This window comes from Sitophilus oryzae, unplaced genomic scaffold (genome assembly GCF_002938485.1).
Source record: "Sitophilus oryzae breed Bouriz unplaced genomic scaffold, Soryzae_2.0 scaffold_1660_pilon_pilon, whole genome shotgun sequence".
Taxonomy (NCBI): Eukaryota; Metazoa; Arthropoda; class Insecta; order Coleoptera; family Curculionidae; genus Sitophilus; species Sitophilus oryzae.
In genome coordinates, this window is record NW_022146348.1 from 522,906 (window position 1) to 667,084 (window position 144,179).

Genomic DNA, 144,179 nt, shown 5'->3' on the forward strand with positions numbered 1-144,179 from the left:
TTTTTTTTAATAATGGAACGAAATATTTTTTTACAAAGGAAACCCCTTGCTGGCCAATCTAGGGAAATTATCGCTAATGTATATAGAGTTTGCGATGAAGAGGCCAGAAACAATGCTTTTAAATTACCCCTAAAAATATCTAATAAAAAGTCTCTATATACTGGGGTTTCTCAAAAAACAGTCCGCAAAATTCATAGAGAAGGTGAGGGGCGGCAACGGGAACGTCCAGCTGAGATGCTGTCATCACCACCTAAGCAGAAAACCCGCTTGTCTCTTATGAAAGACTTCGAAGATTTTCCTGTCATTAGGCAAACAATAAAGTTTTATTTGGAGCTAAAAGTCGTTCCTACATTTAAAAAATTACTCCTTAAGCTGCGAAAAATAATGAATTCTCCGTATAGTCGCGAAACATTGAGGATGCTATTAAAGGCCAATGGATTTCATTTTCGGAAATGCTAAAAAGGATATGCCAAAAAAATGCCAAATGGAAAGACGGTCAATTCGGAAATACAGAGAAGAAGGACGTAACATAATTTACATTGACGAGACATGGCTGGATAATGATTTAACTTTTAGAAAATGTTGGCAAAGTAACGACGTTTTTGGAATAGTTAATAATATTAGGGCAAGTGGTAAGTTTTGAAACCAGTTTAATTTAATTTATTTATCTGATCATGCCATAAGAGTTTTATTTCTGTTTTTGGTAAAGTGAGGTCCATTAAGACTGCAACAAAGGGGATTTTTATCAAACAATAATAACTCAACTTATTGCAAGTTAATAAAAATATCAAGAATAAAGAATAGAAACATAAAAATAATACATTGCTTAAAATAAAAAATAAGTTAATCAAGTCGTATAATTTTTTTTAATCAGCTGCACCTAGGTATAAAAAATTTTATCCCGCTTTTTGAAGAGAAAATCTAGAAATAAAAAATAAAAACGTAATCAACATTGAAAATATATTTTGGGAGGTTGACCAGTACATGGAAGAAGTGGAACCTATAATTATTCAAACTGATAATGACAGCAGTGATGATGATTCCGACACCGACACTGACGATGAAAGTGATAAAGAAAATTAGACTCTTATATGTACAGGGTGTTTCATAGACCTAGTATTTATTTTTTGTTTTTTTTATTTAATAGTTAAGTACTTACATTATCAAAGAGACATTTATAATTTAGAGTTTAGGTTTCGACCGTTCATAGTTTATTATAATACTTTTAATATTATTTATTTATTTCCAAATGTTTTGAGTTTTTTTACCTATTTGTTTTTTATTAGATAAGTACCTATTAGGTAGTCATTTGAAGTTTAAGACACAGTTTAAAAAATACCAAAAATACCACAGCGTTCTTAGTATAGTCTATAAAATGAATAACTTTGAATTTTGACCGTTATTTTTTACCAACATGGCAAATATAAAATCCCTCTGTCAAAAAAGTTAATGATATTCTTTTAATTGAGTGCCTGAATGAATCAGGTAGGTAACTCTTTTTACTTTCGTGAAATAGAAAAGGAAAATAATAAAACAAGTGACAGTTCTTCCTCTTCTTGCAAAAATCAACACAAAATGTCATAATTGACAAAAGTAAAATGTCATCAGCTTTTGACATTTCTAAATATTAGACCAATGCCGTCTCTAATAGAACAGCCACGGAGCGAGATTTATGACGTCACGCTGGTTAGATACTACGTATTAATAAATATGTTGTAGAATACATGGAAAACATAATTATTCCTCGTATTTTTGGTTTGTGTTTTAAAAATGATATAGTTTACATGAAATATACATAATATAAGTTAATAAATACAATATAATATATACCTATTTATAGTAATAAATCCTTTGGCAAATAAACTATGAACCATACAAATACAGCAAATGTTTTACAATATACAAATAATGAATAGGTGGTACATAAGATAATGGGTAAAATGTAAAATATATTTTAAATTTAGGGTTTGAAAATCGATCTAATTTAACAAAAAACATTCAATATCTACTAATAGTGATGTATTATTATTTGCATTCACAAAAATTATTTATATATTATAATGTTTACTGCAATTAATAAACTAATATAAACTTGTCAAAAGATGACCACATATTTTTTTAATTATTATTCTTAACACAAAACTATCTACATTGACTATGGAGTACGATTTCAGCCATATTGTAAAACATTTGCTGCATTTGTATGGATCATAGTTTATCTGCCAAAGTATTTATTACTATAAATAGGTATATATATTGTATTTATTAACTGTATATTATCTATATTTCATGTAAACTATACCATTTTTAAAATACAAACCAAAAATACGAGGAATAATTATGTTTTCCATGTATTCTACAACATATTTATTAATCCGTAGTATCTAACTAGCGTGACGTCATAAATCTCGCTCCGTGGCTGTTCTATTAGAGACGGCATTGCGTCAGCATGGCCGCAAGTTGCTAACCTAATAAAATTAACACTAGAAAAGCCCGCGGGAACTGTCAAATTCAAAGTTATTCGTTTTACAGACTATATATACCTAATATATTAAGTATATCTATTATTATCTAAGTAAATAATTACCAAAATTTGTATTTACTTCCAATGTACTTATTAAAACTGATTAATATTTTTAATAATAATCTGATTAAAATAAATTTGCACGCCTATGGCATGACTAGACTTTTTACACGCTTCCCCTCTGCTGCCTCAGACGTCGTTGCCCTTCATTCAGTTGTCGCACTGTATTGACCGTGCCAGGCCATCTTTCAAATATTGATAAAACATTGACAATAAAATATATTGACAATATTATTGATCGTGTGAGGGCCGCTTTATACCAAATCAAACTAAACCTGAAAACAGAAAAACAATTTTTTTATACTAAAATTAACAATGTAAAAATATCAATATAGGTATAAAATATAAATATACTATTTAAAGAAAGCTCCATTACTCCCAAAGAGATCTGGTTTATAAATCCAAAAGAAGTAAAAAGAGATTTTTAATTGGATAACAATCAGATTGTATCACAGATTTATTGTATTATTGGCAATAAATCGCACATACTGGAGATAACTAATGTTGGCTACAGTTCTAAAATGATCTTACCTTGCTGTAAATTGTTTCTATTTTCAACAAAATCGCCGATCATAAACATATAACAAAATTTTCTTGCATCTAAAAAATATAGAAATAGTGTTTATTTACTACCTATTTTTAATATACATGGGACATACCTAGTACTGCAGAAACGTCTTTTTCTCCAGGATTTTTCATGTAATATATATTCTATATGCTTCTAATTTTAGGATTCTATTTTTTTGGCGTGGTAATTTTTTATAAATGAAAACGGATTTGGACATAAGGGTATTGATATTAATAATTAGAACATAATGTTTTGTAATTTTAAAGAACCATTTTTATTTCAATTTCAGTCTAACCTAGATTCCAAATCAAAAATTATCTTATGTAAATGTATAACATACTTGCATAATATAAGAATTGGAAATTTACAGCTTGAAATAACTGAAGTAAAATATGCAACTGTAATTAATAAGCAAAGTAGATTAATTTCCAGTCGTAATCAATTTTTAATTGCATTAACTTGAGTTGCATTATTTTTACTTGATCATTTAAAAACGACTTATAAATCGACCTTGAGTGAACGGAATTTGTGAAAGACGCTGTGCTCCCTTTTGAGCAACAGAAGTAATGTGCATTGGTAGACGATCCCAGTACTTTTCACAGAACTTTATAATTTCACAACCATTAGTGGAACATTTTTCTATCGCAGAGGGAAATTTGTATATTCTGAATGAAATGTTGCAAGTAATAGCACGGCATATAAATCACACGGCAGGCTAACTCGCTTTCCACAAATCCACAAAATTTCAAATCAAATTCAAATGTGTCAAATGAATCGTCAAACAGAACTGTCAAGGATCCCCACCCTAGAGAGCTTTTATGGTGGCTTTTCCGCCCACCATGCATGAATACATGGATAGCATTATGCTCCTTCCTTAGTCTTCTTATTCAAAGAAATGAACATAAAACATAACCTCTTATGGACGAATACGAATATTAGTAATTAGTATAGTACTATTAGTAGAGTATTCTTTCGTTCTGAACGAACTGAAAATTTTCACTTAAACTGATTTATAAATATTACAGTTGAGGGTTGGAACCTTTGGTGTGTGTGATTTATAAAGGGAATCGACAAAGAAAGGAATGATCCGATATAGAAAAATACAGAAATCATTGTTATTTCCTATACCACGTAGGAATAAATCAGTTTAAGTGAAAATTTTCATTTCGTTCAGAACGAAACAATACTACTATTATTTGGTTCATTTCCATCACCCAAATTTCACCGAACACTAAAATTAATTTTCTTCTTTTATCTAAATAATTATTGATTGCAACTGATAAAATAAAAAGAAATACGAACCGCACGTAAACAAGGACATACTTATATCGTTTTAGAAGAAGCTTTTATTTTAGATATGAGCTTTTCAATAGGAATTGAAACAATCATAAACTCGGGACTTTTAAATTTAAAACTTTAAATTATGGTTTAATTTATTAAACGGCTGGCAGCACAGTTAATAGAATACATTGAATAAAGAATATTTTTTTTAAAATTTTTTATTCAGTGATAGAATATAGGTATGGCAATGGTTCAGAATTTGTTTAAAATAGCCCCTAGACGAGCACTAGCTGGGACGAATTTATTTTTAGGTTAAATTTATAATACTACTAAATAATTCGAATTATTAATTCGATTGTGAAATATGAATTATTACTAATTATTCGATGGTGAAAATAATTCGATTATTCCCATCACTAGTTTCCATCAACAGAAAGTAACCAGTGTCGTAGTTTTTTCAGCGACAACCCAAGTAGCACGAAATATTGGCTGCTCATTGTTTCTATATTGGCTCAATATTGATTCATTTTCGTTCGCACATCAATGTTGTGCCAATGTTGGGTCAATATTGTATTTTATTCAGTACATCTAATCTTGGTAAACAATATTGTACCCATATTAGTTTCTTAGTTTTCGCCAATATTGAAAATAATCAATGTCGGCCCATGATTGGCATTAACAATATTTTATTGTGACATTGGCCCAATATGCCTTTTATATTGATGTTTTGGATATTGGCATTTACATAATTAACTAAATTGGAACAATATTGAAATGCATTCTGTTTAGAATAAAATCGCTACCTATAGTAGATATCGATACCTGGGTTGATACTTTGACATGGGGCTTGCATCCCTACTATCTCATGATTTTCATAAAAGTTTGCTTTTTAAAATTCTTGCTCGATTCCTAAAGCATCTAGCGCCAAGGATCGATCGGGTTATTTCGCGTGTAATCTATAAATAAAAAAAACTTACACCAAAGACCAACCAAGGCGATTTGGCGTATTTTTAATTTATTTTAAATAAATAAAGAAATAAATAAAACAGCTGAAAAAAATAAAAAAACTCTGCCTCTGCCGGGCTCGAACCATCACCGTCGCTCCCGAATCGGCAGCCTCAACCACGGAGCTACACGCTGCTTTAGAAACCAGACTCTATTGAAGCATTACTTTCTTCTGCCGTTCCAATACGCATGCGCCGGCGCCGGGTGATGCTTTGGAATCGCCGCGCGCCGGGCCGCGTTCCGTACCAGATCAGTGTTGCCAGATGTAACATAATTATCCAATTATTATAACAAAATTTTTCCCAAAAAAAATCTGTACCATAATCGATAGTTGAAACATAATTTGGTAACCTGTTACAATTAATGTTTTATCAACCATGAAATATATTCTTATGAGAAATAATTTAACTTTAAGGTAGTTAATGCAAAATAACTCAAGTGGTTTTAAAAGTTTAAAAAAATGTTAAGGTATAAAGCAGTAAATATCCGCGGCAAATCAAATAATTCCGATTTTAAAATGCGGGAAGAGAAACCAGACCCCAAAATATAAAACTGACTGAGAAAATACGTTTTATAGCTGGTTGAAACCTATTAAAATTAAGTTAAACCGACAAAAAATAGAATCCAAATTTATTGCTATCATTATATTTTTTAGAGAATTCCCTCAGCCAAATATATCGCTTGTAAACATAATTTTATAATAAATTCGATACTTTGATCTACATTGATCCATAATTTCATATCCGACACCTGGCAACGCTGACCTAGACGCTTTTACTGACGAGTTGACATGACATAAAAAAAGCTGTTGCTGTGACAGTGAAAGATTTCTTTTGTGAAAGCAAATTGTGTTTTATCGTGATCAAATCAAAGTAAGTACTGTTGATGTTAGTTGAGTAAGTATGTCGAATAAACCTATTCCAATGCTAACAATTAACACGTATAATACAAGAAAATATGTGCTATAGCTATAAAGCTGTAATTGTTTGTAGGTTCACGGGTACCTAGGTTTACAATCTTACAACCACAGAAAAATTTTACTGAATCCAGCTTGAAGAATATTTCTTTAGTAAAAGTAAGTACCTAATATATTTTTTTTTCCTGTAACACACAATAGTAGTTTTGAAGCAATGTGTAATCGAGAGTATAATTTATTAGATTGTTAGGGCGCTTTGTTAATAAATATTTTTAGATTCGGTATTGCTACTTATATACCGCGCTGGCAAAAAAACATTAGCAATAGGAGGTTTTCAATGCGATAAAAAAAGATGTTAAGGCTGCAAAATATACTGCAGTGCAACAGAGATGGATAAAGAGTCTTTTCCCTACCATCGTTTAGGGGAAGTGATACGACGAGCGAGCCTCTGCGAGAGGGGGCGGGGCTTTAAGACGTTTGTGTGGGGACTACTAGTAATAGAACAGAATAGAAAATAGAATCAGTATCAGTCAGATGTCGGTGTGGTGATTATTAATCGCATTTTTCAGTTAATAATATGTTTTACGATCATGTTACTCCCTGTTGTATTTAATGCAACAGTGCTTTTAAACTTAGTTGAATTTTTATCAGCCTTAAGCCTAAAATTGAAATAAAAACAAGTATTCTAAAAAAAGTAAACTCATAAACATTTTTAAAATAAATAAAAGGATTTCTTATAATAAATAAACTATAAACAAAATTCAAAAAATAACTATGAACAAAATTTATTTAGACAAATGTTCAAAACATTTCCCTGTTGGGCTTCGCAGTACCCGAGCCGATTATAAAACTCCTGTCCTAACATTCGATAGTACTTCCGGTGTTATGGAGTTAGTACTATCAAATATTTTGGCCCTTAATTCAACTAAATTTGCAGGTCTCTCATGTGGATACCTATAAATTTGTTGCTTTAAGTGACCCCAGAAAAAAAAGTCCAGAGGGGTCAAATCTGGTGATCTTGCCGGCCATGGTATGTTGCCTCTTCCACAAATAAGCCGTTCAGGAAAAGTCCTTGTCAGGAATTCCTGAACTGGTCTTGCATTGTGAGCAGGACAGCCATCCTGCTGAAACCAAATTTCATCAAAATTGACATTAAGGGTCCGCACAGCTGGTATAATTTGATTCTGCAGCATCTGCAAGTATTTTGCAGCATTTAAATACCCATCGATCACAAAGGCCCAACAATATGGTCGCCCAAAATACCGGCCCACATATTAATTTTTTTTGGGGATATTGGGTACGTAATGGCACAGTCAGATGTTTATTTTCCCGTGACCAATATCTAACGGCTGAAGATTGTGATGATGACCATGAAGAGAAAAATGATGATTCGTCTGTAAATAAAATGTTTTTAAAAATTGTTCGTTTTCATCAATTTTCTGCCTCATGGTCTCACAAAACTCCATTCGTGCGATACAGTCACGTGGGAAAATTCTTGGGTAGTTTTAATTTTGTACGATTTGTAACCATGTTTTTCAAAAACATACCGAACTGTGCGGTCGGAACGTCAATTTCTTGTGAAATTTGGCTGCTGGAGCATGGCTCACTTGCTTGCTACAAAGGCACATACACATTTTGATCCTCTCGACTCTTTCTTCAGGAATAGGACGGGGTTCTTGATCCTCGTGGTAGCATTTACCACACTGGTTAATGCAGCCAGATTGCTTAAAACGATTAAAAATATTAAAAATCGTTTGGCGCGATGGGACCTGTTGACCCGGGTACGCAAATATAAATTGCCCAACAACTTCCTCGGCACTTTCAGCTTTGCTGTACCATATCACAATATTTATTTTTTGCTCACGAGAATACATTTTTTAAAAAATAACTATTAAATACTTCTAAGGCAAAAGGCTATGTGAGAATGTGAAAATGAACATGGAATAGGGAGAAGAGGAATGAGCTAGAGCCAGAGTGGGAGATCCAGTTAGTGGGGACAGTAAAGACGATAGACAGTGTTGCCATTCTATTAAATAGAATTATGTTGGCTTATCCCAAATCCCAAATCTTAAATCTTATTTTGCCTACTTAATAAAATATTAAATAAAGTACAAAAGAATTTTAAGAATGTTTTCTCTGGGCACATAACTTCTATCTAAAACGAAAAGTAACATGCAAAATGTTGAAATCACTTCTGAAATAGCAATTGATAGTAGTGATGTAAAAATTCTAAGTAATCGTTACAAAGTAACAGTTACTTTACGAGGACACGAAGTAACGCTTACTATTTGAATTTAGGACTCGTTACTCGTTACTAAGCTAATTCGTTACTTTTGCGCCGCAAGTAATCGTAATCCCTGGAAATGCACGAACCGAGAACTCGAAACTCGATACTGAAATATTCCTTACTTCGACGTAGGTCTAGTTGTTATCAATATGCTTATGTTTAAAATGTTGACTTGACGCCGGCCGATGTTTTGGATGGCAAATGTGTGATATTTTTATTACAATTATTATGGGGATGGGCTCATGCCGACCCGGAGGCGGTCTATCCCTTTGCCGTTTGTTGTCGCTTTTTATTTATAGGATAGAATCGTTTAGTTAGATTAACATGTCTTAGATATTAATTAAATATGGATTCACGTTAGTCACAAAAAATGTTAACATCTGAAAAAGCAGAGCAAATATTTTTCTTCTTCAAAAGAGAATAGATATTTCGCCACTTACACTAAAAAAATCTACAAAATAAAAATAGTAATTTTTAGTAAACACTGGGGCTGGCGTTAATCCAAAGAACTTTTTTGAAGAGATGAATCCGCCACAGAAGAATATACATTTTTTTAATATTTTTACATTTTAACAAAAATATATACATTTTTTTTTTCTTTTTACTCTTTAATGTTTGCCTATTTATTAATGTATTACAAAGAGAGAGAGAGAGAGAGAGAGAGAGAGAGAGAATAAAAAAATACTTTATATTTATTATACACATATTTTCTTTGTTTGATTTGTTTTCTTTTATTTTTAATTTTATTAATAGTACATATTTTTATTTAACATCATTATAAAAATATTATACATATTATTAAAAACATATTATTCAGTACTTGAATACCGAGTATTGAAATTATCCTATTAAGCCCTTACACTAGAAGAAAGTAGAAACCCCTTATAGGTTAAACCGAGCATGCAACGAAGATCGCCGCGCACAATAAGTAACAAAGTTCCAAGTCAAACCCAAGTCTTCCAACCTGTACACAAAACAACGATAATAAAGTAACGATAGTACCAAAGTAACGAGTAACTAAAGTAACGAGTCCTATTACCAAAAGTAACTAGTAGTTACGAGTCCATAAAAGTAACTAAAGACTAAAGTTTACATCACTAAAGGCGGGCGGCCACTGCGAGCGAAACTAAACTAAGCGAAGATAAGATTTGTAAAAATCAGCTTACATACTTTTTAATGCGTCAGCGGCTACTTGACCGAAACAAACGAAAATATATGAACGAAGATTCGAATGGTAGTTTAGTTTCGCTCGTTTTAGTTCGTGACAGGTTCCAGCGAATTTTAGGCAGCGATTAGTTCTATGATAGCAGGGATACAATACGAAAAACTTAGCTGACTACTGAGCGAAAATCGTTTCCAGTGGAGTTCCCATTTAATTACCTTTAAGACGGGCGGCCACTGCGGTGTAACTAAACTAAGCTAAGAATATGAAAACAAACATCTTCGCTTAGTTTAGTTTCGCTCGCAGTGGCCGCTCGCCTTAATTGATAGCAAGTGCAATTCTATGAAATGGCAACACTGTCCAACGCATGACCTTCCGAACAGTCGCAGTCGCCTCGGCATCGACGCGTCGGTAGGCGGCGGCGGTGTCAAAGAAATGGGCCCAAAAACTTCTAAGGAGTAGCCGAACAGGGTTGCCGGGTTGTTAGGTTATAATTCTATACGAGAACAAAATTCTCCGTAGATCTTAAACAAAAATCAAAAAGTACAGAAACACAAAATAAAATATAATATTTAAGTCCAAAATTGGCATTCCTATGTGTTGTAATAATAGAGCACTCAAATAAAAACACAAATAAAATAAATATAACAAGAATTAGAAATAGCTAGGGGTATTATCTAATATTAAAAAATATACCAGGTGCGTCTCAAAAGTGGCTCACCCCTATAACTTTATTTTTTTTTAGATAAAAATATCGAGATTTGGTATGTTAATATATGACATAAATTAGGATTGATTGACGTATTCAATTGTTTTTGGTCACTTCCTATTTCACCGGAAATGACTACAACTTTTGATTTTTAAATGGCACCCTCGGTATTTTTTTACTTTATTCGATAGCAAATGACATTTTGAATAGAATGACATATCATATGTCAACTTTTGACATTTTCGCATATGGTTTATTTGAAATTATAACTTGAGGTTTGTAACGAAAATTTTTTACTCAAAATACCTTAATACGAATAAGTATGTGGTATCAAATTATTCGTAAAGAAATGCTTTTTCCAAATATGCTAATCAGCCACCCTCGTTCCATTTGAAATAATTAAGATATGATTAAAAATACGATTTGAGCGTTTTCTAACTAGCCAGGACAAGACACTAAAAACATTAGACGATCAAATCTATTTTTTTCCAAGGCTCCTTGATTAAGAATTAGTGTTTTTAACATAGCCATGGTACTCTAGATTGAATTTTAAAATACGATTTTTTATTAAGCGAGATGTCAAAAGTTGACATATGATATGTCATTCTATTAAGAATGTCATTTTCTATCGAATAAAGTAAAAAAATTCCGAGGGTGCCATTAAAAATTCAAATTTTGTAGTAATTTCCGGTGAAACAGGAAGTGACCAAAAACAATTGAATACCTACGTCAATCAATCCTAATTTTTGTCATATACTAACATACCAAATATTTTATCTCAAAAAATAACAAAGTTATAGGGGTGAGCCGCTTTTCAGACCGCACCCGGTATATTAAATTAAATAATATTTATATATTTATATAAACATATAAAACTATAAGAAGTAGGGATAGCAGTCACTTTTTACTTTTGTACAAATTTTGATCAGTGATATCTAAAATTAATTTCACTTCAATGGGAAAGCTGTAGCAACTCTCAACTCTTTTTTTATATTAATATATTTTTTAGACAGGAAAAGCACTAAAATATTTGTCCGTATTTAGTTTGTTTCTTAACTTAGATTTTGTTTTTGTTTACATTTTTTGGGGAGAAATGCGGGTTCAACTTTAGCAGATGAATGAAACAAAATATTTTCTAAAGATATCATCTTCGGGCATGTCACCAATACCGCGCCTAATGAGGAGTAATAAGGATTTGTGGGAATATCTCTGTAACTCTGCAAGTAGACAGATTCCAACGCGTTGGTCGCTTAATTTTTAGTCCAAATATGTCAAATTTTTAAAAGTGCTTGTATTGTAAAGACTGAAGATGCAGTGGATCATATCGATAGATTTTTATTTAAATCGGTAGATCGGTTCGGTAGTTTACACGGAACTCGGTAGACCTGGCAACACTGTGATGGACTGCGAGATTGGGCCTTGCGGGGGCGCGGGAAGGGAAATAAAAATAATGGCGATAAAAAGGCAGGTGGATGAGTATCATGAGTGAATGGGAGGCGGTGGCATTTGCAAAATTTGTTGTCTTATTGGAGTTTGTCTAACTCGACAATCGTAGTGGAAGTGGAAACGGGGAAGTTGTTATCCATCTCTGTTTAAGCTTAGACTTTTTATAGGCGTTTCATTCCAATGCATGTAATTCCTATGCCTAGATTCAACATTACCGGACGTGTATAGGTAAATAAACAGACATTTTTTAGGTAAATGTCGGGAAAGGCAAAAAAATACAGGTTTGTTAAAAGTTTTCTTGCAAATAAAGATGAGTCTGACGGTGACAGTCCTACGAAACGCCTGGAAAGCCAGGAGAGCATTATACTTCTATCAGACGATAATACAAGTTCTATTAATGAAGTTAACACACAACTTACTAATATTGTTAATAATAGTGATAGCTGTCTTAGTTTGTTTTTGAAGAGTCGGGGGACTTGGGGGCAAGCAATACACAGACTGTAGAGTTAAATTACGATTCCATATCAAATGTGTTAGAAAATCATAATCAGAATTCACTTTGCAGATAATTTAAAATGTTGGGCTCTTACACACAATGTAAACCATAAACAACTAGTTGCACCACTGAATAAAACGCTCCCTACTTCTAAGTTTCTGCCACTTTGCATTAAACCATATTATGAGCATATCATCTCATCATATTAGAAAATAAGGCAAAACACAAAAAGGATAACCCAAAAAACTTTATATTATTTTATAGATGCAGTGAAAAAGTACATTTTCCAGACGCAACTGATCTGGACATTACGCGATGTATTGGTATTTCACTAACGACAGCCGGAGACCGGGATGGGGGAAGAATATTTAGAGGTTTGTGTCCTTATAAATTTAATTTTATGTGTTAACTGAAGTATTTTTTAGCTAAAAATAATACCAGCCATGAAGATAATATATAGGCTTATTTTATTACTTAGTTAATATTTTTGTAAGATAAATTGTTTTCTTCAATACATTAAAGTTTCCATACACACATGGGTATTTTGTTTTATGTTTTCCCTAAATTTGAAATAAAATTAGGACAAAAACTAGTGGTATTATGATTACCAATGTTGGCGTAATATTACATTTTTAATGGGGGCAATATTTTAGTAACTTGTTGGACCAATATTTAAAAACAATGTTGGGCCAATATATCAAAAAGTGACGAATTATTATTGGCCCGATATTAAAAACTAGCTTGGCCCAATATATATTCTACATTGGATCAATCTTGGAACAATATTGTTGTGCTACTTGGGAACGCACAGTTACGGCAGATTCGAGTCAGTAGCGTGCGGCTTAATTTATTTTGATTTTTTCTTGAGTGATATATTTTGTTTTTGTTGTTTTATTTTTGTTTATTATGTGATATATTTGGTTTTTCTAGTTTTATTTTCGTTTCTTATTAATATAATTGCCAATAGGTGCCCGGTGGCGTAGAGGTACAAGCTCTCGTCTACCAATCTCAAGGTAGTGGGTTCGAATCTCACACCCGGCATTTCATCAGCCGACTATTTTTATTAAAATAAAACTAGTTTGGGTACCTAGGTCGACTCAGCCTTAAATGAGTACTTGGAATTCACAATAGACGGTTGAAGCGTAGTGCTAGCCACATTACCTTCCTTTGTATACCGAACGGCTCTAGTATGGCAAGCTGTACCTTGCTACTCCCAACGCGTGAAACGCTATATACGGGAGCTATTATTATTATGTAATATAATTTGTTTTAGTAGTTTTATTTTTGTTGTTCAATAAAAGTTTCTTTCTGTTTCCTAGAGATCCTATTAGGTATGTTTATATGTGATTAATTATTTTAACATATTTTAGTTGTGAAAAAAAAACAGTAGTATACATATTAGGACATTCAGCTAAATAGGAAGATCTAATTAAAAATCTTAACAAACTTTAATACTGTGTGATAAAAAAAAACGGTGTCCAGTTGGCTAGGAAATGACGATCGATGACATTTCCCATATAAATTTACATATAAAATGACAGCGACCTTCATTTCATAGCCATCGCTGACGCCGTTTTTTCTCGATCATACGGTATTAGTAAGATTTAATGTTAAATATTTAGTAAAATTTAATGTTGTATCTAGACATTAAAAATTAAATTTAAAAATCATTATACTATTAATTTAAATATAATTATAAAAGTAAATAAAATGAGTAGGTATATCGAAAATAAGTTAACAATACATTTTTAGGACAAGAACATGGGCAATTGCAGCTAATAGAGAAGACTTGATTGAAGATATAAATAAGGCCCACAAAAGGTACAAGTTATGTTCTGTTCATTTTGAATTTAAAATATTTACCAATTCACTTTGTAACCGTATAAAATACAATGCGGTACGTACTTTGTTTCCTGCCATGAAAAAAATAGAAGTTTCTCAAAAAAATTGTGGATTTATTAATTTGTAAAATTTGAATATTAATCCAATTTGCTACGCCCATTGATGGGCATAATTTGTACGTAGCCTCTTTGTATTGTTCAATAAATATTTTATTGATATTTGTTTAATTCTTGTTTGTAACTCCTGGCATGTTTTTGTTAGTTGCATGTTTTTTAATTTTAATTGTCTATTCTCTACAGTGAAATATTTAATTGATTTTCTCATTTTTACTTTTCGAGAAGTATGCGCGGTTAACGATTCATTTGTTTGGACAAAAGTATTGTGTAAATAAAATTCAGTTTCAGTCAATTACAGTATTTTTTTTAATACGACTCTGTCGTATTTTATGAGAAATTTTTTGATAAGTTTTAATCCGGCCCTGACTAGGAAACGATAATGGCGCCGTCAAGGTCACATTTTATAGAAATTTTAAACAATGGAATCTGAGCAGAGTTGGCGTGCCGATTGATCACAATAATTATTGTTAGGTACACTTTCCAATTTGCTTACCTATTTCATTAAGATCATTTCAATATTTTCAAATTTACTGAATATTTCTTCGTTCGGCTCTTTTTATGTTGTTCTTTATTATTTGTCGGACAACCTAAGATTTCTTGGAAAATTCGAGTTACTTACGTTTGTTATGGTGAAACATCTAAAATTTTTAGAAAGGTAATAACTATAATTCATGTTTAATTCTCTTCTAAAATGGTCCCGTCGGATGAACACTACATTTATGTATTGAGGGTAACTTTTTCTGCAGTATATTATAATATCTACTATGATAATATATTATAGAGAATAATTTAATATTTAATTACAAAATACAGGGTGTAAATAAATAAGTGCTAAAAATCAGGCCCTGATTGGTTTTCAAAAACATTTTTTTTGCATATATAAGATTTATTGATTTGATATTTCCCTCCAACGTAATTTACATGTCATGTACTACACACACCGGAAAAGTCTAGGGATATTAGAATTTTATCCAGCCATCGTCAGTAATTTTATTAATTGCATTTCTGATATAATAAAATTAAAATAAACAAATAGTTTACAGGACGTATTGGAAATAAAAATGCGAAATTTACCGAATTTTTCAAATTTACCTTGATTTTTATTGAACTCAAAAAAATACACACATTTTTTTTATTCTAAACTGCGAATTAAAAAAAAAGAAAAAACCATTTTTACTTAATAAAGGGTATGGCCTCCTCTACTGTTCATTACAGCCCTACATCGTCTCTCCATGCTCCTGATCAGGTTGTCGATCTCTTCTTGAGGTACAGCATGCCACGCTGCATTCACGGCCCGAACCAGATCCCTACGAGTTTCACGAGGCATACTCATTCTCAAAATTCTTCTTTGGACCGCGTCCCATACGTACTCGATGGGGTTGAGGTCAGGAGATTGTGCCGGCCAGGGTAAGATGTTTAACTGATGAGCATTGATAAACTCACTTACCACTCTGGCTGTATGAGGCCGTGCATTGTTATGCATGAAAATGAAGTTTCTCCCAAAGTTATTGGCATATGGTAACACGACAGACTCAAGAATTAAATCACGATGTGATTCCTGTTAGAAACCTTTCAAGAAAAACGAGATCGGTTTTTCGGCCTAACTGGACTCCTCCCCAGACCATAACTGTTCCACTTTGATAAGGGTGCACTTCCTGAACATGATCCAACCGAATAAGATTTCCCGGTTCTCTCCATACCCTAAGCCTTCTCGAATCCGGATGAATTCCAAAGCGTGACTCATCCGTGAAGAGAACATTGGCCCATTGTTCATTCGACCACTGAACATGATCTTGAGCCCACAAATATCGTACCTCTCGATTTCCTCTCGTTAAGGGTTGAGCTCTCCAGGGGCGTCTGCTTCTTAAGTTGACCTCTCTTAATCTATTGCGAACAGTGTCAGGACTAACGGTTACATTATGTGTTTCCTGGAGAATTAAACTAAGCTCTGGTGCTGTAAGAGTCGGTCGGCGTCGAGCATTTAATTGTAAAAAATGATCTTGCTGAGGGGTAGTAATGCGATGTCGCCCTGTGTGCCTTTCAGCAACATCACCACTTTCACGGTAGCGTGCACTTAATCGCGATATTACACTTTGCGTTGTATTTAATGCTCTAGCTACGTCGATTTGGCGCATTCAAGCTTCGAGCATACCCATGGCCCTTAGCATTTCGTCTGTGTTAAGATGTCTACGCTCCATAATGTCGTTTAATACTAAACAGAGTTATTTGAATGAATTCTGGCCAGTTATCATAAAAACATAGCCAGTACAGGTTAAATTCGAACAATTGATGCTAGGTGCTTTTTATACATTTGACAAAAAATGCACAAACACTTCTGCAAATATCCCAAATTTAGAAATAACTAGTGTGACTACTTCGTTTCAATCGAAGTAGAAAGAATCGGCCTACAAATATGTGGTTGTTTATTCAAAACATTTATTTTTAACTTTAATAAAATGATATCCCTAGATTTTTCCGGTGTGTGTATATTATTTTACAAATCTATGTACAGGGTTCCATTTTCGTGTTTTTTGCAGGGTTTCTCGTTTATGAGCACAGCTACAAAGATGCGGTTTTCACATCATTGTGCTACTTTTTTTACGAAACTAAAGATTACAGTTGGAGTTTGGAACCTTTCGTGTGACAACAGCAAAATAAAACGCTAAATCACCATAATATACCAAAACACTTTTACTTTTACACTGGACGCGCGTTTCGCAACCATGTTAGCATCATCAGCAGTCAGCAGATGATTAGAACTCAGTTCTGCTGATGATACTAACATGGTTAGCGAAACGCGCGTCCTATGTAAAAGTAAAAGTGTTTTGGTGCATTGTGGCGATCTAAACTAAAGATGCTACATACAGAATTTGTCCTAGCCCTCTTAGTTCCTGAAATACAGGGCGAAATTTAAAATGTTGCATTTTTCGACCCCTTCGTATCTTGGTTACCTTATAACTTACCGAAAAGGTGAAAACTCTATTGGAGTGAGTTCCGTAGAGTTTTACACGTATAATTCAGTGGCGTAAGGCATAAAGTAAAAACTTAGTTTTCTTTTTGTATTTTTTAGTTAGAAGCAGTTCGAGAATAGAAAAAATAAAATATCTATCAACATCCAATAAAAGACAGAGTGCGCTAAGGATGTTCTTGTCGGACCGAAGCCAAACTCACGGGTGTATCAAGGCATAAGGGATGACCCTGTACCTGAGTTTTTATATTAATAAATATTTTAAGCTGACTTCCATTGAATTATTTCTAATTAAATTCCTAGATCGTATACGTCGTTGAAAAATGTACGTCCATAGTACGTACATTGTATGTCTATAGTACGTACATTGTACGTACTTTCGATCATTTTACATCCAGTTTTGGTCCGGAACAAAACAAAATGTACGTACCTGGAATGTACGTACATGCGACGTACATAGTACGTACTTTACCACATCCCAGGGACGTACCGGAGACGTACAAAGCGTTGAAAAATGTACGTCCATAGTATACGTACATTGTACGTACTTTCGATCATTTTACAGCCAGTTTTGGTCCGGAACAGGACATAAAATGTACGTACCTGGAATGTACGTACATGCGACGTACATAGTACGTACTTTGCCACATCCCAGGGACGTACCGGGGACGTATAAAGTGTTGGAAAATGTACGTCCCTAGTACGTACCTGTACGTACTTGTACGTACCAGGGACCTGACGTTCGGCCAAACATTACGTACCAGGTACTCATTCGTTACATCCAAAAAATGGCGTCTAATATCACAAATTCTGCTTCAGCCTGTATATGGGAGTTACATGGCCCTGTATTCCTTAGTCATTGATCTACGCAAGATGTTTATTTTTTGTCAATAATGACGTATTGACTATTTCCATTCTAAATATCTTGAGAACGGTTGCTTGTAGCGATTTTTACTAAGAGATATTTTTTACGTAAAAATAAGTCACGGAAATGTAATTTTTTTTTATTCAGGTACGGATGAAAAGTTATTACTCTTCAGATCAGTTAAAACACGTTTAGGTGGCGCCCCATACAAATAGGAGTCATATTGATCACAAAATCAAATTTCTCATGTCAAAAAACTTCCAGACACCAATTTTCATCCAAATATTGACGTTACTTCAGAAATTATTTACAGTTGAGGGTTTGAAGAAATTATTTGGAAAAAAATCGAAATGAAAAAATGAAATGTATCCCAGTATCTCCGAAACAAAGCATTTTAGGACATACATTTATACAAACTTTTTTACTTATTTTTATCGGCAAAATATACTGTTGACGTTTGCGGAATACAGTTTGGACCATCCTGTATATTAGATATAGTCTGTTAGCTGCCTTTTAATAAGAATAATACATTAACAATGGGACTACTAGTTATTCGTTTGAGAATTTATTAATATCTTAGTAAATATAACAGTTTGTCTTTAGTTGATAGTAAAATACTAAATTTTTCGAATATTGTACGAGTAAAAGCAATTGTTCCTGGATAAAAGTTTTTGCCTTTTAAACAGAAATTTAAAAATTAAAAAAAAATAATTTTTGTGAGATGCTATACTGGGTTAGAATCCAAATGGAAACCAGCTACTCAGTATTTTTTTTGCCTAACCAAGCATAAATATTAATTTTTCATAATAAAAGTATGGCCATTTTTTTTTTAAATTGTGGCTACTGCTCTATATTGACTGACGAACAATTCTCCCCTGCTGCACAAAAAAAGTACTGCCAACGCACATTACTTCAAATAGATTACATTTATATTATTATCACTGTATTTAAAATTTCTTTAGAAGTCTATAGAAGCTGTTTAAACGATGAAAATGTTTTCCAGCGTGGAAACGTTTTTATCCGTCCTAAACATCACCAAAACCCTGTCGTTCAGCGTAGCAAAGTTTTTTAACGTGTCGCTTAAATCGAAAAGGTCGCGAAGGGTCCCGGCAAGTTCCGTTTGTAAACTCCCCGCCATTTTCGATATCCTCTCCAGGAGCTTGGTGAAATTTGTGAACAGACGCACCACTGCGATGACAATCACCGCGACCGTGAATACAGCCTGCGAAATGTTGAGTTTTCTTGGGAGAATGGTCCCTCCATCCTCATGGGTTTGCAATGCGGACGACCAGGTGTTAAAGCTCATTCCCAAGCATATCCATGAGGAGGGACTCCTAAACAGATACACAAAAATTAGTTTTCTTATACACACACACATTTCGTCATTTATACAGTGACCGCCATTGAATAAAAAAGAACGTAAAAAGGAATTAGTTAATTTTTATTTTTATATTCATACAGTAGAGGTGGGAATTCTAGTTCCTTAGGAGGAACTAGAAACGATTTTATCCAAAGAAGAATTTTTATCCAAAAAGAAGACAATATGAAGGTTTTTGGCACTCTTGCATAATAAAAATTGTTAAATAGAAATATTTATTGTTTTCCCTACATTTATTTTTTCAATTTAACGGTGTTTAATTAAGGATGCCTCAGTTTAAAGCAATTTTGCTGTCAAAAAGTCCGCAACTTAAGAACATTTTTTACATTTAATAAAAAATTAATAGATACATTTTTATCTTTCAACACATACCGTAACTAAACCAAAGTTCTTGATGTTGAAAAGAAATAAATATGTAAACGGAAAACATATCTAATAAGTCAGCTGATCATGGCGTCTTGTATGATTGATTATTCTGTAATGAAGTTCATAAAATTTCTGGGACACCCTGTATATTGTGTTAATGTTATACTAGAATAATAGAGACTTCATTCTCTTTTAATAATGACACTCAATGTATTTTATTGTTAACTCATTATTGTAATGAACTTCATTAGTGTTCCTATTGTTGAATTAAATAAGTTAAATATTTAATTGCCATTTTGTAAGAGAGTTTTGATCGGTTTTGGTCGCTATAGTTTAATGCGAAAAACCGAACCGTTTGCGCCGCTCGCCCTACTCTGCTAGTGCAGGCCGAGTGGAGGGGAGCGTCAGTCGAGTACCTTGGCTGCAGCAGCTCCAGTTAGTTAGTTTGTGGTCGCACGCGAAACAGTGAGGTTCGAGTCCGGAGTGCCCTGCCAAGTGACCTGCTGCCAGCCGCCGATTGTCGCCGCATTGTACAGGGCAAGCACCCACCGCCAAAGTGATCGAGAGTAGGTCGTATTCTTTTTATTGTTAATGACGTTTACTTTACTGCCTTAACGCGTTACAGGGATAAGGGAGACAGAGATATTTATATTCGCTCAGATAGACGCAACTATGCACCTCTACGGAGGCTGGAGGCTATTTGACCGAATCGCGCGAACGCAAAGACATAGCAAAACTTAAATGCGATCTGGTAGATTCAACTATGCACTTCTACGGAGGCTGGAGGATATTTGATCGGATCACGTGGACGCGAGGAACGATTTCTTTTGTTAAAAGGGAGAGAGTGAGACAGCTAACGGTTAAGGTAGTTCAGTAATGGCACGGGTCGCGAATATTCATGGAGCAAGAACAAGATCTCGCCCAAATCCGGACGGCATCCTGCATCAGTGACGCTGGACGGGATCTCGCCGAAATCCCGAGGTTGTCCTGACCGGGCGGTGTGTGTGCGGGCTGCGTTTATCCGAACGACGTACAACTCGCCGAGACGTCGCTAACGTCTACGTCACTCCGGGACTCGCGTTTGTGTATCCCACGGGACGCTGTTAACTTCGCGATCGATCCAGGACTCGCGTTTGTGTATCCCACGGAACGCTGTTAACTTCGCGATCGATCCAGGGCTCGCGTTTGTGTATCCCACAGGACGCCGTTAATTTCGCGATCGATCCAGGACTCGCGTGAGTGTGTCACGGGACGCTTTTAACTCCGACGCCGATCCGAGGTCCGTGTTTCGCTGTCAAAACGGACGCCGTTCCGATAAATATTTAGCTGTGACCATCGGGACGCCTGTAACGACGTCGCCGCCATTTAGAGAGTCGCGTCGTAGTAGAGTGCGTGGCTCCGGTATCTACGTGTCTGTGTTCATTAAGACGCCGCTAAACCCGACGCCGATCAGGAGCTCGCGTCGTCGTGTTTAAGAGAATGTCACTTCGGGAACGCGTTTTGAATTCGCGTGATAGAATCAGTCAGAGAGTTACGTATCGGGAATAATCGATCAAAACTCTAGAGGTGCTCGGTTGTTATTGTAAATTTTACTTTACGGGTCTCTAAATATACATTTTATTTCACTATTGTTACAATTCGAGGACGTGAACCTTCTTTGATTACTTTTGTACATAATTAATTAGTTAAATAAAAACTTAGTGTTACGTTATAGTTAATTGTGTTTTATTTTCTTTTCATCTCATCACTCCCTGGTATCTCCACTGTATAAAAGCTACCCGTATTGGCACTAGTGGTCTCTCCAAACACTTTAAACGTTGGGGGTGGCGCCCGAGGAACCGAACCAAGGCAACTCGGCGTCCGTGAGCTTTCTCAAAAACGGGGGAGTCTCACAATTCTCGGTTCAGGCAGTCATTATACGCAATGAATTTTTTGAAACATACTTTCATATTTTATAATAGTGCTGTCGAGTATCTATCACAGCATTTTTAATCGTGTTATTTTTTTAATAAAAAGTTAATTTAAATTACATCGCTGTCCAAAAATTACCAGAACTAAGTTTTTAAAATTTTTCTCCTAATTATAAAATAGGTAAAATACACGAAATGTGGTGATCTGGAAATTTTGGCCAAGTAAGGAATATGAAGGTTTTTTAAATTCTCAAAATTCTTTGGACCGCGTCCCATACGTACTCGATGGGGTTGAGGTCAGGAGATTGTGCCGGTCAGGGTAAGATGTTTAACTGATGAGCATTGATAAACTCACTTACCACTCTGGCTGTATGAGGCCGTGCATTGTCATGCATGAAAATGAAGTTTCTCCCAAAGTTATTGGCATATGGTAACGACAGGCTCAAGAATTAAATCACGATGTGATTCCTGTTAGAAACCTTTCAAGAAAAACGAGATCGGTTTTTCGGCCTAACTGGACTCCTCCCCAGACCATAACTGTTCCACTTTGATAAGGGTGCACTTCCTGAACATGATCCAACCGAATAAGATTCCCCGGTTCTCTCCATACCCTAAGCCTTCTCGAATCCGGATGAATTCCAAAGCGTGACTCATCCGTGAAGAGAACATTGGTCCATTGTTCATTCGACCACTGAACATGATCTTGAGCCCACAAATATCGTACCTCTCGGTCGGCGTCGAGCATTTAATTGTAAAAAATGATCTTGCTGAGGGGTAGTAATGCGATGTCGCCCTGTGTGCCTTTCAGCAACATCACCACTTTCACGGTAGCGTGCACTTAATCGCGATATTACACTCTGCGTTGTATTTAATGCTCTAGCTACGTCGATTTGGCGCATTCCAGCTTCGAGCATACCCATGGCCCTTAGCATTTCGTCCCTGTTAAGATGTCTACGCTCCATAATGTCGTTTAATACTAAACAGAGTTATTTGAATGAATTCTGGCCAGTTATCATAAAAACATAGCCAGTACAGGTTAAATTCGAACAGTTGATGCTAGGTGCTTTTTATACATTTGACAAAAAATGCACAAACACTTCTGCAAATATCCCAAATTTAGAAATAATTAGTGTGACTACTTCGTTTCAATCGAAGTAGAAAGAATCGGCCTACAAATATGTGGTTGTTTATTCAAAACATTTATTTTTAACTTTAATAAAATGATATTATTTTTTCGGTTTTCTAGATTTTTTAGATTTTCCGGTTTTAGATTTTTCCGGTGTTTGTATTAAATATCTCAAAAACCAAAGATTTTAAACATATATATTTAATTCTGATAATATATTATGCCTTTCTTTGGGCCCAAGTATCCAAAAATGAAATAAAATACCTGGTATTCCACAAGAAAAAATATAACTTTGGTATGGATCTTCGTTCTGAAACACTCTATATATTTCAAAATAATTTCAAATTGTGCAAATTGCCTCTCCACATATACCCATAAAATATTTTCTTTCTACATATTTCCGTTTTCGTATAATCAACCAATAGGCCAGTAAACGTAGCCGAGTATTACATGCAAAGGTGGAAAAAATTAGTAACCAACCAATCTCAACGGGAATATGTAGATAATGATCTCCTATTTAACCCCTCAAAAGTTCCATTCGGTCCCAGTGGGGGAAGTTTGGAAAAATTGGCCGCCATCTTGGATTTTTTCGTTTTTTTCAAATATCTCCGTTTGCATAACTTTTTTCGAAAAAACTAAAGATATGTTTTTCGTAGATAATTAAATTTAGAATATTTTACCTTTAATCATTTTTTTACTAAAATAAATAGTAATAGAGATAGAGCAAATTTTTACTATACGGTTTATAAATTTTCCAGTTTTTTTAAACCAATCCGCTATAATTTTTGCGTTAACAGTATAGTGTTAAAATAGATAAACCAAGTATAAATTTAAGCATTAAAACAATTAAAAATAACGTTTAAATATTATTTATTAAATAAAATTATTGTTAAAAAAATTATTATTAAAATAAAGTTATTAAATAAAATCTACTATGATGTCATCCTGAGCGTCATTTTAGCCTCAACTAAAATACAAAAGTTTGTGCAACTGTTTCCGTAGCACTGACCACGCTTTGAAGAACATGCAAAATCCAGTTTTCTACAAGAGCAATTTTTAGAACACTGACTTTCTTTGCAATTGCAATAAAATAATTTTAGTAGGTCAGGAGGCGCCACATCTTCTGCTGATTGAATAGGTGTTAGATTGCCTTTTTGATCTTTCTTCCATCCACATTGTAAAGGATCTAACTTGTTACCAATCCATTCTTGAATCTAAAAAATACAACTTATAAGATTTCCAATAATAGATATATCTTTACAGTTACCTGAAATTATGTCCTGAGTAAAAGGAGTTTTGCAGAGTTCTCAGTTGGAGGCAAATTAGCTAAATTAAAGGTGGTCTTAAGAGATTCTCAGATGGTTTATATGTTTAATATAGCTTGATCAGTGATATAGCTTTAAAAGATAATTTAATCCTGACTGAAACAAAAAGAATGTGCCTGTCGGTACTAAAAAAAGATGACGATCTTTGTCAATACCTTGAAATTGTTCAAAACCTAGAAAAAAAACACTAACAAAGATGACTTGTTTCAGTCAAGATTAAATTACCTTTTAAAGCTATATCACTGCCCAAGCTATATTAAACATATTAACCATCTGATATACACTGTATACAATAGGATTACATCAAGAGAAGCCCTTAAGACTACTTTTAATTTAGCTAATTTGCCTCCAACTGAGAACTCTGCAAAACTCCATTTACTCAGGACATACTTTCAGGTAACTGTAAAGATATATCTATTATAGGGAATTTTATAAGATGTATTTTTTAGATTGAAGAATGGATTGGTAACAAGTTAGATACTTTACAATATGGATGGAAGAAAGATCAAAAAGGCAATCTGACAAATCAACAGAAGATGATGCCTCCTGACCTACTAAAATTAATATTTTGCAAGAGAGTCAGTGCTCTAAAAATTACCCCTGTAGAAAACTGGCTCTTAAATGTTTGAAATGTTCACTTCAAAGTGTGGTCAATGCTACGGAATCAGTTGCACAAACTTTTGCATTTTAGTTGAGGACGAAAGTGACGCTCAGGATGACGTCATAGTAGATTTTATTTAATAACTTTAATTTAACAATAATTTTATTTAATAAAAAATATTTAAACGTTATTTTTAATTGTTTTAATGCTTAAATTTATACTTGGTTTATCTATACTAACGCTATACTGTTAACGCAAAAATTATAGGTGATTGGTTTAAAAAAGCTGGAAAATTTATAAACCGTACAGTACAGTACGTCTGTCCGTTCTGTAGCTACGGGGTATCCGTGAGAGGGGAAACGATATTCTCTCGATGTTTTTCGTAAAAAAATAGACGACGCGTCCCATGAATAAAAATTCAACAAATTTGCAAGTAGCCAATAAAATGAGTGGGCGGAGCGATTTGCTGTGACGCACTCGTCAAATCGACGTATAAAATATATTGCTGTTTATTTAAATGTTTTTTGTCCGCATTCCTTTCATAGACACAGATCCAGCAGATGTACTGTAAAAAAATGCTCTATCTCTATTACTATTTATTTTAGAAAAAGAATGATATAAGGTAAAATATTCTAAATTTAATTCTCTACAAAAAACATATTTTTTGTTTTTTCGAAAAAAGTTATGCAAACGGAGATATTTGAAAAAAACGAAAAAAATCCAAGATGGCGGTGTTTTTTTTCAAACTTCCCCCACTGGGACCGAATGGGACTTTTGGGGGGTTAAATAGGAGATCGTTTTCTACACATTCCCGTTGAGATCGGTTGGTTACTATTTTTTTCCACCTCAACCTCCAGATTGACTGGCCTACAAGGCGAATGAGGTGCGCCCATAGACAAACTCACAAAAGCAAGACGCGTCAACGCTGTACTGCAAAACGGTAACAAGTTTGATAAGAGTTTATTACCGCGCTTGCGTCAACTGGCCTTTTAGACGAGGACGGTTTACTTATGGATTGTGTATTTTGTAGTAGCCTTTTAGACAAGGATGTTTTATTAAAAAGCGTTTATTAAAATCAAATAAATTTATCGGTAAAATAAACAATAATTTCTGGACATAACAGATATAAAAACAAAAGTTTAATAAACGAAAACGTATTCCTCTTATTAAAATAACAAAAAAGATGATAAAAAAACAACAGTTATGGTAAACGAAATAAAAGCATTATTCTTCAAAAGGTACAAAAAAATTATTATGTATATTATAATATTAATAATAGGAACAACAAGAAACATCTTAAAAATATACAACTTTTTCAAATATAAAACATAAACTTCACATTTTCACAAGAATTTTCAAAAATATTAACATTTCGAGTCTATTATAAAATATAAAGCACAAAAATTCAAATCATAAAAAGATTAAAAAGATAAAGATTCTTATAACTTACAGTCAATTTGTAGGACCTTCGTTTTGTCTACGTTAGCGATGTAACCACAATAATATGTATAATCACAGTAATTATTATGTTCTTCATAAATGTAAAATGTATTAAATTATTTGTTCTCGTTTTGTACGCTAATAAAATAATAGTAATAACCAAACAAAACGCAAAATCAGGAATTCAACAGTTCGTTCAAGGATGGTTCAAGGCAAAAACGTTTTTCGTTTTATTTAGGTTAGGTTTGAGGAGTGCGACTGCGCGATGATTTCTGACTCAACTGGCCAGCGCAAAAACAATAATTCGACTTCCTCAATCCTTTGAAAAGTCTTGCTTTTGTTAGTTTGTCTATGGGTGCGCCACCCTGTATTTAGCTCATACCTGGATCATTCAAGTTCATGACTCTCTAAGAAATGCGTTTGTACATCCAAGTGAGTGGCCAAATCAAGCACCAAATGCTGTAATGATGGGTGCTCGAGCAGTTCAGCTTCTGGCAGGGGCGGCTGGCATCGCGGCCGGTACTGCCTTCCCCTGAACGACCTATGGAGATGAAGCACGACGTCGCAGAACACATATCGTAGTAGAAGTAACCGCAAGAATTCGTCTCCAAAAAATTGTAGATATGATAGATCTGTAAATAAATCATTTCGAGTAATACTAGTCTACATGATCTAGAGCTAATGCAAGACCGAGGCCAAGGCTCCCTTGGTCTTGGTTTAAGGTTACTTAATTTAAGGTACCGCCACCGCCCAAGTAGCAAATTTTATTTCATAAAGGCTGTATAAACAGCTATGTGATCATTTTTATAGGATACCTCAATTCATATAACGTGCTATAAGACCGTAATATGATAGCTTTACAACCAAAAAAGGTCCATTTTTATACAACCGTTTAGTAGTATAGAAGTTCTATAAAAAGGGTATACAACTATTATGCAACTATTTTACACAGCGTTATATAACTATTATAAAACTAGTTTTATTGTGTATTACGTGGTCACATCTAAAGGTGCGTATTCATTATCCGAACGAACGAACGAACGAACGAATGAAAGTGTATACTGAACGGTATATTTAGACGGGGACCGAACGCATGCGGCCGTTCGTTCGGTCGTGCGCTCGACCATCCGCTTCGAGTCGGTACATCAAAGGCGTTCGCCTGCGTGCGCTTTCAGATTTAAGGTGCGTGTTCATTATCCGAACGAACGAACGAACAAACGAACGAACGAACGAACGAATGAAAGTGCGGTATATTTAGACGGGGACCGAACGAATGCGGCCGTTCGTTCGTTCGTGCGCTCGACCATCCGCTTCGAGTCGGTACATCAAAGGCGTTTAGACGTCATGGTACAAAGAATACAAGGTATGATCGATAGCGGCTCCAATTTCGTTCAGTTCGCGCATACCACCTGTGACGTCACTAGGAAAATAATGAATAAATAAAAAATAAAGAAAGTTGACAGGAGATCTGCATTTTTGAGGTTATGGTTAAGAATTGTTTATTTTTAAGACTTTTTAGTTCGTTTAATTTAATAACTACTAAAACCAGCAGTTCCAAAAATATATTTAAAAATAATAATTATCTATTAACATGGATTTGGACGATAATAGGTAAAAATACTAAATTTATTTCTATATTCGGTATAAAATTGTTTATTAGGTTTTTATTTTGCGATGTTATGGTAAATAATTTTCATTTTCATTGCCTCTGAATTCACATGAGGACAGAGTTGAGGATATCTATGGAAAAGTAACCACAAGAGGAATTGTTACATCATTTAAAAAATATTGGGAAGTTTATTGTTTCCCATCGAAAAGTAGAAAATGCCAATGCAGATGAATGTATTGTAATTGTGATAGAAGTAATTCCAAGGGTGAAGTTTATTATAATTAGTGGAAGTAATTCCAAGGGTGAAGTTTATTATAATTAGTGACCTGTGCTTTTCTTTTTATATGTAGATGTTTCTGGTTTTGAGAATAAATCCGTTGAACGACACCCAAAATTTAGAGGAAGTATTTGCATACCCAGAATATGCCCATCAAAGATTATATAGCTCAAATTTCCTTTAATGGTAGGCAATTATTCAATGCAAATTAACTTTTTAAGTGACTGAAATATTAAATAGTTTACAATATGGTATATCATTAAAAATATATTACTTTTAGGTACAATTAGGGCCTGATACATTTCAAAAAGTAGAATATTATTTTATATTAAATGAGGTATTGTACCAACAGTCAATTTATATTAATACCGGAGATGAAAAAATAACAGAATAAATAGTTCTTTTTTTATACTACAAAAATAAACTATAGAATACAACAGTATTTAAAAAAATAAATAAAAAGTTATGTCCCGGCCGAGATTCGAACTCCGGTCTCTCGCTTCCTAGCCCAACTCCTTACGCACTGCTCCACAGTAACTTGCTTAGCGATAATTCAATGACGGTATATAAACAAAAAAAAACAGGTTTATAACAATATCTTGACGATTTGAACTGGCGCGCGAATGAAGAAATGCGTGCGGTCTTCTCGTGCGGTTCTATCGTGCGGTCCCCGTCCATACCACTAGCGAACATTCGTTCGTTCGTTCGTTCGTTCGTGCGGATAATGAATACGCACCTTAAGAAACAGAACAATAAAAACATTTGATCATTTAGCGAGGTAAAAGAGTATTTTATTTTTTACCGAAGAATATTAGGAGCAAATTATATTTTAAGCGTGACGTAAAATGAATCTAGAGGATCTTGTGGATTGTTAAAAAGGACTCGACGGTGAAAATGGCGGGTAGAGCCAGAAGGTACAACAAATATGTAATATAAAAAATCATTAATAGGGTTTGAAAAGTAGGGACAATTTTTGCTGCGCCGAAAATTTGACTGGTAGATTATATGTATGTATTTGGCAAAATATTAAAGCGCTTTAATTTCGATTAAGGTTTACGTATAAATTTAAACAACGAATAAAATAAAATTTTCAAAAATTCTTGTTTTTAATTTAATTAAACAGTTTATTACTGTATGTGGGAATCTTATCACAAAATAGTTCTCAAAAATAACATTTTACAATTTATTTTAATGTTTTTAATTTTGCTTCATATAATGGCGGCCATAGGCCATACAAAAATTCTGCCTTAAACATGGCGAATTATAATGCAACCATTTTATTATAAATGAATCCCTTAAATAAGTCTTTGTGGTAAAATAAAACGGTATAAGATAAATATCTATCATTACGCAGAATTTCCAGGCACTATAGAACTATTTTTGACATATTGAGATTTGTGACAAATGGATGTTGGCAAATCTCATTTGATTAGTATTTAAACTAACAAACATGATCAGGTTTTCATGGATGCATGCACGCAATGCATTTCATGCATGCCCGACGAGTGAGCGGCAACCCAAGGACTTGGAAAAACAACAATAAAACAATACAAACATTACTACAGTAAAACTTTTACATCAACGTGGTCAACAATGATTTGAAGAAACCAGAAAACCCGAGAGCTTTTGGGAACCCAGGGAATTCTCGGGATTATTTGCCGTAATTTCGATGAGTTTTTTCTTACATGCTCTTTATAACTACCACTGCGTTTGTTAACTTTTTTCCAACTTTGTCCAAAATTCATAATAGCTGTGATTGATTATACTCGTACGTAGATATTACTTTTGCAACAACAATAATAACAAAATAAATAACTAGGTATACCATTTAATTTAAAATGAGGTTATATTATACATTACCACTTTTATAATGCAGATATTACAGCGAATTTATTTTGTTAATCACAATTTTATCATATAAGGCTATATAACTAGTGTTGTATACAGCACCGTAGTTTAACGCAATAAAACATTCTATCATACAACGTAATACAACTTCAATAAGACAAGTTTAAGAAACTATTATATGATCTTGTGACTACTAGTTATATGAATATTATAGAACTCTTATATGGTGGGTATAAGAGTCTAACAAAATAATATGTTTGTTATCATAATATAGCATTGTCTTATTAAGTGTTATATCATACTAAATGAAATGATCGTTTAATGCGTTATAGGATACGTTGTAAACACCACTAGAAAATAGTTTAATATGACAACTTTTATTAAAAAACAGAATGGTGGATTTTGTGAAATTGCAGTATAAATTTTAAGGCTTCATTTCTCCGAGTGTATCAAAGTTTTTATTACTAAATATTTACTGAAGTTTATTTATTGATCACTTATTGTGTTGCAATAATAAAAATTATACTACCTTATACAGAGTGTCTAAAAATTTATTTTAAATAAGTGCTAGCCTTAAACGGCAATAACTTGTTTAATTTAAATGGAACACCCTGTATATTTTACAAGCATCAGATGCACAATTTAATTGTCTATCAAATTGTATTAGCCCACTTTTTACCTATCCCTTCAAGTTTTCATAGAAAATGCATTTTCTTACAATTTAGACCTCATTTATCAATATACCCATGGAATATTGACATTTTAGATTGTTTTTAAAACAACAAATGTACAAAATGTATAGTATAGTATAGTAGTCGTTTTACTAAGAACGATAATATTACTAGCCCATTTGTATGCAAAAAGAAAACTATTTAAATCTTTATAAAAGAGTATACCACTAACTAAATATACCACCAGTATTCCCGCCCAAATACTAATTAATTACATATTTAATTGTGTTCGTTAATAAATTATTCTAAATAAATGTGCATTTGAATCAGAAATCAATATAATAATAAGTTATGAAAATAAACGTCTCTGTTGTTATAAATAAGCATTTGTCAAAAAATGAAATATCATTTTTAAGGTGTTAGTTTTTTTACCACACTGTCTAATGCACATACCTAATTCAGTTTTTTAGTATTTGGAGCAATTATTATTAATCAACGCAGTCAATTAATGTAGTTTGAATACTGGAATCATATTAATAATTGGTCCTCTTTAACAAATATTTAAACAGTTTTTTTTTATTTTTTAATGAAATAAACGAACTATATCGACAATATTAGTATCTGTACTCTTTAAAAATTTGGTACATCTTTAAAAATAATCTAAAATGTCAGTATTCCCTAGGTATATTGATAAATGAGTTCTAAATTAAAATAAAATGCATTTTCTACGGAAACTTGAAGAGATAGTTAAAAAATGGTATAATACAATTTAATAGACAATTCAATTGTGCATCTGATTCTCATAAAATATACAGGGCATTCCATTTAAATTAAACGTTATTGCCGTTTGAAGCTAATAATTATTTAAAATAAATATTTAGACACTCTGCATAAAGGTAGTAAAATTTTTATTATTGCAACGCAGTAACTAATCAATAAATAAACTTCAGTAAATATTTAGTATTAAAAACTCTGATACCCTCGGAGAAATGAAGCCTTAAAATTTATACTGAAATTTCACAAAATTGAAAATATTTCAAAAACGGTAAGGTTTAAGTGTAATAAACCTTAATCAAATTTACCTTTATTTTAATCGTAGAAACTAAAAATGTAATAATATACAGAGTGTTCCATTTAAAAAAATTCGACTTTGATATTTTTTATTTATTTGGGACACTCTGTATCTTGTAAAAATATTTTTAAATTGTAGCGCTAATAGTCCTTCAACGAACCCAAAACTTACAATTTGTAAAAATCTAATCGTTTAGCTACAATATTCCGTGTCGTATGTGGTGAACAACTCTGTATAACACAACTAGTTTGTATAATAACTTTTGTAACTATAGTCTGAAGCAGGTAACAATTCCCCACAATTATAATTAAAAAAATGTGACAAATGTCATAGTTAAAGGTGTTAAAGGTGGGCGACTAATAAACGAAAATTAAAATAGCATTTTCTTGTTTTTCGGTTGTAGATAAAACGTTGTACATGACACATGCGTTTAAACATGATTACAACACTCGTTGTTGTAATCATGTTCATAAACACACTTGTGCTGTAAATAACTATTATCCCACTGGTGGAAAAAATACCATATAATAAATCTAAAATGGCCTAAAAACGGCTGGGGAATGGCAATTGATGATAATTTTGGCAAGATCAAGCCCTAGATGTCTATACTTAGCCCGTATAACTCTTCTGTATTTTTTTCAATGGCGCTTACTGCCCGTTGGTCTTAGAAGAAGGTTGTAATTTATTTTTATATTAAGTGAAAACGATTTTTTAACGGTGTAGTTTAAAATTTGAGAAAATTACTTTTTGGAAATGGATTTCTGTGTCTGGAAACGTTCTATCTTTTTTAATCTTTCTATAAATAAAGTAAATGATGTCTCTAGAGATTGACCTCAGCAAAACCATCATCGATTGTCATTTTCCAACCGTCTTTGAAGCCGTTTTTTTTTCGATCACACGGTATCACTTTAAACGCTTTATATGTATGAGTGTTACAGTTGGGGTGGAACCTTTGGCGTTACAACAGCAAAATAAAACACTTGAATCGCAACAATACACCAAAACACTTTTAAAATGGACGCGCGTTTCGCTAACCATAGTTAGCGATGGTTAGCGAAGCTTCATCAGCAGATTTTGCAATTTGAAACTTGTTTAATTAATTTTAAATTATTAATATCTATACAATGTTCTTTATCAACAATATGTTCAGCAACGCAAGATTTATCCGGTCTACTATATCTTATCTGAAGTATACGTTCTTTAAATCTAGTTAATATGGATCTTCTAGTTTGCCCAACATATTTCTGATTTCTTTATATGAAATTTCATAAATACCCGACCTTTTCCAGTGGAGGTGTTTTATCTTTAGGATTACCTAATAATTGTGGTAATTTATTATTAGCACTGTACACAAGTTTATAATTGACATTCTTAAAAAATATTTGTAAACCACGGGATAACTCTCTGTCAAATGGTATTGAAAATATTTTGACGTATCTTTCTCCACTTGAAAAGTCGAATTTTCAGAAATCATTAACCTATACCTAAGTTTTCTAATTATTTTATCAACTAATTAAGAAGCATATCCATTACACTCAGCTACATTCCTAATGTAATTTCTTTCTATTTCATATCCTTCGTTGGTAAGTGGAAAACTAAGTAATCTATGAACTAAGAAATTTAAACTAGCCGTATGTTATGTTCAACACTATGTTGTGACTATGCTATGACTCATTAGGAGTATATCTAACTAAAACCGGCTCTAGTACTATAGACTATGTCCTGTCGTCTTTTGATCCAGAATTCGTTGACTGTAGAGTTCTTCACTCAGGTTTCTCTGATCATGAGGGAGTATTGACAAAGTTTTTGCCAAAATCCAAATGCAAAAATACCTCGCGCAAATTGGGCCGTATTTTTTCGCATGAAAATTTTCTAAATTTTCACCACTTATGCCTAACAATAGAGTGGGTTGTCCTCTCGGCTGACGTCGATTCCGAATTTTCTAGATTTATGGATACCTTGTCTAATCTGGCGTACAAGGCGTTTCCTCTTAGGCCTATCAAAAGTCAAATATCAAAACAAGGTATACCCTGGTCTACTACAGGCTTGTGTATATCTGCAAAGAACATGCGCTCATTATCTCACCTTAAGAAATTCACGGACAGCGTCTTCTTTCATAATTATGTGAAACTTTATAGAAAGGTTTATCGTAAGACTATAAAAGCTGCCAAGGACATTTATTATAATGCGAGGCTAGCCAAAGCCGGTAATGTCGCTAAGGGACTTGGGCTATTGTAAATGACTTAAGGAATAAGACTTCTTCGTCTGGCACAGTCTTTAATTCACCTAAAGATTTAAACACTTACTTTGTTAATGTGGCTAAAAATTTAGTGAACACCATAACTCCTTCCCATGATTCACTTTCATATCTCCCTAAAGCAAATGAGAATTTACACAGTTTCTTCCTCACGCCCGTAGTATTAGATGAGCTCCGTAGTACAATTAATAGTATTAAAAACAAATCCTCATCTGGGACTGATGGGCTTACTCTCAAAATGTTCTCTGAACTTCCTGAATGCACATTAAACCATCTTACTACTTTAATTAACGAGTCATTCCAAAAAGGAGTTTTTCCAAACTGTCTTAAGACAGCAATAATTATTCCTCTGTATAAAGGAGGTGATAAAGATGAAGCTTCGAACTATCGCCCAATTGCACTCCTGCCCACATTATCTAAGATCATTGAAAGATTGGTTAAAAAAAGGTTTCTATCTTTTCTCCTTAAATATAAAATACTTACTACCCATCAATTTGGATTTCTAAGTAACAGTTGCACAAATGATGCTATGTTCGACCTTTTTAATAATGTATACTCTAGCCTGAATAACCATCACTCTACAGCTACAATTTTCTGTGATTTCTCTAAGGCTTTCGATTGTGTAATCATAATATCTTAATTAACAAATTGCAATACTATGGTTTCAGGGGAGTGCCGCTCGAATGGCTTAAGTCATATCTTGGCAACAGAAGGCAGCTTGTGAGGATTGATACGTCTATGTCTTCTTGTAAGCCTATAGAATGTGGTGTCCCTCACGGTTCAGTACTTGGCCCTATTTTGTTTCTGGTGTTTATCAACGACATTGCAAATCTAGACATTAGCGGTAAAATCTGCCTCTTTGCGGACGATATTAGTTTCACTTGGAGCGGCCCAGATGTTGCGGCGCTATATGATACTATATCCAGTGACTTACGCACCATTAAGTCTTGGTGCGATTCTAATCTCCTATGCCTCAACCTATCAAAAACTAAAGTTTTGTCATATAAAAGTACTATACAACCTTTTGTACTTAATAACACCACTATTGACGTCGTGGACTCTGTGAGATTCTTAGGACTTGTTGTAGAAAACTCGTTAAAATGGGACTTTCACATCGAAGCTCTATCAAAGAAACTAAGCGCTGACTGTTTTGCGCTAAGATCAGTTTCTAAGGAACTTAACTTCTCAACCTCTAGAATAGCCTATTATGCCCTTTTTGAGTCACATCTTCGTTATGCCCTTCCATTCTGGGGTACTTGCTGCGCAACAAAATTTGATCGCGTTTTCAGACTTCAAAAGAGAGCAGTTCGATATTTATTGGGACTGAACAGTAGAACTCACTGCCAGAATTTCTTTAAAAATTTGAAAATACTGACTCTTCCTGCTGTATTCATTTTTGAATCCGTTTGCTTAATCCGCAAGCACTTATCTGCTATTCCCGAAAGGCCATCTCATAACAATCCACTTAGGAATGCAGAGCATGATCTTTATCCGCCAACCCCGAGCTCAGAACTAGTTAAAGGTTCAATACTGTACAACGCCAAAAAAATGTACAATCATCTGCCTTTGAATATCAAGTCGCTTTCATTCTTTCCCGCATTTCGCAAAGCTCTAAAATCATACTTACTGGAGAGAGCCCTATATGCGGTAAACGACTTTTTTGTTGATGTTTAATTATGAACAATTTTGAATTTTAAAATTTTGATCATCTCACACACTGGTCAAAGGTCAAGTATTTAATATTTTATAACTCTAAAATTATATCTATTTACTGCGTGCTGTTCTAAAATTGTCCATGTATATTCTTATTGTAATTTTAAAGACTTAAATTTTTTTGAATTGTATTATTTGTATTGTGTATTTTTTGTTGTTAGTATTTTTTTTTGTGATTTTGTTGTTTGTGAGTGCTTTGTCGATGAAGCTGTTTTGGCTTTTTGTACAATAAAGCGTTGTTTGTTTGTTTGTTTGTTATCTGCATGTAGTGGTATTTTTTCTATAGATATCAAATTCCAGGTAATTAGTAGTATTTATAATAACTAATACATCTACAAATGGTAATCTACCGTTGTTCTCAATTTCATAGGTAAATTTAATGGAAAGGAAAGGATTATTAATTTAGAAATAAAATTATCTATAGTGTCAGAATGTGTGTCAACAACAGCAAAAATATCGTCCACATACCTAAACCATATTCTTGGAAAATACTCAAACTGATTTTTAGCCTCAACTTCAAACCTGCTCATGCATAAATTTGCCAAAAATGGAGACAATGGATTACCCATTGCCGTACCTTGCCGTTGTTAAAAAGAATATTATTCAATTGAAAACAATTTTGTATCACACATAGCGATGTAAGCTCAATATATTCAATCACAGTTTTGTTGTCGAGACCATTTGCGTTCAGTAATTCCTTCAAGTAGCCCAAAGTAGCCCATTGGAACGTTTGGGAACAACAACGATACATCAAAGGAGTCCACAATTTCACCATCATGTAATGTTACATTTTTAATTTTGTTAATCAACTCTATATTGTTTTTAACTGAGAAAGAGTACATGATTAGGTAAATTTTCGAACTCCCTTGATAACCATTTTGCCAAATTATAAGTCGGAGAACCTACAGTCGAAACAATTGGGTGTATAGATTTATCCGGCTTATGAATTTTAGGCAGTGCATACAATTTTGGTTTTTGCAGTTTTCTTTTTAAATGAAGATCAATAAGGTCGTTACATTGTTTTAGAGCTTTTTTTAACATCTGCTACCATCTTTGACAAATGATTCTTTTTTAACTTAGTGTACGGACCATTATCGATTAAGTTGTCAAACATATCGTAATAGTCTTTTTTATCTAATATAACAACCATATTTCCCTTATCTGCTTTTAGGTAGAAACAATCTTTGTTTCGCAAACTCTTAACAATCTTGTGCACCTTGTTAGATTTTAATGATTTACTTGAATGCGATTAATTTATTGTATAATTAATTGCTTTGTATAAGTGGCTAAAACTCCCATTATGGTATGATTGTGAATAAAATATTTTTATCCATGCCATTTAAATGTAATGTTTAACTTTTACCTACAGTTTTTCTTTATAGAATTTTCTGTCTTATTGAGCAACATCAATAGCACGAATGCCTTTATAACCAATCAAGATCGTGGCGATTCGCAGATTGATTTTAATAATTTGATTAAAGGCTGGACGTAAAGACATAATCAAAGAGACACAAAAAGATAATAAGAATATGTGCTTACCAACACGCGAACGTGTAAATAATCTTGATGCTTCGGTGACAAAACGGTCAACAAATGACTGGCAACGCTCCCAATGGTGAATTACTATACTTGGGATGTTGCAACAGTAGCAAAAGGCGGTCAAAGGTGAATGCAAAAACAGCGTGAAAAGAGATCCATTGTGCTGTTGATCTAAAATTATTAAGAGGTTCAAAAAATAATATGAATTTGCAAACTGAATGGAGTTATTGGGAAAACTGGAAATCGTCAGATTTTCACCAAAATTGGTATGCACCTTATGTTGAGGTCGTAGATTACGAATCTGAACTTTTTTCTTGGCGGTCTCTTACCGTTTTTCAGAAAAACGGAAAATTATTTCAACATCGAATTTTTCTTAATTTCTCATATTTTTAAGGTTTTCTAGCACATATTTTGTAAAGTATTCAATAAACAATGATGTTATTGCTATTTTCTGTTACTTTTTTAACCAATTCTATGCATAATAGAGGAAAATTTCCTAAAATAAATTTGTAAACAATCTTATAATGTTGGGTTATGTGTTTCTGTTTCTGGCATTTAAAGCAACGTTGCCAATGCTAAACCTAAATTTAGCGTGTTTTTTTCGCCCATTCTGGGATTACGAAAGGCGGTCGCCAGAAGAACGGCTCCTTCCCCCATAATTGCTATTTTACCAACGAGATCTGACTATTTATAACCACGAAGTTGCACGAAAGAGTTTTGATTGCATTAGTTACAACTTCCATGCGGAGGGTGTTAATCTTTTGTTGTTATATCAAAAAAAGATTAACCCCCTCCGCAAAGAAGTTAACACCAATGCAATCAAAACTCTTTCGTGCAACTTCGTGGTTATAAATAGTCTATATAATTTCTAAAAAAGATTATCCCCCTCCGCATAGAAGTTGAAACCAATGCAATGAAAAGACTTCCGCGTAACTTTGTGGATATAGGTAATGTTCAATTTGCGAAGTTTGAAACTTTCGTCATTATTTTCGGCGCCATATGGGTTTTCACGTATTTCTTGACTTTGTCCATGAGTTGTTTATATCTCTGGTTGTAAACTAACAATAACAAATTTAATAACAAAATATTAAACAATGACAAATTTATTGTAGCCTACCCGCAGTGTATACGATGAATAAATACGTTCTCTATTAATATGTTCATGGATCTTATAAGCAGGAATTCCAGGGGACAAATGAATATTGTGACTTGTTTTGCTGCTTTTTGTTCTTTCTTTCACGATTCCTCTGGAGCTTATTCTTTGCACAGTCGAGCATGAAATTCCTAAAGCCTCCGATGCTCTCTATAAAACACGTATTTTCGATTTAGTTACAAAATATTAACTCGGTAGTTGTCCAATTACATCGTAAACAGCCGACACATGTAAAAGGGTCTTTTCCAGCATCTTTTTCGAGTTTCAAATACACGATAACTTTTAATATGAGCCGTTGTTCTTTTTCACTAAAACGGGACGGCATTTTAAACACAAATTAAATCACAAATAACTAAATAAACACAGAAAATCCCACAAAAATTTAGGGGAAACTATCGGAGTCGTTAAAATTTAACGACAACATTGACAGTCGGCGATATTCTTTTGTTCGATTTCGGCGGGTAATACAATAAATATGATGTTTGCCTTTTTCTATTCATGCACATTAGACAAGGAAGTACGATTCTTTATAAGTAATGAAGGTGATCCGTATGCAAAACGAAAAAAAATAATCGTACGATGTAAGAAATATAATGGACCAAATAATGGACTTACGTTTTTGACACAAAATTTCCATTTCATGTGATAAACATGGATAAGAGAGAGAATGACAATATGTGACGAAAGACTCAAACTTCGCAAATTGAACAGTAGGTACCGTATGATCGAATAAAAACGGCGTCAGCGATGGCTATGAAATAAAGATCGCTGTCATTTTAAATGTAAAATTATATGGGAACTGTCATCGATCGTCATTTCCAAGCCAACTGGACGCCGTTTTTTTTTCGATCATACGGTATATTTAACTATTGTCGATCTCATAATAGGTAATTTATTTAAAATCCCTAATCGCCCGAAAAAATAGAAGATATGGCAACGTTGGAAATTTTCAAACTTCTAGATTCAGTCTAGAACAGTGTTACCAACTCCGGGATTTTATCCCTAAATTTGGGGAGAAAAAATCTATATGGGGATTTTTTTAGGGAGTAAAATTTTTTGGGGATATTTTTAGGGATAAAATTTCATTGGAATTTTACTGCTACAAAAGAGGAGATAAGACTGCTATTTTTCAAAATTAATAGGAAAGTATAAATAAAACAAAATCATTTATTTATTTTAATCACCGAATCTTGGATAGCAGTTGTGGGGATTTTAGTTGTTTGGATTTAAGGTTTGATAGCTTTAAGCAAATACGATTTGGCTATGATATCACAACCTAAAAACGGCGTATCGGCGTAATGGCGTAATAACCTTGAATGGATTTCCAGTAATTCTATTGGCTGAAATATTCATCTGTCAGAAATTTTATCTGTCAAATTCATCTGTCAAAAATTTCAGCCAATAGAATTACTGGAAATCGATTCAAGGTCGTTACGCCGTCAAAATAGTGTGTATACCAATTTTGGTGAAAATCGGACGTTTTCCAGTTTTCCCAATAATTACCTTATTTTTATCTGCAGAATATGCTTGAAAGTTGTAAAAATTTAATTGAAAGTGACTCCATTCTCTTGAACGGAGTCACTTTCAGTCCATTTGTGTATCTTTACCTTGAAAAGCAGGAGGTGTGTCTTGCGGTGACATTAATGTAACTAACGGTTGTCCGAAATATCTAGGAATGTGTTGAAAAACAAAACTATTGTCAGAATCCACTATCACGAATAAAGGACGTCTCGTGAACGGGTATAGGTCACCAGGGTAAAGGCAGTGTACTTCTTTTGTCTTCTTGTGTTCTCCGTCTCTTCTACCGGTCGTCGAAACACCGCCCAGGTCGTATCCCACTGAAAATATAATGTTACCGTTAATGGTTGTTGATTTCATTTTAATATAGCGGAGATACAATTGACTACAAACCACTGTATGTACAGGGTCCGGTAATAGTGCCTTGAGCATCTGTAGCTCCTAGAATAAAAAAACTTGGGAATTTTGTTTAAGTGCAAACCTAAAGTACAAATTACCTAGGTATAACAGATGCGAAAGAACACCGAATTACGCGTTCAGGTTTCTGTGACCTTCAGAAAGAGTTCATAGACAATCCGCATCAACGTATAGTTTGGGTTATTATTTGTTTGGGTGAAAATATATATATAATCTGCACCAATATGTTATCGAGGCCACAGACTTCGAGACATACGAAAAATCAAGTCCATTTAGCGTGTGTCGCAATTTTCACACCTTAAAAAATTAGTTTTTTATAGCTATAGCAACTGCAGCGACTATGAAAAAAGCTGTGTGATTTTCATAGAAAATAAGGGCACCTGTAATTCATTTGAGAATGTTATAAATCGCTAAAAGAGGTTTCAAATCTCTTGGATGTCTATTAATATTAAATAAATTTTTTTGACACAGTTTGACATTTCAAACAACCAATGGGAGGTGTACTAAATTTAAAATTGACAGCTGTTTGAATTTTGTACAAATCTGATTGGCTCTTTTGTCGTATCGCTGGCGACAGTCGCAGTTCTGAGAACGGGGCTTAAATCTTTGTAAAAATGTCTTTTTAAATTTTCAAACTTGAACAGTTATTTTGGACTCATTTAAAAAAACGGCAAAGAGAAAATATATTTCTTTTGTCGAGATACCAGCCCTGAACATATTTGCACTTATCCAAGACTCACCCTGTAGAGTAATATCGCGCTTTTGATAACTGTCTACAGCTGATTGAGCCACGATTTTTTCATCTGCCCTTTTGCATACGGCTTTTTAAGTCAATAAATATGACATTACACCAATCGGCATGCGTGTATGCGATTTTTTTTTGTTAAAATTTCATGCCTCTTTCGCGTTGCCTGCCGGCATTTTAGCCACGAGAAAAATGTCCGCCAACAATTTTCCACGTTTCTTAATAATAAATAAAAGCTCTTTGGCAATTATAACTCGTGTACCATATAATATTTTTAGTGCCAAAATTTCACCCTTTCGATTGGCCGCCCCCGCTTTAAGCCCCGGGATCGCGCTGGCAGACATGACTATTTCATAATGGCTACACATAAGGAGACTTAACAAGAAAAATTAGCCATGTAACGATGATAAGGTTTTTTATGTAGCCAGCTCTCGGTCTATTAGGTCTGCACGTAAACGAAATGCCGTTTTTTAGCCGTTTAAAAAGTTTTTTATTATTTGAGTTATAACCCGACACACTTTTGCGGGATCCTGTATATCAAGGCGTCTCAATATTTACTTATTTCTATGAGGTTAGGTTAGGTTAGGTTAGGGTAGAGACGAGCAACAAATCGCAAATTTCGATTCAATCCCAGCGATTTGAAAATCGCGATCGCAACCTGCGATTGGCTCTCATAGGAAACTGCGACTGCGATTTCTTCTATTTGCGAGTTTCAATTTAGGCAACCAATATTACTATAGTTGCGAGTTGCGATTTTGTTGCGATTGTGATTTTGTAAACTAGGACCGTGATAACCTTAAATTCTATCTCCGAGTTTGAATATTTAGGAGTTGCGATTTTGTTCTGCATGTAATTTTGTGGTTCATTGAAGCATTTTATATAAGTCTGTTCAACGACAAGATCCTTACCAATGATAGATGTGTCTGTCATTTTAATTTGAAAGTAGTTTATTTTATTTTACAAAGAAATAAGTTGGTACAACTAGAACGCATAGCAGGAAATTAATATATTTAAAATTTGACTGACAAGTGATTACTTCGAGTTATTTTATTTAACAAAAAACGGTGTGTGTTAATACAAAACAAATAAGAACAAGACACCACATACCAAAAAAATATAACAAAGAACTATTTTTTACTTTCAAGCTTCATAAAACTTCCCGCATTTATGATTATATAATCAATATAACTTATGTACAAATACAAATTTGTAATATGTTTGTAATATTCGACAGGAATAAATAAAACAAACTACCGTATGATCGAAAAAAAATGGCGTCCAGTTGGCTGGGAAATGAAGATCGCTGTCATTTTAAATGTAAATTTATATGGGAAATGTCATCGATCGTCATTTCCCAGCCAACTGGACGCCGTTTTTTCTCGATCATACGGTATTTCATTAATAATAACACTTACCAAATTTTATACCTTAAAGGTTGATTAATTAACTTTAATCGTAATTTTTTTAAACTAGTGCCTTTTGATATTATTTTTCTGCAGTACTAAAATCTATTATTTACCTATCGTGTGATGTCGATATTTTACAGCTACTCCAGTTTTTAGTATGTGTATAGTATGGCCCTTCTACCATATACGAGATGCACTTATCTACGACGAGATGGTATACGAACTTTATTGATGGTAACTTATTGGTGTATAAGACTTTCGGTATACCAGACTTTCTGCCTGGGCAGCGAGTATTAACCATAAACTGTGCTCTGGGTCTACAGTCAATTTTCACTCGATTTTTCCTCCACTTGACTTCAAAAGACACAAAACATACGTAATAACACGAATCAAAATGCATTATCTTCCCAAACGCAGGGTATTTGACAAAAGTTGACACTAAATTATAACCTATAATTTAGCAAGACTTTAACAAGCGTCAAAAATCTATAAAGGCGAGTTGTCGTTGTCTTTCATCGTTCCGCCAAACAAGCGCCAAACCAATAAAATTGAAATACGATCTGTCATTTTTGAAATAAACCAATAAAACACAAAACATCCCCCTTTAGAACTTTTTCTTTAATGGCCATAAGCACAGGCCATAAGCGGGAGTAAAAGACCAACCGCCCGAACAAACACTAGAGGCGCCACTGGTCATCAAATGGTGTAAAAATTGCGAAAATTTAAGCATCTAATTTTGACACAAGGGGTCGCACTTAGCTTTTTTTAATTTTAATTCAATATTCATTGTTTCCAAACTATATTATATTAGACTTTGTTGTATTTTGTGAATGTATAAATATTTTCTTAGTACAATGTTGCATTATATTAATTTAAATTATATTATATACATATTTAAAATTCAAATATTATGACATATATGTCAGTTGCCGTCTAAAATGTCATCTTGATAACAAAAAGTTAGTTATTGTCAGAAATAGTTAAAATCATGTTAAAATATTAAAATTTACAAGTTATAATTAGATATTTTATATTATTTCAAAAACAAAAACTTAATAGTACAGCGTAATGTTGATATGCAGGTCCAAAACAAAAAGTGCCGTTATATTTTTCAGTTTTCGTTGTCAGCCGCGGAAGTTTCAGTGATTTTAGTGTTGTCGGATATTTTTATTTGCGAAATAGAAATATTGCGTTTGGATTGCAAAACTATAAATGGAAGCTTTATTGCAATGTAAGTAAGCGTTTGTCCATTTTATATTTTACTTTTTTCATACCTACTACAAATATACATATATTGAAATTTTATAATTCGTTTTATTTAAAAAATGTTAGAAAACAAGCTTGTAATCCGGTAATTGACATAATTGTTATGTACTATGTTCCATTTAAATGTAATATATTACTTTACAATTAAAAAAATATATTAAAAATATATACAGGCATTAATTGAAATTTTTAGTTTGCGAACAAACACGAGAGGCGCTTTAATATAGAATATTTACTTTCATTTCTTAACATGATAGACGAAGTTCTAAAGGGGGATGTTTTGTGCTATAAAACTGTACATGTCAAAAAACTCCCAGACACCAATTTTCATCCAAATATTGACATTAGTTCAGAAATTATTTGGAAAAAATCGAAATAAAAATGAAACTTCTACACCCAGTAGCTCCGAAACTAAACATTTTCGGACATACATTTATACGAACTTTTTTATCTATTTTTATCTACAGAATATGCTGCCGAAGTTTCTGGAATACAGTTCGGAACACCCTGTATACTGTTTGTGTGTTGCAGCCACGGGGGTGTCACTTGTATGGGAAAACAGGCAACAGTCAAATTTAAACGTGCCAGGACCAACGATAAAGAAAGCAACATCTGCCAGGCATTGGCTTTCTTTGTCACTCACATTGCTTAAATCATGATACCGCGGCCATTTTGTCAACAAAGAAGCTGGCCGGGCTGTCCTGGCAAGTGATTTAAAACAATTTTGCTTTTTTGCAATATTAAATTACCATTTGGATGTATTTAATGCGATTATTCAGTTAACTGGTAAGTCAGAAATTACACACAAATACTTTATTCGTAAATACAACTAAGATGTAAACGTATTTTTGTATTTTTAGATTTCAACTCTTGCAAAGACCCGCCGATAAAACTTGCCTGGCAGCGTACCTGTTTAACTAAACGTATTATTTCCTGATAATAATATCAAAACACGCAAGTACCTCTATAATTTATGATGAAAAATGATTTTGATTATGTTTTATATTATTTAAATACTTTCTAACCTCAAATAATAGTAAGATCCTTGTTTATATCGCACAGCCCGTTCAAAACTGTATTGTCTTCAAAAAATGTTTACAAAACACACAATTATTAAAAAAACAATGTCCTTTTAATCTGATTTATACCTCAAGGATGCCAGTAAAATTTTATTACATCAACATTATATTATTTGGCCGTTAATATGCAAAAAGGAGCATATTGCCTTAACTTAATTTTTTTTTACTTCTCCTGACAATGTTCTCTATATTCTCTATTTTGAGTTAGTAAACTTTTGAACGGGATGTGCGATATATAAAATACATAATATATCCAAGGGTATGATCGGATAAAAGTATTTTTTGATGCATTTTTTGGTTGTTTATGCACGTTGGCTTGGTTTATGTTTTATTCAGCTTATATTTATTTGGTATAACAGTTTTTTTTGCCTTTGGAATTGCACATGCATTGAGGCTAGAGTGTTTCATTAGATCATTAAAGGAATTTAAATTAGCATATATTTTTTGTCATATTAGTGTGTTATCATGATACAGGTAGTTGTATCATAGTGCCTTATGCATGTTATTTACCTATTATATACTTATGTAATGTATTATCAGTAAATAGATGATAACATACTACTAAATGTCTTTTTAATAGTATGTTTATCTTTCCAATTCACTAGTTATTTGCAAAATGTATTTTGAACTAATTTAAGTCATTAATTGATCGTCTTTCTTTTCAGGTTCCGGATATTCTTTTTTCATTGTTAAAAAAAATATATATATTTCAATATTATTGTAATATAAATCGCAGCTCTAAAAAAATAAATGATATTGTTTACTAATGTGTAATTTATTTACTATGAATTTTCTCTGAGAAAATAATAAGTCTTTAATAATATCATTGATTTGCTGTGTAAAGTTAATAGACATATTTTTTAATACATTAAATTGTATTAAAGTAATAAAAAATATGTTTATTAACTTTAAACAGTAAGTCAGTGATACTCTTATTTTTTTAAAAATTTCCCCTCTTTTGAGCCCCGCCCCTCCAATTCCCCTCAATTTAGCTAGTACTGCCAGGCGACACCAGGTGGCGTCTGTTTCCATTTTTAACATGAAGTTAGCATTTCTTTAATGTACCTATTCTTTGGTTGTAGCTGTTAAAAAAAACTTAAAAACTAAATAACTGATTTTTAACTTTCTTTAACTGTTAATATATAGGTATATAAACAGACAATTACATACCTAGTACAATATTTAAATATTAAAATCGCAATCGCAGGTTACAGTCGCAGCGATTTAAAAATCGCAATCGCAGTTTTGCTCATCTCTACTATGAGGAGTTCCATATTCAGCTTTTATCACTTACTGTCTTCCGGATGCTTCGACGTTGAAAAACACCCATCTGCAGACAAATACAACAGTAAAGCTCCATTCACTGGTAGTTCTTTAAAGCCGCTGGCCAAGAAAACAAGAACTTGACTGAGTGTGGGTTTGTACAGAAGATATTTATGGGGATTCTCTCTTCGTGCCGGTCTATCACCATTTTCCAAATATCTTAAACAAAAATATCCGTGCGTATTAGCCAAATCAATTATGGTAAAAATCACCGGCGTAGATAGGTTTTTATTTAGGGTGTGGCAAAAAAGGGTTGCTTTGGGTTTAATCTATACCGGGTGCGTCTCAAAAGTGGTTCACCCCTATAACTTTTTTATTTTTTCAGATAAAAAACGAGATTTGGTATGTTAGTATATGGCTTAAATTAGGATTGATTGACGTATTCAGTTGTTTTTGGTCACTTCCTGTTTTACCGGAAATGACTATAATTTTTGATTTTTAAATGGCACTCTGAATGCTCGGTATTTTTTTTTTACTTTATTCGATAGAAAATGACATTCTGAATAGAGGTTCCTGGAGTATAAAATATATTTTATACCAGGTAATTCGTGCAAACAAAAAACCTTGTGTTCTTGAAAGGCTCGCTCGATTTCGGTATTCGCGGCCGAAATTAGCCAAGTTTGGGGTTCGTTGAAGGACTATTAGAGCTACAATTTAAAAATATTTTTACAAGATACAGAGTGTCCCAAATAGATAAAAAATATCAAAGTTGTATTTTTTTAAATGGAACACCCTGTATATTATTACATTTTTAGTTTCTACGATTAAAATAAAGGTAAATTTGATTAAGGTTTATTATACTTAAACCTTACCGTTTTTGAAATATTTTCAATTTTGTGAAATTGCAGTAAAAATTTTAAAGCTTCATTTCTCTAAGGGTATCAATGTTTTTAATACTAAATATTTAATTAAGTTTATTTATTGATCAGTTATTGTGTTGCAATAATAAAAATAATACTACCTTATACAGAGTGTCTAAAAAATTTATTTTTAAATAATTATTAGCTTCAAACGGCAGTAACTTCTTTAATTTAAATGGAATGCCCTGTATATTTTAGGAGAATCAGATGCACAATTAAATTGTCTATCAAATTGTATTATACCATTTTTTACCTATCCCTTCAAGTTTTCGTAGAATATGCATTTTCTTATAATTTAGACCTCATTTATCAATATATCCATGGAATATTGACATTTTAGATTGTTTTTAAAGCAACAAATGTACAAAATGTACAGACTAGTAATATTATCGTTTTTAGCAAAACGTTAATATTACTAGCCCATTTGTATGCAAAAGGAAAACTATTTAAATCTTTATAAAAGAGTATACCATTAATTAAATAAAACACCATTATTTCCGCCCATATACTGATTAATTACATACTTAATTGTGTTCGTTAATAAATTATTATAAATAAATGTGAATTCGAGTCAGAAATCAATATAATAATAAGTTATCAAAATTAAAGTCTCTGTTGTTATAAATAAGCATTTATTAAAAAATGAAATATCATTTTTAAGGTGTTACTTTTTATCACACTGTCTAATGCCCATACAAAATTCAGTTTTTTAGTATTTGGACCAATTATTATTAATCAACGCAAACAGTCAGTTAATGTAGTTTGAATACTGGAATCATATTAATTGGTCCTCTTTAACAAATATTTAAACAGTTTTTTTTATTTTTTAATGAAATAAACGAATTATATCGACAATATTAGTATCTGTACTCTTTAAAATTTGGTACATCTTTAAAAATAATCTAAAATGTCAATATTCCATGGGTATATTGATAAATAAGTTCTAAATTACAAGAAAATGCATTTTCTACGGAAACTTAAAAGAGATAGGTAAAAATGGTATAATATAATTTGATAGACAATTAAATTGTGCATCTGATTCTCGTAAAATATACAGGGTGTTCCATTTAAATTAAACAAGTTATTGCCGTTTGAAGCTAATAATTATTTAAAATAAATTTTTAGACACTCTGTATAAGGTAGTATTATTTTTATTATTGCAACACAATAACTGATCAGTAAATAAACTACAGTAAATATTTAGTATTAAAAACTTTGATACCCTTGGAGAAATGAAGCCTTAAAATTTTTACTGCAATTTCACATAATTGAAAATATTTCAAAAACGGTAAGGTTTAAGTATAATAAATCGTAATCAAATTTACCTTTATTTTAATCGTAGAAACTAAAAATGCAATAATATACAGGGTGTTCCATTTAAAAAAATACAACTTTGATATTTTTTATTTATTTGGGACACTCTGTATCTTGTAAAAATATTTTTAAATTGTAGCTCTAATAGTCCTTCAACAAACCCAAAACTTACAATTTGTAAAAATCTAATCGTTTAGCTACAATACTCCGTGTCGTATGTGGTGAACAACCCTGTATAATATAGTATGCTGGGTAACTCTATCAACAATCGCTTAAATTACTGGCTTATATTTAAGAAACACACTGTGTAGAATAATTCATTACCCTTTTTGACCAGGTACACTGTAAGGGACACGTCCAGGTGCCGGGGACGCGTCGTAAATGTGATTGAACTCTTCTTGAGGTTCTCGCTCCAACGTTTGGATCATTCGAAACATATCCATCGTCAATTCGGAAAATTTGACTTGATCCGTAGCACAACCAACGATTAGTATTTCTTGTAGTGTTAAATTCATATATTGTGACTTCTCTACAGGTGGAGTGGTAAGCGGGCTCAACCTAAAAGAAAATAGTTCTTAATCGTCTTTCAATTTTTCAAATCATTTGTTGTCAAATCGTTAAACTGTAGCTGAAACTGATCGCCGAAAAGCGGGTTCCCACGTGTCATTTTCAAAGAAGCAGTCTCACTCTCACTTAAGGACGATTCACGGTACACCGTGACTGGCCGGGGCCGTGCGACGGTGAAGGCACGGCCAAACATTGTCAAATGTTATTTATACTTATACATTCATGCTAAGCCGAGCACGGTCCGAGCCTCGCCGGAACCCGTCCGTGCCCCGTCCAAGAAATGTCGGTGTGCATTTTTCCTCGGATCCGCTACGGTCCGGCCCCGTTGCGGCAAACATAAATGAGCCGCCGCGGCTAAATACTTCGTTCGTCTACGGGCCTATAGCGACTGTTTTCTAGCAGTGTTGCCTCACCCAACTTTTAGCGCGTACCACATTATAAACTAAAAATGTACCACTTTGGTACAATTTTTTAAAGCACAACAAAATACATCTGCAAATGACTTTAACCGGTTTGGTCGTTGTGAATTTCTTCATAAATTTCTACATAAAAAACTTCCTGGAGAAAGACACAAATCGAGACGAAAAACATGAAATAGAAATTCAGAAAACCCAATTATAAGTATGTATAGGTTGAAGAAATCTAAGTAATTCTAATACTACACACAATACTTGGAAAACTTAAATTTTATTAAAAAAAAAACGCAAATATAGAAGCATGTTAGAAACAGTAAATTTTCAAGTTTTTTCTTCGGGTTATTTAATATAGGCAACGCCATAGACATTACAACGTTTATACTACGTCGTCAATTAATGCGGATTGTCTCCGAATGGTATCGGTAAGCGCGTTTAATGCAATATCAACGACAATAATTATTAAATATCTATTCATTTTCGGTGCGCGTGGGAAATAATTATTGTACCAAATCATCCTGGATTTGAAAATGTAGTACCACTGTACCAAATAGAATTAAAAGTATCAAATTTGGTACAAATGTACCACTGCGGCAACACTGTTTTCTAGAATATAATCGGCACGGACATGATCCCCGTTGTCCACTCGGTGTAGCATATATTGAAGGCCCGGACGTGGCTCGGTGTCTACTTTACGGAACGTGCCCGGCTCGGGTACGGCCCGGTGTACCATGAATCAGCCTTAAAGGACCTTCAGTATATGCTACACCGAGTGGACAACGGGGATCATGTCCGTGCCGATTATATTCTAGAAAACAGTGTTGCCGCAGTGGTACATTTGTACCAAATTTGATACTTTTAATTCATTCACTGGGACTCAAATGAACATGAGAACATCAACGTCTATCCAGAGTGATCAATAAACTTCGGCATCATATTCTACCGATAAGAATAGGTAAAAACAATGATACAACTAAAAAAAGAATATTTTAAATTTTATCCAACCGTTTTTTATTGTAGTGGTAAAATTCATATTTTTTTATCAAACATATTTGAATTCTACAAGATATTAGGTTTTGGTAAAATATAGTGTTATTAGATTAAAATAACTTTTTTATTTTGTTATTGCTCACAACCTAACGAAACCAAACCAAACCGCGCCGATCTCGCCTATCTCTTTCTTGATCGATTGTTGAACGGGCCGGGAATTTTTTTTTCCAAGAGCTTTTTCGTTACTAATCGACAGTATAATAGAAACTGGAGATCTGACGCTTTTTTGCGTCTTTTTAATGGAGACAAATCGAAATAAAAGCCTCAAACGGTAAAATCGCAAAAGCGCTCCACACGCAAAAACGCAAAAATCGCTTTCTGTGTGGCCGTGGGCTAAGGCCAACTAGCAGTAAGCGCCATAAAAAAAATAAAGAAGAGCGGCGAAGAGCGCAGACCTTTGCGCAGACCAAGTAAAGACGTATAGGCTTTGACCACGCCAAAATTATCATCATATATGGGAAATGTCAAGAATTGCAATTTCTAAACTTTTGCGTCTTGCCGTGCCGTGCAGCTCTTCAACCTTAACCCACAGTTCCGGCGCATGCGTATTGGAACGGCACAACAAATTAATGCTTTAATCATAGAGAAATATAAAATAAAAGAGTTGTCATTTCCATAGTCAAAAGTAGGCAACACGTTTAACGAAGATCGATTGTAGCGCACCCTTGAGCCCTAACTGAACTAATCGAAATATGACAGACCTTATCGGTAAAATAGGTATCTGCATTGCCTACCACAAAAAAGGCGGGCTGTTTAAATGTGAATATAAAATTTGATGTATTTTTAAAAATATTACGAAATTAAAAACTGCAAAAATATAATGAAAGTTTATTTTTAAAAACGGAATATTTGAAAAGTATAAACTATTGTACACTTTTCAAATGCTTACAGTTAAATGCTAAATTAAATTTGATAATATAAAACATATATGCTGAATTAACTTCGAGGGGTAAACTCCTGATGAATTTCTGTACACTAATGCCAAAGTAATGCCAAATAATTTAGTACTAATACCAATAATGCCACGAAAATGCCAACATCTTGTACACCACCAAAATACACCAGCGGTTTACCCTTCGATTTACCTATAGTATTATAAAACGTATTTAACAACGCCACTAACAAAGCATATAAGATCGCAGGGTTTGCAATCTATGCTATTATAACAGATAAAGATTTAAATAAGACATCATCAAAAATTAATTTCAACTTTAAGTTGGATTTATAAACTCAGCAGTCAGCAGTTGAAGTTCAGTTGAGGTAGCAAATGTTCAACACTATTAAATGAAGTCGCAAATTTATAGTCAGTTCGTTTTACGTTCACAGAGTTCAGAGATGGGCAATGTCTTTACATATCGAACTAGCTTTGCATGATACCCTTTCCTGGATCGTGTTCAAATCACATCATCGGCTGAACAAAATATTACATGATGATGGCAAAACACAGCACAAAATATAAAGTTCAAATCATAGAGAAATATAAGGTCTCTGGTTCCTCGGGGAAATAAAACTTCGTCCATAATTTCTGTACGCACAAACACAAAACAAACAAACAAAGTTTATGCTACACAAAATAATAACAAAATTCCAAAATTCAAAACAAAAAATTGTAAACAATTGCAAAATACAAATAATTTGCTGTCATGTCACTTGTCATTCTTGTAATGACACGTGACAGGTAGCAGGTGGCGACGCTTTGGAGCCCTAACTGAACTATGCAACATTATGGCCAAGTTAGACAACCTTTCAAACACTCTTTTATTTTAGTTACTTTATGGCTTTAATATAGCCTAGTTACGAAAGCAGCGTGTAACTCCCTGGTTGCGGCTGCCGCTTCGTGAGCAACGGGTCGTTGGATCGATCTCCAACAGAGGTAGATTTTTTACATTTTTTTACAGCTGTTTTATTTTTTTTATTTATTTAGAGCTATACGGTTAGTCTCTGGTTAAGTTTTTTTTTGTTTATAGATTGCACGCGAAATACCCGATCGATTTTATAGAACTGCTATAATATATTATTACAATTTGTACGTTTTTGAAATTTAGGTTAAATTATGCTACTATTACTTCATATGCATCTAATTGCCTGTAATTTGAAACTTGTTTAATTCATTTTAAATTATTAAGATCTATACAATGTTCTTTATCAACAATATGTTCAGCAACGCAAGATTGAAATGAAGGTGAAATTTTGGTCTCCTTTGATGTATCTTCGTTGTTCCCAAGTGTTCCAGTTCCACATACTTTAGGCTACTTGAAGGAATTACTGAACGCAAATGGTCTCGACAACAAAACTGTGATTGAATATATTGAGCTTATATCGTTATGTATGAAATAAAATTGTTTTCAATTTAATAACAACTTTTTTGAACAGCGGGAAGGTACAGCAATGGGTAATCCATTGTCTCCATTTTTGGCTAATTTATTCATGAGCAGGTTTGAAGTGGAGGCTAAGAACCAGTTTGAGTATTTTCCAAGAGCATGGTTTAGGTATGTGAATGATATTTCTGCTGTTTTTGACACACATTCAGACACCATAGATAATTTTATTTCTAAGTTAAATAATCGTTTTCCTTCCATTAAATTTACGCATGAAATTGAGAACAACGACAGATTACCATTTCTAGACGTATTGGTTATTAGAAATACTAATAATTGCCTGGAATTTGATATCTATAGGAAAAATACGACCACACGCAGATATATTCCTAATGAATCACATCATAGTGCTGAACATAAAATGGCTAGTTTAAATTTCTTAGTTCATAGATTACTTAGTTTCCCACTTTCCAACGAAAGATATGAAATAGAAAGAGATTACATTAGGAATGTAGCTGAGTGTAATGGATATTCTCCTTCACTAGTTGATAAATTAATTAGAAAACGTAGGTATAGGTTAATGATTTCTGAAAATTCGACTTTTCAAGTTGAGAAAAGGAATTTTTAAGAATGTCAATTATAAACTTGTGTATAGTGCTAATAATAAATTACAACAATTATTAGGTAATCCAAAGGATAAAACACCTCCACTGGAAAGGTCGGGTATTTATGAAATTTCTTGTAAAGATTGTAATCAGAAATATGTTGGGCAAACTAGAAGATCAATATTAACTAGATTTAAAGAACATTTAGCTCAGCTAAGATATGGTAGACCGGATAAATCTTGCGTTGCCGAACATATTGTTGATAAAGAACATTGTATAGATCTTAATACTTTAAAATTAATTAAACAAGTCTCAAATAACAGGCAATTAGATGCATATGAAAGCATCAGAATTAATAAATGTAAAGATAGTATGAACAGAGACAACGGTCCAATTCCTTCAAGTTCTTTGTTCCTACTACTCTAGCGGCGGAAATCTAACTGTTACGCTCAGTGGGCTCTGACTCGGTTGGCTAGATTTTGCCACGCCCACTCGGTGCCCACTGAGCGAGTATATAAACGCTCAACTTGTAGATTGTACTGTTGTTGCTTAGATTGTACTGTAGATGCTAACATGGTTAGCGAAACGCGCGTCCAGTGTAAAAGTAAAAGTGTTTTGGTGTATTCTGGTGATTTAGTGTTTTTATTTTGCTATAATAAAAGACAAGAAAATAACCCACGATTTAATTTTGGCGGGAACTGTCGGTTGGAGTTGGAGAGTTGCACGGTACGGCTAGATGGAAGTATTTCCAAACCAAGTGACCGCATTTTTTATGATCATAATACCGGGTCCAGACTAAGGTGACAAAAAGTAAACACGATTTTGAGACAAAAACAAGACAAACTTGAAACAAAAAATGGGGAATTCTGACAAGACAAACTTGAGACAAATTGTCTACACCGCAAGAACAAAAGTACAACAAAGTCAAAAGTTTAGTTGTTGCGGAATGCCACACTGCGCCGACAACTTGTCGCAAAATATACGAACAAAACAGAGACACTTTGATCTTTACCGACTCGAGACGGGACATTGAAAAGTCTTCGAATTTTGAAACAAAACAAAAATGTCGCAAACATGTATTGGATTTATCGCAATTTTGTCGTAAAATATGAATGTTTCTGTCTTGTCGTTGTTTTGTCTGCTTTTTCTGCTATACTAACGATTTTTTTTGCAACTAAAAGTTAGGCGTTCAGAAAATTTGATTAAATTTGTGACATTTTTATTATACTTAGAGATTTAGTTGCGCGTTTCGAAGAATTCAGCATATTGTCTATATACGTTTTACTTAGTAAACATTTGGGCTTTCATACAGTAAAATAAAATACTGCGACTTTTTGCGACTTTGCTGATAAAATGAGAAAAACATTCTTGGTTTCCTCTAATTTGCAAATCAGTGATATACTAATGTGAGGTGTAAAACGCGATGGCATTGTTGTGTACAAAGCGATCCCATTAGTGCCACTAGCAGTATAGCACAATTTGGCATTAGTAGCGGCTTTAGTGGTATGGGCATTGCTCGCGGATCAGTCGTAGCATTAGTAGTATTAGTTGCGATATTACTACTGGTATTAGTGGCATTGACCGTGGAAACACTGGAACACTGATTTTTCTTTCTTTTTTTTTTAGAATCGACGAATTATCCTTTATTTTGTTCATATTATTCTCTCTTTAATTGAAAATAGCAATAATTTATATAAGGTCTACATAAAAAAATTTCGATCAACTATCGGTGTCAAATATCCCACTGTGCGGCATAAGGTAGCTATGTGGTAGCTACCGTATGATCGAATAAAAACGGCGTCAGCGATGGCTATGTAAATTTATATGGGAAATGTCATCGATCGTCATTTCCAAGCCAAATGGACGCCGTTTTTATTCGATCATACGGTATATACTTTGTTGTATAATTTACCTGTGGGATAGAACAATAGGGTTCGTATCCGTATGAAGTACCGTCACCAACGATTCAGATGTGATAAATGCTTTGATCTCGTCTAACACCAAACTCCATTCGATCTGATCATCGGGTTCGTAAGTGCTAGTATAATCGGCGATATGTCTATCTAACTCAACTATTAACTCCCTAACTAACTTCATTCTTCTTAGAAGAAGGCACACTACTATAAATCGTGCGTAATAGCGAAGCTTTTTTACCATCAGTTCTGACCTGTAACAGAATAATACCAGTCAAATAACGGTGCGTCTCAAAAGTGGCTCACCCCTATCACTTTTTTATTTTTGCAGGTAAAAAATCGAGATTTGGTATGTTAGTATATGCCAGAAATGAAATTAGGATTGATTGACGTATTCAATTGTTTTTGGTCACTTTTGATTTTTAAATGGCACCGTCGGTATATTTTTACTTTATTCGATAGAAAATAGCACTCTGAATAGAGGAAATATCATACGTCAATTTCTGACATTTTCGCTTAAAAGAAAATCGTCTTTTAAATTTCAATCTAGAGTGCTATGGTTGTGTTAAAAACACTAATTTTTAATCAAGGGGCCATAGAAAAATAAATTTGATCGTCTAATGTTTTTTTAAACTATCGCCCAATTGCACTCCATGCCCACATTATCTAAGATCATTGAAAGATTGGTTAAAAAAGGTTTCTATCTTTTCTCCTTAAATATAAAATACTTACTACCCATCAATTTGGATTTCTAAGTAACAGTTGCACAAATGATGCTATGTTCGACCTTTTTAATAATGTATACTCTAGCCTGAATAACCATCACTCTACAGCTACAATTTTCTGTGATTTCTCTAAGGCTTTCGATTGTGTAAATCATAATATCTCAATTAACAAATTGCAATACTATGGTTTCAGGGGAGTGCCGTTCGAATGGCTTAGGTCATATCGTGGCAACAGGAGGCAGCTTGTGAGGATTGATACGTCTATGTCTTCTTGTAAGCCTATACAATGTGGTGTCCCTCAGGGTTCAGTACTTGACCCTATTTTGTTTCTGGTGTTTATCAACGACATTGCAAATCTAGACATTAGCGGTAAAATCTGCCTCTTTGCGGACGATACTAGTTTCACTTGGAGCGGGCCAGATGTTGCGTCGCTATATGATACTATATCCAGTGACTTACACACCATTAAGTCTTGGTGCGATTCTAATCTCCTATGCCTCAACCTATCAAAAACTAAAGTTTTGTCATATAAAAGTACTATACAACCTTTTGTACTTAATAACACCACTATTGACGTCGTGGACTCTGTGAAATTCTTAGGACTTGTTGTAGACAACTCGATAAAATGGGACTTTCACATCGAAGCTCTATCAAAGAAACTAAGCGCTGCCTGTTTTGCGCTAAGAGCAGTTTCTAAGGAACTTAACTTCTCAACCTCTAGAATAGCCTATTATGCCCTTTTTGAGTCACATCTTCGTTATGCCCTTCCATTCTGGGGTACTTGCATGCTCAACAAAATTTGATCGTGTTTTCAGACTTCAAAAGAGAGCAGTTCGATATTTATTGGGACTGAACAGTAGAACTCACTGCCAGAATTTCTTTAAAAATTTGAAAATACTGACTCTTCCTTCTTTATTCATTTTTGAATCCGTTTGCTTAATCCGCAAGCACATATCTGCTATTCCCGAAAGGCCATCTCATAACTATCCACTTAGGAATGCAGAGCACGATCTTTATCTGCCAACCCCGTGCTCAGAACTAATTAAAGGTTCAATACTGTACAATGCCAAAAAAATGTACAATCATCTGCCTTTGAATATCAGGTCGCTTTCATTCTTTCCCGCATTTCGCAAAGCTCTAAAATCATACTTACTGTAGAGAGCCCTATATGCGGCAAATGACTTTTTTGTTGATGTTTAATTATGAACAATTTTGAATTTTAAAATTTTGATCATCTCACACACTGGTCAAAGGTCAAGTATTTAATATTTTATAACTCTAAAATTATATCTATTTACTGCGTACTGTTCTAAAATTGTCCATCTATATTCTTTTTGTGATTTGAAAGACTTAAATTTTTTTGAATTGTGTTATTTGTATTGTGTATTTTTTGTTGTTTGTATTTTTTTTGTGATTTTGTTGTTTTGTGAGTGAAGCTCTCGATGAAGCTGTTTTGGCTTTTTGTACAATAAAGCGTTGTTTGTTTGTTTGTTCGTGTCTTGTCATGGTCAGTTAAAAGATGCTCAAATAGTATTTCTAATCATGTTCCAATTTTCTCAAATGGAACAAGGGTGGCTCATTAGTATATTTGTGTCATTTTCTATCCAATAAAGTAAAAAAATACCGAGGGTGCCATTTAAAAATAAAAAGTTGTAGTCATTTCCGGTGAAAAAGGAACTGACCAGAAACAATTGAATATGTCAATTAATCCTAATTTATGTCATATACTAATAGACCAAATCTCGTTTCTTCATCTGAAAAAATAAAAAAGTTATAGACGCCAAAAGTTGTGAGCCATTTTTGAGACTCACCCGGTATACTATTTTGACATTTAAAAAAATAGTGTATGCACTATGTTCGCTTATTTGAAGTGAAACTTCTTACTAATAGCCTTGTTTATATACAGGGTGTTTCAAAACAAATGCGAAAAACTTTAGGGGGTGATTCCTTGTTCAAAATAAAGGGTAGTTTGCTTTATAAACGTTGGGTCAAAAGTCAACCATTAGGGAGATATCGCCCCTATCTATATATAAACTACCCCTATCATTCTTGTTAACGAAATTTAAAGAAAAATCTTATCAAACACATGCAAATGCTTTAATTTGGATAGTTTAGTTTGTTTAGAAACTTTTTTACCTCTTGTGTTTTTTTGATAAAACTCACCGATTGGAAATTAAAAAACAAAATGTAAAGCATTACATGTCAGGACAAAAAACATTTTTAGATTAATAATCTAGCGATAATAACGATAATAATAATCATCTAGATAATAACGTATTGCAGTAGAGTAATGTCAAATAAAATAATATTAGGAACATCCTAAAAAGTAACAGCGGCCGACTAGATTTTTTCCTGAAAAAATTACAGCAGCCCACTAGATTCTTTATCAGAAAATGTTTTTTGTCCTGACATGTAATGCTTCACATTTTATTTTTTAATTTCAAATCGGTGAGTTTTATCAAAAAAATACAAGAGATAAAAAAGTTTCTAAACAAACTAAACTATCCAAATTAATTTTTTTGCATGTGTTTGATAAGATTTTTCTTTAAATTTCGTTAACAAGAATGATAGGGGTAGTTTACTTCAACCCCTTCCACTCATTTAAAAAGTGAAAAATTACCAGAAAGTGTGTTTTCATAACAGTAATGCTTCCATAAAATTTTATTAGTCTATCTCTTTTCGTTTTCAAGATAAAAAATAAAAACATTATTTTTCCGCCATCTTTGTACCGCAATATCTCCTTAATGGTTGACTTTTGACCCAACGTTTATGAAGCAAACTACCCTTTATTTTGAGCAAGGAATCACCCCCTGAAGTTTTTCGCATTTCTTTTGAAACACCCTGTATAATAGCTATTAAATTGAAGGATTTGAAGGAAATGTTTGAAAAAGTGTAGTTTGAAATGTTGAAAAAGTAATAAATTAAAAAAATATTTTTTACGCCTAAGAAATAGCTCTTTACGTGTAATAAATAGTTTTTTACGTGCAACAAATAGTTTTTTATACGTAAAAAATAGTTTTATACGCGTTAAATAAAAGATTAATAAAAATAGTTTTTTACGTTTAACAAATAGTTATTTACGCGTAAAAAATATTTCTATACGCGTAAAATAAAAAAAAATAATAAAATAGATTTTTACATGTGACCAATAGTGTTTTACACGTATTAATATGATTCACTTTTACAAAATTTGTATTAAAATATCAGTATTTTTGATAAACACCGTGGACTGTTCATAAATATACGTCGCGTCACTACGTATTTCTAAAGCGGCCCATACACAAATCAAACAAATTGCGGAAAACAGGCTGTTGCGTAACGAGTTGCCAATGTATGGTAAAATGCAGAGCACTTTCGACTGACTTACCTTAAAGGTAAGTTAACTTACCTTGAAGGTAAGTCAGTCGAAAGTGCTCTGCATTTGGTAGTAGGTACAATTGAAAAATCCCTCAGGGATAAGGAATACACATTAGTGTCTTTCTTCGACATAGAGGGTGCTTTCAATAATGTAAAGACAGATGCGATCAAAAAAGCCACGGAGGAACTAAAACTAGAGCAGTTAACCATCAACTGAGTGTTCGAAATGCTGGGAAACAGGACTGTCACATCGGAGATGGGAAACAGCTCAGCCAAAAAGTGTGCAACAAGAGGCACGCCACAAGGAGGGGTATTATCACCTCTGCTGTGGCCGATTGTAATGAACCCGATCCTGACCTCTCTGACAATGAAGGGAATTAGGATAAAGGCATATGCAGACGACGTGGTAATATTTATCGATGGCAAAAACTTGCAGACGATCAGTGACATCATGGAATCTGCTCTGAAGGAGCTAACGGAATGGGCAAAAAGGAATGGTTTGGGCATCAACCCAGACAAAACCGAACTCATTCTGTTTACAAGAAAATGCAAGATACCCACGTTCACGCTACCAAAGCTGAAAAGGAAGACACTTGTACTTGCTAAGGAGACAAAATATTTAGGAATCATTCTGGACTCGAAGCTTTCCTATAAAAGGAACACGGAGGAAAGGATGATAAAGGGAATAAATGCATTCTATGCATGTAAAAACTATTTGGAAAGAGATGGGGGTCTGCAGCCGTACATTATACACTGGATGTACACTGCTATAGTTAGACCAATCATCACTTATAGAGCACTAGTATGGTGGGAAGCGGTACTTAAAGAGACTAATAGAAAAAGCCTCACAAAAGTACAGCGATTAGCAGCTCTAGGTACAACTGGAGCAAGGAACAATACAGCGCAAGCTGCGCTAGAAGCAATTCTGGACTGGCAATCAATCGACTGGCTCGTGAAGGATCTGGCCGCTAAGGGTGCACTAAGATTAAGGAAATCCAATCTGTGGAACCAGACCAACTACGGTCACTCGAGGATATTGCCAGTGATAGGAAAAATCATGGTGAACACGAGTCCACATCTGCTAGACCAGAAAACGGACTATATGCTCACCAAACATGATTTTGGAGAAAAGATAAGGATTTGCATCCCGACAAGAGAAGAATGGGAAAGCAACCGAGTAATGAACACTCAAGAGTCTACACAGATGCTCCCGCAAATTCAGGGGGACAGGTGTAGGCATCTTCTCAGAGAAACTAAACATCCGACGATCTTTGAGGCTATCGGATGGATGTAATGTTCTACAAGTAGAGGTTTACGCCATAAAGGAAACGGCTAGATGTATACGAGAGAAAATTGCTGATAGACCAATAGGGGATATAGTGATATACTCTGACAGCTTGGCCGCTTTAAGAAGCATCACCATGCAATCAGTGAGATCGAAAACTGTGATGGAATGCCGAGAAGCACTGTCCTGGCTGCGTCGGCGTCGGGGCGGGGCTACTCTGTGCTGGGTGCCAGGCCACAGCAATGTGGTGGGCAATCAGGAAGCAGACCGACTCGCCAAAGACGGGGCCAGGGGAGAGGCCGTGGCAGATGACCCACCACTTGTGACGATCGACACACTGAAGGAGGCTATAGGAACTACCATCAAAGCCAAGCAGCAAGAGATGTGGCAACACCGTGAGGACTGCGCTACAGCTCGAAGACTATGGCCAGTGGTAGATAGCAATAAGACAAAACAACTACTAGAGCACAAAAAGGACCTAGTACGCATAATTGTAGGTGTCGTCACTGGAAACTGTCCCACGGGGGTAAACCTCGTAAGATGGAAAGTTTCCGACGACGACTACTGCAGAGAATGCGAAGAAGAAACCGTATAGCACCTGCTGTGCCACTGTCCGGCACTGGAATACCGACGCTTTAAAACTTTAGGGCAAGGTTTTTTGGAGGGACTAGAGGAAGCAGCAGAAGCCAACATCAGCGACATCGGGAACTTTGCAAAGAGCTGGAAGTGTTTTAACGCAAAGAAAGAATGAGAGGAAGGTTTGGTAAAACAATACGGGGGTATCGCAATGGGCCCAAGGCCTCCGAGTGAGGGATCAAATATGATCCCAAACCCCAGCAACCTAACCTAACCTAGCCTGTGCATTGTTTAAGAAACAACCATGTCCTCAATTGCCATTGCGTCAATTATTATCGTATATACCCTAGATGATGTCAATGATAACAAAAAACGAAAAAGAAAACAAAGAATTTGGATGAAAGAACTAAAATATTGCACAACGAAGCGCAACACACACATACACATACAACATTGCGCATCGCTTTGTTGCGCAATTTGTTTGATAATGTATGGGCCGCTTAAGTCGTTACCACTACTAGCCCGCGTGCCACGGCCTTGAATTTTTACTCTTGGCGCGCGTATAGAAGTTTCACTTCAAAAATTGAATCCTTTGATACGTACCTATCTTCTTTTGCTGCTCTTGAATAATACGCCCTTCCTCTAATTGCGGAATAAAAAGAAAATGCTTCGTTTAAATAATTTGTTTCGCTGGTTCTCAGGCTGAAATAGAAAAGAGTCTGTTTAGGACAGAATAATAAAAAAGGTTAAAACAAATAGAAACAGTCGAACTCGGTTATAACGAACACGAAGGGACAGAAAAAATTGTGCGCTATAACCGACTGTTCGTTATTTCCGATTTTTATTAAAATTTGTTATAGAGTAAGAAACTTTAAGTTACTAAAATACAAATAAAAAAATATCTGAAGAGTTCCTAATAACTGAATAAAAATACCCTCTAATTCTGAAATCACTAGTGATGAGATAACTCGAGCGAAAATTCGCTCGAGTACTCGATTATTGAAATAACCGACATCGCTCGATTATGAACGAGCGATGCCAGTGACGAGTACCAAGCGACGAACGCAAGCGATCCTAGAATGAACTAAATTGAAATCCGATTTTAATGTGATATAAGTACTCGATAAAAAGCCGAGCGAATTTTCTACATACATTGCAGGTAACATTTTCTAGAACGTACTATTTGGAGTAATTTGGTACTATTCTCGTGATGGATGGCACGATATGGCGCGATTTTATTGTAACTAAAAGAGCAATCTTATAATCGTTGAACAAAAACATGTTAAAAACCAAATAATAAGTTCAACTTTGCAGGTTGATTTTTAACATAGTTCACTTACGCCATCTTTTTGAGAGGGGTTTTTTGCAATTAAAAACAGGAAATTAGGGACATAAGGGTGGGAAGGATATTTTGTAAATTAAAACCCTTAAACTCATTGTTAAAGAAAGTAGGAAATGACATTCGGCACTTTCTTGCGCAGGCGCAGGTGACATTTGACATTCGGCGCTTTCTCAAGTGGCAAGCGGGTTGTCTAAAATGACGCCGATTTGTATATTTTGTGCAAGGATACTATAGAGATAAGGATAGTTCGATACCTATCTTCCTGTATTGTCAGTTTTTTTACGTTTTCTAGGGACCGAGCATAGATAAATGAAACAAGTTTAGATTAGAAGGTGCCCATAAGGACAATGTAAACACTATTTGGCGCTATTCTTGCAACGGTCGCGACCCAAAACTTTTGAAAATTTCGGAGCGGTTCGGCTTTTTCCGGAATTATATCGCCAAATATTGTTTATTCAAATTTATTATTATTTTCGTTTAATTTTATAAATAAAATACAGTGTGTTGCATACAAAAAAACTTTATTTTATATAAGGACGCATGTATGAAATACCTATGAAACATTGGAAACCGACGTTATGCCACGATCCACGATGGTTTTTGCAGTTCACAGTTCACAGCACAGCTTTTTAAGTTTTAATGCCACTTTTCCACAATTATCACCGGTCGGAGTAAATAAAACTTGAATTGAACTCACAAGATAGCAATAATTACTTTGAAAATGGACGCTATAAACACTTTTCGGAATTAATTTAATGAGAGCGGTTTAGATTTTGAAAGATTATTATGTTTTTGGAAGATTCTGACTTTGACAAGAGAAAATTATTTCTGTTTTTGTTTGCCGTTGTTCTTAGCGACCGCTATAGCAGCGCCAGATCGCGTATAACGGTCGCGACCCAAAATAATTTCGCGACCCAAAATTTTTACGGGCTTTCCAATCTAAACTTGTTGCATTTATCTATGGGACCGAGTTGAAGTTCGCGCTCAAGATTTTAGACAGTGACAGTTATTTTTGCGTTTAACGGACAAGCGCACAGTGCGGCGGAAGATAAATCTAGCGGGACAAAACCGTTTGGTTAGAAATAAACCAAAAATGTGTACTGATAAGAATAAATAGTAGACATTCCAATTGATACAAAAATGCATGAATTATTTTTTGGTCGTATATATTCTTTGTATTTCGATACATTTTTATCAACCAACCATATAATATCGCTCCTGAGATTTTGTCCCGCTAGAATAACCATCCGCCGCACTGTGGAGCGCTGGTCCCAATGACTAAAGAATCCAAGGACAAATAACACCCGAGAGCAAATTGTGACGATGTGACCAAACAGTGCCGTGGCACATATTTTTCTTAACCTAGCTGTTTGAAGCAATATTTATATTTTTTGATAATTGTTTTGACTACGCCTATGGTGTATCGTCCTAATTAATTACGAAAAAAACGTATTAAAATGTTAACAAAAGGTACAAAACTAGTATTGACGTATAGCACATATCAAGTACATATAGATGTTAATTGAAATTGAAGAATAATTATCGAATTCAATAAGAAAACGCTAAAAAGTTGGAGTGGACTGTTTATTTACCTATGAAACGTAACTCCTGGCTCTTTCTTATCGCTGCTGCTTTTACACTTGAAAGCTGAACAACTAATCACCATTGTAATAAAGTTTATACAAAGTTTACTACACACAAACTATTAAAAATCGCTAAAATTGTCGCTGGTGACCAAATGATGACTCATTGTTTGCCACCAAAACAAAAAAAAAGGTCACAAATTCTGCTGCAGCCCGTATAGGGGCGTTACATGTCCTTATATTCTTTAGTCATTGGCTAGTCCCCATCTGGTTCCTGTGTGACGTAAGCATCCAGGGTGACGCGATCGAACAGTCCATTAGAATATATACAGTCCTTGTATTTTGTGCTTTAACTTTACTGAAAAATTTGAAAATATTAAAAGTACCATCAGTTTGCAAAAAAAATAATTTTCACTAAAAAATCCGCTAAAAAATTTCATGGTCGCTAGAATTCCCACTATAGTGGATTTTGATAATACCATTCCACTAAATGACTATAAAAACCACTAAATCTAGTGGAAAATCTACTGTGTTGGCAACACCGCACCTACATAGAATGGGACTGGTGGAAGACGCCGAATGCCGACCAGCGTTGCCAGAGCTGGTACATTTGTACAGATCTGGTACATTTTGGAACCGTTTGTACCAAAGTACATTTTTTACATTTCTGGTACATTTTTTAACAGTAAACATTGATTACAACAATAATTTTTTGAATAAAAATCGGCAAATTACACTCCAAATATCGAAAGTTCAAAAAATCGACAATTTTTCCCTTAGAATTTTTCCTAATACCGCTCATCACTAATTTCGTTTTCTACATCGCCGGTATCGCCCTCTATCAAATATAAGTCAAACTATATTCTGCCAACCCTGCCAAGAATTCTTTTTCTATCTGTGGCTGACAGTACCGAGACGACTTTGAACTGATGCGCGATTTGTCTGGTACATTTTCGATCAAATCGATCAAAATCTGGTACATTTTTACCACAGAATAGTACAATTCTGGAAAAGTCTCTGGCAACGCTGATGCCGACTCGGTATGGAAGATGACGAAACAATGAAGCACGTTATGTGTACCTGCCCCGCTGGGGGCAGGAGCAGAGGAGCAGGTATGATGTGTTTGGCGAAATCACGCTAGACCCATCAGACCTAGGAGACATACCACTCTCGAACATAACAGCCTATGTTAAAAGGTTGGGTCTGAACTTTAATGCTCGTTTTCTATTAAAGAACTTGTAGAAACTGAGCCACAATAGGCCCTCGGCCGCAGTGGACAGTCTTATTTAGGACCCACTCTTAGTGAATACAGTACAATCTTCAGAATCAGTTGGCTTAAAGATTATACCAGTTTCTACCATGATACAAAGAATACAAGGTATGATATTGCGCAGGTTGGTCATTACGTCACAGGTGATAAACGGCACCATTGGTCGGCAAGCTCCGCGCGCCAATTTCAAATTGTCAAACAGATGACACAAAAAATGTAAAAATAATTTTTCAAATGTCAAGCTCGATGATTTGACATAACTTTTGAGGTTATGTCCTAATTCTTCCCTATTTTAGGTCTTTTTTTATTAGTGGCAATTGAACAATATGGATATTTTTTTGTATGGCGTATGACGTCACAGGTGGTATGCGCAAACTTAACGAAATTGGAACCGCTATCGATCATACCTTGTTTTCTTTGTACCATAAGTTTCTACTGTATTAATAAATACTACCAATAACACGCACAATATATTTTTTTTTAATTTCTCTGAATTTTGACCAAAGAAAATAAAAATGAAAAGACCTTCTGATTTTGTTTTGCAAACTATTCTCTGAAAAGCTGCAACAATGGAGTCATTGTTTCGATAATTGTGTTCAATTTAGTTAAGAAATAATCAAAATTATTTACTTACTAGTAATGGTAATAGAGTTGTCCAATTTTTGACGCTATTTCTCCAATTTGCCATCGCTTTAGTCCGTATTTCGTATCGAGAATTTGGCGATGTTGCTGTTGGAATTTCCACAATTTCGTGTAAATGTCGAACGTTCTGCCGAAATATGCCTGCCATTGTTTGTGTCCGTATTGTGGTAAATCCCTAGAAATAAACATAAAATAAGTGTATTATATTTATTTTGTGTTACTTTTACTTATAAAAACTTATATATGGGATAGTAGAACATCAATCTTTTTAAAGGTTTCTTTTTATTTTGATTCATTAATGAAAAGATCAATATTTTGAAGAGTGAATTTAGTAGTATATTTAAATAATTCATTTTCTTTATAATTACTAGAAACACAGACTTCAACTTATTTAACCTAATTATCCAACTATTTACCCTGTTCTGGATATTATCGTTGGTTTTCTACTGTTTGATGGCTGCTTCTTTGTGGTAAGATCCGCAAATATGGCTACCGTCACATATTCTGACTTGTATAAGTCATTTATACATAGTAGGGTTCAGAATCGGGAAATGCCGTTACCGAAAGTACCGGGAATTCCCGGTTCTTTTGAGACATCAAAAAACCGGGACTCGAAATTATTAATTCTCGGTTCGTTCGGTACTTTCGGGACTCGGTAATAATAATTAAAAACATATTTTTTTGTTACGTGCGGTCGAAATCAAATACTTCTAAATAAGTTGTGATGCTATCTCTTACTGTTCCTACTTCTGAAGTTATTTTGAATTTTGTATACTGTTAAATATTGAAGTTTAAATATGTTATATTATTATTTAGTATAATATTGCTGAATATATTAGTTATATTTTTTTGTGTTATGTTTTTATAAGCATTTACATCTTAAATTTAAAATGTTAAGTTGTTTTCGAGGTTGGTTGATGTGTGATGTAATTTATATGCTTCCTATGTGTTTTCTTTTTTTTTCGCCTGTGTTCGTGTTTATTTTCTGACTTAATATTTTGATATTATTTTCATTTCAAATTCAATTTTTTATCGGTTTTAGTTTTGATTACTAATACTTTTTTCTTTACTTGTGTTCATGTTTGTTTTCATGTTAATTTTTCCATGAATGATTACTTAATAATTTGATATTATTTTCATTAAAAATCTCAATTTTTTATCCATTTTACTTTGAAAACCCATCCCTTGCTTTCTGATTGATGAACTGCATCACCACTGAACAAAAATTAGTCAGTACCGAAAAAACCTTAGGTTCCTAAGAGGCGTGTTATCGAAATTCCCGGTTCCGAAAAACAGCTTCGGTTCCGGAAACTCTAATACATAGAGTAGTAGGGGCGGATACAGGAATTTATTTTAGAGGAGGCCCAAATAAAAAATAATGTAGAATATGCTATTTAGAGCGCCATTTTTAACCAAAAACCTAATATTTAACGCAATTTATAGAATTGGGGGGGGGGGACCTTGGCCGCTTGGCTAAATCACCACAATACACCAAAACACTTTTACTTTCACACTGGACGCGCGTTTCGCTAACCATGTTAGCATCATCAGCAGATGATTATAAACTAAAGTACAATCTACAAGTTGAGCGTTTATATACTCGCTCAGTGGGCACCGAGTGGGCGTGGCAAAATCTAGCCAACCGAGTCAGAGCCCACTGAGCGTAACAGTTAGATTTCCGCCACTAGAGTAGTAGGAACAAAGAACTTGAAGGAATTGGACCGTTGTCTCTGTTCATATTATCTTTACATTTATTAATTCTGATGCTTTCATATGCATCTAATTGCCTGTAATTTGAGACTTGTTTGCGATTGTTGTTGATTTCTGAAAATTCGACTTTTCAAGTGGAGAAAGATACGTCTAAATATTTTTCAATACCGTTTGATAGAGTGTGTGCTATCCCGTGGTCTAAAAGGAATTTTTAAGAATGTCAATTATAAACTTGTGTATAGTGCTAATAATAAATTACAACAATTATTAGGTAATCCAAAGGATAAAACACCTCCACTGGAAAGGTCGAGTATTTATGAAATGGTATGGTATGAAATTTCTTGTAAAGATTGTAATGAGAAATATGTTGGGCAAACTAGAACATCAATATTAACTAGATTTAAAGAACATTTAGCTCAGATAAGATATGGTAGACCGGATAAATCTTGCGTTGCCGAACATATTGTTGATAAAGAACATTGTATAGATTTTAATAATTTAACATTAATAAACCAGTCTCAAATTACAGGCAATTAGATGCATATGAAAGCATCAGAATTAATAAATGTAAAGATAGTATGAACAGAGACAACGGTCCAATTCCTTCAAGTTCTTTGTTCCTACTACTCTAGTGGCGGAAATCTAACTGTTACGCTCAGTGGGCTCTGACTCGGTTGGCTAGATTTTGCCACGCCCACTCGGTGCCCACTGAGCGAGTATATGAACACTCAACCTGTAGATTGTACTTTAGTTTATAATCATCTGCTGATGATGCTAACATGGTTAGCGAAACGCGCGTCCAGTGTAAAAGTAAAAGTGTTTTGGTGTATTGTGGTGATTTAGTGTTTTATTTTGCTGTATAACACACCAAAGGTTCCACAACCAAAGGTTCCAACCCTCAACTGTAATACACCCTGTAGCTACAAAACGAAGCACACCCGGACTTATGTTGATATAAAGAATAAATCTTATTTTTACGTGAGGAATCTCCCCACGAGAAATGGCACATATTTTTTGAAACACCCTGTTTGTGTAAAAAATAATCCAAAATGATAATATGTAATAAATACTCGGTAGAAATTATAACATGGTATTTTTGTTATAAGATTTTTATGTCTTATCATTCTATTCAGAGTGACATTTTCTATCGAATTAACTAAAAAAATACGGAGGGTGCCATTTGAAAATCAAAAGTTGTCACCATTTCCGGTGAAACAGGAAGTAACCAAAAACAATTGAGTACGTCAGTCAAGCCTAATTTTTGTCATATCTAAACATACCAAATCCCGATTTTTTATCTAAAAAAAAAATTGAAAAGTTATAGGGGTGAGCCACTTTTGAGATTCACCCGGTATAGATACCTCAAAGAGTGATAGGGAATAAAAATAAAGTTATTCGAGAAACAATAAAACACTTTTTAACGAATTTATTTTAAAATGTCGATAAAGATATATTAAATATTTAAAACAATATATTAAATATATTGTCCGTAGGTACTGTTATAGTATTTGACCTAGTTTTGTGAGATTTTACCTAATTTAGGGAAGTAAATTATATAAAATAAAAGAACGTTTTAGAAACAATAGCGGAGAATATTAATTTAACTATACTGTTATGTAAACTTTGCTTTTTTTTTAATTATTACTCTCTAATAATAAGCTCTAGTTAATTAATTGTTTAGTACATCATCAGGTATATAATTATGGGATAATAGGTCTTACACTAAAATACATAAACAATATTGGTAGTATACGCACGAGTCATAACATGAATCGATGAATTAAAAATGTATTAAAAGAAACAATTGTTGTCATTAACGATAAAGCTGTGACAAATCAACAAATTAGAAAACAATGTATCTATTGTATGACACCGTAGAGTAGAGTAGTGCCAAAAATCGTTACGTATCGGTGCGAATAAAACACTAAACGTGAAACAGTTTTTCGTAGGCGAGGAGGGTTGCGGCCCCCTTATCGAGCCCCCGTAAAGGGTCGGAACGAGCGCTTACCTCAGTCCGTTGAACAACTGTTTTGACTTCTCGAGCAGATGTACGAATTCCATGACGATCTTCCGTTCGTGGTCCTCCATACTAGCCATACCGACCATCTTTCCTCCGGTTTATGAGCGCATTATAGTCGGCATCGTTTGCGAAAACAAAAAACAAGGCACCGTCGTCGCCGAGCGGCGCGTCCGCGGCGTCGAGCTACCACCAGCCGTCGGCGTCGGCCAGAAATCGAAGGGCGACGCTGACGGACATGAACGACTGCATCGCCCCCTCGTTGGTGACGCAGGGAAGCTTGCGAAGCCGAGCAACGGTGCCGATAGGGGGCGCTTTTTTATAGCGCAAACTGGAGCTTCGTTCAAAACCTCGAAATTAGTGGAATAAATTAGCGATTAGAGGTTTCAATTAGCGTGAGTTCGTGCCATAAACTTTGGTACGGCTGATGTCTAAGATGGAGAGTCTGGAGTCTCTGTGGAGCCGTCTCAGATACTAGCTATTGTCAAAGCCCTGGGACTGTATGATGAGTTAAGCGGCCCATACATTATCAAACAAATTAGAGCCAATGTATGGTAGTGTTTGATGCGTTGCGCAATTGTTAGATGAGTTTCAAGAATGTTTGAATTCTTTTGTGCAACAGGACTGTTTGCGCAACGCGTTGTGTAATGTATGTGTGTGTTGCGCTTCGTTGTGCAATATTCTAGTTCTTGCATCCAAATTCTTTGTTTTCTTTTTCGTTTTTTGGTATCATCGACATCATCTAGGGTATATACGATAATAATTGACGCAATGGCAATTGAGGACATGATTGTTTCTAAAACAAAGCACAACTTTTAATAAAAAGTTTGATCAAAATTTTACTAAGTGCATGGGTGATGCAGTTGTGCAACGGAACGTTGCGCATCGCTTTGTTGCGCAACTGGTTTGATAGTGTATGGACCGCTGAATTTAGTATATTAGTATATGACATAAATTAGGATTGATTGATGTATTCAATTGTTTTCGATCACTTGCTGTTTCACCGAAAATGACTACAACTTTTGATTTTTAAATGGCACCCTTTGGTATTTTTTTACTCCATTTGATATCTAAATGACATTCTGAATAGAATGACATAGCATATGTCAACTTTTGACATTTTCAATTTAAAAAAATAGCCTTTTAAAATTTAATTTAGAGTAGTAGTGGGAACTATCCTCGGAACTATCGAATGAATACTATCGAAACATTCGATAGTTGCAATTCATTCGAATAACTTGATAGTTAGTAAGAAAACATTCGTTGAAAACTATTCGAATAAAAATTATCGAATAGATCCGTCATCTGCCTTGAAATATTGTATTATAGTAATTCGGCACCAAAAACCATTCACTTATAAAATTCATTCATTTATGAAATTCATTTATTCGTCAGGATCGATTATAATAAAATATTAACTGAATTTTACTAGTTGTCGCCCGGCGACGTAGGTTTCTTTCCGAAGAACCCGACAGCGGTCGGTGGCAATGCTATGAAAGAAGCCGGCATCTTTGATTTTTTGCGGAGTCAGATATAGATAAGGACACATTATTTTTTTTTATTGAGGTGCTAGTATTTACACAGAAACTATATTATGAAGAGCGCTGTTGCCATATTTTGGTATTAGTTGATATTAGCAAAGAATATTATTGTTTGGCTTTAGTTAGTTAGGGATAGTATGTCTATATATTCTGCATTTTTTTTATTAATATTCTGTTGTTACACTGCAATAATACTTGTTATTTTGGATGTAGGAAAATTATTTTTAATGTTTTTAAGCAAAGACTGGTTTAATAAATAATAATAACAGTAATAATTTGTTATACCTATTAACAACAAAATTTAAAATCATTTAATATAAATATTTTTTTTAAGAAGTAGCAAAATATAAACAACAAATTAGTTGTAAAAATTATTTATATTAGATCCTATTTAAAAATAATAGAGTCTCTAAATTTTTTGTGTGTGGCAACGTTGGTTTATTAAATAATAATAATTACAGAACTAATTTGTTATATTAACAACAAATTTAAATCATGAAATATAAACATTTATTAATTTTCTAAGCATGCAGTGTAATGGAAGGAAAATATAAATAAAAAATTGGCAATCAAAATTATTTATATTAGGTGCTTTATATTACTATTTAAAAATTATATTTACTTTTACTTTAAAAAATAAATGAAATATTTCTTCGCAAAAAACTACATGTAAGAGAATTAGCATAAACAAAATACAAACATCGTTAACTTTTTTTTTTTAAATTAGCACGTGTAAAACTTTCATTTTAATTTTCTCACCCCATAGTTTGAGTTCGATAACCGCATTTACTTATCCACATTACTTAAATATGATTCTCAAAATTTTCCATTAAAAAATAGACCATATACCATATAAAATTAAATAATTGAAAGATCGGACTACGGAAAACCACACAAATTTTTTTTCATTTATTTTAACTATTTTAATAAAGGCAAAAATAGCACAGTATTTATACGGCGAAGTTATAAAAATTTGGAAGAACTAATAATGCACTGACGCATACAAAAATCAAACGAATACTAAATTTCACTTATCAAAAGCATTCGATAGTCGTGGCTCAACGATAACCATTTAGTCGCACGGCGAGGTTGTCACATATGCTTTAGGATACAAATGAATGAATGATTTTATTCGAATAAAACCATTCGATAATTGAAATCATTCATTCATTAACCATTCGATAGTCTAATTCATTCGATAGTTCCCATCGCTAATTTAGAGTGTCATGGCCATAAATGTAACGACAATTTGACTCGAAATACCAAGTGTGTGGTACCAAATTATTCGTAATAAAATGCCTTTTCCGAATATGCTAACGAGCCACTCGCGTTCCATTTGAAAAAATTGAGATATGATTAAAAATACGATTTGGGCATCTTTTAACCGGCCAAGACAAGACACGAAAAAAATTAGACTATCTAATCTCTTTTTCGAAGGCCCCTTGATTAAAAATTAGTGCTTTGAACACAACCATGGCACCCTAGATTAAAATTTAGAATACAATTTCCTTTAAGCGAGAATGTCAAAAGTTGACATATATGATATGTCATTCTATTCAGCTTGTCATTTTCTGTCGAATAAAGTAAAAAAATACCGAGGGTGCGATTTCAAAATCAAAAGTTTTAGTCATTTCCGGTGAAACAGGAAGTGACCGAAAACAATTGAATACGTCAATCAATCCCTTGTATGTTATATACTAACATACCAAATCTCGTTTTTTTTTTTATCTAAGCGCGATTTCTACTGATTTTTAACTAACCAGCGACTTCGTTTGCGTCGAATTAATCATTTGTAATGGTGATGATAAAGCAAAACAAGAATTTCCATTGACATACAAACTGGATAAATTTTTCTCACATTTATGTCAGCATGAGAAAAACCAATATGGCGATATTATTATATAACTTGGTAATATTTGAGGGGTAGTTTCATTTCGTTGGAATTTGACTTTCGAAAAATCCGTTTGCCAAAAATAAGCTTTTTATGTCAAGCAGTTTAAGCAGAATCGTGGTTAAGAAATTACCCAACTTTTTGGAACACCCTGTATAATTTTTTAAAAAATTTCAAAATATCTAAAAAAACAAATAAATTATGCTTGTCCAAGCGTTTTCCCGAAAGACTAACCGTTTTTTTAAATAACAAATATTGTAATATTGAAGGAGCGTTTTCACCCTCTTGGAATTTGAGATTCGAGAAACCCCTCCTTATCGAACCTCTACACCCCAAAGTCAATCCGTTTGCCAAAAATCAGCTTTAAACGTCAAGCAGTTTAAGCAGAATCGTGATTACTCAATGGTCATATTTTATGAAACACCCTGTACAAATTTATAAAAAATCTTAAAATATGTAAAACAACAAAATAAAATATAGATGTTATATATTTTAATATTTGAGGGATAGTTTCACCCCCTTAGAATTCGAGTTTCGAAAAATCCCTTCTTATCGAATCTTTACACCCTAAAGTCAATCTGTTTTCCAAAAATCAGCTTTTTACGTCAAGCACTTTAAGCAGGATGGTGATTAATCAATGACCAGATTTTTCGAAACACCCTGTATACATATTTAAAAAATCTTATAATATGTGAAATAAACAAAATAAAATATACGTGTTTAAGCGTTTTTTTCGGAAACTTGACCTTTTTTTTATATAAAAATATATTTGAGGGGTGGTTTCACCCTCTTGGAACTGGAATTTCGAAAAATCCCTTCTTATCGAACCTCTACACCCTAGAATCAACCTGTATGCCAAAATTGAGCTTCTTACGTTGAGTGGTTTGAGCAGGATCGTGATTAATCAGTATGTCAGTCACTTAAGGATTTTATATCTATATATATAAATCTGACTGTCCTGACTGATACTGACTCATCAACGCCCAGACCAAACCCTTGACCCTAGAAAGCTGAAATTTTGCACAGAGGTTCCTTTTATGATGTTTACGTAAGATAAGAAAGGATTTTTTTAAATTCATCCCCTAAGGGGGTAAAAAGGTGGGTGGAATATTACAATATTTTTTATTTAAAAACGGTCAAGTTTCGAAAAACGCTTAAACACGTATATTTTATTTTCTTTTTACATATTTTAAGATTTTTAAAAATATTTACAGGGTGTTTCGAAAAATCTGGTCATTGATTAATCACGATCCTGCTTAAAATACTTGACGTAAAAAGATGATTCTTGGAAAACGGATTGACTTTAGGGTGTAGAGGTTCGATAAGAAGGGATTTTCCGAAACTCGAATTCTAAGGGGGTGAAACCACCCCTCAAATATTAGAATATTTTTTATTTAAAAAACGGTCAAGTTTCCGAAAAAACGCTTAAACACGTATATTTTATTTTGTTGTTTTACATATTTTAAGATTTTTTAAAAATTTACACAGGGTGTTTCATAAAATATGGCCATTGAGTAATCACGATTCTGCTTAAACTGCTTGACGTTTAGAGCTGATTTTTGGCAAACGGATTGACTGTGGGGTGTAGAGGTTCGATAAGGAGGGGTTTCTCGAATCTCAAATTCCAAGAGGGTGAAAAAAATCTATACTATATATAAAGCCCCTCAAATAATCTATACTAATATATAAAATTCTTAAGTGACTCACTGATTAATCACGATCCTGCTCAAACCACTCAACGTAAGAAGCTCAATTTTGGCATACAGGTTGATTCTAGGGTGTAGTGCTTCGATAGGGATTTTTCGAAATCCCAGTTCCAAGAGGGTGAAACCACCTCTCAAGTATTACCATATTTTTTATTTAAAAAACGATCAAGTTTCCGAAAAAACGCTTGAACACGTATATTTTATTTTGTTTTTTATATATTTTAAGACTTTTAAAAATGTATACAGTGTTTCGAAAAATCTGGTCATTGATTAATCACGATCCTGCTTAAAGCGCTTGACGTAAAAAGCTAATTTTTGGAAAACGGATTGACTTTGGAGTGTAGAGGTTCGATAAGAAGGTATTTTTTGAAACTTGAATTCTAAGGGGGTGAAACCACCCCTCAAATATTAGAATATTTTTTATTTAAAATCGGGTGAGTTTTTCGGAAAAATCCTTAAACACGTATATTTTATTTTGTTGCTTTACATATTTTAAGAATTTTTAAAAATTTATACAGGGTGTTTCATAAAATATGACCATTGAGTAATCACGATTCTGCTTAAGCTGCTTGACGTTTAATGTTGATTTTGGCAAACGGATTGACTGTGGAGTGTAGAGGTTCGATAAGGAAGGGTTTCTCGAATCTCAAATAACAAGAGGGTGAAAACGCCCCTCAAATATTACAATATTTGTTATTTAAAAAACGGTTAGTCTTTCGGGAAAACACTTGGACACGTATAATTTATTTTGTTTTTTACATATTTTGAAATTTTTTAAAAAATCATACAGGGTGTTCCAAAAAGTTGGGCAATTGATTAACCACGATTCTGCTCCAGTTTGTATGTTAATGGAAATTCTTGCTTTTCTTTATCATCACCATTACAAATGATTAATTCGATGCGAACGAAGTCGCGGGTACATGCTAGTATTAGTATAGATTTAATAATTTTATGTTTATTTTAATTTTATTAATTGTGATTAATAAATTGCGCCTCAGTGAGTTAATCGAGGATATCAAAATTGGCAAAATATCAAAATACGGTTTTTAAATACGGAAAAAACTTTTAATAGGTATTAAATGGCCTACACACTTTTGCTAATAAAAGGAAAAAAGTCAGTGGCGCACATGGTTTTTTTAGAAAAATATTCCAGTGAATTTGTCGACACTTTTTTAGCTATAAAATATGTAGCACTCGTAGTAATTTTTAACCTCCAAATTTCATTCGAATCGGAGTTAGAAGCACTTGGAAGGAAATTATAATAAACAGAAAAAAATGAATCGTTTTACATGGTGTAGCTGCGAAACAAAGCAGAATCGGAGCCATCCCAAGCAGCATTTGGACGTCGGGACAACGTTGTGTCACGCGACCAAACGTCGGGGCGCAACGTCGGCACAACCTCGTGCCAACCCTAGTCTGCACTAGTTTGGAGAATAATTTTTGGGTCGAAACGACGTTGGATACCGACGTTGGCTAGAAGCCTAATTTAATACAAACTGCAACGTTGTTTAAAATCCTAATTCACAGAAATACAAAACTAATATGGCGTCTAAGTCGCGTTTTATCCTAAATTGGGATAATTATAGTAAAAATATTATATTTATAATTTAGTTAGAGACATATGTCAGATGGCAGTGAAGGAAAACAAAACAAAAGTATTTAAGTGTGGAGGATGTTTGAAGATCATAATTATTGAAACACTTTAACCGACTCTGTAACTCGTTACCCAAGGTAAAAAGTTAAACGCAAACAACTTTATTGATAAATGTATTGTTTCTACTTTAAAAAATACTAATGGGCCTTGAAATTAAAGAAGTTTTAAAAATTTTCTTGAATTTTTTTTTTAGTAAAATGAGAATAATTTATTCGCATTCGAAAAAATTGTTTCCGCGTATTTTTTAGGGTCAAATATTTCAAGTTAATGTATTCAAAAAGCAGGAATTGCTATTTTAAGAACGAAACATTTTCTTATTTAACAACATGGCGGCTTTAACTTTGTTGTTTTGGAGATTAAGATGGAGTAGTTCGAGTAGTCGCATACTGGACTAATAAAGTCGCAGTTCGGCCTTAACAGGTAGTATACTAGTCGCAAGATTGCCTAATTTAGTCATTCTAGAGTCTAGCTTGTGCCGCCCTCTATAATCTAAATAAACGAGGAAGTGTCGGTAATATATGTCGATGTATATTTAAATTTAGTTTTATATGTACCTTTCTTATGTCCCATTTTAATTAAGTTTTTTTTTTATAAAAACAAAAACAGCACTGAACTGTCTGACTGAACAGAACAATGAATTGAAAATTTAAGATTTAAGGTTATGGTTCAATACAGTTGCAAAAAGGTAGTGACTCGACGTCCTACCAACGTAAGAATAAGGAAATCTAAACAACGTTGGAATTAGTAAAACAGACGACGTTTGCATAACGTTGGAATAGGTCCTGAAACTGACGTCGGAAAACTCTATATTGTCCAACGTTGTAACTACGTTGTCCGAATCACCTAAAGATCACTTAAAAAAAAAGGTTAGAAGACAACGTTTATTCGACGTCGCAGAAGCTTCTACTTTGCTGTAGTACTAGTCCAACGTCGGCACAACGTTATAAAAACGTTTAAATTTATTTTAATACCCAAGGTAGGGAGCTAACTATTTTTTGTAACTAATCCAACGTTGTGTTTAGTAAACATGTGGTCGTAAGTCGTGAAAATGCTACTTGGGATGTTTATATGAAAAATAAATCTTATATTCATTCGTGAGGAAACTCCCCACTAAAGAAGGCACATGTTTTTTGAAACACCGTGTAGATGATATGGTGGTGGAAATGACGAAACGTTGGATGACAAATCTGAAAGCAGTTTTGTGTAGCAACGAAAATGTGCTTTTAAGTTTTGGGATATATTATAAAATAAAGTGAGAAAAAAATAAAATCGAAATCTTTATTTTTCGTTTTTTTCTCGAATATTCAACATTTTCCTAATTTAAACATCCTCGTTTCTCCTATAGTTTTGAAGCCCCAATGGTGGCGGTTAATTTGAATTACCCTATATTTTGCTTCCATTTTCAGCGTCATCTATGAAGTTCTGTTAATACCAGAGCGTCCGTCCGAGACGATCAATAAAATTTTTGAATTATGTTGTAGAAAACTCGTTTATACAATGATTTAGGATATTTGTTAGGATATTAAATGACTGTTATTTTTAAACAAACAAAAATATAATTCTAGTTCTAATGAATAACTTTTTCTTCTAATTTCTCATATTTCATATCATCTCATTCTCATTGCCCTCATTTCTCTTGTTTCCTGGAGAATAAATAAACTAATGTTTAAATGATTTTTAACAAAAAATTGTGCGATTTAATAAAACATTAATTTTGATGCTGAGATTTTTGGAAAAAACGGATTTTTTTTGAAAATCTATAGCTATAAATAAAATTGAACGAAAAATAAATTTGTCCAATAGGGAGGGTGGTAACCCTTTCGAACATGTAGAGCATTAGAAACTAGTTTGTAGAAGATTTATTTATAATAACTACGATTAATATTACGCATATTATTAGATCGCACACTGATATTTCATATTCACAATAAAAGAAGTTAAAAATAATATCTTTAAATTGCTGACCTGGATATAATTTATTTGGCTCCAATTGGCTCGATTTTCCTTATTCAATGTTAATTAGCGCTGATCAATATTGTTGCGATGAATATAATCAGATTAAATAATTTAAAAAACCAGGGACGGACTTGAAATTATTTTAAATAATAATGTTGCGGACCGGTGTGGACTCGACCTAACCTAACAATATGGCCCGCCCTCGGATGACCTAACATCGCATAGACACCGTAATGATTCATTCGAAGATTCGAGAAGTATCGAGTCCCACTGGAATGGAGTAGTATATATGAGAACATTCGAAACCTTCTCTATGCACCTAACGATCTATGGACTATTCTAGTAAACTTTAACTGTAGGTATAAAAGCCGGCGGCTGTGGCCTAGAGAGGGCAGTTATAAATAGACAAGTACAGTTGACGCGCTAAAATTCAAAAATAAATTCTCAGTTATAAATCGTTTGTAAATAGTTCTTTAAGTCTTTTATCGTTATTGTTTTTGTTAATTAGTGTTAAATAAATAGTGTTTAAATAAATTGTGACTTTCTATCCACACGGAACCGACGAAAAACGTAACAATTGGTGTCAAGTGTGGCGTGTGTGATAGACTAGCTTAGTAGACTAGAAAAATAAAAAGACTGATAATGGCTTCGAAAAAATTGTTGAAAGACTTGAAAGTGTCCGAACTGAAATGCATATTGGAAGAGAGAGAGAGTGCGAGACAGATGGAAAGAAAAGCATTTTGCAAGCCAGACTGAGAGACGTTTTGATAGAGGAAGGTGAGGATCCTGACACATTTTGCTTTGAGTTGGAAGGTGACCTTGACTCGTCCTTACAAAAATTGCAAGACAATTTAAACGGCAATTTGAATAATTTAGAAGATAAAATCAGTGATAAAATGATGAAAAATTCCGAGGATTTAATTAATATTTTAGAAGATAAGATCGCAGAAAATTCTAAAGATATACAGGCCAGCTTTAACACGTTAAGCGCCCCATGGTGGGCCCTAGGTACCGCCAAAGGAAGTACCCTCTACGCCACGGAGGTCCCCAGGGACCGCTCGGTGTTCGGTTCGAATTCTTTGTTCCACAAGCCAGCGGTCCTTGTTTAAGACTGTTTTAGTGTGATGGGCGGACCTCTCTGGCTTGCGAGGCATGTATACCTATGCGAACATTTTGATTTGAAAAAAAACTAGATTTTTTTGAATTTCAAATGTTGAAAGTATATGACAAAATTATAACTTGGCCCAGAGAGCATTTCTTAAACATTTTGTCTGGCGCTTAACGTGTTAATAATAAAATACAGGAATTAGAAGAAAAGATAATAGATACACAAGATAAAATAACAGAGATTGAGGAAGATGTAAATAGAAAAATCGAAATTTTAAAAGAAGAAATAGCGAAGTCAAATTCACCAAAATGTCAAGAAACATCGGAGGGACCGAAACTAGTCGAAAATAGGTATACCTCAAAATCAGTTATGAAACTCCGCAGTTTGACGGAAAAACCGCTTGGGCCAACTACTTTTGCCAATTTGAAGTCGCTGCGAGACCAAACGGCTGGACAATCGCTGAAAAAGCTACCGCTTTGACTATCGCACTGCGAGGAGATGCGACTGATATCCTGCAGACATTGTCACCATCGGAACAGGGAGATTATCAGCAATTGGTACGACATTTAGAAATGAGGTACGGCCAAGCTCATTTGGAACATGTCTACCATTCCCAGCTCAAAAATCGTGTTCAGCAGCCTAATGAGACTCTAAGAGAATATCAAGTTGAAATAGTCCGCCTTGCTCGCCTTGCGTATCCTGCTATGCCCGAAAATGTTATGGAGCGCTTAACAGTACAGGCTTTTATTGATGGTTTACGTGACAACGAGACAAGGCAAACACTTCTTTTAGCTCATCCAACGCATTTGGGAGATGACCTAGCACGTGCCTTGGAATTTGAGGCCGCGAAAGAATGCTCTAGGTCTCTAGGATTTGTACGGGCTGTTGAGGAGAGTTCCGACGATTCCAAAGTGGAAAGGATTGTGCGGAAAGTACTGGATCAGTATATGAGCAAGGAGGGGGGACCGATTCGCTGTTGGAATTGCGGATAGATATGAAATCGTTGCAAAGAAGGGAAAGAAGTGAAAGTCTTAAGGACGACTGTGGTTGGTGATAGTTCGCAAACCGAAGATCTTGCAAATGACCAAATCAGTGATCCAGAGTTGGGCTTGGTGATTAACTGTAAAAACGTGGACCAGAGACCAACGTGGGAGGAAGTTTGCAGATATTCGCCGAACGTGAAGTCGTACTGGTCCCAGTGGAATTCATTGGTAATGGATAACGGATTACTTACCGTGTGATTGAGAGACCAGAGGGACAAGAAGAGAGAAGGCAGATCGTCATTCCAAAGAAGAGGGTCTCGGAAGTCTTGGCGGAAGTTCACAATGGAACTAGCGGTGGACATCTTGGTGTTAGTAAGACCCTTGGCATGCTGCGTGAACGGTTCTATTGGGTGAACTGCACAGAAGACGTGAGGGCTTGGTGTAAGAAATGCGACGTTTGCGCTGCTATCAATGGACCACAAAAGCGTGGTAAAGCTCCAATGCGCCAGTACAATGTAGGCAGTGCTTTCGAACGAATAGCGATCGACGTGGCTGGTCCTTTCCCGGAGACGAACGATGGCAACAAATACATTGTGGTAGTAACGGATTACTTCAGCAAATGGGTCGAGGCCTACGCGTTGCCAAATCAAAAAGCGTCCACCATTGCTGATGCTCTTGTTAAGGAATGGATCTGCAGGTTTGGTGTTCCCATGGAGCTGCATTCAGATCAGGGAAGAAACTTTGAGTCCAATCTGTTCCAAGGCGTCTGTGAAGTCCTTAACATCCGCAAGACCAGGACGACTGCTCTGCATCCACAATCCGATGGGATGGTTGAACGCATGAACAGAACCATCAACCGTTATTTGGCCAAAGTAGTCTCTGACCACCAAAGAGACTGGGACAAATTTTTTCACCTGTTCCTGTTGGCCTATCGTTCATCCGTCCAAGAATCCACGGGGCAAACTCCAGCCCGCATCGTTATGGGACGGGAAGTGCGCCTACCTTGTGATCTAAAGTTTGGTTGCCGACCGGGAGAAGATGTCGCCGGAGAAGATTATGTCCATAGACTACGCCAAAGGATTGACGACATCCATCGCGAGTCCGCATAAATATTCAAAGCGCTAGTGACCGAATGAAGGAACACTACGACATTCAAGCTGAGCATGGAGGATACCAACCAGGGAAGTTGGTGTGACTATATAACCCGCAGAGACGTCGTGCGTTATCTCCGAAGCTACAATCCTCGTGGGAAGGGCCATACGAAGTGATGGATAGGATTAATGACGTCGTATACCGTATCAGAAAATTGCCAAAAGGAAAGCCGAGGGTAGTCCATTTCAACCGTTTGAGCCCCTACCAAGGCGAAATAGAAGATCGTGCTGGGACCGTGAGAACCTGCAGCTTTGATCCCCCTGATTCGGAGATGTCCTTTGACGATTTCATGGCCCGATACAACAGCAGTCAGAAGGCTCGCTATGGTGTAACCAAAGAAGCTCCTGATTATTCGCTCGCTCACTGTATGGCCCGAGATTTGCGGATGTCCAGAGGAATCGCTGCGACGTTCAATGAGAAGTTTGGGCGTGTCGGAGAACTACGCCGACAGAATCCAGAGGGTGGAAACGTCTTGAGGCTAACCGACAATGAACTTGGTCAAGCAAGGCACATTTTCTACCTAGTCACCAAGGAATGGTTCCCAAGTAAGCCGACTTATCTCAATCTATGGAAGACCCTGATTGAACTGAGAGAAGTCCTGCTAAACAACAACATTACACGATTAGCCATTCCGAAGCTGGCGTGTGGACTTGATGGTTTGAGTTGGCGTACAATCCGGAACATGATTGAAGTTTTGTTCAGATTTACGGGAATCGAGATCCTTGTTTGCTGCTACAACCCAAAGCTGAGATCGGGAGAGAAAACTGTAGACTGCTATTTCTACCAGACTTCGCAATGTACCAGGGGCCAGCTTTGCAAATACCTTCGTTCACCGTGTACATCTCGGGACGAGCATGTACCTAAGAAAGGGGCAGTGTTGCGGACCGGTGTGGACTCGACCTAACCTAACAATATGGCCTGCCCTCGGATGACCTTAACATCGCATAGACACCGTAATGATTCATTCGAAGATTCGAGAAGTATCGAGTCCCACTGGAATGGAGTAGTACATATGAGAACATTCGAAACCTTCTCTATGCACCTAACGATCTATGGATTATTCTAGTAAACTTTAACTGTAGGTATAAAAACCGGCGGCTGTGGCCTAGAGAGGGCAGTTATAAATAGACAAGTACAGTTGACGCGCTAAAATTCAAAAATAAATTCTCAGTTATAAATCGCTTGTAAATAGTTCTTTAAGTCTTTTATCGTTATTGTTTTTGTTAATTAGTGTTAAATAAATAGTGTTTAAATAAATTGTGACTTTCTATCCACACGGAACCGACGAAAAACGTAACAATAATTAAATAGTTTTGTTGTTGTTAAGGTACCCAAAACAAAAAAAGTATAAAGTGTGTCATATCATTGTACTCAGAAAACCGAGTTCTTTCAAAATCTGAAATAAAAAATGCAGGTCCGTATTGAAAAAAATTAAGTTGGCCTCTGTATCTCACAAATAATCAGCTAACTTGAAAATCTAAAAATACCATCCGATAGCCGTAATAAAGTGGCTATGCGAATGTGCAATTAGTTTTTTGATTTTCTTAAAAGTAACGACAGGAAAAAATAAAATTCATTTTCCAAAAAAATCCGTTTTTTCTAAAAAAACTCGGCAATCCGTGGAATTTTCGATGGTATCTCGGTGAACATTCCAAAGCGCAATTTTGCCCCAATTTAACCATTTTCGTATCTATTACTGCTTCCGAGATACCAATGCTCGTACCTCGAATTTGTAACACCCTGTATAATATATGTTACAAATCAAAATTCAACATCTTGTTTCAACTAATGCTTTACGAGTCAAACTGATTTATATGTACCGACGCAATCAAGAAATACTGCTATTGTATTGTATTATAAATCAGTTATAGAACCCAGGCCATTTAAATTTATTCCTTTTAGATATAAGAAGTTTCCATCGGCCATCTTGTGGCAATTTCCTTTCGGACAGCCACTAGTTGTTCCACGGATCCGGCTAACAAAATGGATGCAGGCGATCTCGGGAAACCATACATCAACCATTTCTTTCGCTTAAGACAGTATGATTACAAATCATGCTTTGGAGGTCTAATTTATGCCAACTAGCATACTGTTTAACGGCCCACCATACATGCATACGTAGAATTATGAGTTTAATTTTAGCAGATGTATTGTTTCCTACAAGGTAGCAATAATTAGTTATTATTATACGTACGAGTTTTATGTAGTAGTAGCATAGACTTAAAATAAAATATAGACTACACTATTTACATCTCAACGCGGACAGACAATATTTTTTGTACACATGTTTGACCATATGTTGACCATAGAGAAACAAATAAAATACACATGTGTTGTATACATGTTTGACCTACATGTTGACCATACAGAAACAAATAAAAAGAGACTGACAAATCTCATATGGTAAAGAGCGGGACTGCGTTCCCGTAGCGCAACTCAGAATAACAATTTTGAAACCAATTAGCAGGACTATGGCAGGACGTACGTCTTTATTGCTATCTTTCTTTATTATGTGTGCTTTATATGAAAAAGAAAGAGATAGGTATAAAACGCATCGTAAGACATTATCGCACATTCTGGCTGGCGGAAAATTAAAATTAGCCATTATTAGTAGTATTCTTTTATTCTGAAACTGAAAATTTTCACTTAAACTGATTTATTCCCTATACCACATAAAGGGAACGTGGTGTAGGAAATAAATCAGTTTAAGTGAAAATTTGCAGTTTCTTTCAGAACGAAAGAATACTACTATTATAAGGGAAATTATAAAAAAAGCAAAAATTGTACTGTTTTTTTTAAACAAAAATATGTTTATAATATTTATTTATACATAAAAATAAATAAACTTTTTATAATATAATAACAAAAAATAACAGTGTTTATTCCACCCACCTATCAATTTTAAATGCAGAAGAACTGACTGTTGCAGGAAACGATCAGCCAATTTTTTTAAAGGGCATTAATTATCTCAATCTCTGCCTAATTGCAATAACAAAGTGAAGGTCCAAGCAAAGAAGATTTTACGAGAATCATGATCCTGAACCATTTTCAAGTCCAGTTTTAATCCTAAAACAAAAGTAAAATAGGTATATTATTAAAGTTTCTGGTTATTATAAACCAGCTATAAACTACCTACCCAAAAAAATGAAAAAAATTAATTATATTAATTTGTTATGTTAAGAGAGGTTCGAAATATTTTTGACGCTAGTACTTCTACTTTTTTCTTAATAAGATGATAACTATAACTACTTACTTTTATTTTACGGGTGTCTTTAACATATCTATCAGAGAAAGGGGGCACATTGGTGCAATATAGGTATATATATATAGATGATACTGGCTCCTGCAGCAAATAAAATAACAAATAGTATAACCTACAATTATAAGTAACAAAATATAAATACCTATATGGAACAAAGGAATTTGTTCACTATCCATATTCATAGGTCAATAAAATGGAGAGTTTAGAAAAAAAGGTAAATTACCAAAAGAAAAATTACCAAACATGACGAATTGTCATGATGTTGTCATCTTGGTTGTCATGATGACGAAAACGAAAGGCGATTGTTCTAATTTCTATTTAGAAATTACGTTTTATATGGCCGCTTCTTTTTCTCTTGTTATATTAGAATGAGATAGTGGGCCCAATAGACGCAATGCGCAGATCAACATGAATAGAACGAAATTTTGCGTTCTGAGTTGCGCTACGGGAACGTTGTCCCTCTCTTTGCCATTTAATTTGCTAGTCTCTTTTTATTTGTTTGTCTATGCGTCTGACATTACAGGCGGGATAGAAAATGTCATTTTTACTCAGAATATAACATGCTATATTTTTTAAACGTCATAAATAATTTTTAAACAAATTTAAACGTATTCCAAATATTATAAACATATTTAAAATTAGTACCTTGCATGTAATTATATATCGAGAAACTATAGCAAGGCTCGTTGAATTTGACACTTTTTTCAAAATGTTAATAATAAAAAAGTTATACAATGTATAAAAATAAACTTCAAACTTTTATTGAAATTCAGTAACCTGATAGAAATTTTAAGTATCTCGAAATGTCAGTTGAATAAATATAGCTTATTACATCAGAGAGAGTGGTTTGTGAGGCTATTTGTTTCTAAGATTTTCCACATAACTCCTCCACTGGCTCATTGGTATTGTAAGGCCGTAACAAACGGGATCGGAGCTCCTACGAGCCTCCGCGACAGTGCGTCCGTCAATTGTCGGCAACCGGAAGTCGCATTGTTCGCCCGATACCGGAAACGGCCTTTGCACAAGGCACGGCGGCAACTACACTGGAGTACGATCCGGAGGGAAGCAAGACCGGCACGTCCGTTGGAGAGCCGGGTAACAAAAAAATTAAAAACTTCTAGGAACACATCTTACTGAAAACAATAATACAGTTCGGACCTAGGGATGTTTGGTCCTAAGATTTCAGTATTGGTATCCGGTACCACAAAGTACTGTAACGTTTTTAGTTCGTTACATGTCTTTTTTATATATAATATATGATGTCTGGCCTATCATCACCGGATTCCGTATCGTTCAGGCCTGATAATTTATTTGGCACGCTTGGCGTAATTTTTACGTTCCCTAGTCGCCAACCCTGCTATCGTTTCACTGTTCTGTGGAGGCGCGCGCTGTCAAAATCCTTGTTATATGTCAAGGCGCCTCTGCGTTTTAACCTGACTTTGTTTTGGCCGGTTTGCGGCACGGTTGCAAACCCTGCTTTTAGAAATAGCAATTTAAATCTTGCTGCAAAATCTGAATCAGCTGCCATTTCGAAGCTACAGGTAAAGATGAGTTATTATTTTTTATAGATTCGATATTATTATTGAATATTTTTAGGGTAGAGTTTTGGATTGACCCACCTTAACTCGTATTTGTATTTTGCTGATACGTTGGTGTACTTTTGCTGTTGTCCTCCAGAATGTTACATGGAAGGAAGGAGAGTTTCTTTGTTTATTATTGAGCCCTCGGAAGTATTTCGAGGTAGGTTTATTTTGTTTATTAGACCTTGTTTGGGGTTTTTTTAAACAAGAGTTTCGTATTTTTAGGGTCTTATGGACGGACTGTGTCCAAGGTTATGGTCCAAGTTACGGACATTATCCAAGGTCCTAGTAGTGTTCCAAGGTACGGGTAGTGTCCTCATATTGCTACAGTATGGATACAGCGTAGGCCCCATGCTGCTTCGCTCCCATTTCTAAGCCTAGTCAGTAGCTACGGCTGTAGTGATTCATGGTGTCCTCATTCTGGCCCCTTTTGTTGTTTTGGCCAACAGGATCGCCGACAGACAGTACAGAGATATGAGCCCACCTCACGCTGCTACTCTTTCAAACAGAATTGCCTCAAGAACAGCTAAGTGTAGATTTAGGTTCTGGTTTTCAGTCGATTTTTAGTCTTAACTTAACGTACATTTTAAATAATATCGTACAGACTATATTTAGTGGTTAGAATATTAAGAACATTTATGTCGATTTAGTTGTTACAATATGATTTAGATTTTAGGTTTCATTACATTACGCCTTGTAATAGTATTACTTTCTAGAGATATTATTATTACGCTATATTAACAGATGAATAACCAGATATAGATTCTAGAATCTACAGGTTGCAACATATCAGATTTAACACCGCATAAAATTTAACAATTTAAATAAAGTAAAGCTACCTTTCTTATATTTTCTATAACGTTACACGCATTGCATTTTTTCATAGTCTTTTCATAGAACATATTTAATATTATTTACATACATAGCTTTACTTGACATATACCCACTATAATAATTATTAAAATTGTACAATGCTATTTACCATCAGGATACATCATGAATGAATATAGTCACTAGTTTTAAGTAATAAACAACTGTGTTTTCTTTCTCTGTTCATGCCTGGCGCCCAATATTTATAATTTCGAGTTATTATTGTTAATTAGTTCTTTCCAGTGAAATACCTTATCCACGACTGCTCTACCAACGAAAAGCTGCCGTTCGCAGTGATAATGTTTATAAAAAAACGCTACAGTACTGGTCGGTATACCGGTTCCAACAATTAGATCGGTGGGACCGATACTGAACCGGTATATCCGCTGGATCGGAAGACTGGATGGACCGAAAGACCGGTTGGACCGGAAGACCAGATGAACCGGAATATCGGAAAGTAGTGATGTAAACTTTAGTTACTTTTATGGACTTGTAACTACTAGTTACTTTTGGTAATAGGACTCGTTACTTTAGTTACTCTAGTTAAACGTTACTTTGGTACTTAATATCGTTACTTTATAATCGTTGTTTTGTGTACAGGTTGGAAGACTTGGGCTTGACGTGGAACTTCGTTACTTATTGTGCGCGGCGATCTTCGTTGCATGGTCGGTTTAACATATAAGGGGTTTTTACTTTCTTCTAGTGTAAGGGCTTAATAGGATAATTTCAATACTCGGTATTCAAGTACTGAATAATATGCTTTTAATAATGTGTATAATATTTTTATAATGATATGTTAAATAAAACTATGTACTATTAATAAAATTAAAAATAGAAGAAATCAAATCAAACAAAGAAAATCTCTCTCTCTCTCTCCCTTTGTATTACATTAATAAATAATTTAAATATAATACGACAAATTATATATCTACTTGCATTAACCTTTATGTAGTATATAAACATAATCCACTGACATTAGTAAATAGATGGGGTACTATTTAATCAAATATTCCCCCTCTTGCCATTATGGTGTTAGTTAAGGTGTGGTTCACCATTCTAATTTCAATAACGATCATGTTGCCGGTAATTCTAATAGACATTGATGTCTCGCTAACTGTCTGCGACTAAAACGATATTAATCGAATAAAGGGTAATCGAATAATAGTTAAACAGTAACAGTAGTGATGTAACGAATATTAGTTTTTAAACTTTTAATTCCAATATCTGCTGCCTATACTCACAAACGGCGATTGCGAATATTATTTTTTGTTAAAAGTTCTTTTAGTTTCAAAGTAAAGGCATTTTTCCAATTTTTTTTTATCTCAAAAACTGCGACTTTGACTGATTTTGATGTTATTACAAATTTTGTTGCAAATATTATTCCTAATCTTAAATTGAAGACCGCGTTTCGCTAGCTACTGTAATTTTGGAGTTACGATTTTTTTAAATTTTTAACCCCCTTCCATACCCCCTTACCAACCCTCCACCCCCACCAAAAACTAATGGCCAGGTTCTCGGGTGTCACAATATTTTTGTGCCAAATTTGGTTAAAATCGGTTTAGCGGTTTTTGAGTTATGTTAAAGACAGACGGACAGACGGACAGACGGACAGACCGACAGACCGACAGACCGACAGACAGACAGACAGACAGACGGACAGACGGACGGACAGACGGACAGACGGACAGACGGACAGACGGACAGACGGACAGACGAACAGACGGACAGACGGACAGACGGACAGACGGACAGACGGACAGATCAGACCGTGACAGATCTGACAGACGGACAAAAGACTATGATCTAAGCAAGATCTTTAGATTTAATTTTATCATCTTATCAGATCTTATCATGACTGACAGATCTTGACGCATCTACAGACGATCAGACCTATATCTGACAGATTTGACAGATCAAAGACGCACTTGACCTGGACAGGACAGACGGATCTGGACAGACGGACAGACGGACAGATCTGGACGGACAGACGACAGACGGACGGATCTGGGATCTGACCTGGATCTTGACCTGACTGACGGGATCTGGACCTGACGATCTGACGGATCTGGATCTGATCTGGACGGACAGACAGACGGACAGACGGGGATCTGACGGACCTGGATCTGATCAGACGGACAGATCTGGACAGACGGACAGATCTTATCAGACGGACAGACCTGGACAAGACGGACAAGACGGACAGACGACAGATCTGGACAGACGGACAGATCTGGACAGATCTTATCAAGGACGATCTGGACAGACGGACAGATCTATCAGACGGATCTGACCAGACGGACAGACGGACGGATCTGGACGGATCTGACGGATCTGAATGGACGGACGGACGACGATCTGATCTAGATCTGGACGATGATCTATCAGACGGACAGACGGACAGACTGACGGACCTGGACTATCAGCATCTGACAGATCGGACAGATCTGGACAGACTAGACAGACTTTGACAGATTTACCAGACGGACAGACGGGACAGACGGACAGACCTGACAGATCTTATCAGACTGGACAGACGGACAGACCTGACGCATCTGATTGCATCTGGACGGACAGACGGACAGACGGACGGATCTGGACGGACGGACGGACGGACCTGGACGGATCTGACCTGACGGACGGACGATCTGACGGACGGACGGACGGACGGACGGACGGACAGACAGACGGACGGACGGACGGACGGACTGACGGACAGACGGACAGACGGACAGACGGACAGACGGACAGACGGACAGACGGACAGACTATAATATCGTTACTTTATAATCGTTGTTTTGTGTACAGGTTGGAAGACTTGGGCTTGACGTGGAACTTCGTTACTTATTGTGCGCGGCGATCTTCGTTGCATGGTCGGTTTAACATATAAGGGTTTTTGTATTTTCTCTAGTGTATACTTAATAGGATAATTTCAATACTCGGTATTCAAGTACTGAAATAATATGCTTTTAATAATGTGTATAATATTTTTTATAATGATATGTTAAATAAAAACTATGTACTATTAATAAAATTAAAAATAGAAGAAATCAAATCAAACAAAGAAATCTCTCTCCCTTTGTATTACATTAATAAATAATTTAAATATAATACGACAAATTATATATCTACTTGCATACTTATGTAGTATATAAACATAATCCACTGACATTAGTAAATAGATGGGGTACTATTTAATCAAATATTCCCTCTTGCCATTATGGTGTTAGTTATGCGTGGTTCACCATTCTAATTTCAATAACGATCATGTTGCCGGTAATTCTAATAGACATTGATGCCTCGCTAACTGTCTGCGACTAAAACGATATTAACGAATAAAGGGTAATCGAATAATAGTTAAACAGTAACAGTAGTGATGTAACGAATATTAGTTTTTAAACTTTTAATTCCAATATCTGCTGCCTATACTCACAAACGGCGATTGCGAATATTATTTTTGTTAAAAGTTCTTTTAGTTTCAGCAAGTAAAGGCATTTTTCCAATTTTTTTTATCTCAAAACTGTTCTTTGACTGATTTTGATGTTATTACAAATTTTGTTGCAAATATTATTCCTAATCTTAAATCTTCGAAGACCGCGTTTGCCAGCTACTGTAATTTTGTTACGATTTTTTAAATTTAACCCCCTTCCATACCCTTACCAACCCTCCACCCCCACCAAAAACTAATGGGTTGGTTTCGGGTGTCACAATATTTTGTGCCAAATTTGCTAAAATCGGTTTAGCGGTTTTTGAGTTATGTTAAAGACAGACGGACAGACGACAGATTTGACAGACTGACAGACCGACAGACCGGACAGACAGACAGACAGACAGACGGACAGACGGACGGACAGACGGACAGACTGGACAGACGGACAGACGACAGACGAGACGGAAGCAGACGGACAGACGCAACAGACGGACACTGACAGACGGACAGACTTTGATGACGGACACCTGACAGATCTGGACAGATCTGGACAGACTGACAGACGGGACGATCTGACAAGATCTAAGCAGACCAGATCTGACGACCTGGACAGACGGACAGACGGACAGATCTGGAGATCTGGACAGATCTGACGAGATCTACAAGATCTACAGACTGACTTGACGATCTGACAGACGGACAGATCTGGACGAGACGGAGATCAGATCTGACAGACCTGACACTCTGACAGACTGATCAGACGGACAGACGGGGATTAAGACGGATCTGACAGACGGACAGATCTGGACAGATCTGGACTTTTGACGGAATGACTAGATCTGGATCTGACTTGACCTGGACGGATCTGACTTGGACTGATCTGGACTGGACGGATCTGATCTGACTGCATCGGGAGACGGACAGACGGATCTGACCTGACCTGACCATCTGAATTACTTGGAGACCTGGGACAGAGCCTGACAGACGGACAGATCTGATCAGATCTTAAGATCTGATTGCAGACTGATCAGATTTGATCGCACTAGACGATCTTGACCAAGATCTTTATCAAGATCTTATCAAGCATCTTATCGCATCTTATCACATCTGACAGACCTGACAGACCTGGATCTTTTATCAGATCTGACAGAGATCTGGATCTGGACCTGGACGGGATCTTGACTTGACGATCTGATCTGACCTGATCTGATCTGACCTGGACCTGACGGGATCTGACCTGGATCTTATCGCGACAGACCTGATCTTATCAAGACGGACAGACCTGGACGTATCGGACAGACCTGACAGACGGACAGATCTTATCAGACGGACAGATCTGGACAGACGGACAGATCTGACAGATTATAAGCAGACAGGCAGACATATGACAGGCAGACAGGCAGACAGGCAGACAGGCAGACAGGCAGACAGGCAGACAGGCAGACAGGCAGACAGGCAGACAGGCAGACAGGCAGGGGAGGGCTGGACAGTGCTCAGGACATGTCTCTCGCCATTGTTCTTTCAACAAAATATTTTGTATTTAGGTCATTTATGACCCAAATAACTCATTTTCAGAGAAAAAACTTTTTTTTTGTCGATCTTAATAACCTACCATACCTGTTGGTATGGTCTCAGTGGCCCCTGTTCTTTTTTTGGAAAATATCCCAGTGATAACCCAAAAATAGTAATATTTTTCATTCAAAAGCATGTCGATTTTGAATGAACGATCATTGCTGATCGTTCCATATTATTTCTCTTTAAATTTTAATTTTTCTGAAGTGCCGTTGTTCTAATAAAAACCGAGACAGGAAAATCAACTCTAACCCCAACAATGAAAAAGCCGTAAAGAATGTAATTAATTGTCAGAGGGAAATAAACACGAAATAAATATTCACGTAGGCGTAAAAACATCTGCACGTTTACTAATTTATTCATTTATTCCCCCGTTCGCATTTTTTCCTAAACGTATGTAACAATTAATTATCCTAAATATTTTAAATCAAATAATATCTTATTTTCGTAACTGGACAACAAATTTTAGTTTATTTGTGGTATCTTGTATAAAAGAACATTTCTTAACTAATTTTGGGGTGCCGAATACGAAAATAACAATGTTGACCTTAGAAACTTAGTAGTAGTTTTCAAAAACAAGTTTTTTTAGTTTTAAGTTGAATATTTAATTTTTAAACAGAAAAAAACACAAAAATAATTCGGATAAGGCGGGTTTTGATGCAGTATTATACATGACTATGAAATGAAGAACGCTGTCATTTTATATTTAAATTTATATGGGAAATGTCATCGATCGTCATCATACGGTATTTGCATCTTAACTTGATTTATTAAATTTAATATACTATTTTATTAAAATTAGGTAATGATTTGAAAAGTCGTCAGTAGTAATATTATACTAGTGTAAAAAGCTTACAAAAAAATGCGGGATTTGTAAAATAATGACAATAAAAAGCAAATATAAGTGGATAACACAAGATTTCATTCGAATCACTAAAAGTACTTGCAAGAAAATTATAATAAATCGAAAAAATATTAAGACTTTAATACTCTGTAGCTACGAAACAAAGCAGAATCGGACCTATGTGGAAATGAAAAATAAATCGTATTTTTACGTGAGGAATCTCCCCACGGGAGATGGCATATATTTTTTGAAACACCCTGTAGAACACCAAAAGCCAAAATATTTTTGTAAAGAAAATCTATAAAAGTAGATTGTAACTAAAAATGTTGTTACTGCAGGAAAAACAAAGCAACCGTTTCGATCACACAAACATACACGTATCAGCGTTTCAACACTTTCAAATATTCTAGCGTCGCCTTTTTTGAATTATGGCCAGTAATGCTGGGGTATAGAGCGCGGCTCCTATCAGATTAATTAAAACGGCGAAATTTGAATTTTAATCATTAATAATTCATACCTTATCCGTATGATAAATCTTTATGGGTATTGTTGTTTCATATGCACATAATAAACACCCATTATGTTTTCGTAAATGGGGCGCTGAAATCTGGATTTTCAGCTGGCGATTTCGAAAAAATATTGCCACCCGTTTATCTCGGAGTTATGAAAAACGGCTTAGCATTTTATAGAAAACAAAAAAGGATTATTGAATTTTTGTTTGTTTGGAAATTTTTGAATATTTGTTAACATTCCTGGACCGTCTGATGACGTCAAGTAATTCGACAATTCGACACATCTCGGCAGTTAAATAAAGATTACAAAATGCAAAAAAATTCAAAAGCTATAAATAAAATTGAACGAAAAATAAATTTGTGCAATAGGGAGGGTGGTAACCCTTTCGAACATTTAGACTATGTAGAGCATTAGAAACGAAATACGAAAACATCAAAGGGGTCACTCAAACGGCTATCGAAAAATGTTGTCCCAAAAAAGTAAAAGAACAAAAACTGAATCAAAGAACAAAACTTTTAATGAAACAGAGAAGAGATATGGAGGACAAGAGTACACAAGAATATAGAACTTTAAACAGAGAGATATCCAAAGAAATCAGAAAGCATAGGAGGCAACAGAATACGGAAAAAATTAGGAAAGCATAGAGAAGAATCAAAGTTTGAAGATATTGAGAAATAGTACAATGGGAAGAAAAGAAATACAAAAGATCAAGGATATGCACGGCAACATAGTAACACACAAACAGGAAATCCTACACTCTATTAAACTTTTCTATCAAGAACTTTACACATCAAAACAGCAGGGGATCAGAACCGACATCCGAAAGGTAATAAATCAGGGGTCGGAAGAAATTCCAGAAATAACCGAGGAAGAAATTATCAGTGCCCTTAGAGATATGAAAAACAATAGAGCTGCCGGCGACGATGGACTGGTAATAGAGTCAATCCAAGAAGGAGGACCAGAAATCATCAAAGCTTTAAATGTCCTATTTAATAAATGCATTGAAGAAGAAATAACCCCATCACAGTGGAACAACGCAACCATCATTATTGTACACAAGAAAGGTGACGTTACAGACCTTAAAAACTATAGGCCCATCAGCCTTCTTAGCCACGTATACAAATTATTTACTAAAATACTCACCAAGCGTTTGACAAATAAAATAGACTTTTTTCTTTCGAGCGAACAAGCAGGTTTCCGATCAGGTTACGGAACAAATGACCATCTTCTAACAGTCAAGGTCCTTATCGAGAAATGCATTGAGTATAATAGACCACTAATGCTTGTCTTCGTGGATTTCGAGAAGGCCTTCGATTCGGTAGACCAGCGGAAGCTTCTAGAGACACTAAGTGAGAGTCGCATCGATCATCGATACTCCTCAATCATAAGACATATATATGATAATGCCACGGCAAACGTCAGAATATCGACAAATCAATGCACAGATAAATTCAATATCGATCGAGGGGTAAGACAAGGCGACACACTGTCCCCTAAACTATTCGTTGCTGTGCTAGAAAGTATGCTAAAAATGATAAACTGGGATTCAACAGGAATTAACATCGATGGCAAATTGATAAATCATCTCTGTTTTGCAGATGACATTATTTTAATAACAGACAACATACAGGAGGCACAGAATATGCTGGATATGCTGAATGATGCTTCGGAAAAAGTCGGTTTGAAAATTAACTTGTCAAAGACACAATACATGACAAACCTAGTACTAAGTGGAAATTTAAACATTAATAACATACCTTTGGAACAAGTGCATATATATAAATACTTAGGGCATGAGATCGGTATTAGAAGGGATAATCAGACCCACGAAATTCTACGAAGAATAGGTTTGTCGTGGGCGGCATTTGGCAAACTAAGGCATATACTGAGATCTGATATTCCCATATGTTTAAGAAGAAAGATCTTTAACCAGTGTGTCTTGCCTGTCCTCACGTATGGAGCTGAAACGCTTACTTTGACAAAAAAACAGAACATACATAGAATACAGGTCATGCAACGGAAAATGGAAAGGTCTATGTTGGGAGTTACACTCAGAGATAAAATACCCAATCATACAATACGAAATCGAACAGGAGTAAGAGATGCGGTGATATCTGTCTTACATCTTAAATGGAATTGGGCAGGACATGTGGCTAGGATGACAGATGGACGGTGGACAAAGAGACTTGTGGAATGGAGACCGAGACACGAGGCCTATAGAAGCAGAGGACGACCTCCTAGTCGATGGACAGATGACATTAAGAGGGTGGCTGGAAACTGGATTCAAGTGGCACAAAATAGAAGGAAATGGCTAGAGTTAAGGGAGGCTTTTGTTCAGCAGTGGACGGTATAAGCTAAATGATGATGATGATGATGAGAGCATTAGAAACTAGTTTGTAGAAGTTAATTTATTCGTAATAACTACGATTAATATTATGCAAATTATTAGATCGTACACTGAGAATTTCAAATTCACAATAAGAAAAGTTAAAACTAATATCTTTAAATTGCTGATCTGGATATTATTTATTTGAATCTTTCAATTGACTTAATTTTTCTTATTCAATGTTAATTAGCACTGATCAATATTGTTGCAATGAGTATAATCAGATTAAATAATTTAAAGACAGAATCGGACTGGGGTATATTTAAAATAATAGTTAAATAGTTTTGTTGCTGTTAAGGTACCCAAAACAAAAAAAAGTATAAAGTGTGGCATCTCATTGTACTCAGGAGACTGAGTTCTTTCAAAATCTGAAATAAAAAAGGCAGGTCCGTATTTAAAAAAATTAAGTTAGCCTCTGTATCTTACAAATTATCAGCTAATTTGAAAATATAACAATACTATCAGATTGCCCTAATAAAGTGGCTATGAGAATGTGCAATTAGTTTTTTGATTTTCTAAAAAGTAACGACAGGAAAAAATAAAATTAGTTTTCAAAAAAATCCGTTTTTTTTCAAAAAAACTCAGCAATCCTTGAAATTTTTAAAACTTTTTTGATGGCATCTTGGTGAACAGCCCAGGGCGCAACTTTGCCCCAATTTAACTATCTTCGTATCTATTACGGTTTCCGAGATACCAATGCTCGTATCTCGAATTTGTAGCACCCTGTATAGCCAGTCCGACCTTGGTCTTTTTATTCAAAGATAGAGTATGAATAAATCAAAAAATCAAATTCAAGTAATAATGGTAAATTTTCAATCATTGATCGTTAATTAAACCGAATAACAGCCAGAGAACACCCTTCAGTCTTATTTCGAGGTCTCTATTATACAATTCATCAAATACGAGTAGATTTTACGATAAAACCTTTATGTGTGCACGAAACCATGTAAAACTGAAGCACTTAATGATGTCGTCTTCTTTGAAAGGAAGTTTCGTTCTTTAATCGATGATTTCTGGTAAGTGAGTCTTTTATAATATTTAACGGCAATTAAAAAAAATCTTTAATTATTTAGTACTTACTTAAATCGTAAGTTTAATTGTATGGCGATTTCTTACATTGTTCTACTTTTGTAGAGTAATCGGCGAAAATATCAATAATGAAAAGAAAAACAACAGAACAAAAATAATAACAAATTTATTTACAAATAATAAAATCCTACTTCAATAATTTGATGATAGTTATTATAACTTTTATATAGGATGATTCACGGCGATGGCACGTTAAACGTTTATGGAGAAACGGCGATAGGATTTTTTGAAAAAAATTTGGATTGTAATACATGATAATAATAACTACTAACTAATATAGGTAATAATACTGTGTATACATGATAATTATTGCATAGGATTTTACCATGCAAGTAGAAAGTTTTATGAGCAAGTGAGCTTTGACTTTGGCAGTTTTTATTATTAATAATTTATTGGTAACATCTATTTTTCTGTCATCATAATGTACGTTTGATCATATCCAACTTTTTGCCTATGTTGATTTTTATTTGATATCGTTTTTATGGTGTCAGCAAAAAATATTACTCTTGGAAACAGATACAAAAAAACTATTGTATGTAGATGTGTACTAGTCATAGTACTTACTTAATTTTTCTACCCCCTGTATATCGTAGACTGAAATTAGTTTAAAATTATCTACCGGGTGTTGTTAAATTATGTGGGGGTCTTCATTTAAAAGAAATTAAAATGACATCGTATCTGTGAAATTTGAAGATTTAAAAAATTTTGAGGTAGAAAATCGGCATTCTTGCGTAAAATTAGTTTAAAAAAAATGTAAATTGAGTGAGTCACTTAATATAATGTTCTTGATCGTGATTTTTGATATCCGTGATTAAATCACAGTTCGTAATATATTATATTGCTATTCCCGGGAGAGAAGTGAGAGAACAACATTTTTTGCTGCAGATGTAAAGGGAATTTTGTTGATGATATAAAAAAATACATTTCCAAAAAATTGTGGAAGTATCTGGGAAACTTTAAATACAGACTTTCTATAAGGTCTACTCAAAGAGCAACTAAAGGCAAACATTTGGGTATGAATGATGAATTTAAAAATGAACCGATTAAAACTTGATATAAAAATACATTTAAGGTCTTTAAGGTTCGTTTGAAAATCAGAAGCAAAAAATATTCCCATCAACATACAGGGGCATTAAATTATATTGAAAATAAACACTTTCCCATAACCTAGTGCAGTTAACGTCGTTAGTTACGGACCCTCGAGCACTAGAAGGATGATGTTGAACAAATCAAGGCGTATCGAGTCGATAGTAGTGTTGCTAAATCGTTTTAAGACGCAATAATGGTGAGCTTATGAGTGGGGTGTGTCCCGATTAGCGATGGTCGGTCTCGAAGGCAAGCGGGGTGAATTTTACATGACAGGGTGGCTTTTTCCACGCTGAGATTGGAATACATACCGGGTGTTGCATCGTCGAGCGGGACATAGGAAATCCCATGTAAATTTTAATGGGCTCAATTATTGGCTTCCCTAATTATTTTAGAGAATAATTCTATTTAGGTTTATTGAAGAGCACTAAAACCCACATTCAATAAAATAACTTTAGATATTTTTTATTAGCCCGTTTACGAGTTATCGCCGATTTCTTTTTCTCCTTTCTTATGGCCCTGTATTTACTTATGAGCACCAGTCAAGGTAAAAGATAACTGTCAAATGAAGTTGTCACTTCAGAAATTTATCTATTTAGTGCTTTATTATTATTATTAAAACTCATACCTACATCGAAAATATTAGCCATGAATTACACTACCGAAGAAAAAGTATTGATGATTAAATGGTATTATCAAGGAAATAGTTATCAAAAGGTGTCGGACATGTTTGCTGCTCTGTATCCGAATAGACCGATACCTGGAAAATCTACAATCGCAAGGAATATCCAGAGATTTGAGACCAAAGGTACCCTAATAAATAACTGCAGATATGAAGCAAGGCAGGAACAAAGAGAAGATGCAAGAAATGATATCGACTTGGAAGTTTTATTGTGCGTGGAAGAGATCGATGGAAAGATCAGCACAAGGAAACTTGAGGATGAAATAGGAATAGATCACACTACAGCGTTTCGAATTTTGAAACGACATAAATACTATTCCTTCAAATATGAAAAGCACCAAGAGCTAAGAGATGGGGACGAAATACGGCGGCAGGCGTTTTGTTTTGATATGATATTGATGGAAAGAGCAAATACGGATAGGGAATTTTTAAAAAATATATGTTTCACTGACGAATGCACGTTTACCTTAAATAATGAACCCAATGTTCAAAATTATCGATATTGGAACAAAGACAACCAACACAGGTTTGTCGAAACAAGGACGCAATATCCACAGAAAGTAAATGTTTGGGCAGGGATATTCGGACACAATATTATCGGGCCATTATTTCTTACGCGAAATTTAAATGTAGCATATTATTTGGAACTACTCGAAAATCATATTTTATCTGCTTTACATGATGCCGCTAGGGAAAATCAGGAAGTTTGATACCAAATGGATGGCTGCCCGGCACATAGTACCCTGGCTGTTCTGGAATATTTAGACAATAGTTTTAATGGAAATGTTATTGGCCTAAATTATACAGGTAATTGGCCAGCAAGGTCTCCTGATATTTCGTCAAATGATTTCTTTCTCTGGGGCCTTTTAAAAAACAGGATATACAAGGATAAAAAATACCCAAATCTAGACGACTTAAAAAATGCTATTTCTGCCGAATGCAATAGAATTTCAGTTTACCAACTAGCGAATGTAAGAAGAGAATTTTATGATCGTCACAACAAAACACGATCGGACGAGCCGCATTGTGAGTGGTAATCCAATTGAATTTCTTAAATTCTTACGATTCTTTTTTACGACTCGTTCAGTTTTATGGATTCCGTGCTCGTTTTAATTCATTTGGAGGAATCACGTTCTGGGCAGTGATCCGATTCAATCCTTATGATTCACTTTTACGACTCATTTAAATACTTAAATTATTTTTTACATACGCTGTTCTATTTTATGGATTCATTCTTCACGGCCACGATTCATTTGAACAATCCGTATTCTAAGCGGTGAATCGAATCTAACGATTCGTTTTTAATACTCCTTCCAATGAAGGACCCGACCAATCTTTGCCCACCTCTATTGTTTTACGATACAGCATGAAATAAAAGGTAAAACCATCTCGTCTGTTTACATATTTTCCATCGTATGGCTAGCTAATATTAATAGCGTATGGTTTTTCAATTCGGCGATCGCGATCCGCATCTTTTCCAGCCAATGAAACCCGATTGCACGCGTCCTCCCGCGCCCCACGCCTTATCCCGGCGTTACGCACACGGCGCGCCGCCACCGGCATAGCAGGAACCGGCGCGTCCGCGGTCCGGGATGAGCAACCCCGCCGGGGCGAGGGGCGCGAGGGCGAGGGGGCCGGACCGCCCCGCCCCTTAGGAACAGCCACTTGCGATATTGCTTCCTGCCATTCCTGTTGGCGCGCCGTATTCCACGGGACCACGGGCTACATTTCCTGAGATTTTCCTGCCGATCTGTCAAACGAACAATCCTGCCGGTCGTCGGTGTAAAACGCCGCGCGCCAATTAACCGTCGGTTTTGCTCTTCGCAACGGAACGTTCCAGGTTCGCAGGAAGCGGTTTCTTCCTTTTTCAGGAATTCCGATACACTTTTCTGCTACCGTTGTTGTTGTTGACTTGTACAATGTTTCTATTTAACTAGAATTTTTTAATAGTAGCTCTGGTGGGTTTGACTTGTTGTGGAACTTTGAACGATAATTTAGTTCAGAATAAATAAACTAACGTGATGATATCTAACAATAGTGTAATTTTAAATAATATATAGGTAAGAGATTATTAATAATTTGTTTTCTGGTATTCATCTTTATACAAAAAATTGGCGCCGGGAGGCACGTATAGCCGCCCATACTAAAATATGTTAATATCTCGAAAACTGTGACTTTGACTGATTTTGATGTTATTACAAACTAGGTTTTTCCCGCGACTACGTTCGCGTTAAACCTCGAATAGTTCATGCATTTATTTTAATGATTTACTTTGTATATAGAGCTAGTGAGCCTTACAAATGCCCTATTTAAACTATGTTTTTAAGAGTTTTAGAGCTATAGTCTGTCTAACGAGAAGATCCTTGACAGTGATAGATGTGTCTGTCATTTTAATTTAAAAGTAGTTTATTTTATTTTACAAAGAAATAAGTTGGTACAACTGGAACGCATAGCAGGAAATTAATATATGTATTTAAAATTTGACTGACAAGTAACTTCAAAATATTGTGAAAACAACTGTATAAAACTGAAAAAATGTAATCGAGTTATTTTATTTAATAAAAAATAAAATAACTCGATTACCAAAAAATATAAAAAAGAACTATTTCTTACTTTCAAGCTTTATGAAACTTCCCGCATTTATGATTATATTTATCAATATAACTTATGTACAAATATAAATTTGTAATATTCCGCAGGAATAAATAAAACAACATAAATAAAACAAACTATTTTATTAATAATAACACTTACCAAATTTTATACCTCACAGGTTGATTAATTAACTTTAATCTTAATTTTTTTAAACCAGTACCTTTTGACATTATTTTTCTGCAGTAGTAAAATCTATTATTTACCTATTGTGTGATGTCGATATTTTACAGCTACTCCAGTTTTAGTATGTGTTTAGTATGGCCCTTCTACCATATTCGAGATGCACTTATCTACGACGAGATGGTATACGAACTTTATTGATAGTAACTTTATTGGTGTATCTGTATAAGACTTTCTGCCTGGGCAGCGAGTATTAACCATAAACTGTGCTCTGGGTTCTACAGTTAATTTTCACTCGATTTTTCCTCCACTTGACTTCAAAAGACACAAAACACACGTAATAACACGAATCAAAATGCATCATCTTCCAAAACGCAGGGTATTTGACAAAAGTTGTCACAAAATTATAACCTATAATTTGGCAAGACTTTGACAAACGTCAAAAATCTAAAGGCGAGTTCATACGCATCGGCGTCCGTTTGTCGTTCATCGTTCCGTCAAACCAATAAAATTGAAATACGATCTGTCATTTTTGAAATAAACCAATAAAACTGGTTAAAAACAACAAGTGACGACGCATGACGAATTTATATTTAAACCCATCCATAGTTAACTTAAAAATTATTAGAAACTTTTTTTAGTAAAATAAATAGATTGGTATGGGACGTCATCTGCTTTTCTTCTGTCATCGTCTGTCGAAATCTTACCTGATAAAAAAAACAGAGTATACTCGTATTTCATATGAAAGTTATCAATTGTCGATTTTCTGGGTATTATACAGGGCAAGTTTTGAATAAGTGCAAATATTTTCAGGGCTGGTAGATCTCGATAAAAAAACATATTTTCTCTTTACCGTTTTTCAAATAATTCTTTCGAATTACTTTAAAAATTTCCAAAAAAAATATTTTTTGCTTAAATTTTGAGAGCCACTGCAGCTTTTCGGGTTTTTCTGTCTTGTAAATTTAATCTACTACCTATCTATGTTGCCATATTATCAAGAAATTATGGTTTTTAACTAAAAACTAAAAAAAATCCAAAAGGTTTTTCAAAAAATTTCAAATTTCCAAAAAAAAATTCGCGAAAAAACTCATAATCGTGTTTCTGGGGTCAAATATACCTACTACCGCTAAGAATAATTGCACTTATTTAAGACTCGCTCGACAAAAAATCGATATTGTTATTTTTGACTTATTACATATTTTTTACTTAAAATTTATAAAAAGCCGTCAATATTCCAATTTCAAGAGCATTTTTATTCTCACTTATAATATCACAAGAGCTTAAATTATTTTCGGAAATTTTTTTGAGGGCACGAATTTTCCTAAAATATTCGTGCCCGAAAGAAAATTTCCAGGAATAATTTAAGCTTGCGTGGTATTCGGTAAGAAAATTTCACACCTCTACTTTTCAACCAATAACATGCTTTAATGTTGACTAGTTACCATGGCAACTGAAAAAATTTCCGGAAATTTTTTCGAGGCGCCACGAAACTTTAGTGGAAAATTTTTGACAGTTGAAAAGGTAAACATAAGATCTACAATCATAATGTGAATGAACTACAAACTGTTTCCATACCTTGATTTTGATTTTCGGGTGTTATCTGGTTTTATATTTTCAATTTCTTCTTTAATGACTTGTTGGTTTACTTTTCCAAATCGCGACATTTCGCTATACACTTCTTACTCTACGTACAGACGTTTTAAAACTAGTAATAGCTTAATAACAGAATCGCAAACAAAAATGACAAAACACATAATATGTCAAAAAAATCAATACCTTGGCCAACTTAACAAATTGAAATTATTTTAAAATGTCATGTTGGATTAATATTTTTTTTTTCAAATTTAGGTGTGAAATTTTCTTACCGAATACCACGCAAGCTTAAATTATTCCTGGAAATTTTCTTTCGGGCACGAATATTTTAGGAAAATTATCCCTCGTCTTCGACTCGGGATAATTTTCAAAATATTCGTGCCCTCAAAAAAATTTCCGAAAATAATTTAAGCTCTTGTGATATTATAAGTGAAAATTTCACACCTAAATTTGAAAAAAAAAATATTAATCCAACATGACATTTTAAAATAGTAATTTCAATTTGTTAAGTTCAACCTTTTCAACTGTCAAAAAATTTCCACTAAAGTTTCGTGGCGCCTCGAAAAAATTTCCGGAAATTTTTTCAGTTGCCATGGTAACTAGTCAACATTAAAGCATGTTATTGGTTGAAAAGTAGAGGTGTGAAATTTTCTTTAAATATTATTATGTACTTAAGAAAATTCGAAAATTTAAAACCCGTTTTTTATTTTTTCATCGCCTGTATGTGACTTTATGACACACTTTGTATACCAAAAATAAAACTTTTGATTAGAGCCGTCTGAAATAAAAATCTTAATAATTCTAGAAGTTATCGAAATCAAAGTATTTCAAAGAAGTTCAATTTTGGCCACAAAATGTTTTTGAAATCTTGCTTTTTTTAACACTTTTTTTCAATTTTTTCTAATTACTTCCATTGACTGAAACTAATTATGTATGGTTGGATAGAGGGTGGATGGCGATCTTCCAGGGCGGTTTTTTATTTCTTATATCTAACAATAGTGCAATTTTAAATAATATATAGGTCAGAGATTAGTAATAATTTGTTTTCTGGTATTCATCTTTATACAAAAAATAGTGTATCAAACAGCGTGGAGACTAGATATAGAAATAAAAGAAAATGTTTTTATTAATATACAGGATAGTCCGAATTGTAGTTCGGAAACTTCGACAGCATATTCTGCAGATAAAAATAAGTAAAAAAGTTCTTATAAATGTATGTCCTATAATGCTTAGTTTCGGAGATACAGGGTGTAGAAGTTTCATTGTTATTTCGATTTTTTCCTTTGAATAAGAAGACTAAGGAAGGAGCATAATGCTATCCACGATGCTATCCATGTATTCATGCATGGTGGGCGGAAAAAGGACTCTAGGGTGGGGATCCTTGCCAGTTCTGTTTGACGATTCATTTGCCACATTTGAATTTGATTTGAAATTTTGTGGATTTGTCAGTCTTTACGGAGTTTATTTTATGTTATTTATTATTTATTCTACTACTGATAGTTGTATAAAGGTAGTAAATCTAGATGGAAATTGTGGCAGAACTTAAATTAACAGTGACATTATCGCGATTTATCGAAAAAGACTCTAAAATAGTTGGTTGTTTAGCGTGCGGTAGATCTCGGCAAAAATTGAGTGAAATAATGGAACAACTTTTCGCTAGTAAGTGACTATATAATATACATACGTGTAGTAAACCGATCATTTATGAAATTCACTTAAATTAACTAAATTATACATTTTCTTGCATTTTAGCTTTTATTTCCTACTTGTCAAAGATCAGATGTCAAAGAATTTTGATACGTTAATTTGACTTACCTGCTTCAGTAGCGTATCGGATGTTTGTATTAATAAATACTTATTATAACTTATCTATTTTTATTAGAATTATATATTTTTATAACAATTTTAATAACTACCAACATTTATTCACAACGTAAAATAAAATAACACATTATTGAGTCTACCCCACGTCTACCCTACATCATAGTTTTACATTTTTTAAATAAAATTAGAACGGCACTGATAAACCGGAATTTAAGTCGGCCATATTTGAGGCCCATCGCGGTGTACCTAAGATTTTTGATATGCTCCTTCCTTAGTCTTCTTATTCAAAGATTTTTTCCAAATAATTTCTGAAGTAACGTCAATGTTTGGATGAAAATTGGTATCTGGGAGTATTGTGACACGAGAAATTTGATTTTGATGTCAAAATTACTCCTATTTGTAGGGGGCGCCACCTACATGTGTTTTAACCACGGGGGTGTCACTTGTATGGGAAAACAGGCAACAGTCAAATTTAAACGTGCCAGGATAAACGACAAAGAAAACAACATCTGCCAGGCATTGGCTTTCTTTTTCACTCACATTGCTTAAATCATGATACCGCGGCCATTTTGTCAACAAAGAAGCTGGCCGGGCTGCCCTGGCAAGTGATTTAAAACAATTTTGCTTTTTTACAATATTAAATTACCATTTGGATGTATTTAATGCGATTATTCAGTTAACTGGTAAGTCAGAAATTACACACAAATACTTTATTCGTAAACACAACTAAGATGTAAACGTATTTTTGTATTTTTAGATTTCAACTTTTGCAAAGACCCGCCGATAGAACTTGCCTGGCAGCGTACCTGTTTAACTAAACGTATTATTTCCTGATAATAATATCAAAACACGTAAGTACCTCTATAATTTATGATGAAAAATGATTTTGATTATGTTTTAAGTTATTTAAATACTTTCTAACCTCAAATAATAGTAAGATCCTTGTTTATATCGCACAGCCCGTTCAAAACTGTATTGCCTTCAAAAAATGTTTACAAAACAAACAATTATTACAAAATCAATGTCCTTTTAATCTGATTTATACCTTAGAAGGATGCCAGTAAAATTTTATTAAATCAACATTATATTATTTGGCCATTAATATGCAAAAAGGAGCATATTGCGTTAACTTAAATTTTCTTTTATTTCTCTTGTGACAATGTTCTCTATATTCTCTATTTTGAGTTAGTAAACTTTTGAACGGGATGTGCGATATATAAAATACAAAAATACATAATATATCCAAGGGTATGATCTGATAAAAATATTTTTAGATGCATTTTTTGGTTGTTTATGCACATTGGCTTGGTTTATGTTTTATTCAGCTTATATTTATTTGGTATAATAGTTTTTTTGCTTTGGAATGGCATGCATTGAGGCTAGATAGTGTTTCATTAGATCATTAAAGGAATTTAAATTAGCACATATTTTTTGTGATATTAGTGTGTTATTATGATACAACTACTAGGTAGTTGTATCATAGTGCCTTATGCATCTTATTTACCTATTATATACTTATGTATTATCAGTAAATAGATGATAACATACTACTAAAATGTATTTTTAATAGTATGTTTATCTTCCCAATTCACTAGTTATTTGCAAAATGTATTTTGAACTAATTTAAGTCATTAATTGATCATCTTTCTTTTTCAGGTTCCCGGATATTCTTTTTCAATGTTAAAAAAATATATATATTTCAATATTATTGTATTATAAATATTATTATTATTGCAGCTCTAAAAAATAAATGATATTGTTTACTGAATGTGTAATTTATTTACTATGAATTTTCTCTGAAAATAATAAGTCTTTAATAATATCATTGATTTGCTGTATAAAGTTAATAGACATATTTTTTAATACTTTAAATTATATTAAAGTAATAAAAAATATGTTTATTAACTTTAAACAGTAAATCAGTGATACTTATAAAAATATTTTTTTTTAAATTTCCCCTCTTTTAAGCCCTGCCCCTCCAATTCCCCTCAATTTAGCTAGTACTGCCAGGCTATACCAGGTGGCGTCTGTTTCCATTTTTTAACATGAAGTTAGCATTTCTTTAATGTTCCTATTCTCTGGTTTTAACTGTTTTGAAGAGTAATAACTTTTCGACCGTACCTGTATAAAACCACTGACTAAAAAAATATACATTTTCATGACTTTTTATGTAAAAAATGTCTCTTGGTAAAAATCGCTACGAGCAACCGTTCTCCAGATATTTAGAATGGAAATAGTCAATACATGTCATTGTTGACAAAAAATAAGCACACGTTGAGTATAGTTATTTGACTGAAATAATAAATTTTTATTTTTTTAAATTAATCATAAGTTTCTCTGCGAAAAAATGATGATTAAACAATTTTTTTTGAACTTTTGACACAAAAAGATTTCAAATTTATGATTTCAGTCTAATTACTATTTAGTCAACATGTTTAATTTATGTCAATAATGTCAAAAATATCGCGAGAACCATTACTCGTAGCGATTTTTACCAAGAGACCTTTTTTATGTAAAAAAAGTCGCAAATGTATATTTTTCCACTCAGTAGTTTTATTCAGGTACCGACGAAAAGTTATTACTCTTCAAAACAGTTAAAACACATGTAGGTGGCACCTTATCTACCTACAAATGGGAGTCATATTGACATCAAAATCAAATTTCTCATGTCAAAAAACACCCATCCACCAATTTTCATCCAAATATTGACGTTTCTTTAGAGATTATCTGGAAAAAATCGAAATAAAAATCAAACTTCTACACCCTGTATCTCCGAAACTAACCATTTTAGGACATACATTTATACGAACTTTTTTACTTATCTTTATCTGCAGAATATGCTGCCGAAGTTTCCGGAATACAATTCGGACCACTCTGTATAACCTAAGATGACCCTGAGGAACTTACAGCCCTTGTAAACTTTTACAACCCTCACTTGGAACATATGATAATTTTTTTAGAGCTTATCTGTGTATAACTATGTTATTTGACTAAATAAACTTCTTCATTTAAATTCATACTAATTATCTAACAAACATTTCCTAATATCTCTTAATTTCGTTAATACTAAGATCAACGTATCGTAACCTTTCAACATAAATATCTTGAAGAGCGTTCACGCTTGTTACCCAAACAAAGAGAACATTGCTTACGTAGAATAGTTCTAGCTTTTCATGTCCATATATTACTGTATAAAATAAGATAAAAAAGTTTTGTAACAAACTACCATCTACCTTAATGAAAATGTACTAATAGATAAAAGGTTGTTGTTGTGTAACCCACAGCTTCATATATGATTGTGCAGTCAGCATTCCAAGTTCTTTATGTTAAATATGTCAAAAACCTTACATTTTAGTCATACACTTCTCTTATAAAACTCACCTTTATTTTTCTCCCAAAATTCGAAAATCAATTAATATATAAGGTGTTCCACTACAAAAAAACACAACTTTGATATGTAACTTTTTTTGGGGACACCCTATAGAACTGAATATTTTTAAAAAGTGCTTTGAATTAACCTACATATGCTCACAAAATTTCACTTCAATACAAACTGTCGATCTCTTTGGAGTCTTGGAGCCTCCGCGGCGTATGGGAGGCGCCACCCTGTACAGGGTGGGTCAAATTCGACGCTTTTAAATGGAAACACCCTTTTCTATAGGAGATAGACGAAAACTAATATCGGTGCCTGGAGCTCAATTTTTGTCAAAAACATGATGGTGAAAACCGCATATCGATATCTGTTACCGTTTCGGAGTTACGGGGTGTTTTTCAAAAATATGCATTTTTAACAAATCGCTGTAACTTTTTTGCTATGGAAAATTTTGTATTTTTATGAAAACATTTCTGAAGCACCTTTTTACGTAGAATTTAATGGTTTAAGTATAATTTTTTTAAAATTAACAATTTAAGTATTATCAACAGAAAATTTGTTTTTTTATATGGGACACCCTGTATATTTTTAATTTATTGAAAAGAATTTAAAATTACCTTTCCAAAAATATAACATATTAGATATTTTGCTCGATTCCTCTTCGAAATATAGAGTATATAAAAATTCGCTCGCTTTAAATAAGTAGGCTTTGAACGGCATCGGCACCGGCTGTAATGCAAAAAAATTCTGGCTGTGAGCATCAATTAAAACGAAAATAATATTTGCTATGAGAGATGCAGAATTTTATAACAATTTAAAATATATTTAACCAACATCAACACATTTAAACTATATCTAATAACAATAAAAATAAATAGCAAACCAAGACATGAGATTTTGCTACAGGTGTTTTTTCGACCGTCTTGTGTTATGGACAGACGGGGCATTTTTTGAACATGTCTCGCGGAATTCATTAACTCAGTGGAGGTGAAAGATACCCTCTCATAACTGCTAAGTATTTCTAATTCTTGTCTAGATTATATGGAAGAATAAGGAAACTTTATTCGTCCGCAAATATATTAGGATTAGATCCATGGGCACTAAGTCAGGCGGCCCCGACGGCCAACGGCTGGGATCTTGATTAGCTACCTATTCAATTATTCTTGAAATTGGAGAGGCGGTGCCTCGTCTTGCTGGAAAAATATATTTTCGAGTTCCATTAAGGGCATATCATCAATAAGGAGTCCAAAGCCTACTAGTTAAAAGTGGCGAACTTTTAAAAATTCTGTATTTCGAAGGGGATTATAACAAAATATCAAGTGTGCTATATTTTTGGAAAGGTAATCTTTTCAGTTAATTAAAAATATAGAGGGTGTCCCAAATAAAAAATCAATTTTTCTGTTGATAACTCTTAAATTATTAATTTAAAAAAAAATTATACTTAAACCATTAAATTCTACCTAAAAATGTGATTTAAAATGTTTTCATAGAAATACAAAATTTTCCATAGCAAAAAAGTTACAGCGATTTGTTAAAAATGCATATTTCTGAAAAATACCCCGTAACTCCGAAACGGTAACAGATATTGATGTGCGGTTTTCACCATCATGTTTTTGATGAAAATTGAGCTCCAGACACCGATATTAGTTTTGGTCTATCTCCTATAGAAAAGGGTGTTTCCATTTAAAAGCGTCGAATTTGACCCACCATGTCAGTGGCGGACTAAGGGGGGGGGGGCGGAAGGGGCGGTCCGCCCCGGGCTCCTTCTTCTTGGGGGCCTCCAAATCTTAATAAGTAATTTTTTGTTCAACTGACAAATAAGGCTCTTGTAAAGACAATGTGTTCAGTAGTTATAAAGCAATTTGTAGTTAGAGTATGCAAACTATAAATATACGCAAACTATACACAGCATAAATGGAAGCAGATATTGTGACGACTTTTTCTGTCATCACTCAAACAGAAAGAAAAAGGTATCCGTTGCTCAGGGTTAGAGGAGAGCTGGGTTCGTAGGTAAGGCTTGTGACCTGTGGTGACTTAATAATGTTGTTAAATAATAAAATAAAAGTAATAATGTATAGGCTGCAAAGATTCTAAAATTGATGTTAAGTATTCAAATAGTAATGGTCAAAGACAGTAAAAAGGGCGCCACTTACTTTGAGTATGAAAAGGTAAAGTAAGAAACCAGTAAGAAAATTTGATCATGAAATAGCTAAAATAAAATAATCAACAGCAATAAGGGTCTATTATGTTCATCAAGAATAAAAGTCAGATATAACTATCCTACGTTGAACATTTATTTAAAGACGAACACAATTATCAATCAGTTTAAACCCAGTTTTAATTATCCCAATGAAATCGTTAGTTACTTTAAGTAAACTCAAATTTAGTTAAAGTTCTCTCCAGTATACTATACTACGTAATATATAAACAGGTGAAATTTATGTAAGTACCAATACGATGATGTTTCGAAACAAGTCGTGTACAATACCCTTCAAAAATGAATCCGTGTTAGCGATTCTCACATAAAGATCATACTGAAGTAAAACGTACCGTTAACGACAAAGCATGACTTATAATGTTAACTAAAAGGTAAATTTTGACTATAATATATGGAATAAATGACAACAATTTACAGAGATATTCAAAATATTATCTCAAAGTAAAAAAATTTAGGGAATACCTTGTGTGTTGAACTTAGAACTTATCTGTATCTTTTTTTTTTTATTTTGTGACTAAGATCAACGTATCGTAACCTTTCAACATAAATATCTTGAAGAGCGTTCACGCTTGTTACCCAAACAAAAAGAACATTGCTTACGTAGAATAATTCTAGCTTTTCATGTCCATATATTACTGTATTTTTTTTCCACAATAAGGGGCCGTCCTCTGCCGGAAACACTGCGACCTGTGAGGCCTATTGTGTTTGTCCCCTTTCTATATCTGCACCCATTCTCCTATCCCTGTGCCCTGCACTAACTTATGCAGGTCCTTGATAGGATGGGAGAATAGTTCCTCCGGTTCTAGCCTAGCTTTCCCAAATAAAAAGTGTCGCTTGCGATCCAGAGCCTCGCAGTGACATATTATGTGCTCCGCTGTTTCAGGATTTTTATCGCAGAGTCTGCAGCAAAGACTTCCTTGATACAGATTGAGCTTGTTCAGGTAACACTTGACTGCCATATGTCCTGTCAAGAAGCCTGTTGTAATCCGCAATTTATTCCTGCTAAGCATTAGCAGTTCTTTTGCGGTTTTGGAGCTAGGTCCTTGGATAAAAGCCTTGCTGTGCCTGTGCCCCTGTCTGTTTCTCCAGTGGACATTCTGCTTTTCCCTGATCCAGAGTTTTAATGCACTATGAAATCATTTCACACAATGAAATCGTTAGTTACTTTAAGTAAACTCAAATTTAGTTAAAGTTCTCTCCAGTATACTATACTACGTAATATATAAACAGGTGAAATTTATGTAAGTACCAATACGATGATGTTTCGAAACAAGTCGTGTACAATAACCTTCAAAAATGAATCCGTGTTAGCGATTCTCACATAAAAGATCATACTGAAGTAAAACGTACCGTTAAGGACAAAGCATGACTTATAATGTTAACTAAAAGGTAAATTTTGACTATAATATATGGAATAAATGACAACAATTCACAGAGATATTCAAAATATTATCTCAAAGTAAAAAAAATTTAGGGAATACCTTGTGTGTTGAACTTAGAACTTATCTGTATTTTTTTTTTAATTTATGACGTAGTGAACAGATAGGCAGGCAGTCTCCAGACTAACGGAAGTGGATGTAGACTCTTCGATAGTAGCAGGAGTCTTCGATATCAGTAGAATAAATGTAGAGTCATAAATACTGTCTCAAAAGTGGTTACTCATATGCCAATTACTTATACGTCAATTTCTTATACGCCAGTTCTCTATAAAAAACTCTCAGAACAGTCACCGAATACCAAAAAAATAACTTACGGTCTGAAAATCAGCTGTACACCTTCCAAAATATAGCCAAACTATATGCTGATCCAAACCAGTAATGCACAATCAAACATTATCAAAATAAATAAAAAACGGGAATAAGTGAAATAAAATTTAGTTAGACATGGCGATACAAAATGGTAGATACACTTACTGTGATCTTATTCCAGGAAAAGGCCAAAAAAAACACGAACTAGGCTCTGAACAGTATATTCTACAGGATTTCAAATCTCCACTTTTGGATACCCGTGCCTTTACTGTTAGGAAAAGTGTTTCAGAAAGCCCTTTTCTCTGAGATTCGTCGGACGCTGAACCACGCGTCTTTTTCTGATCTCAATCTCTCGGGAAAAACCTCCTTCCTCCTTTCGCAAAACGGAAGTCTTCCAATTGACAGGTCATATGACCAAAGGCAATTAAGTGAACTCTATCGTCTATACTGAATGAAATTTGTTTTTATGGAAAGGAACCGCTACCTGTACTGAATGAAGTTTAACATCTAGCGAATAGATGGCGCCAGCAATATTAAAATTTGGAATTTTATAAAAAGAAAAATAAAACGCTACAATATTTACTTAATTATCAATTATTAGGCCCCAGTATTTGTCAATGGCATTTTTCTATTTACGAAATTAAATCAAGGGGTAATTTTTTTTGTTTAGAATATCGAATAATTATTATTTTTTATATTCGAATAATTATTATTTATACTTGGACCTAAATATACCGCGATTTTGTAAAGGGCCCCTTACAAAATCGCGGTATTTACCTAGAGCGGTCGCGAAAGTAACGCGGCTTATACGTGGAATCGGTATTCCCATCACTTTGTCATCATAAATTGCCATTAAATATATGCGAACATTCGCTCGGGGATTGTTTTATTACATCAAATTGCATTCGTTTTTCAATTTAAAAGTTTATTATAAGCTTTAAAAAAATTAATGTTATCGTTTTTGAGGCCTTTAGGCTGGGGCCCTTAATCCTCTGGTCGGGGCCCGTCGCCGTCGGGTCCCTACGTAAAAACGGAACTGCCGATGAATAACATATTTATATCTACAGAATGTAATTGACTTTTAGTTTTCTTAGGATTTTTTTTTTGGGGTAAAATTACGTTAAAAAACTACATTTTTATGTTTTTTTTTATTTTTTTCTAAACGGTATGGATATTTAGAAAATTATAAACGCCATTTTACAACAAGCAAAAATTCTTATGAAGAACGCATTTCTTTCAAAAAGTCAATAATAAAAAACTTTTTCCTCTTGTAAAGACAATCCGGGGACGTACTGACTGTAATATAGAGGGTGTCCCAGAAATAAGTGCAAGGAATTTCTTTTAGTTTTTAGTTAAAAAACATAATTTCTTGTTAATATAACAACATAGGTATTAGATTAAATTTATAAGAAAGAAAATCCAGAAAAGATCCAGTGGTTCTCAAAATTTTAGCAAAAATAATTTTTTTTTGACATTTTCGAAGTAATTTGAAAAACGACAAAGAAAAAATATGTTTCTTTTATCGATATCTACCACACCTTAAAATACTTGCACTTATTTCTGTGATACCCTGTATATATATTATATAAACCCTGTATATAAATACTTGAAATTTGTCAACCATTATACATACGTCATTCAATCTTTACAAAATGTGCAGACCGGGGGCCACATTTAGCTTTGCCGCCCCGGGCCCCCGACAGTCTTAGTCCGCCACTGCACCCTGTACATATATTTATTTAATAATCGCTATTTGAATACAATTTAACGGTAATATTTTAGCGCGTTTTAAGGACATGCAATCCCTTCCTTTTTCTTCATCTAGTAAATTCACAATTCGGGACCGATTCTTTCCGTCGTCGATCTCGATTATTGTCGTTGGTGCGGCCCGCTAAAAATAAATTTCGTAAAACGCTGCATAATGAGATGAGGGAGCTTTTCCTGTTCGGTCTAATTGAAACGGAAACGAACAATCGTCAGTTTCGGACGCACCGACCGCCGCGGTTGCCCATCTCAAGTCGATTCGCCGCGCCGCGTCCCTTCGCCGCGGTGTCGCCAATTTTTTCGGACGAAAAATCGGTGCAAATTCGAAGAATTGACCTGTAGTTAATCGATTGGACGCGAAAAGTTTCGAAAAGACAAGTGTTAATTTGCTCATTGTAGTTTTGTTATCGCGTGTTGCGTTGTAATTTGTATTTATTTATTTATATTTACGCTGTAAAGTGAGGTTCATATCGTAATGTTAAAAGTAGGGATCGGCAAGACAAGAAATCTTGTTTTGACAAGCAATTTCTTGTCTTGTCTTGAAATATTTTCAAGAATTAAAAAAAATCTTATCTTGACCATTTCTTGAGAGTTGATTTCTTATCCAAAAAAATCCTTTATGGGTTTTTCGCCACTGCACTGCAAGAAAAATCTACAAAATAAAATAGTTATTTTTGGTAAACACTTCTGCGTTAAACCTAAACGGACGCTACTTGTCAGAAGTTGTGTTTACAGTTATAAAAATTTGCCTAACAAAGAAAAAAATGCTTAACGTTTCGGAAAGTTTTCTCTTTCCGTCGTCGGAAGCAAAAAAATATAAAGAATCAAGAAAAAAACTATTTAAAATATTTAAATTGAACTATTCGAGAACACCTTACTTTATAAAACAGATACGTCTACAAGAAATCGTTGACGTTCTGTTAAAATGACATTATATTAAGTTAAACTTTAAAATTAACAATTATTACCTGATAACAATTACTTAATAAGGTAAAACCAAAAAGCCCAAACTTTCTGTATGATTATTTTTAAATTTTACGTATGTTATGTTTATTTATGTTATGTTCTTTAAAATCAAAGAAGCGATTGCCATACATTACTAACATCTACAGATGCATGAGCAATACATTTATTTTTATTAGATTGAATTAAAAAAGCCTGTTTTATTTTTCTTTTAGAGGCTATCGCTTCTTTCATTATAATTTTGGCGTTATTAAAATTTATTCTGTGCCCTGTGTCCCAAGAATGCTGACAAATCTTAGATTTGTGAAAATCTCCCTTTCTTAAATAATCTGTATGTTCTTTAATTCTGACATTTAAGGGTCTAGATGTTTCACCAATGTAAAATTTATCGCATTCACAGGGTATTTGGTATATCACAACAAACAAAAAATGTAACGATGTAAAATGAATGTCATACAGAAAGTTTGGGCTTTTTGGTTTTACCTTATTAAGTAATTGTTATCAGGTAGTAATTGTTAATTTTAATAAATAAATAAATAAAAACGCCTTTATTTTTAACTCGGCGAAATTCAGCTGAGCTGTTAGTTTAACCGAGCATTAAAAAAAATACAATTATAAGTTTACAATAAAACAAAAAAGTTTCACAATATTATCTACCTATCATAATATACTACTAAAAAAAATACAAAAAAAAACAAAAAGGACCTAGTTATTTATCTGTAAAAGATGCTTTTTAAATTATGATTTAAATGTGCAAAACGATATATTCTTTGATTGACTGATAATGGGATACTGGTTAAGCAGTTTAACTGATGCATATGAGAAGCAGCTCCAGGTCATGGCTTTATTAATTTTGGGTATTTGATAGTGCGTATTAAAACGAGTTTCGCGTGGATGAATACTGTCCCTACGTGTTAGTTTTTCAAACAAATATGAAGGGCTCTCAGATTTAATTAATTTATGCAGGAAGCAAGCAAAATTAAGTTTTTGTCGGTCAGATATATTTAGCCACTTTAGATCATGAAGTTTGTGGCTCACGTGATCACTACGTTTGAGGTTGTAAATAAAACGAATGCAAGAGTTCTGAACTTTTTGCAATTTGAATTTGGTTGAAACATCCAAACAAGGTCCATATACAAAATTACAGTAATTCAAATGACTTAAGACAAGTGCTTCGCATAATTTTTTTTTAACCCAAAGAACATCTTTCCTTTTATAGATGTTGCGGAGATTAATATAGGATTTTTGGAGAACTTTTGATACTTGAATGCGAAATCGAAGTGTGCTGTCGAACACTACACCCAAATTTTTGTACTCGTCAACAATATGGATTCTTACACCATTTATTGACACGTTCAAACTCTGAGCTGCCCAATTCTTGGCTGGTCCAAAGTATATAATAGCTGACTTATTTGGGTTCAGTTTTAGGCCGTGATTTTGTGAATATTTAGATACGGATTCTAGACAATGATTAAGTCTCCTTGAGGCTTCCACTGCATCAGATTGTGAAAATGAAACCCCCCTGGATTTGCGTGTCATCTGCGTATCTGTGACCATTACACTCTTTTGAAGTTTCTTTTTGAAGTCTAACTTAATATAATGTCATTTTAACAGAACGTCAACGATTTCTTGTAGACGTATCTGTTTTATATAGTAAAGTGTTCTCGAATAGTTCAATTTAAATATTTTAAATAGTTTTTGTCTTGATTCTTTATATTTTTTTGCTTCCGACGACGGAAAGAGAAAACTTTCCGAAACGTTAAGCATTTTTTTCTTTGTTATGCAAATTTTTATAACTGTAAATACAACTTCCGACAAGCAGCGTCCGTTTAGGTTTAACGCAGAAGTGTTTACCAAAAATAACTATTTTATTTTGTAGATTTTTCTTGCAGTGCAGTGGCGAAAAACCCATAAAGGATTTTTTTGGATAGATGAATCCGCCACATAGGTATAGACATTTTTTAGTTGATTTCTTGTCTTGATTCAAGAAATCTTGAAATTTCTTGATATCTTGACAACAGGGGAACCCCCGTTTAAAATTCGTTTATTAAAGGGGAACCCCCTGTTTAAAAGTCGCGGTGTGATTGGTTAATGTGATGTTTACGCTTTATGCGTAAAATCTAGGGTCAGGCATCTAATTTTCAAAAAATTCAAAAGCTTTGGGCTTATATTAGCCAAAATAATCAGATTTACTTAATTTTGTTAATTATTATTACTATTATCTAACATTAAAATGAGTGTTTGTGATGGTTCGTTGAACAGAAAATCTGAGCCATCCGTAATTGAATCGTTCAGAATACCTGCCACCTCAGACACCTGCACGTACAAGTTTAATTAGTGACTTTGCCAGTATAGTGACGGTGATAATACTACTACAGATAAAAACAGTAAAAACAACAATGATAAAAACTACTCCATTACTTCAGTGGCATTAGATTTTAGTTCAGATTTTAGATTCAGTACATTAAAATGTATTATTTTTTTTTATTTTAAAAGTTTTACGTTAATTCAAAAAGTCTGTATGCCACTAAAGTAGATCCGCTTTGCAAAGTTTTTTTATTCTAATATCGTAGGCCATAACATAACATATCCAAAAAATTATAAAAACAAACATTTAAAAATTCAAAAATTATTAGGCATTAAAAAAGGTTTCAATTTAATTTGGCCCACAGTATGCCAAATATTTTTTTGCTTAATAATTTTTTTATCCATCAATTAATGGATATTATATAATATACAAATACCTAAGTAAATGAGTATTTGTTTTTTATTTTATATTTTCAAGAAATTTCAAGATTGATTTCTTGTCAAGAAATCTTGATCTTCTTGAACTTCCGCGGCTGACAACGAAAGCTGAAAAATATAACAGCACTTTTTGTTTAGAACCTGCATATCAAAATTACACTATATTATGTTTTTGTTTTTGAAATAATATAACATATAATGGGGGGGAATTAATAAAATTAAATAAATAAATGGAATTGTCTATTTACTAATTATAACTTGTGAATTAATATTTTAACTATTTCTCTGACAATAACGTATACCTATAACAATAACTAACTTTTTCTATCAATATGACATTTTAAACTCAAATTGACTAGAAATTCTCATTTAACATAGAATCAACAAAATTCTGCAAAGTATAAATTGGTGTTATCATCAATGAAGCCACGAACTATGAGGTATGTGTTCTATCGTTAATTAATATCTCGGATTAAAGTAATTTCGTGTCCCTTTAACGACTTGCATTTGCTTATTGGTCTATTAAGGCAAATTTAGCAAATGTTTACTTTCCGCTTGGTTATTAGGATTTACGTAAATACATTATACAAACGGAACAAAGTCGTTTTAGGTAGGTGGGCGCCCATCAGCAAAATTTATTGCTCGTTATGTTAAAGCATCGTCTGATCTTTAAACCGGGTGTTTTCCAAAACTGGCTCACCCCTATAACTTTTTTATTTTTTTTTTAAATAAAGACACGAGATTTGTTATATTAGTATATCTATGGACATAAATAGGGATTGATTGACGTATATAGTCTGTCCAACGAGAAGATCCTTGACAGTGATAGATGTGTCTGTCATTTTAATTTCAAAGTAGTTTATTTTATTTTACAAAGAAATAAGTTGGTACAACTGGAACGCATAGCAGGAAATTAATATATGTATTTAAAATTTGACTGACAAGTAACTTCAAAATATTGTGAAAAAAACTGTATAAAACTGAAAAAATGTAATCGAGTTATTTTATTTAATAAAAAACGGTATTTGTTAATACAAAACAAACAAAAACAAGACACCACATACCAAAAAATATAAAAAAGAGCTATTTCTTACTTTCAAGCTTTATGAAACTTCCCGCATTTATGATTATATTTATCAATATAACTTATGTACAAATACAAATTTGTGATATTCCGCAGGAATAAATAAAATAACATAAGTAAAACAATCTATTTTATTAATAATAACACTTACCAAATTTTATACCTCACAGGTTGATTAATTAACTTTAATCTTAATTTTTTTAAACCAATACCTTTTGACATTATTTTTCTGCAGTACTAAAATCCATTATTTACCTATCGTGTGATGTCGATATTTTACAGCTACTCCAGTTTTTAGTATGGGTTTAGTATGGTCCTTCTACCATATTCGAGATGCACTTATCTACGACGAGATGGTATACGAACTTTATTAATAGTAACTTTAGTGGTGTATCTGTATAAGACTTTCTGCCTGGGCAGCGAGTATTAACCATAAACTGTGCTCTGGGTTCTACAGTTAATTTTCACTCGATTTTTCCTCCACTTGACTTCAAAAGACAGAAAACACACGTAATAACACGAATCAAAATGCATCATCTTCCAAAACGCAGGGTATTTGACAAAAGTTGTCACAAAATTATAACCTATAATTTGGCAAGACTTTGACAAACGTCAAAAATCTAAAGGCGAGTTCATACGCATCGGCGTCCGTTTGTCGTTCATCGTTCCGTCAAACCAATAAAATTGAAATACGATCTGTCATTCTTGAAATAAACCAATAAAACTGATTAAAAACAACAAGTGACGACGCATGACGAATTTATATTTAAACCCATCCATAATTAACTTAAAAATTATTATTAGAAACTTTTTTTAGTAAAATAAATAGATTGGTATGGGACGTCATCTGCTTTTCTTCTGTCATCGTCTGTCGAAATCTTACCTGAGAAAAAAAACAGAGTATACTCTGTTTTGTTTCTCAGGTAAGATTTCGACAGACGATGATAGAAAAAAAGCAGATGACGTCATGACATCCATACCAATCCATTTATTTCACTAAAAAAAATTTTTATATATAAATCCGCCATGCCTCGTCTCGTGTTGTTTTTAACCAGTTTTATTGGTTTGTTTCAAAATTGACTGATCGTATTTCAATATTATCGGTTTGACTTGGTTACGAAGGACGACAAACGGACGCCGCCGCCGATGCGTATGAACTCGACTTAAGATTTTTGAGAGTTGTCAAACTTGCCAAATTATAGGTTATAATTTTGTGTCAAATTATGTCAAATAGGAATGATAAGTATTTTGCATTTTGCATTTTGGACTGTGTTATTACGTGTGTTTCGTGTTTTTTCAAATTAAGTGGAGGAAAACTCGAGGGAACATTAAGTTCACCCAGACTATAGTTTATAGTTAATATTGTCTAAAGAGATAGTTTGCCAGAGATTTGTATTAGCCACATATAAGGTTTGTATACCATCTCGTATATTGTACCGAAAACTGGAGTATCTGTAAAATAACTTCACACGATAGGTACATAATAGATTTTAATACTGCAGAGAGATAATAATGTTAAAAGATACTTTTAATTAAAATAAACTGCAGCACTATGGGTTCAGGGGGTCATCTCTCGAATGGTTTAAGTCGTATCTGAGCAACAGAAGTCAACTTGTGAGGGTGGATACCACGGTTGTCTTCTAGCAAGCCAATAGTATGTGGAGTACCACAAGGCTCAGTACTAGGCCCTATTTTGTTTCTTCTTTTTATTAACGACATTGCTAACATAAACATCAGTGGCAAAATATGTCTTTTTGCGGACGACACTAGCTTCACTTGGAGCAACAAGGACATCACGGCACTTCATAGGATTATATCAAATGACTTAATCACCATTAAATCTTGGTGCGATTCGAACCTCCTGAGTCTCAACATTTCTAAAACTAAGGCTTTGTCGTATAAAAACTCGTTGCAGCCTTTTGTACTTGACAACACCACCATTGACGTCGTAAAATCCGTAAAATTCTTAGGGCTTGTTGTGGACAATTCTCTGAAATGGGACATACATATCGAAGCTTTGTCGAAAAAATTGAGCTCTGCCTGTTTTGCATTAAGGTCTGTTTCTAAGGAGCTTAACTTGTCAGTGGCTAGAACTGTTTATTATGCACTTTTTGAGTCGCACCTCAGGTATGCCCTTCCATTCTGGGGTACGTGTTGTGCGGCTCAATTTGACCGCATTTTCAAGCTCCAGAAGAGAGCTGTTCGATATTCACTGGGACTAAACAGCAGAACTCATTGCCGGGGCTTTTTTAGAGAATTAAAAATATTGACTCTTCCTTCCTTATTTATATTTGAATCCGTTTGCCTAATACGTAAACATGTATCAGCTTCTCAAGAAAGGCCATCTCACACTTATCCACTCAGGAACGCGGAGCAAGATCTTTATCTACCTACCCCACGCTCAGAGTTAGTTAAAAGTTCAATATTATACAACTCGAAAAAAATGCACAATCACCTGCCATTTGAAATCAAATCCATAACATCATTTTTTTCATTTCGCAAAGCATTGAACTCTTATTTACTAGACAAGGCTTTCTACGCCGTAAATGAATTATATTTTGAAAATCAAATTTGATCTTGTAAACACTGGTCTAATGTTTGCTATTGCTATATTTACTAATGACATCGAAATGAATTTATTTAGAGGTCATTGATATTTTACTATAAACTAGCTAAATATATTTGAATATTATTTTTATTTTTTTGTTCTTTGACATTATAAACATTTATAAATGTTTATTTTAACAATAAGACTGACAATATTATTTGTATAATGTTTTGTATTATCTTTTGTTTGTTTGTTTGTGTACCTTGTTTTTTTTACTTTGTTTGTTAGTTTACCTTTGTCTACAAATTGAAAAATTTTTTGACAATAAAGGCATTTATTTATTTATTTATTTACTGGTTTAAAAAAAATAATGTTAAAGTTAATAAACCATCTTTTAAGGTATAAAATTCAGTAAGTGTTATTATTAATAAAATATTTTGTTTTATTTATGTTGTATTTTATTTATAGTATCCACAATATTTTGAAATGATCACTTGTCACTCAAATCAAACCAAACTAAAACCAAACCAAATTAAACAACTGTCTATCAAAAATGAGCATTATTGAATAGCTTAGATATGTTATCTTCATTTATGATTTTATTTCTCGTAGGAACCGGCAACACTGTGTGCCGCTTTTTATTATTTTGTCTCCCTGTCTATCAACTGTACGTATTGATCTCTGTCGTATGCAGAAAAGTGCAGACCACGGAAATAAAGTGACCAGAGCTAATACCGTATGATCGAAAAAAAAACGGCGTCTAGTTGGCTTGGAAAAGACGATCGATGACATTTCCCACTAATTTTACATATAAAATGACAGCGATCTTCATTTCATAGCCATCGTTGACGTCGTTTTTATTCGATCATACAGTATATAATAAGTATGTGTATGGTATTTCAATTCAAATTGTCGTTATATTTCTTGTCGTGGCACTTTAGATTGAAATTTAAAATACTATTTTAAACGAAAATGTCAAAACTTGACATATGATATGTCATTCTATTTAGAATGTAATTTTCTACCAAACAAAGTAAAAAATGGCTAGGGTATTTGATTTAAAAATTGTTGTACTTATTTCCTGCGAAACAGGAAGTGACCGAAACTAACTGAGTACATCAATCTATCCTGATTTATGTCATATTACTAATTTATCAAGTCTTGTTTATTTATTTGAAAAAGTAAAAAAGTTATAGGGATGACCTAATTTTGCAAAACACCCGGGATAATGTACCGACATAAGTAATCTAATTAGTTTAAAACTAACTACTTTAAACAATATAACTAATTTAATTACATCTTATTTAAACTTTAAGTCTACCAAAACTATGTTGTATTCTTTCCAGGAGAAAGTGTAGTTTTCGTCGAAAAATGTACGAGAGTTCGTGCTCATACCAGGGTGCGTTGGAACTTAAACGAACCGCCTCTTCGTCCTGTCCTCTCAGTATCAAGACCGAGGAATTCAGTACTGCTCCAGACTGGCCAGCTTATCGGTTTTGCAATCCAAGTACATTCGAACAGCTCAAGCAGAGCGTCGAAAAAGCCAAAGCTGCTTTACAGGTAAATTATTAATTTTTGCTACTCACATAATTAGCATAGAGTTCATTCCAAATAAACTTTTAATCATGCGATTAAGCTTTACCGGTAGCTTGCACAGCTTTGCTCACTTTTACATATTTTGTTTTAATTAAAATATTTTAGGAAAAAAAAAAATTATTATAAATACACCGGATGTTCCGAAATCCCATGTAAATTTTAATGGGGTCAATTATTGGCTTCCCTAATTATTTTAGGGAATAATTCTATTTAGGTTTATTGAAGAGCACTAAAAGAATAACTTTAGATATTTTTGATCAGCGCGTTTACGAGTTATCGCCGATTTCTTTTTAAATATTTCTCCTTTCTTATGGGCCTGTATTTACTTATGAGCAACAGTCAAGGTAAAAGATAACTGTCAAATGAAGTTGTCATTTCAGAAATGTACCTATTTAGTGCTTTATTATTATTGAAAACTCATTCCTACATCGGAAATCTTAAAGATGTATTTATAAATACAAATTAATATGAATTAAAGTAAAATAAAGTAATCAATTACAAGGTTAATTATAGTATTATTACAATATTCAATAACTCATTAATTTAGGTACTATTAAATTGTTAGAACTTTAGGATTTAAGAAGATATTCAAATATTCCTCCATCGACTGCTAGACAATAACCCAGGCGATCATAAAATTATCTTCTTACATTCGCTAGTTGGTAAACTGAAATTCTATTGTATTCGGCAGAAATAGCATTTTTTAACTCGTCTAGATTTAGGTATTTTTTTACCTTGTATATCCTGTTTTTTAAATGGCCCCAGAGAAAGTAATCATTTGGCGAAATATCAGGAGACCTTGCTGGCCAATTTACTGTATCATTTATGCCAATAACGTTTCCGTTAAAACTATTGTCTAAATCATGTAAAGCAGGTAAAATATGATTTTCGAGTAGTTCCAAATAATATTCTGCATTTAAATTTCGCGTAAGAAATAATAACCCGATAATATTGTGTCCGAATATCCCTGCCCAAATATTTACTTTCTGTGGATATTGCGTCCTTGTTTCGACAAACCTGTGTTGGTTTTCTTTGTTCCAATATCGATAATTTTCAACATTGGGTTTTTTAAAAATTCCCTATCCGTGTTTGCTCTTTCCATCATATCAAAACAAAACGCCTGCCGCCTTATTTCGTCTCAATCTCGTAGCTCTTGGTGCTTTTAATATTTGACGGAATAGTATTTATGCCGTTTCAAAGTTCGTAACGCTGTAGTGTTCCTATTTCATCTTCAAGTTTCCTTGTGCTGATCTTTCCATCGTTGTCTTCCACGTACAATAAAAGTTCCAAGTCGGTATCATTTCTTGCATCTTCTCTTTGTTCCTGCCTTGCTTCACATCTGCAGTTATTTATTAGGGTACCTTTGGGCTCAAATCTCTGGATATTCCTTGCGATTGTAGATTTTCCAGGTATCGGTCTATTCGGATACAGAGCAGCAAACATGTCCGACACCTTTTGATAACTATTTCCTTGATAATACCATTTAATCATCAATACTTTTTCTTCAAGACCAAAGTAGTGTAATTCATGGCTAATATTTTCGATGTAGGTATGAGTTTTTAATAATAATAATAAAGCACTAAATAGATAAATTTCTGAAATGACAACTTCATTTGACAGTTATCTTTTACCTTGACTGGTGCTCATAGGTAAATACAGGGCCATAAGAAAGGAGAAATATTTAAAAAGAAATCGGCGATAACTCGTAAACGGGCTAATCAGAAATATCTAAAGTTATTCTTTTGAATATGGGTTTTAGTGCTCTGCAATAAACCTAAATAGAATTATTCTCTAAAATAATTAGGGAAGCCAATAATTGACCCCATTAAAATTTACATGGGATTTTTCTATGTTACACATCTTTTTTTCTTCAATAAAGACGATTTTTCTTCAATAAAGACGAAATTTTAAGGGGTGGTAAATTTCGACAAAAGAAACATATTTTCTCTTTGTCGTTAAGTAAGTTATTTATTATTTTATTAGAACCACTGGATTTTTTTAGTTTATTAGAACCACTGGATTTTTTGCTAAAATTTTGAGAACCACTGGATCTTTTCTGGATTTTCTTTCTTGTAAATTTGATCTAATACCTATCTTGCCATATTATCAAGAAATTATGTTTTTTAACTAAACACTAAAAAAAATTCCAAAAAATTTTTCAAAGAATTTCGAATTTTCAATTTTTTTTTTGCGAAAAGAACCTCATATGCGTGTTTCTGGGGCCGAACTATACTACCAGTTAAAATACTTGCACTTATTTCTGGGACACCCTGTATAGGTACTCTTTTAAACTAGGTTGATTCATGTTAAAAAGTTAAATAATACATTTTTTACCTACGGAGTTATTTTACTTTGAAAATTTCCAAAAAACTGATTTTTTGCTAAAATTTTGAGAACCACTGGATCTTTTCTGGGTTTTCTTTCTTCTAAATTTAATCTAATACCTATCTTGCCATATTATCAAGAAATTATGTTTTTTAACTAAACACTAAAAAAAATTCCAAAAATTTTTTCAAAACTTTTCGAATTTTCATTTTTTTTTTCGCGAAAAGAACCTCACAGGCGTGTTTCTGGGGCTGAACTATATTACCAGTTAAAATACTTGCACTTATTTCTGGGACACCCTGTATAGGCATGGTACAAAGAATACAAGGTATGATCGATAGCGGCTCCAATTTCGTTCAGTTCGCGCATACCACCTGTGGCGTCACTAGGAAAATAATGAATGAATAAAAAATAAAGAAAGTTGACAGGAGATCTGCATTTTTGAGGTTATGGTTAAGAATTGTTTATTTTTAAGACTTTTTAGTTCGTTTAATTTAATAATTACTAAAACCAGCAGTTCCAAAAATATATTTAAAAATAATAATTATCTATTAACATGGATTTGGACGATAATAGGTAAAAATACTAAATTTATTTCTATATTCGGTATAAAATTGTTTATTAGGTTTTTAGTTTGCGATGTTTATGGTAAATAATTTTCATTTTTATTGCCTCTGAATTCACATGAGGACAGAGATGAGGATATCTATGGAAAAGTAACCACAAGAGGAATTGTTACATCATTTAAAAAATGTTGGAAAGTTTATTGTTTCCCATCGAAAAGTAGAAAATGCCAATGCAGATGAACGTATTGTAATTGTGATAGAAGTAATTCCAAGGGTGAAGTTTATTATAATTAGTGGAAGTAATACCAAGGGTGAAGTTTATTATAATTAGTGACCTGGTGCTTCTTTTTATATGTAGATGTTTCTGGTTTTGAGAATAAATCGGTTGAACGACACCCAAAATTTAAAGGAAGTATTTGCATACCCAGAATATGCCCATCAAGGGTTATATAGCTCAAATGTCCTTTAATGGTAGGCAATTATTCAATGCAAATTAACTTTTTAAGTGACTGAAATATTAAATAGTTTACAATATGGTATATCACTAAAAATATATTACTTTTAAAAAGTAGAATATTATTTTATATTAAATGAGGTATTGTACTAACAATCAATTTATATTAATAACGGAGATTACAAAAAATAACAGAATAAATAGTTCTTTTTTTTATACTACAAAAATAAACCCGGCCGAGATTCGAACTCCGGTCTCTCGCTTCCTAGCCCGACTCCTTATGCACTGGTCCACAGTAACTTGCTTAGCGATAATTCAATGACGGTATATAAACAAAAAAAACAGGTTTATAACAATATCTTGACGATTTGAACTGGCGCGCGGAGCGTGCTGACCAATAGCGCCTGTTATCACCTGTGACGTAGCGACCAACCTGCGCAATATCATACCTTGTATTCTTTGTACCATGCTGTATAGGTACTCTTTTAAACTAGGTTGATTCATGTTAAAAAGTTAAATAATACGTTTTTTACTTTATTAATGAAAATAGGTATAGATATATTATATTTTTAATAGGTATAGGTATAGATATATTATATTTTTAACACAGCTTATAACACTGCAAATAAAGAAACAAAATAAATATACAGGGTGTCAAATTAAAAGAAACATAAGTCGCGAAAATGTACAGCTTCCAGCAAAAACTTAGTTACGTCACTGGATTCTACGTGAAAAAACTCTACAGAACTCAATTATTCTCTTTTCGATAAGTTATAAAATAATCGAGATACGAAGGTAGTCGAAAAATGCAACACTTTCAAATTCTCTCTGTATTTCAGAAAATAAGATTATTAGGACAAATCTGTGTGTAGCATCTTTTTATAAAAAATTGTGTGTAGCAGGTCGATTAAAAAGTAGCATAGAGATGTGGAAACTGTATAAAAAAAATCTTTGTATATACAGGGTTGTTCACCACATACGACACGGAATATAACGATTAGATTTTTACAAATTGTAAGTTTTGGGTTCGTTAAAGGTGTATTAGAGCTACAATTTAAAAATATTTTTACAAGATACAGAGTGTCCCAAATAAGTAAAAAATATTATAGTTGTAGTTTTTTAAATGGAACACCTTGTATAATATTCTATTTTTAGATTCTCTACGGTTGAAATAAAGGTAAATTTGATTAAGGTTTATCACACTTAAACCTTACCGTTTTTGAAATATTTTCAATTTTATGAAATTGCAGTAAAAAAATTAAGGCTTTATTTCTCCAAGGGTATCAAAGTTTTTAATACTAAATATTTACTGAAGATTATTTATTGATCAGATATTGTGTTGCAATAATAAAAATTTTACTACCTTATACAGAGTGTCCAAAATTTTATATTAAATAATTACTAGCTTTAAAGGGCAATAACTTGTTTAATTTAAATGGAACACCCTATATATTTTACGTGAATCAGATACACAATGTAATTGTCTATCAAATTGTATTGTTCCATTTTTTACCCATCTCTTCAAGTTTTCATAGAAAATGCACTTTCTTATAATTTAGACATCATTTATCACTATACCCATGGAATATTGACATTTTAGCTTATTTTTAACAATGTAACAAATTTTTAAAGGGTACAGATACTAATATTGTCGATATAGTTCGTTTATTTAATTAAAAAATAAAAATAAAACTGTTTAAATATTTTTTGTTAAAGAGGACCAATTAATATGATCCCAGTATTCAAACTACATTAAATTGACTTTTTACGTTAAAGTAATAACTGTTCCAAATACTAACAAACTGAATTTTGTGTGTGTATTAGACAGTGTGGTAAATAGTAACACCTTATAAATTTTATTTCATTTATTGACGAATGCTTATTTATAAAACCAGAGACATTCATTTTCATAACTTATTATTATATTGATTTCTGAGCCAAATCCACATTTATTTAGAATAATTTATTAATTAAAACAATTTACAAGTATGTAATTAACTAACTTTTGATGTTTTTTTGTAAGAAATAATGGTGGTATATTTAATTGGTATACTCTTTTACAAAGATTTAAATAGTTTTTTATATGCCAATGGGCTTGCAATATATACCACCTGTACATTTTGTACATATTATGGTGCTATAAAAAAATCTGAAATGTCAATATTCCATGGGTATAGTGATAAATGAGGTCTAAATTATAAGAAAATGCATTTTCTACGAAAACTTCAAGAGATGGGTGAAAAATGGTATAATACAGTTTGATAGACAATTACATTGTGCATCTGATTCACGTAAAATATATAGGGTGTTCCATTTAAATTAAACAAGTTATTGCCGTTTAAAGATGGTAATTATTTAATATAAATTTTTGGACACTCTGTATAAGGTAGTAAAATTTTTATTATTGCAACACAATATCTGATCAATAAATAACCTTCAGTAAATATTTAGTATTAAAAACTTTGATACCCTTGGAGAAATGAAGCCTTAAAATTTTTACGGCAATTTCATAAAATTGAAAATATTTCAAAAACGAAAAAGCGAAAAACCTTAATCAAATTTACCTTTATTTCAATTGTAGAATCCAAAAATAGAATAATATATAGGGTGTTCTATTTAAAAAAATACAACTATAATATTTTTTACTTATTTGGGACACTCTGTATCTTGTAAAAATATTCTTAAATTGTAGCTCTAATAGACCTTCAACGAACCCAAAACTTACAATTTGTAAAAATCTAATCGTTTAGCTACAATACTCCGTGTCGTATGTGGTGAACAACTATATACTGATAAAATGGGACACCCTGTACATTTATTAAGGATAGTACTTCTTATTGTAACAATTTTTTATTTACAGGACAGGACATCATTTTTTGGAAACGGTAGTGCATTTAGCGATCTGTATAATGTAACGCCTAGCAGCAGAAGTCCGCAAAATAGTGTTCTAGACAACAGTAGATTAAGAGAAAGCAACGATGTAGATGTAAAACGAGGTAAGGATATTACTTTATTATAGTTATATGTATAATAAGTAGTGTACGTATAATGTCTTTATAATTTGCGTATAACGTCATCAAATCGGATTATCTTTCACAAAAGTTGGTTCTGTTTATATAATAATTTTCCGTGGAAGAATCCAAATACTATTTTTATACACATGCATTAGGATAGAATTGACGTCATAGGTATAACCCACAAAATTCTAAAAGTTACTGGTTTGTGGAAGTATGCTTTGGAATTAAATAAGACAATAGAAAATTTCACTAATGACTTATATTTAATTTACAATTATAAACAATCAATGTAATTGGCTGTGACAGTCTCGATTATATGAGATTAGATATGTAACTGGAATACTTAAGTGTTTCTGCTTCGGTTGGTTGGGAGAAAGGCCTCACCCTCTTCGCTGCACTCGTCCGCTGGTGGGTAGCGTGATTGTTCGGCTAACGTTGGAGAGCTTGTGAGACTCCACCAGTCTCAGTGCGTGACCTACTTATGGGGAGGGTCAATCAGGCGGATGAAACTGCCATTTGAATTTTGGAAACACGGCGGAGTTTCTGCCAGTAGAGGGATAGATGGCGCTGCGTAGAAATTTCATCTAAAGTCCCTAGATATTCATCTAGGGACTTTAATTTCATCATGATTTTATCAAGTCATCCACAGAGTATAATTTAATTAACAATTCGTTTGATTCTCTGTGGAGTAATTGGAGTAGTTGAAAATATAAATATTTATATAAAAAAAAATGTTTGATAATTTAACAGTGTATGTGCTTTGTTACCCTATGAATAAACATTGATATGAAGTTGCTTTCGCAAGAAACAATTATAATTAAATATTTTAATAAAAGTAAATTGAAAAAAAATAAACGTCATTCAATATTTGGCAATGTCTGTATTGTCTGTCAGTTTCTGTGAAGTGGAAATGAATTGGTGATTTGTTTTTTATGGGAATATTTAAACGATTTTTGAATCTTAGAAGTATTTTGGACGATGGATTGTGCAATTTAAAAAGCCAAGTAGTTTTTAAATATAGGTATAAGATTAATTAATCCCTCTGATAATTTGTTTATGAAATTTTCTCATAATCAAAACAAATTCTTTTTCAAACCAAAATGGCTGTCCTCAGAAATTTTGAAGATCATTAATTTTAAAGTTTTATTTAAGTAGTATTTATATCGATCAAGAATTTTGTAACAAATATTAAAAGCTTAATTTTAAAGGTTGTGCAGTAATTTATGTAAGTACGCTTTTTAGCATAAATTTTAAATATACAAATTTGCTAAGACAAACAAGTAATTTTAAAAAGATCATTTATTTATTTAAACGAGTATATCATTAATCATTAGTTTGAAAATTATTATTTGTAATTTACTTATTTATATATTTTCCTATACCCTTGTATTATTTATAAGCCTATATGTCCTGTTTTATTTGAAAAAAAAAATGCTTCGAGTCATCGAGATTAGATTTAATAACAATTTTGTCCTTTGGCTTTGTGTATTATATTATGTGAATTGTAAGATGTTTCTATTTGAATAGGTCATTAAAGTTGGGATTAAAGTTATACCAAATTTATTCACAGTAACTATATGCCTTTTATATAATGAATTATTTATTTATAATTTATAACCTTTTTTTATAATTACTTATAACTGATTGTATGAATTCTGATAACTTTTATATATACTTGTATAGTGTTGAATGTGTTATATGTAATTTTATTAACAATGTTATAATAAAATATCAAAGTTACAAAATTTTTTCGTGGTTTTATTTAATTTCAGGGATAGTATTTCAACCTAGATTATTAATTTATTTGTATCAAAATACATTATTTTAATTTTGTAAAATGTTTTGTTACAAATAAGTTCATAATCTAGATTAAAATTACCAAATATAAGTAAATAAACTTAGAACTGGCAGTAAAGGTCCATTTAAAAATATGGCGCGAACTTTTAGTTCTGCCAGTAGCCCGCGCTTGGATCGCGTCGAGCGCGTGTTTTCAGGATAACATATGAGTTTTCATTTCTTTTTCAAGTTAGTTATTCTATGGGCCAATTCTCGTATCTTCCTAGAAGATATACAAACGAGCAGTATCTACTACACAATTGATTAAGTATCCAGTTTGTGGTGGTGGTTCTAAAAATTACCAAATTGAACTGTCACCATTGTTGGTTGCCAATGAAGGTACAATAAAAATAACTTATGATTAAACAACATATTAGTGATTCAAATAAACAATAATCAATTCTAAATCCAACTAACTAATTATTATAGTAAAAATTATAATTAAAATTTAAAAAAAAGAAAATAGGCAATGACAGTTTAAATTAAGTTATATTGAAAAGATTGTCCGCAAATTATTTAAAGAATATAAAGAATATAAATATAGAAATTATAATAAAATATAAAAGAAAAATTTTTTTTATTTTTCATCTCTCTCTCTCTAGAAAATTCCAGACCACCACAATCACTTCGGTACGACTTGAAAAAAAATATATATTGTTACAGTAAATTAATTTGATTTAATTTGTAGACACGTGTAAAAAGAATAAAAAAAAATTGTAAGATAAAAAAACTAAAAATATATGAAAAAATTTAAATTTAGAAACAAAAGTTAATACTAAAATGCGATATAAAAAGATAAATTAAAAAAACTGAATAGAACGATAAAGGTAAATAGAAAGATAGGATAAGATACGAAAAAACGATAAATGCGGCAATTCGACAGATAAAAACTAAAAGAAAAGATATGTCATTCCAGGAACAAAGATAATGCATCCGCCAAATAAGATAAAGATAAGGTAAGGTAAATTTGGCAGATACGAGGTAAAGATACGTTCCCTAGAGTGACCCAAAAACAACAAAAAACAAATCTATCTGTCGAATGGCCTGCCAATAGACACCACCACTACAGGGTCCAGATAAAACAAGAGTTGCCTTCTGGCAAGCAAGGATTCGTTAAAGGTGACATAAGTCGTATAATATAAATATCATAAAAAATCCTTACTTACCAGAGTCCCTCCTGGTTCGTCTCTGAGACTCCTACAGTCATTGATTCTATTCATGGCCCCGGAGATTGATAAATCGAACACCTCTGCGGGTTCCTGTTCGATAGCTTGCGTCTCAGTACATAAATAAGAAAGATAAAAATATACACGTGCTACTAAGATAAGAAGATAAAGAAATGATGATAAAAAAATGAACTGTGAGATAAAAAGATAAAATAGAAAAAGGAATTTAAAGTTACAAGCTAATTAAATAATTAAATCAAATAATTAAATCATATTAGAAAGTAAGAAATGTTTAAAAAAATAAAACTAATAATAGTTTCCAAGTCGTACCTCGTGCCGGTGTCTGAAAAAAAACTAGGTGTTTTAAGCAAAAAAGAAGATCGAGGATGAGAGAGGAGTGATTTTTCGCAAAACAAGTCCCTTTATAGAATTCTCCCATTCATTTAGACATGCGTTAAGTACCAATGTCAATATAAAAATTATAATTAATAGTAAGAAATATAAATACGATAAAATTTCCTACATACCTTCAGAAAAATGTGTGTAACAAATGTGTGTAACACTAACAAATATTAATAATAAACACTTCGTTTTCATTAAAAAATAAACAAATTATTATCGGTAACCCATAGGCAACCAAGAAAATATAAAAATAATTATAAAACAATATACAACTAAACCATAAGCTAAGTGGATGTGTACCACTATCGAGGTTCCGCAAAAAATCGATAATATATAAAAAAACGGACAAACGATATAAAAGGAAAAATGTAACGAAAATATTTTCGTTACATAGGATAGAATCGACGTCATCCTGTGCAGGATCTAGATTTTTTTGGGGGGAGTGGGGCTGGTGTAACTTCGCACAAAATAGGAGTTTTGGACCAAAATCATAATTTTATCGACTTTCAAAAAGGGCTCGCCCTAGAAACGTTAATGTAGGGTGCTAAAAAAGCCCTCATAGAGCCATTTGAATTGCCGCACTAATTAAATATATATATTATACTTAAAGCGGGGGTCCTACAGCTTCTGCCGCATCCCGCATTTCGACCTCCATATTGCTCGATTTTGCCATTCTTCCTGGTTAATAGTAGCGATGGGAACTATCGAATGAATTAGACTATCGAATGGTTAATGAATGAATGATTTCAACTATCGAATGGTTTTATTCGAATAAAATCATTCATTCATTTGTATACTAAAGCATATGTGACACCTCGCCGTGCGACTAAATGGTTATCGTTGAGCCACGACTATCGAATGTTTTGATAAAATGGTAATTTAGTATTCGTTTGAATTTTTGTATGCGCGTCAGTGCAATTATTAGTTTTTCCAAATTTTTATAACTCCGCCGTATAAATACTGTGCTATTTTGCGTTTATTAAAATAAAAATAGTTTTTAAATAAATGAAAAAAAATTGTCTGGTTTTCCGTAGTCCGATCTTTCAATTATTTAATTTTTATATCGTATATGGTCTATTTTTTAATGGGAAATTTTGAGAAGTAGCAAATTTTTAAGAGAGATGAGATGAACTTACAATTAATTTTAAAAATAGCATATTTGTATTTTAGATGTTTTAATAATATGAATTAGTTGAACTTAAATAATCAATTTTAAGTAATGTGGGGTTAAGTAAATGGGGTTATCGAACTCAAACTATGGGGTGAGAAAAATTAAATTGGAAAGTTTTACACATGCCAATTAAAAAAAAAGTTAACGATGTTGTATTTTGTTTATGCTAAATTCTCTTACATGTAGTTTTTTGCGAAGAAATATTTCATTTAAATTTATTTAAAAGTAAATGCCAAGTAAAAAGTAAATAATATTTTTAAATAGTATATAAAGGCACCTAATATAAATAATTTTGATTTTCTAATTTTTTATTAATATTTTTCTTTCCATTACACTGCATGCTTAGAGAATTAATAAATGTTTATATTTCATGAATTTTTAAAATTTGTGTTATATAACAAATTAGTTCTGTAATTAATTATTATTTAAATAAACCAACGTTGCCACCCACAAAAAATTTAGAGACTATATTAATTTTTAAATGGATCTAATATAAATAATTTTGACATCTAATTTGTTGTTTTATATTTTGCTACTGCTTAAAAAATATTTATATTAAATGATTTAAATTTTGTTGTTAATAGGTAATAACAAATTATTACTGTTATTATTATTTATTAAACCAGTCTTTGCTTAAAAACATTAAAAATAGAGTTCCTAGATCCAAAATAACAAGTATTATTGCAGTGTAACAACAGAATATTAATAAAAAAAATGCAGAAATATATAGACAATACTATCCCTAACTAACTAAAGCCAAACAATAATATTCTTTGCTAATATCAACTAATACTAAAATATGGCACAAATCAGACGCCCTTCATAATGTATTTCCTGTGGTAAATACTAGCAACTAATAAAAAAAATAATGTGTCCTTATCTTTATCTGACTCCGCAAAAATTAAAAGATGCCGGCTTCTTCATAGCATTGCCACCGACCGCTGTCCGGTTCCTCGGAAAGAAACCTACGTCGCCGGGCGATAACTAAAATTCAGTTAATATTTTATTATAATTTTTTTTTTTGTTTATAATTTCATAAATGAATGGTTTTTGCTGCGAAATTACTAGAAATTACAATTTTTCAAGGCAGATGACGGATCTATTCGATAATTTTTATTCGAAATAGTTTTAAACGAATGTTTTCTTACTAAATATCGAATTATTCGAATGAATTGGAACTATCGAAAATGTTTCGAAGTTCCCACTATAGTTAATAGCTCTGTCTCTCATATACTGGTCTACTTCATCTAACCACGTAGTTGTAGGTCTTCCTCTTTTCCTTCTGCTTTGGGGACGATACTCCTTTGCCCTTTTTGGCCATCTTTCCCCTCCCATTCTTTTTACGTGCCCATACCATAGTAGCTGTCTCGATTCGATGTTGTCGGTGCTGGTATATATTCGCCTTGTTCTTTGCCTGATCTCCTCATTTCTAATGTGTTCCATCCTTAATATGCGACATGCTCTTCTGAGAAAGTCCATCTCCACTGACTAGACCATCCTTCTTTCTTTGCTGTAAATTGCTAGCATTCGGCACCGTATGTTAAAAATTGGCTCTACGAATGCTTTGTAAATCCTTATCTTTGTTTGGGTGGATGTTTTATTTGACCACAGGAGAGGGTTCAAAAGACCAATTACTTTCTTACCTTGTTTCTCTACTATGTATATCTTTATGGAGTTCTTTCTTCAGATAATAATACTTCCTAAAATATTTATATTCTTTTCTTCACTTTTAATTTCATGTATGTGTAGTTCAGGATCTCAGTTTGTTCTTCTCCTACTTTCAGGTATACGGTTTTTGTGAGGTTGATATTAAGTCCCCATCTATCTATTAAGTTTAATAAGACTAATAAGAGTGACAAAGAAAATACAGAATTAAAAAAAAAAAATAAATATACAAAAAAAAATTATATAAGAGTTTTTGCCTTGGAAGCTGAGAGCTAATTATAGAAATTAATTCCGCGCTGTGCTCGTCATAATGTGGAATCAACCTGCTCTCCACTACCGGTTTCGGAAATTGATTAAAAGAAAACTCCTGGAGCACACAATGCGAAACCCCAAATATCAATTCTTGCATCTGTTGATCGAAGGCCGGAGGGGTATCGGAAGGAAGAAAATGTCTTGGCTGAGGAACGTTAGACAGTGGACAGGCCTATACGATGTACCGTCGTTAATACACACCGCCAGGAACAGAGAAGCGATGGAAAATGTTATCGTAAACATCCATTAATGCATTTGCACTAAAAGAAGAAGAAACACTATCATGCGTAAAAATAGGTACTGTAGCGTTTTTTTAAACAACTACCACTGCGAACGGCAGCTTTTCATCGGAGAGCAGTCGTGGATAAGGTATTTCACTGGAAAGAAAACTAATTAATAACAATAAACCAAAGAAATAGATATTGGGCGCCAGGCATGTACAGAGAAAGAAAACACAGTTGTACAATATTTAAAACTAATACCTTATTATTCATGATGAATTTGATGGAAAATAGCATTGTACAATTCTTAATAATTATTATAGTGGTTATTTGTTGAGTAAAACTATGTATGTAAATAATATTAAATATGTTCTACGAAAAGACTATGAAAAATACAATGTGTGTAACGTTATAGAAAATATAAGAAAAGTAGCATTACTTTATTTAAATTGTTAAATTTATGTGGTGTTAAATCTGATGTGTTGCAACCTGTAGATTCTAGAATCTATGTCTCATTATTCATCTGTTAATATAGCGCAATAATAATATCTATAGAAAGTAATACTATTACAAGGCGTATATAATGAAACCTAAAATCTAAATCACATTGTAACTACTGAACCAACATAAATGTTCTTAATAATCTAACCACTAAATATAGTCTGTACGATATTATTTGAAATGTACGTTACTGTTTAAGACTGAAAATATAGAAAATCTAAAACATAAAAAACTAGAACGTAAATCTACACTTAGCTGTTCTTGATGTAATCTTGCTTCAAACAGTAGCAGCGTGAGGTGGTCTCGCATCTCTGTACTCAGCCATCCAACACAACCAAAAGGGCCAGCATGAGACACCATAAATTGGTACAGCTGTAACTAACTAGCTTACAGCTAGGAACGAAGCAGCATGGGACTCGCTACATCCACGCTGTGGCACTTATATGTAAGAAAAAATCGTTCTTATTGGGGACACTCGTCCACAGGACATCTGTACATAAGATAATGTCTGTACATAAGGCACTACCAGTACCTTGGACAGTCCGTACCTTGGACACAGTCCACCTTGAAATAGTCCGTACTGACACAGTCCGTACCTTGACCCTAAAATATGAAACTCTTGTTTAAAACCAAACAAGGTCTAATAAACAAATAAACCTACCTCGAAATACCTCCGAGGGCTCAATAAATAATAAACAACATGTCCCTTCTTCCATGTGACATTCTGAGGACAAAAGAAAAGGGACGCCAACGTGCCAGCAAAACACAAATAGAAGTTGGGACATCCGTAATCCTCTACTCCAAAATATTCAATAATATTATCGAATCTAAAAAGGATAATATTTTATCTTTACCTGTTGCTTTGAAATAGCAGCTGATTCAGATTATACAGCAAGATTTAAATAATCACCATTTCTAAAAGCTGGGATACAACAGAGCGTCAAAACAAAGTGAGGTTAAGCACGGAGACAGTTGACAGAAGCGATGTTGACAGCGTCTCCTCAGAGCAATAATAACAGGGTTGTGTAGAACGATAACAGGGTTGACGACTAGAGAACGTAAAAATTACGCGTCAAATAAACTATCCGGCCTGAACGAGAGGGAATCCGGTGATGATAGGCCAGACATCATATATTATATATAAAAAAGACATGTAACGAACTAAAAACGTTACAGTACTTAAATTAATTGTGCAAATAATCATTATTTATATATTTCTAAAAACTGGCAAAAATTGAAAAAAAGCACATTTATTTTGAACAAAATTTCGCTGTAAAACTTGACTATATTCCTTTGTTGTCGTATCCCCTCGCTTATGGCCACCACGCAGAACACCCTTTTATTATTCCTGTTCTTTTATATCCGCTATTCTTTATCTTCTTTTCATTCTTCTTACTTTTTTATGTTCCTGCGAAACTTTTGCCGCCGCGAGGACTTTCTTTTAGCGCCGTCCGCCGATCTTTTGTCCCATTGTCCCATTTTTTGTCTCCCGGTTTTTAAAAGGGACCCGCGGCGATTACCGTTAATAGGTCTTTGTTGGCGAGACCTCTTAAAAATTGGTTAATTGAGGGTGTTTTCTGTATCGCAAAACGGAAGAGCACGGGGACTTGGAAAAAAGAAATAATGACGTTTTTCTTTGCATTTTTTCTCTGTTCGTTGGTGTGGGTGGATTTTTTGAAATACATAAATACAGTTACAATTTATATTTTAAAATAACCCAGCTACAACCGAATAGACATTGTACCATTTTGATATTTCCTTTTTATAAAAAATATTGTTTTTATATTACATGTTACCTACTACCCAAGAAGCAAGAATTTTTTGTTTTATAAGTGTGTTAGGAAACTTCCCAACACACACCATATTATACAACCTAAACGCATCTAGAATGGTTGTCGTGAGTTATTGGTAACCATTATATAACATTTATATGCCCTAAACGGTCCATTTTATAACTGTTCCTATGGTAACCCTAAACACTCAAGGTGTGCAACCAAACTCCTGAAAACTTTCTCAACACCTTTATATATCCCATCGAGTTACCGCTATAAAACTGAAAAAGGGGATATAATAGTTATATAGTGGTGTTGAGAAGGTTCCCAGAGACTACTTCCATAGAAATATCGCGCATGCGCGTTTTTTGAAAATATACTTGTTTCTTTCTGACTAACTACTTTAATATTTGCCTCATTTTTTAACATAAAAAGCAGATATGATCTTATTGCTCCAAGTTGTCCTACGCAGATAATCCAGACCAGAAATAAAAGAGACAAAATGACGCCATCCCTGGCATAGCCTACAAAAGCGTTTGCGTTATGCAAATGACTTTATAGAAATTACTGGCTTAATAACATCTATTGTGCCTATCCAGAGTACTAAATCCATATGCGATATTAAATTTACTGTGTGAAAATCAATTTTACCTCCAAAAAACACATGCGCCCCCAAAAGCAGAATTATTTAATAGATTTTTTTATAAACAAAAAAAAAATTGGTAAAATTTTTGTAATGAAAGTCAAATTTATTAATAAAAATAATAGAACAAACGACTTTTTTAATACATAGAAATAACTGGCAACTGTCCAAAATATAGTTTTGTACCAGTTTTTAACGTTATCTTAGAAATACTCATTGACGCCAAAAATGAAGCATCAATAATAATGGCGTCCATTATATTTAAAGTGCTATATATTACTTTAGGGTCTATAATATACTCATCAACCATTATATAAATTTGGTTACTTAAGGTTGCGTAAATGAGTTTGGGTTATTTAAAACACCAATTTTAGTGTTTTATACAACTAAAGGTGATACAAATCACCATTATAAATGCCTGGGTATTTATAATGTTTTACATTACAGCAATTTGACAGAAAATGTGCAGAAAACAAAACATAACCTCATAAAATTGGAGATGGAAAAAAAGAATGATGGTTGCGAGTTGTGGAGGGCTGAGCCGTTTAATCTTTTCCTTCTTTTACATCCTTCTTATACATTTCCCTCACTATGTTTTTCTTGTTCATATTGTTGCCACGGCTAAGTGGCGGGTTGCTGTTGGCTACCTCTGGACAAAAATTGAGCCAATAAATTTAATGAATGTATCATTCCGATATAGGGATGTTTGGTCCTAAGATTTCAGTACCGGTATCTGGTACCACAAAGGACCGGTCCTAGAACCAGTATACTGGTTCCAACAATTAAATCTGCGGGACCGATATTGAACCGGTATACTGAGTGGACTGGCTAGAAAACCGGTTGGACCGGATGGACCGAAAGATCAGTAGACCGGATGAACCGGAATATCGGAAAGACCGAAATAACAGTTTTGGTTTTTGTGCGAGTGAGCATACTAAGGGCTGGCAAAGGTTAGTCTTGGGTCGAGATTTCCGTATGTAAGTAGAGTACAATGCGTTTATAATGTACTGAACAAAGAGGGGACAGTAAACACGTTGCCAAACGTATGAAATAAACCGAGAAACAGTGCACATCGCTAAGAGACGTGGAAGGGGATATAGCAGATTCGTCGCAGTTGACCGGTCAATCAACCCAATCAATACCTCTGTCAGTACTTAAAGTTCTAGGGAAAGGTGTACGTCATGCGTTCAGCTTAACGATTTAATTACGTCTCGTGTTACTTTATTTGTTTATTTATTAACGAGTCGTTGTAATTTTCCCTACAGCTTGAATTTTTATAAGTACAAGCTAGAAACACTTGCATTTTTGGTAAAAAAGTGGAATTGAGTGGGTGTTCGATAGTGGTCGCGCTATTAGAACTCTGAATTCAAAAATCGATATCTCGAAATCTATTAGACATAATAGATTGTAGTTTTTTCAAGAACGTTTTTGAGTTATGGCCTGTTATGTGTTAAAAAGTTGAGTTTTTAAATTATCGCGATTACTGACGTTTTCTCGTTATAAAAAAATGACACCCTAACGATATCCTTGTAATTCCATTTCAGATGCTCAGAAACATGTCTAATGATTTTATCTAGTTATCTCTTGAAAAAAAGTCTTTTAAAAATAAGCGGTTTGCGATCGTGATTTTACTTTACTTGATAGGGAAAGGCGTATCGGCAACGCCGCAACAGCACACCGTCGCGCGTCGCGTCGCGTCGGTCGGTCGCATTTCTCTCACTCCGACTTAGTAAGATCCCTATGCGATTTACTTCCACACATGTAAATGCCGACCCAAAAGTAACAGTTGCCAGCACGGTATACCTCATAATACCGTATTAAAAAATGTAAATAGAAAGTTCTCGTGCTTGTTGCGTTAAGTGAATACGGTAACTTGATAAATACGGTATTTTGAGGGATAAATTATATTTCCCGGAATATATCGCAAATCTATCCGTTACCGTTATAACGTTATTGATCTAGCTTAAGATTCTCATTGTTTATGTTCACATTTCCCACATATTCTTGATTTCTGGTCCAACATTCTCTTCACTTGAAGAAAAGAAAAAATGGAAAAATTACTGGAAGCTGCTGTTCTTGGTGATATAAATGGAGCGGAAATAAGATGCTATTTTACATATTTTAAATAATAGAGACTTTTACGGACCTTTTAATTTATATAATATACTTGAGCATAACATCCATGAGTAAGATGCTGTGCTTGAATTTTAAATGTACCTAATTATATTACCTAATTATATAATATTACCAAATGATCGAAAAAAAATGACGTCCAGTTGGCTTGGAAATGAACATAGATTACATTCCCCATATAATTTTACATATAAAATGACAGCGATATTCATTTCATAGCCATCGCTGACGCAGTTTTTTTCGATCATACGGTACATGAGTAGGAGAACAGAATCAGTTTTGCACAAAATCCGGTACCGAAATCGTTTTATACAGGTTTTTTGATTTTCATATTATCATGAATCTATTTTTCTGTACCGTTTGAAACCGATCTTCTGGTATCGATTAAAACCGGTCTTTCGGGATCGATTTAGACCGGTCTTCCGGTACCGGTACCAAAACCGGGATACCGGTATTCTGATTTTACAGAAGATATTGTTTTTATTAATTATTCTAAACTTTTCAAATTGAATGGTAAATAATAAAAAAAAACTTAAAATTTTCTAAATTCTGAAATTTGATTTTACATTTCGAAAAAAATATATATCTTCTCATTTTAGAGCCAAACACAGAATGTACTGCAAGTGTTAAATATTTTTGCACCCGAAAAATCCGTAACGAATCAGATAACAGATTTACCCAAAAAAACACCCTATCAGCCTCGTACGAATCAATATAGGTTATGGTATCGGTTCGAAGGCCGACGTATTCGGGCGCAGCGGCTCAAATTGATAGTGACGTGCTTCCGGAGTCTAATTGACGTGTGCGAAGTGATTGATGCACCGCTTCCGGCCGCCATATTGGATCGCAGGGCTTTAATTGTGCCCCTTATCGCCCCGCCGTTACCCCCCTCACCGATTGTTTTTGCATCATCTCGTGACGACATTACTATTTTATAAAATTTTAATGTTTATAATGATTTATAAAATAAAAATAGTATATACAGAAGCGTAAAAGCCTCAACCCCTACAAGTGTGCTAATTTATCTATTAAGTTCATGAGACCATCAGAACTTGATAATAATTAAATTAATTATTATCAAGTTTATATTATTACCTAAGTTAATTATTTTTAAATCAAGACCAGATTAGCCAGCGTTATTTTATTTTTTCATGCGACAAACTATACTGACAAAGCTCAAAGAAAAACTTCATCCAAGAAAACGGACAAGTGGGAGCCAGTTGGGTTGGCCCAACAAACAGAGGGACAAAAAACGGCACAAAAAATCAGCAAATGGTGCTAAAAGAAAGTCTTTGCGAGGTTAAATGTTCTGCTGGAACAGTAAAAGAAGACTACCACTGACTTTTTTTCTCTTGTTAGCGAAATAGTGTAAGCAGCTTAATGCCGATTGAAAGTTGTCTCTTGATATTTTGTCGATTTCGGCCTCCTTGATGCTATTACAATTTTACAGCACTTATAGCAACTTCTACCCTCAAAATTTCATTGGAATCACTAAAAGTACTTGGAAGAAAATTACAATAAATCAAAAAATTATTAAGACTTCAACACACTGTAGCTACAAAACATAGCAGAATCGAACCTATAATCGTTGAATCGTAATTGCAAAAATATAAGTTAATATGAAAAATAAATTTTATTTTTATGTGAGGAATCTCCCCACGAGAGATGGCACATGGTTTTTTTTGAAACACCCTGTACAAATCATTCATATAAATTAACAACTCTATAGAAATTCTACATACAATACGCGATTTCATAATTGTGTAATAAATACGTGTCACTCATATCCAGATAAATTATGAAATTCCACACACTTGTAGGGGTTAAAGCCTTTTTACGCTCCTGTATACTATTTTTATTTTATATAGAACCCGACTTAAAGTCCCTAGATATATAAAGTACCGCAATTACCGCCATAGTGGCGCCAAAACTAGCGGCAAATTTAAAAAGGAGGCCAACATTTCGCTGTTTCGGCTTTTTAAGCAGCTGGTCGGTCCGGCGCCAATATGGCCGACCAACATTGACAGGCAAGCCGTAAAATAAAATATTTATTAATTGTAATAGAATTACGTTTATTATCTACAGTTTACCGTCATTTTAATGTAATATCAGGTGGTATATTAATATTCAATTTCATAAATTTAATTTTTTAGGCCTATATATGTTAAGAGGTTATAAACGAATGGTTTCCGTACAAGTGTTTTTCATTTGTATTAGCATTTATTTTATGTTACCTTTTAGCGCAAAGTACGCCAACAGAAGTAAGTTAATAGGTAAGAAGAAATAAAGGTGGAATAACATTTAGAATTTTAGTACTTAATTCAGTCGAAACAATTGGAAAAACTTTGTTTGTTGATGAGAACGGGATACCTATACCATAAGTAAACTTTCCCTATTATACCAGTTATGCTGTAGTTAGTTTTGACAAATAAGCATGATTTAACGAAAGCCTTTGGAACTATGAATAAGCTACAAACTTATATTTGAAGGCCGGCTTTTATACGAGAAAATTTTGAACCATGGATGAAACAAATAAATGTAATAATTAAATTGATATGATACATACCTGCTATTTTTGAAATATATTAATATATTGATAGAAAGATTGTTTCAATTAGTATTACTTCAGGT

At 33.7% G+C, this 144,179-nt stretch overlaps 1 protein-coding gene and 1 long non-coding RNA gene across 2 annotated transcripts; one reads left to right on the forward strand and one right to left on the reverse strand.

Annotated features, from left to right (window-relative positions):
- Window positions 1-6,472: 6,472 nt before the first annotated feature.
- On the forward strand, window positions 6,473-12,988 carry LOC115880921. The gene is made up of 3 exons (XR_004049961.1): window positions 6,473-6,513; window positions 12,719-12,828; window positions 12,880-12,988. It is a non-coding gene; the product is annotated as an uncharacterized LOC115880921 (long non-coding RNA).
- Window positions 12,989-18,580: 5,592 nt separating this feature from the next.
- On the reverse strand, window positions 18,581-70,021 carry LOC115880913 (protein SCAI). Its single transcript, XM_030898241.1, has 10 exons — window positions 69,823-70,021; window positions 66,097-66,279; window positions 61,871-61,969; window positions 55,324-55,578; window positions 48,783-49,016; window positions 46,256-46,443; window positions 40,138-40,368; window positions 37,378-37,548; window positions 26,774-27,023; window positions 18,581-19,579 (listed from the first exon to the last, which is right to left on the reverse strand). The coding sequence occupies exons 1-9, from the start codon at window positions 69,918-69,920 to the stop codon at window positions 26,779-26,781; spliced, it is 1,704 nt and encodes a 567-aa protein (XP_030754101.1). The 5' UTR covers window positions 69,921-70,021; the 3' UTR covers window positions 18,581-19,579; window positions 26,774-26,778.
- Between the last annotated feature and the right edge of the window lie 74,158 nt (window positions 70,022-144,179).

Coding starts and splice junctions, on each gene's coding strand:
- LOC115880913 (XM_030898241.1), bottom strand. CDS start 69,920: ATGGTCGGTATGGCTAGTATGGAGGACCACGAACGGAAGATCGTCATG. Junction 61,970..66,096: donor CAACTCTATTACCATTACTA/GTAAGTAAATAA, acceptor TTTCTATTTCAG/CCTGAGAACCAGCGAAACAA. Junction 40,369..46,255: donor GTCGAAGCATCCGGAAGACA/GTAAGTGATAAA, acceptor TTATATTTTCAG/TGGGATACGACCTGGGCGGT.